Source organism: Musca autumnalis, unplaced genomic scaffold (genome assembly GCF_047663935.1).
Source record: "Musca autumnalis isolate F117 unplaced genomic scaffold, ASM4766393v1 scaffold_2, whole genome shotgun sequence".
Taxonomy (NCBI): Eukaryota; Metazoa; Arthropoda; class Insecta; order Diptera; family Muscidae; genus Musca; species Musca autumnalis.
In genome coordinates, this window is record NW_027411755.1 from 108,517,169 (window position 1) to 108,661,347 (window position 144,179).

At 35.5% G+C, this 144,179-nt stretch overlaps 3 protein-coding genes and 2 long non-coding RNA genes across 13 annotated transcripts; 2 read left to right on the forward strand and 3 right to left on the reverse strand.

Moving 5' to 3' along the window:
• Positions 1 to 10,202: 10,202 nt before the first annotated feature.
• LOC141393010 (uncharacterized) lies at positions 10,203 to 12,065 on the reverse strand. 7 transcript variants are annotated; one of them, XR_012409968.1, is made up of 4 exons: positions 11,905 to 12,065; positions 11,526 to 11,646; positions 10,661 to 11,449; positions 10,203 to 10,423 (listed from the first exon to the last, which is right to left on the reverse strand). It is a non-coding gene; the product is annotated as an uncharacterized lncRNA (long non-coding RNA). The 7 variants fall into 7 exon arrangements; XR_012409963.1 differs by having other exon boundaries at positions 10,661 to 11,646; XR_012409967.1 differs by having other exon boundaries at positions 11,526 to 12,065.
• A 13,918-nt stretch (positions 12,066 to 25,983) lies between these two features.
• Positions 25,984 to 30,611, forward strand: LOC141393011 (transcription factor Adf-1-like). Its single transcript, XM_073965965.1, has 3 exons — positions 25,984 to 26,412; positions 26,466 to 26,619; positions 30,320 to 30,611. Exons 1-3 carry the CDS (start codon positions 26,271 to 26,273, stop codon positions 30,480 to 30,482), a joined length of 459 nt encoding a protein of 152 aa, XP_073822066.1. The 5' UTR covers positions 25,984 to 26,270; the 3' UTR covers positions 30,483 to 30,611.
• Positions 30,612 to 31,090: 479 nt separating this feature from the next.
• LOC141393012 (uncharacterized) lies at positions 31,091 to 33,838 on the reverse strand. Of its 3 annotated transcripts, XR_012409970.1 has the most exons (5): positions 33,348 to 33,838; positions 32,533 to 32,678; positions 32,167 to 32,458; positions 31,854 to 32,111; positions 31,091 to 31,779 (listed from the first exon to the last, which is right to left on the reverse strand). It is a non-coding gene; the product is annotated as an uncharacterized lncRNA (long non-coding RNA). The 3 variants fall into 3 exon arrangements; XR_012409971.1 differs by lacking the exon at positions 32,533 to 32,678; XR_012409969.1 differs by lacking the exon at positions 33,348 to 33,838 and having other exon boundaries at positions 32,533 to 33,328.
• Positions 33,839 to 47,204: 13,366 nt separating this feature from the next.
• Positions 47,205 to 89,137, reverse strand: Cox10 (Cytochrome c oxidase assembly factor 10). Its single transcript, XM_073968772.1, has 4 exons — positions 88,946 to 89,137; positions 88,679 to 88,889; positions 56,866 to 57,552; positions 47,205 to 47,561 (listed from the first exon to the last, which is right to left on the reverse strand). The coding sequence occupies exons 1-4, from the start codon at positions 89,015 to 89,017 to the stop codon at positions 47,320 to 47,322; spliced, it is 1,212 nt and encodes a 403-aa protein (XP_073824873.1). The 5' UTR covers positions 89,018 to 89,137; the 3' UTR covers positions 47,205 to 47,319.
• A 24,464-nt stretch (positions 89,138 to 113,601) lies between these two features.
• RpL9 (ribosomal protein L9) lies at positions 113,602 to 114,783 on the forward strand. The gene is made up of 3 exons (XM_073965967.1): positions 113,602 to 113,724; positions 114,083 to 114,333; positions 114,396 to 114,783. Exons 1-3 carry the CDS (start codon positions 113,621 to 113,623, stop codon positions 114,725 to 114,727), a joined length of 687 nt encoding a protein of 228 aa, XP_073822068.1. The 5' UTR covers positions 113,602 to 113,620; the 3' UTR covers positions 114,728 to 114,783.
• Positions 114,784 to 144,179: the final 29,396 nt, after the last annotated feature.

Consider the following 144,179-nt stretch of genomic DNA (forward strand, 5'->3'; position numbering starts at 1 on the left):
CGAGTCCCTGGTGTTCCCCAGTAGTACTGGTCAAGAAGAAACATGGAAGTACCAGATTTTGTGTGGATTACAGAAAACTAAATGATGTCACCAAGAAAGATAGCTACCCGCTCCCAAGAATCGATGACACACTAGACACCTTAGCCGGGACGTCATGGTTCTCTACCCTCGATCTGCAGAGTGGTTACTGGCAGGTAGAGATAGCCGAAAAAGATAAGGAAAAGACAGCGTTTGGCGTTAACGGCGGTCTCTGGCAATTTAATGTCATGCCATTCGTGCTCTGCAACACCCCGCCCACCTTTGAAAGGCTGATGGAGCGGGTGCTGAAAGGGTTGCAGTGGAAGTCGTGCCTTATATACTTGGATGACATCATAGTCATGGGACAGACCTTCGACGAAGACCTCACGAATTTAAGGAATGTACTCCAGCAGCTATCGTCTTCGGGTCTAAAACTTAACCCGAAGAAGTGTAACCTCTTTCAGCGAGAGGTGAAGTTCCTGGGGCACCATGTGACGACGGAGGGCATATCGACGGATAGCGAGAAGATTAAAGCCGTCAGAGACTGGCCGCAGCCTCGAAACCTCCATGAGCTGCGAAGCTTTCTGGGTCTCTGCACCTATTACCGTCGGTTTGTCCCCAATTTTGCCAACATTGCCGCAAGCTTACACCGACTGACTCAAAAAGGGCAGAAATTTCTATGGAGCAACGACCAGGAAGAGGCATTACAAAAACTCAAAGACATGCTCTGCAAAGCTCCTCTTTTGGCGTACCCTGTACCCGGTGGTAAGTTTGTGTTGGACACTGACGCCAGTGCATACGGGATCGGTGGTGTCCTTTCCCAGGAAATAGACGGCCAAGAAAAAGTCATCGGGTACTACAGCCGAACATTGTCAAAGCCTGAGAGGAATTACTGTGTGACGAGGAGAGAGCTGCTGGCAGTTGTGGAGAGCATCAAACACTATCACAAATACCTGTATGGACAGCACTTCCTGCTAAGAACCGATCATTCCGCTCTGCGATGGCTGCTCCAGTTTAAGAACCCGGAAGGTCAATTGGCCCGTTGGATCGAGAGGCTTCAGAGTTATGACCTAAATATCTATCACAGAAAAGGCGGAAAACACGGTAATGCTGATGCCCTGTCTCGTCGGCCATGCAAAATTGAATGTAGACATTGCTCGAAGGCTGAAATCAAAGCAAGTATCGTCGATGTCCGGCTACTGCAGGTTGAGTCCGGCGAGGATTGGTCGGCGGAGCAAAGGAAAGATCGCACCCTAGGCAAAATAATTTCTGCTATGGAAATGGGCGAACGCCCTAGTCGCAAAGAAATAGCGCCCGAAAGCCCCCTTTTGAAATCTTATTGGGCCCAGTGGAACAGTCTACTTTTAATAGATGGATGCCTACATCGTAAGTGGGAGAGCGACGATGAAAAAACTCACCGTAATTTGATTGTCGTACCAGACTCCAAAATAAAAGATGTCTTGTCAGAGTTTCACGATGGTCCAAGTCGAGGACACCTTGGTGTAACAAATACTGCTGAAAAGATAAAGCAGAGGTTCTACTGGGTCGGCTGTCAGAAATCCATTGCAGACTGGATTGCCAATTGTGAGAGATGTATAAGGGCTAAAGGTCCAACCCGGAAGAGTCGAGGCCACATGCAACAGTATAATTCAGGAGCACCATTTGAAAGAATCGCAATGGATGTGGCTGGACCGTTTCCCATAAGCGACTCTGGGAACCGGTATGTCTTAGTGGTCATGGATTACTTCAGCAAATGGCCAGAGGTTTATGCCATTCCCAACCAGGAAGCCAAGACAATAGTGGATGTGTTCAGCAAGAATTGGATTTGCCGCTATGGTGTCCCATCCGAGGTTCATTCCGATCAAGGAAGAAATTTTGAGTCAGCGATCTTCAAAGAAATGTGTGACACCTACGGAATCAAGAAAACGAGGACAACGCCCCTGCATCCACAATCAGATGGCATGGTGGAAAGATTTAATCGCACCCTGGAAGAGCATCTACGAAAGATGGTAGATAGCGGCCAAAGAGACTGGGATGAGCATATTCCAAAATTCCTACTAGCCTATAGGTCGGCCATTCATGACTCCACATCTCGAACCCCAGCCAGGATTTTGTTCGGGAATGAATTAAAGCTGCCTGGTGACTTGATCTTCGGTGCCACACCAAACCCCGAAACTGATAACGATGAAAACAGTCCAAACTCTTTCAGTGAAGTCCACGATGCAGTACGCCATCGGATAAAAATGGTCAGCAACCGCATGAAGGCGAGGTACGATCGAGCGGCAAATACTGATGGGTTCCAAGAAGGGCAACTGGTACTATTGTTTAACCCACAACGGAAAAAAGGACTATGCCCCAAATTACAAACGCACTGGGAAGGCCCCTACAAGGTAGTCACGAAAATAAATGACGTCGTGTATCGCATACAGAAGAGCGACAGCCCTAGATCAAAGATGAAGGTGGTACATCTAGAACGGTTGGCCCGCTATGGAACGAGAACTGTGCCAGGTCATGAGGAACAGGCTTAAGCGGGAGGCAGTGTTACCAATGCCCATACCACAGAGAGGGAACTGTGCCTATTCGGGGCGAATAGGCTTAAGCGGGAGGCAATGTTACGAATGGAACTGATAGGTTTAAGTTAATTTAGTTTAATTTCCGTTAATTTAAAAATTTGAATTGTAACTTAAAGTTTTATTACGCAGTTACTTTATTTAAGCAACAACAATTATCATGTAGAATTATCTTCATTATTCTAGATGTTCTTTACCTTTCATTAATGTGCTTTTGTTTTGTTTTGCCACAATCATGTAATTATTGTTTAGTTTGTTACTTCTTTATTGCACTTGTTTGTTGTTGTAGTTACGTCATTACTGTGCTTGTCGTCCAATTGTATTCCCCCATGTATGTATGTGAGTATGGTTGTTCGCTTAGTGCGAATGTGCGTCTGTGTGTTCGCTGCACAGATTCGAGATGTTGCCATATGTGTTCTGGAGGACTCTAGAACAAGGAGACTTTGGGATATAAATACCGGGGAAATGGCAAAGACGGAGTAGTTGTGTTTTAAGCGTTGAACTGAACAGATCGGTAAAAGAGTAGCTGCGTGCTAACTAGAGACTTGCTGTGTGCTTTGTAATTAAAGTCGGTTCTGAATAAGTGTAATAAAGTAAATAAAGCATTGTAGAAACGTAATCTAAAACGAACCCTGTTTTATTTGGTACAAATCGTATCGGGGAATAAAACAACGTCTACACGGACATTAGTTAAATCTAATTCCGTAACAATATGTAGATTAATATCCACGATAGCAATAAAAATACCCAGCAAAAAAGTTTGGAAGTAGTGCAATTCAGAGTTATGATTTCAATACATCTTTCGATGCCATCCACACGGAGTTATGAAAATGCACTCCGCTCGATACATTTTGGAAGCACTCGCTTAAAGATCCCTAGCCAAGCAAGCCAATTTTTTGATCCCTAAAGTCGCAGTATTTTTTTCTAAACATAAGAAAGAGTGTCTAAAATTATAAGAATTTGTTTTAAAAAAATAAAGAAATACAAACTAAAGTTACGAACATTGTTGTAATTCACGAAACGCAAATTATTTTTCAAGTGGAGTTGGAGTTTTTTTGGAAATCTGAACTGGAGTAGGAGGAAAAATGAAAAACCATTTGGATGATGAAGCAATATCAATTTCGGTGTCATATAAAGCAGAGCAGAGGAAGTAAACACAGTTACGATCATATTTAATGGAGAGTTTTTATGATTTGTGCTAATGTAATAAAGTTAACAAAATGTTTTACAGTGGATATGAAATTGATTAGTTGCGGGCGGAGGGTAGGGAATACTATAGTTTCAGTTGTCACCAAACAACTTCATCAGTTCCCTTTTCCGCCAACTCTGTATCGATAAACAGGTCAATAAGCCCATCCAGCAAATTAAACAAAATGAGAAATTTGCTATATGGCCCTAAAACTGATTACCCTACAATTTGAGTCAAACTAAAGAATTTTATATCCACCACTGTTTTTATGTCGTCTTTGCTTTGCATTTGAATACTCAAATACTTGAATACAACAAAATATGGACTAAAGCTGAAATAAACACAAAGATGTAAAATTCTGCAGTCCAACAATAAAAACGCCAACAATAATAAAGTTAATATTCTTTTTTACGCCTATAAGCAATGTATTTTATTTATTTTGGGATATTTGCAATGGCTTGCATTCTATAGCATCTTTAGACTGCATTTAAATTCAATCGAAAACACTACATCAAAGGCTGTGATCTGGATCGAAAATGGAGTGCATCCTAGCTGTGTGCCGTGGAAGCAAAATGGAGTGCATCCTAGCTGCGCGCTCTCTTGTAAAATTCATAGGTGTATTCATAGGAAAAGATGTACTCCAGCGGCAATTGTTCTAGTGATTTAACTGCATCCGCGGATGCAAACTTTTTGCTGGGATAGGCCATGACTAATAACACATCTATAATCCACTAACTGACAACTTGCAATTAATGAAATTGGCAGTTAAATAGACAAGACCAAAACAATATATACTAAATATAATATCGTGGATATTAAACACAAAAAATACAAAAAATTAAAAGTTTACAATTAAAAGTGCATGAGCGTAAATTACTACTCAAAATTCAACGAAAAAGATAAAAAACATTAAGGTAAATCATATAAAAATTACAAATGTAGAAAAAATAAGTAAAATATAGTTAATAAACACATGTATGGTAAAAGTAAGTAAAATATAATTTAATTGAATTATGCCTACTCAAATATATGCCTATGGCAGAATCACAGCTATGCAATTAAATAGAGAATTATATAAAAAAGTATATTAGGTATAAAGTAAATTAGGTAGAATTAGCTAAAAAATATGCAAAGAGCTTTCGACGATAAGTATTATGTGACAGACGAAAGCGTCTAAAATCAAGTGGCAACGAAATAAATCTTCTAGCTACCCTAACAGAAAATGCACGCTCCAAAGATGGTGTCAGCTTAGGAATTCTTAGTAGAGGGTTCCTAATCGACCTAGAGAATGTAAAATGCTGCAATAAAAATGAGGGGAATTGATATCTAAAAACCTTATAAAAATGTAAAATACTTCGCCCATCTACATAATCTTGAAATGGACAACCAACAAAATCGCAAACATAAGCAGTCAGATGCTCACGAACATTGAGCGAATATACATAACGGATGTCACGATTAAATACCAATTGAATACTCTTAAAAACACCACCCCCAAGTAGACTTCAATATAATATCAAAGGCATTATCAAAGAATGCGCTAGCTTTTTCCTAATCTCTCGGGAAAAAGAAAATTCAACATTATATAATTTCCTCAAAAGGAAATTGACTTTAGAAACAACAGAGTTAACCTGCATAACAAAACTTGGATCTTTGTGTATCCAAACACCCAAACACTTAATATGGTCATCAAACTCAATATCAATATTATTAATTCAAACATGAACGGACATATTAGACGTTGCTCCAAATTTAATAGCTTTTGTTTTAGTTTCACTGATAGATAACTTATTCTATTCCATCCAATGATTTAATATAGAAGTTCCATGATCAATAACTGCTTGTAAAACATCCAAAAGGCCAGAACTATATTTAAACAAGCTGTGTTCCTTTACTTACCTGAGGTTACCATTTGTTATCATTTTTAACCTGCGAAGTGTTCCTTAACCCCGAAAAGTGGCAAAACTGGAAGCAATTTTTAAGAGAGTGAGAGTGGAGAGGGCGAAAATGGCTTTCTCTTCTACCACAGGCTACCAGCAAAATTTCTGCAGGTAAAAAATGGCAGAACTGATTTTTCGACTTTTGTTTAACGATTATTTCACAATGTAAAAGAAAATGGACGAAAAACAGAAGAAAAAGTCGAACGCTGACAAAACTAAATTAAAAACAGTGTAATAAAAGACGAAAATTTTTTTTATGTTTGTTTTTGACATTGCTGTCAGATCTACCATTTTTCCGTTCCCTTATTTTTCTGGTAAAAATGTTCATGAGAGAGCAATTTTTACACTTATCTCTTTTACCACCCTTACCATTAAAAAAGTAAAGGAACAAAGCTACAATATCTGAATGTCATCAGCAAAAACATATGGTCTGCAATTAACCGAAGCAAGACTATCAAAAAGATCATTCGTGTACAATATAAACAATAATGGACCCAAGACTGAACCTTGAGGGACACCACTTAATACAGGCAACAAACTGGAACTATAACCATTAACCGAGACATACTGAAATCTTGAACACAAATAAGAAGACATCAGACCACAAGCACTAGAAGAAAATCCATATAATGAATTAAGTTTTTAACGAGCAATGTATGATCCAGACGATCAAAAGCTTTTACAACATCAAGTGACAGCAAAACACAACAATCACCATAACTAATTGCTTTCCTAACCGTATCAGTTAAGCCTAGTAACAAGGATGTAGAACTACGATTACGTCGAAATCCCATTTGACAATCATGTAGTAGGCCAGATATGGGAGCATGCTCCATAATCTGCAACTTAATGAGTAGCTCAACCATTTTTGATAATATGGGCATCATTGAAATAGGCCTATATCCACCTGCAGCTCCATTGTTTCATTGGTATTATCTTTCCAATTTTCCACAAAGACGGAAAAGACGAAGTCAGAAATATGCTATTAACTAAATGCAAAACATGAACAGCAATGTACGGAAAAACAAGACGAAGAAATTTAAGAGTGAAACCATCGGAACCCACAGCCTTAGCTTTAATGGCAGAAAACGCCTCAATCAACTCATTACAAGTTATTGAGCGAAATCCACCTTCAAAATCATTTTCCTCAAAAGCAAAACTATTATCTGAAGCTGGAGCTTGTGCAGAGGAAAACATGTTATTTAGCATGTCCTCTGGTGGCATGGTCGAAACAAGTCTCTCCAGTTGGTCAAGGAGTTCCCTACTCTGTCTCTCAAGACTGTCTCCAATAACTTTGAGATTTCCGTGTAGGTCGTCCCCGCCCAAAACTACGGTCCTGTCAGCCGTGGACTGATTTACACCAGGGGCTAGATTCTTCTTCTATGAAAATTTGAAATGAAAAATATTTCCTTTATAATTTTTTTCATTTGACAGTTTTCTCCTTTACAACAGTTTTCATTTCACATTTTCATAGAAACAGAATTGAGCAAAACTATCTATCGATATTGAATTTTTAAATAATAATCGATATTATCGATAGTGCCATCGATTTTTCCCCAGCTCTACGGTAGAGGCATGGTACAATAATTCTTAGGTAGGCCACAGCTAACAGCTGATTACAATTTTTTTTGTTATGGCTTAATCTGTCAAAACCGTGAAGAGCCCTAGGCGATCGGCGGCAAAAAATAAGCTAGCAAAAAATATAATTTAAAATTCCAATTTTTCTGCAATTTTTTGGGTACTTGTGTAACCCACCAACTATAATTTGACATGGAAGATGACACTGTGAACATGACGTCCACATCCAACAATTTTCCTGCGAGCCACCAAAATGGTAACCAAAACAAAAGAAAGCGAATGGACGGGTTGAAAAATACAACAAACATTAATTTGTCAAGATTGGACTATGACCCCAATAATCAAAATAGATTTGCCTTGCTTGATGGTCTCGACGTTCAAAATGTGCAAAATGCAGCAAGTACGAGGCAAAAGAATAACAATGCTACAAATATACCAGCAGCAGCTGAAAAGAAAACTTGGTGCCCGCCAATAATATTGTACGATGTCAACATAGAGCACCTAATTGAACAACTTTATGCAAAGACACCGAAAATCAATTTTAGAATTAAAAATGTAAACAAGCGGAAAAGCAAGCTATATTTTTCAGACGCATCAGTTCACACTGAGATGATTAAAGTTCTACGTGATAAATCAGTTTCAGCTCATACCTTTACCCCAAAGGAATTAAAGCAAATATCATTTGTTTTGAGGGGGCTTTACCATGTCACTGATCCAAACAAGGTGAAAGCAGCCTTAGACAATATTGTACCGAACGCAGTAGAAAAGGTGACAAAATATACGACTGCATTTTCAACTAGAAACAAATACGACACTGGTCTGTTTTTGGTCACTCTGCTTCCGGGTAAGTCACTGAAGGATATCTCATACATAGATGAAGTCATGAGCCAAACAGTGTGGTGGGAAAAGCCGCACAAGAAACATAGAGAGATCCAATGCCATAGATGTCAGCGTTGGGGTCATGTGTCCAAAAACTGTGGTTCAGAATTTAAATGCGTCAAATGTGACCAGAAGCACGCTCCTGGTGAATGCCTCCGAACCAAAACAGAATCTTCTCAGCCACATTGCGTAAATTGTAATACAGCAGGCCACCCAGCAAACTGGAAAGGTTGCCCAGCATTTAAAAAGTATTTAGCAAACAGGAGAGAACTCATTCGAAAAGCACGAGAAAGCAAAGAAACTGCTGAGGCTACTGTAAAACGTACCTTAACCTCTTCACTCAGAACACCAAATAAAACATTTGCAAGCTGCTTCCAGCAACATACAAACCAACAAGCAAAGCCATCTGTTGTAGATGAGTTTTTAAAACTTGCGAACTACTTTCTTGAGCCCGAGGAACTGTCACTAGAGCAAGAAATAGACATTTTTCTTGCAGAATTCCAAAACATGCCAAAACAGGACGCAAAGGAAGAATTTTTGCGTCTGCTTAAAAAGGTAAGAGTAACTTATGGGTAATAATACAACCATAAATTTTCTTACTTTTAACGTCCAATCTTTGGTTGACACCAGTCGTCAAATTGACCTCCAAAACATCTTAATCCAAAATCATATTGATATCGGATTGATACAAGAGTGCCATCTTGGCAGAAAAAAAGATTATTATTGATGGTTATGACTTTATATATGATAGTTCTCCAGTTGGAGTAGCAATTGTAATTAAAAAATCTTTTCAATTCAAACGCATTACAATAAAAGATATTGGATTTAATTCCACGTTTATTCAAGTTGAGTCAAAGTTTAACAACACAACTCGAACCTTCCTGATTGGTTCGATATACATACCAAGTAACATCTCAACACAGATGCTTGCAGCAAGTTTAAATAAATTCCTGCAGGAAGCGGATGCTTATGACGGCTTTATTGTGGGCGGAGATCTGAATTCAAGAAACATGCAATGGGGTGATGCCCTCGATAATAATAATGGGAAGACACTTCTCAAGTGGCTCCAGGATAACTCAATGGATGTTGTACGTCTATGTGATTCTAATCCATCATTTCCAAGGTCGGCGTCTTTTTTAGATCACTTCCTGTTGAGCGAAAATATTATAGACAACGTGTCTCCTAATTTCACGATATCTGGTCTACCTACCTTTTCTGACCACTTTCCTCTTAAACTTGAACTTCAGATTCACACCCTTAACTTGGTTATGAGAACGCCAAATCTCTTTACTTCGTATAAAAATACGAATTGGGACAACTTTCGCCGTGATATGGAAGTAGCAACTTTTGCAATCATGCCTCCGATTGACAGAAGTCTTACAAACAATGAAGTTGACACAAGTATCGAGAATTTCAATGCGGCTTTTTCCTCCATTCATGAAGCCCATTCAGTAAGGATAGAGCTAAGAAACAAAAGGTTTCCCCTTTCCGAGCACGCCAAAAAGCTATACAAAATAAAATCTCAATGGCAAAAGGAATTAAAGAAAATTTACCACCGAACAGGAAACCGACTCAGCAGTGAATATAACATCCTCTCTAAACAAATACAGCTCCTGAAAACAATCATTAAAGAAACGATAAACATTGAGCAAGCAAAACACTTCAATAATAGACTGGCAAACATTAAACCAGGTCCTTCCGCTTTTAAGCAAGTCTTCCAAGTAGTAGGAAAAAGTAAATCATCCTTTTGCCATAAAATCCAACACAATGATACAATTGTTGACAATAAGTCGGAGATGTCTGAGATTTTCAAAACCTACTATTCCTCCGTTTTTCGTCTATCTTCACCACAGCACCCAGTGCCAGACCTAGACACGAAAGTATCATCATGCATCGAGTCTGTAACTCCACACATTTACAACTTTGATGAAAACTTTAATTCTCTAAACAATCCTGATACATACCATTTCATTGGAGCTGAAAAAATAAGAAGCATAATTACCAACATCAATAATAAAAAATCAAGTGGCTTTGACAAGTTTTCAAACTTTATTATAAGAAAATTGCCGGATACCACTTTAAAGTATCTTACGATTCTATTCAATAATTGTATCAACAATTGCTATTTCCCAAAAGCATGGAAGTCCGCTAAAATTATTCCTGTAAAAAAGAAACCGAACAGCTTGGCGCCAGAAGACTTTCGTCCAATATCACTCCTTTCAAACATTGGAAAATTATTCGAACATATCCTAAAAGAGAAAATTGAGAATGAATTTATCATCGATCCAATTTCTCCATTCCAGTTTGGATTCAAAAAAGGTCATTCCACGCAACACGCTTTACTAAAATTCCACAACGATCTCATTTGTAACTTGAGGAACAAAATATGCACGGTTGCTATTTCTCTAGACATTGAAAAAGCGTTCGATTCCGCTAACCATAAAATAATCTTATATAAGCTTATTGATCTCGGTGTGGATCCTTACCTAGTGAAGATGTTTTACAGCTACTTTTCAGACAGAAAATTTAGAGTCCAAATAAGTGATTCCATTTCATCATCGGGTCCCGTAGACAGCGGAGTTCCTCAGGGGAGTGTTTTAGCCCCTCTACTATTCAACCTTTTCCTACACGACTTTCCACATTTGTCTGAAAATTCAAAGGCTATACTATATGCAGACGATTGTATAATATACTCACATAACATCTCTCCAGAGCAGGCATTATACCAGGCTGCATACCACCTTGGCCAAATTAGTGTCTTCTATAAAACATGGGGCATCAGAATTAATGCCTCCAAATCTCAAGCAATCTGCATCAGAAATGCATCTGGAAAATGCCCCAGATTTGTTGTTCCAGAGAGCAAAATGTTAAAACTAGCCCTCGACGGCGAAGATATTCCTTTCAAGACGGATATAAAATACTTAGGTGTCAACTTTAATGCGTTACTGAAATTCAATTTACACGCCAGATCACTGCTTCAAAAGGGGAAAAAGCTACTCGGAATGTTTTCTTTTCTTCTGAACAGTAAATACTTACCAATTAACACCAAACTTCTACTTTATAAAGTAGCCATTAGACCCATGTTGGTATATGGGTTTCCAATATGGTTTACCATCAGCCCGACTGTTGCAAATGAGATTGAAATTCTTGAGCGGAAAGTGCTGCGGAAATGCATAAACAAACACTTTAAAACCAGAACAAAGAGGTTTTCAAATACTTACATCTATGAAAACTCAAAGGTCCAGCCATTTTGTAAATATGCCTTAAATTTGCAACTAAAATTTGTAGAAAGATTGGAAAACCATGAAAATACACTCATGAATGAAATTTATGAAGCAGAAAAATACTTACCCTGGTCCGGATTAGACTATTTATCCCCTGTGGGAATTATAAATGAAACTCCTGACGATGATCCGGTTCCACTGAATATGCCGCCATTTTACACTCATGCTACGCAAAATAGCCGCAGAGGCTAAGCAAAAATAAAAAAAGTTAAACAAAAAAATTAAATTATATATTAGAGTTATAATACTTTTATATACTCCCAACTCAATACCCCTATGTATATTGTATTATACATACAAGGTGCTGAGAAGGGTGTTATTATAAAGCAATCAACAATTCTATATAGCTTACCCCCATAATTTTTCATTGAATAAGTTCTAAGAACAATGTACCTGAACGATCGTTTTGTATTTTATAGAAAGAATCTGTGATATCTTACACTTACCTGTTAACATTTTAAAATGTATTTATACAATTTTATATGCTCCTGTTAAGCCAATATTTTTTAACAGTTTTGTTTTGTTATTCTTATTCTTGTTATTTGACAGATACTCTCTCTGTCCGTAATTGTATTAAAGACCGTGAGCAAGTCTTGTTCTCTCATCATTGCGTATCATTATACACTAGTCATGTCATATTAGCATGTAGCTTCACTCCATTCACTGTGTATTAGAACAAAACGAATATAGTTCTAAGTTTGCTCTGTGCTATCATTTTATTAAGTACAATACATACATATGTAATCGAAAAGAAGAAGACTCAATAAAAATAATACTTAATACTTAATACTGTCAAAACCGTGTTGACATGCAGAGTTGATATTTATTATTGATCAAAAAATTCAACTCTGTTTTGTTTTCATTCCAACATTTTGTTCTTCTTCTTCTTTGTATACTCATCCGTTATCATTCATCAAAACAATTTTGACGTTTTAAGCCGTAGCGACATGGTTGTATTTTTTTGGCGATTCTCATACCTGGCCTACCTATGAATTATTGTACCATGGGTAGAGGCTAGCGACTACTTTTTATTCATCGTTAACTTATAGCCCGTTTAGACTAGTCATTTTAAATCGACTCGATTTCTAAATCCATCTTTCAAATCCTAGTTGTTTAGACTAGTCTAAAATGATATACGATGCCAGTCAGCTGATCTTTGTTTATGTATACATACGCGAATTTGCAAAAAGAATTGCTTGAATATTAAAAATGGAATGGAATAGTTGTGTCTTTTTACTTTTTCAGTAATAATTATTCAGTAACTTCTTTTCAGAGTGTAAGAGAGATTTTACTCTTTGATACGAAAATAGAGAAACAAGTAAAAAGACAGCATTTAGTAAACTTTAGCAAGATAACAGTTGATAATTAAAACAAAAACATTGGCGCCAATGCATGAAAGAAAAACTAACTCCAAAGCAATGAAAAAGTTCTTCAATTTTAAACAAAATAAATAAAAAAATTATTGACATATTAATAAAATAATCAATAAATATAGCAGATATAGCTGAATCGTAATATTTATAGTATTTCTCCACAAAAATAAGGTAAACATTGAGGAGCTGACCATTAGCAGATGATTAAAAAACAGCTGATCGAACTTGCTAAATGTTGCTGGGAAAAATTCTTTCAGCAACTTTTAGCAATTTCTCAGCAAACAACTGTCAAAATTGTTCTCTGACTTCGCTCTCTTTTACTGAACTTTTGTGTAAAAAGACAGCATTTAGTAATATTTCGTAATAATTATTACAAATTATCACGTAAAAAGACACACCTAATACTGCAAAAAAAAAAAATCTGACAAATTGCTATTAAATATGTTGTTTACAATTTATATTAAATTAAAGCTATATCCATTTTATTTTTATTTGATATTTTTTCTATTTTTGCGCTTCCGTTTGTTTTTGTGTGTTTGTGTTTACAGTTTTGAGCAATTTTGACACTTTTCTCTTTTACCATCCTTACCATTAAAAAAGTAAAGGAACAAAGCTATAGTTGCCAATATTGGTACATACTGCAATAGTTGCATTTTTAGGAGCAAAAAGCAGTGTTGTATATCAAAATATTTCGATTTAACATTTGATTTAAAACAAATCCAAGTTTGGGTTGATTTAATGTTGTATGGTAAATCATGGTGGATTTGGGTGGATTAAGCACTTAAATCGAGATAATGCCCTTAATCATCGTATAAGGGTATAGTCTAAACGGGCTATTACCGTTAATTATCGAAATTATAAGCATTTTATGCCTTGTTCAGACTGACGGTAATTCGTTCTCTATTCGTTGTTCGACCCCAAATTACGATATAATTACTTCATTTCCCATACAAAATTTTGAGAACGAACAACGATTTGTGTACTTTGTTCAATTTAAATTACTCTCAGAACGACGATAAAATATGTCCCATCTCTAACAAATGAGAGAATTTATCGAAATAAATTAATTATGACAGGAAAAATATAAAATTTTAAATTTATTAAAAACCCAACATTTTTTAGTAAAACTGCAAAACCTGAATGAAAAGTAAACGGTTTAAGGGCTAATAAACATTCAAATCATAGCAAATTTTCTATTTTCGTTTATTGCAGTTGCATTTCTTGTCCATCGTTTCAAATTCGCGTACAAATTTAAAAACAAAAATCAAATGCCTGCCAGAAAGTCTGTATACCAAAAAGTTATCTTGGCAGGTCTCTCTCTCGATAATTTTGAAAAAAGAAAAATTAAAAAATTTGCTGAAAACACCAAAATTGTGAGAAAAAAATAGAAAAGATGAATGAAAATAATGTAATTAAATATTAAATAGATATCTGAAAGAAGGACAAATAGTTTTTCAGTTCATATCAATTAATTTTACTCGTCTTTTGGACGAATCTTTCTTTAAAATCAGAAAATAAAAAGTATGAAAATATGAATCATGTTGCTATGAATTGTGTATCATGTCGTATGAACGGGTTAATGTACGTAAGTAAGTGTACGTAATTATGAGAACGAACTACGTGATTCAAATTCTAGTATGAACATGGCATTAATTTTACCGACAATTATCGATAACAGCAAAAATGCGTTACAGAATCCCACTACAGTAGTGGGATTCTGTAACTCATTTTTGCTGTTATCGATAATTGTCGGTAAAATTAAAATGCTTATAATTTCGATAATTAACAAAATTTTTCGGTAAGTTAACGATGAATAAAAAGTAGTCGCTAGCCTCTACCGACACAAACAGTGATGCCAACTTTCCTTTATGTTTTTAGTCATAATTTTGCGATTTAATTTTACCGATTTTTGTCGGTAACAGCAAAAATGAGTTACAGAATCCCACTACAGATCTATTATTTTTCCGTTCCTTTACTTTTCTGGTAAAAATGTTCATGAGAGAGCAATTTTGAGAAATTTTGACACTCTCTTTTACCACTTTTGCCATTAAAAAGGTAAAGGAACAAAGCTTGTATGAGTTCACCACTTTTACCATTTTTTGCCACTTTTACCATTTTTTGCCACTTTTACCATTTTTAAAAGTAAAGGAACAGACCATTGGGTCTACTCATGAAATTTGAAACTTCGAATTTTTGTACCATAAAATACTTATTTTCATCGTAAACGTGTAATAGTACGGTTTATAATATAATGGTCAGACCGCCAAGAGGAGGTTTGCCACTAGCCCAGGCATTCCTGATTAAGTCCACTGAACTCAAGTAGTTCAATAAATGGATTTAAAACTTTTCCATGTCCAAACTGTGAGCATTGCCACACCCCTGTCTCTCTGAGTCTAAAAGACGTCCTCGTCGCCTGGAAATGAGCCAGGGTATCCAAAGTTTGGAGATCAAGGATCGCATTCAAGGCGGCCTGAGGTGTGCCAGAAATGAGCAGAAATGCGGCTCTTTGCACACTTGATAGTTTGGACAGAAGTGCACTATTTCCGAGAGCATGCCACCAGACAAGCCCACCATAGGTTAGTATGGACAGAACCATTGTTTCATACAACCAGTGTATGACCTTTGGTCTGAGACCCCAACTTTTGCACTTGGAGTTCTTGCCCTCTCCTCAATGTTCCTTTTCCAGCTTAGACGATGGTCTAGGATTACACCGAGGTATTTGGCTTCCGAAGAAAGTCCTAAGGCAACTCCGTCCAGGTTTGGTAGCTGGAATTCGGGAAGTTTGCGCTTCTTGGTGTAAAGTACGAGTTCAGTCTTAGCTGGATTCACTCCATGTCCATTGGCGCGAGCCCAGCGAGACAGCTGCACTAAAGCACGTTTCATCAGGTCTGATAGGGTAGGCAAGAACTTGCCGACAACATCGGCAGCATAAGCTACCACCTTCGTTCTTAGCTGGTTGAAGTTCACAAGAATTTCATTTATTACCCGGATCCAAAGAAGGGGTTATATGGCGTACCCCTGCAAACGGTTTTCCTCACGGAACTCTCTCCTAGTTGATGATTCTGCTTTACAGCATCTCATCCACCCACTTAACAAGTAAAGAGGAAATTCCTGCGTTATTGAGCGAATTATGGATGGACTCAAGGCTCACATTGTTGAAAGCTCCCTCTATATAGAGGAAGGCTGCAAGTGTGAAGCCCGAACCCTCCATATTTCTCTCAATATATCCTAACACCTCGTGTAAGCCAGTATCTACTGACTTGTCTTTAATATAGGCATGTTGCGATTTGCTTATTATTGTGGGATCTAATTGAGACCTAATTTCGTAGTCAAGTAATCTTTCAAGAGTTTTAAGGAGAAATGAAGAAAGACTAATAGGCCTGTAGTCTTTGGGTAGTGTGTGACTTGGCTTCCCAGCCTTGGGTATATAAGTCACCGTTACCTCCTTCCATGAATTAGGTATGTACGACAGATGCAAACAAGCCCTATATATCTCCTTTAGGGTTACCAATACCGATTCTGCCACGTTTTGCAGCATAGCCGGCATAATGCCAAACGGTCCAGGAGATTTAAAAGGCTGAAAGCTGTCTGTCACCCATTTAAGTCTTGGGATGCTGGTCAATCTATCAATCAGTTGCTCGTCCTGTGCAGTACAACCCTGAGTTAGTCCACGTGCGGTTTTCCCGCTTGATGCTATCCAAGGGTTTGGGGTCCTTGGGTAGAATCTTACGAAACCTGGCAGCTTTATCAACTCCTATAGACTCAGCGAAGCAGGCCCAAGATCTCTGTTTAGTCTTCTTAATTTCGCTCTCAATCAATGACTTCCCCTCTAACTCTGTTTTGGAAAGTCGGTGTGGTACCCCTGTTACAAATTCTTAAATTATTTAATAAAATAAATTTGAAAATAGACTCACGCCTAATGTTGGTATCGCTACTTCCCCAATGGAAGTGATGAGCATTTGCATCACATCCAGGTATAAAGTGGTCCATGCTCCACATTTCGTCCATCATTTCCTTCACGATCATCAGATGGGTCGGGATCTTGATAAGGCATGTACACAGAGGCCATTATAATAGGTTTCCTACGCCCTCTGTCCACCCTTATGGTTGTGATATCTCCCCTGCTAAAATTGGAGAGAAGCATTAATTTTAGGTTCTTTTTTTGCAACTACACATGTTCTCACCTTATCTCCAACGCTCACTGCCGCCAGATCGCTCCCGTCCCAAAGGAAATCAAGGCCATCAATTGTGGACTTAAGGAAATCGACAGACTCCTTATTTTCACAACTGATAACCTTGATCCCCTTGTAGAGGGCCGACTGAATGAGCTTCACTTTGCTGCGATCCACCTCGTCTGAGATGAGGACGTCTCTAAGAAGACCCTCGATTTGCAACCAGTGACCCGTACTGATCCGCCCATTGGGGTCAGCCTTGTCAATGATGGCCACTCTCAGGTCAATCGGAACTGTCCGTCGCACAGCATTGTCACTTTGCTGGATGAGCAGGATTTAACAGGGGACTTACTTGCTGGGGAGACTAACGTTTCTCTTTTTCGCTGGTTCACAAGGGTTTTCTGAAGTTACAACAACTGTTGAGGTTATGTTCTTCCCTACGTTGTCCCTCATACTATCCTTGATCCCCACCGTCTCGCAAGGTTTCTTTGCAATGACAGCTGCTGCGGAGTTTTGATTTATTCTCAGCTGGAGGTTGCTCCCCAGAAGAACTCATCCTCTTCACCACTATAGATGCAGTTGATTTGGTCGCTGAGGGACCACCAGCCTTTGAAGATGCCGACACTGCCACAGACCTATAATCTCGTTTGACGTGCTTCCCCTGCCTAGGGATACGCAGTGAAATTCAATAATCGGTTTTTCGATTATACGGTTTTCGTGAAAAACTTAAAACTCGATTTTCGGTTAGTCGATTATTTGAGAGTGCACTAAAAGTCGAGTTTCGATTATTCGTTAACCGCGGAAAACCGGTCATAATCGAATATAATCGACCTTTTTCGTTGATGCAATCTGTGATGTACATATGTACAAAAAAGTACCGTCCATTACGCGGATTTAGCACACCCAATAGTCAACTACGACTAATAGTCGTCCACGATTAATAGTCGACTACGAATAATAATAGCTGTGTCTTTTTACGTGATAATTAGTAGTAATTATTACTACGACTAATGGTAAACTACGACTTTCGAAAGTCGATTAAGAATAACCGATTATACGGTTTTCCCACAGTCAATAGTCGACTACGATTTTTAGAGATTTTACGGCTAATAACCGATTAATCGATGAACCGAAATCGGTTTTATGTATCCCTACCCCTGCCCATGAGCTGACCCACCTCCATCGCCTTGATTAGGGGTTTTGAAAGAGGGGCAAACAGAAGGGTTTGGGGTGGCATATTTGTCTTTCGTTTTATTGCCTGGTTTTTTACCTTTTTGACTTCTTCACAGCCTGTTCGGACTATGATTTAGCCTGGTCAACTGCGGGTTTTGAAGGTGGGCCTTCTGTCGTCACTTGTGAGATTCGACAGGATTCCCTCCCTCACACGACGTGGGAGTTTCATTAATTGGAAAATCTTTATCACTAAATGAGGATATTTTCTTTCGAACCTCCTCACAAACTTTAGGTTCTTCCGAATTAATTTAAATTCTCTATCGGTATATTTTTGGGGTCTTTGTTGGCAAATCGTTTGCAATACTATATCGCAATACGAAATTTTTCCTGTCCATTGCTTCTTTACTCGCGGCGCTTTTAGAGGTCGAAGGTTTTTGTGACTCATCCATGTTGTTCATGGTTGCTTCACACTCTCCGACAACCTTATCCAACGCGGTCTGTCTGGGAAACAATGGTTTGTCGGATTCGTCCAACATTGATAATTCCCCCCCCCCCCCCCCCCCCCGCCTTTGAGCAGTTTGAAACTGCCTTGTCGGACAAAGGTGGCGGATCAGCTCGACCGGGGGAGGGAAGAATAGTAATATCCATTATCCCATCCTCATTGGTCAAAGTTAAGTCGTTCACATTGTCGACCTGTTCGCTCTCTTTCCTGTTGCGTGGGAAAAAATGTTCTTCAATTTTTGAGAGGAGTTCCCTACTATGTCTGCTCAGACTGTCGTTTATAATGTCCAATCCCGGGCTGTCGTCCCCGCGCATAGTTGGAGTACGTTGCGAGGTGGTAGGGGAAATTGAAGAATCGTTGTCCGTGTCCATGTTCCTGATTGTCAACGAGAGGGAGGTAGTAGCACTTGTGGAAACGATGACTGAGGGTGCCAAGGCATCCACACCAACATCAGTCGAAGTTTTTGGTTTTTTAAGTTCTGATATCCATGCATCATTGTAATTTTGTTTTTTCAAAATAGTCTAGCTTAATCCCATTGTTGTTGTTTTAATATTTTAAACATGGCAGAACTACCAGGTAGTGGTATCACACCAGCTGATCGAATATGAAAAGTCAAATCCCTTTATAAAAAAATTATTTTTGTTGTAATTTCCCCAACAACATAAAGAAAGTTTTGACATAACATATTCAAAATTTTACAATGCCACTACCTGGTAGTTCTGCCATGATTTTAAAACAACTATTTTATTAGTGGAAAAGATTTGGCATTGTTCGCCAAGGGGTAAGGCACGACGTGTGTTGTTTTTGCTGTAAAGCAGACCAACCAAATTTTGGTGTGTGCATTCGTCTAAATTCGACGACACATACAAGTGGAAGAGGTTTGAATTGTTTCGCAGACGCTTTCGTCGGAGTTGTATGAGGTTGCCAAGGAAAAACTTCTCATTGAACTTTTTTCTTCGCTTACCTTTATACTTCGAGCTGACGATTGATGTTTGGGTATAAAAAGTTTCTTGTTGAAGAAGTTATTGAAAAATAACTTCGGTGGAAAATATCCACAAACAAGAAACAAAGGAACTGATGAGATCCAGTGGCGTGGATCGAAACTATAGTATTCCCTGCCTTACCCCTTGGCGAACAATGCCAAATCTTTTCCACTAATAAAATAGTTGTTTTAAAATATTAAAACAACAACAATGGGATTAATCCAGACTATTTTGAAAAAAACAAAATTGCAAACGCTATCCCAATAAAAAAAAAACGCCACAATGCTTCAAATTGAAGACACTGGCACGACGTGTGTTGTATTTTGCTGTAAAGCAGACCAACCAAATTTTGGTGTGTGCATTCGTCTAAATTCGACGACACATACAAGTGGAAGAGGTTTGAATTGTTTCGCAGACGCTTTCGTCGGAGTTGTATGAGGTTGCCAAGGAAAAACTTCTCATTGAACTTTTTTCTTCGCTTACCTTTATACTTCGAGCTGACGATTGATGTTTGGGTATAAAAAGTTTCTTGTTGAAGAAGTTATTGAAAAATAACTTCGGTGGAAAATATCCACAAACAAGAAACAAAGGAACTGATGAGATCCAGTGGCGTGGATCGAAACTATAGTATTCCCTGCCTTACCCCTTGGCGAACAATGCCAAATCTTTTCCACTAATAAAATAGTTGTTTTAAAATATTAAAACAACAACAATGGGATTAAACCAGACTATTTTGAAAAAACAAAATTGCAAACGCTATCCCAATAAAAAAACGCCACAATGCTTCATGCATCATTGTTTTATCACAGCAACGACTTGACAACTAAGTATGTTACTCGTTGATTCGCCCAGGTATCAACTAGGCTCCGTTCAAATACAGTTTATAGGTGCCCCACTGCAAACCTTGAAACACCGATAGGCACGGGTAGGAGATCGCTACCTGGATAACCTTTGGTCCGTCACACTTTTTCGCTCTCAAAAAGTCATGTAGAACGGAGATAAAATCTTCCATTCAGGGTGACATTTCGAGTGCCGAAAAATTGCGACCTAAGCCCCCATCGCGTCAAGATTGTTACCCCTGGCGAGGGATATGCTTATGTACTTAATATGTACTTAATAAGCCACAATAGTATATGATGATCCGCAGAGTCGTTTTAAATGTTAATAAATAGTTAATTGTTGTCTTGTACGGATAATCTATTTTTTTAACTTATGCTTGTTATATAGTACTAAACTGAAATAAACTTAACGTGTTTTTTACAATGCACTATAGGTAATTGAGGCAAAAATTAATAGCGGTGCACTTATGGACTTTTTATACATTTTCAATGCTTTATATGTAAAAGTAAGATAAAACAAAGAATTACACAGTAAAGATCGGATATAGCGAACATCGGTTATAAGAAACTACGTTCATGTGGTTGTTGTACCGCAACGCTCAACGCACCGTATGTGCCGAGCGCTTTAGGATTTACAGGCCCGCTTTTAAGCACAACTGGATAGCGACGGATTTAAGCACTGTTTCAAATATTTTAACATATAATATTTAAAAGTAAGCCTTAATAAGAATTTTGCAGATGAAGACGTTTATAACGAACGCCGGATATATTTATTCGTTCCAATCCAATGAATAGTTGGACAATTTTGTAAAAGTCTATAATATAAAACTATTATTTTGTAAAAAAATAATTCTTAGGTTGTATCCTATATAACGATTTTTTCTGTGGTAACAAACATTTTGCAGAAAATTATTTCCTAAAACAGAAAGTACACACCGTCACCATTCCACTGAATATATCTATGTATTTGATTATTACCAAACTCTTACAAATTGCGTTTAAATTCTGCTCAGAGTTTTAATCTTTTTTAATATATTTTATTTTGTGTTCGAAATTTTGATTTTAACTTCGAATATTTTTGAGTGTAGGGTTTTCCTCTCAGGGGCAGTGCCCTGGAGTTTCTCATCATGCTTTAATCTTTGGTATGATTGAAATTCCAATTGTTGTTGAAGAGAAGGCAATTAAGTTCCTGGATTTTAATAGAGCTGATTGGCTGGGAATTGGAAATTTTTTGTGTAATTTCGATTTTAGCCCTCTGTATAACACAAGTGATGTTGATCATCAGCTTGCCCTTTTTGATCTGTTGTTTCAAAATTTGTTCTCTTTTGTGCCTGTTGTGTCTCGTCGAGTTAATCCCAAAAATGATGCATGGTTGGATTTGGATGTAGTGAAGTCGTCTCGTTCTATGAGAGACTTGGCTTATTTTGAATGGCGCAGACGACCTACTGATGATAATAGGCGAATATATTGTATGTATCGTAATCGATGCAAAGCTGTAAGGCGTAATGAGTGGAGAAAGTTTTATGAAACAATGTTTGGTCGTATGAATGATACTCAATTGTGGAAATCACTTAAGTCCTTTGGTTGTCTCGATGATGGTGATGAGGTTCCTTTTATTGATGTTAATGTGGTTAATGATTATTTTTGTGGTGTGAGCAACTGATGAGACCAATGTTGAGGATTTCTTTAGGTTTTACTGTGTGTATATTGGAGATGTTGTGAGTGCTTTGCGTAAGGTTAAGTCTGGTGCTGTTGGTGTTGATGGCTTGCCTATTAATTTTTTTAGGTGTGTCTTTCCTTATATATGTGGTCACTTTTTGCATTTTATTAACACCGTTTTTATGACGTCGACGTTTCCGCAAGCCTGGAAGGTACCTCGTGTTGTGCCTGTGGCAAAGACAGGGTGTTCGTATAATCACACGAATCTTCGCCCAATAAGCATATTGCCGTCGATGTCGAAGATTGTTGAACATATTGTTAATAATGCTATTGTAGAGTTTATTGATGACCGTAAGTGTTTGAATAGTTCCCAGTATGGGTTTCGACATCACCATAGTAGTACTTTGCATCTGTTATGCCTCACCGTTATGCCTTGGTTTACTTGTTGGTCTTGATTTGTCAAAGGCCTTTGATTTCGTTGATCATGGCCTTCTGCTCCACAAGTTGAAGCATAAGTTTGGTTTTTCTCTTTCTGCCTGTAGGTTGATTTCTTCGTATCTAGTGGGAAGGTCCCAGTTTGTGGAGCATAGGGGTGTTCGGTCTGATGTTAGTGATGTTCGGTGTGGTGTCCCGCAGGGTTGGGTCCCTGTTGTTTATAATGTTTATTGATGACATTGTGGATTCAATTTCGGGTTCTGGCTGTAGTATTTTTTGGTATGCGGATGACATCGAATCTGGAGAATTTAGCAAACTCTGTGCTACAATCCCTATCACTGTGGATCTCCTCTAATGGTTTGGCTATCAAGTGGGATAAAACTGAAGCTGTTGTTTTTAATGCGCCTGTTAATTCTGTAATTCCTAATATCTGTGTGAGTTCTTCTGTTGTTAATGTTGTTGGTGAAATTCGGTGCTTGGGTGTAATCATCGATTCCAAGCATAGTTTTGTAACGCATATTGATGTTCTGTTGTCTCGTGTTCGCTTTCAGATTAGGAGGCTTTAAGGCCTTAGTACATAAGCAGCCTTGCCTGATTGCCTTGCTTTCCTGCTTCATTTCTGACATAATAACAATAAAAGAAAAAAGAAGGCCGAGCAAATTTCGAACTGGGTTGCCCTTTTCTTTTTTATTCTTTTATCAGAAGCAAGCTAGGTAATCAGGCAAGGCAGCTTATGTACTCAACCCTTTATAGTCTCCAAGCATATTTACCCCTTAATGTTAGGCGGAAAGTTGCTATGTCGTTGTTGATGTCTCATGTAAACTACTGTTTGGAGGTTGTTTCTGGAGCTAATTCCTAATTCTATTGTACGTTATGTATTTGGTTAGCGGCGTGGTGACCATGTGTCGCAGTTTGTTGTTAAATTTCTGGGCTTGTCCTTTGACAAGTATGTTGAATATCGCCTTCTTTTATGCCAATATAGGATAATGAAGGACTTCAACTCTCCCCTCTTTAATAAGTTTGTGTTTAGTCGATACATTAGGAATCTTCAATTGTCATTTCCTATATTTTCGACGTGGATAGGAGAGCATTCTTTTGTTGTTAGGGTTGCAAGATTCTGGAATCAGTTACCTTTTGACCTACGTAATTTTGCTTTCTCCACCTTTGTTTTTAAGAGAAGGTGTTTTGAGCATCTCACTAATAGATTAATGTAGATTAATGTTTGTTTACTAGTCACTAGTTACAGGATATACATACATATATATTTATGATTTTTATGGCTGGGGAGCCATAATTATATCGTTTGTTTTTTGACTTTTTTATGGGTTTGATTCCTGTAGACCTTCTATGTTCACTCTATTCTTATTTCAATTCTTAACTTTTAAGTTCTTGAATGTTTGGATATTGTAGTAAGTTAATATAAGTTATTGGCCATGTTGGCTCTTTTATATTACAATTGATGAATAAATGATATGAAAAATTAAATGAAATGAAAACAAATTGCACATCCATAGAATTTAACATGTTCTTTCTTCGAATCAAATTGGAAAACTTGCGTTATTAGATGTGCTAAAATCGACTTTTTGCCTAAAAACCTGTCCAAATTACCTATAGTGCAATGGGTCCGTTGAGAGCCGTTTTAAGCGTAAAAAAAAAACATGAAAGTCTTCCATGGATGGATTTATGTAGGATCGCATAGACGGTGTTGTACATATGTTCACAAGGGTTATGACTTTTTTTACAACCCTGCAACTTAATTATAAGGTAGTTCGATAAAAAAAGCTTACACACAAAAAGGTTTTAAAGTTTTCATATATAAGCTTTTTATCACTTAGGCGCATATATAACTCAAAACAAGCTTTAAAGACACACTACATAAACAAAATGACATAAGCTTTTGTTTCTCACCAATTTTACCGCCATACATTACTTATATTTCATTTTATATCATATATAACTTTATTCCATATGTCATATCAAATGTTTTGTGCGGGACCTCTTTTAAATATTCAAATGGAATAAATGTAATTTTAGTTATTAATAGGCAAAAGGTCTTTCTTTCGTGCAACAGGAAATAATTTTTTGAACATTTTTTTCTTTCCATTTCATAGTATTTTTTTTTTTTCAAAAAAAAAATCAAAGTGGTTTGAGCGTGATCTTTTTAAATAACTTAATGGAATGAACGTTATTTTTGATATTAATAGGCAAATGTTCATTCATTCTCACTACATGAAATTATTTTTTAGAAAAAAAAACTTCAAAAAGTCATAACCCTAATGTACATACCTCGCAACGGGTTCCTTCGTACCGGATTGACCCGAAACTAAAAGTATTTCGGCCAGCAGTCGAACCCCGGAAGGAGGGATGACAGGACCTCAGTCACGTTTGGCGACGCACAGAGGGGAAACATAGGCCTAAAGTTGCTCAAAACTCAAAATATAAAAATGGGGTTTTAATTAAATAATTGTTGATAAACAGCAACCTGACTCTTTTCTACATTTGCTATAACCATCCGCAACTTTTTAAAATTAACCAATCCAATGCAGCAGTGGATTGAACTCAGCCATACTGAAAATAAAAAGTACATGTTCGAATACTAAGAAATTAGGTGAACTTTAAAGGGATATTATTTTCGTGAAAATGTATATTTTTCAAAACTGATTGTTTTGTACAGTCTCCAAACAAGATAGGCTGTTAAATTTTTCAGATCGCTTTTGCATCTTTATTCTTTAACAATGGTGATACATATCCTCTTTCATGCATAATTTTTATGATAATTTTTAACATAACTAAAATATGAATATTGAAAAAGTCTATTTCCCCGTCGTTTCCCGACCATAGTTTCTTCTGATGTTTTATGCGTTTAAGTGTTAAATATCAGATTCAATCATAAAAAATTGCGCATATTTGCGCCATTCCGAAAAAATCTATTTTTCTCAACTTAGGCTCAAAATATAAAAATTTTAAGGCAATATATTTTATCAGAATGTAAAAGATTTTGGTTTCAGCGTTCGCCAGGACTTCTTATTTTGTTTGTTCTTTGTCGTATTCACCATAAAAACTAAATTTGTATATATGTATGTTTGCAACATTCAGAAAAAAGCTTGGTTGCTTACTGTCATAATAGAATAGGAAATTAAGAGTAATATTCCACTTACAATAATTCAAAAAATGTGAAAATTAAAAAGGCAGCGCTTATTTTCCCGCCTGGCTTAAAAGCGAAAAAGTGAAATTGTACTTTTTTAAATGCGACAGACCACAACAAAGCGAGGCTTCAGGCCACAAAGTTGAAAATTTTTGAACTTTGGAATTCTTTCTTCGGCTTGATTTTTGACGTTTCGTTTCGACATTTTGTTTTGTCATTTTATATGACATAAAACATAAACAAAACAACTTTTGGCGGTGATTGCCTGTTAATAGTTTGGATCATGGCAGAACTACCAGGTAGTGGTATCACACCAGTTGATCGAATATGAAAAGTCAAATCCCTTTATAAAAAAAAATATTTTTGTTGTAATTTCCCCAACAACATAAAGAAAGTTTTGACATAACATATTCAAAATTTTACGATGCCACTACCTGGGTAATTGTGCCATGGTTTGGATTATATTCTTCCAATTCATAAAATTCCAATTTATTTAATAAACTAATTAACAATTTAATTAATAAATAAAAAATGAATGAGCGGTTTGAAGAAAAGTTAATAAATAGCATTCAACAATTCGAATGCAAATATATTAAAGCAAGCCCGAATTACAGAAACAGAATTGTGAAGGAAAAGGCGTGGAACCATATTGCAGAGTCTTCGGGAAAAACTGGTAAGTACCACAAAACAGATATGAAGTGTAAATAAACATGCAATCTTTTACAGTAAAACAATTCCAAGGGCGATGGAAGAGTCTTAGAGAAAGATACGTGAAAGAAAATCTAAAGATGGCTTCAGGTAGTGCTGCACCTGAGTACACTCATCAATGGACATTTTTCAATACTATGAGTTTTTTACGGGACTACGTTGAGGCGAAACCGTAAGTATTATATTCTCCGTACATTTCCGTTTGCATAGGCTAAATATACAAAATATATTCCACATGGCCACGCTTTCCTTGCACGAAGTAGATTCTGCTCTGAGGGTTGAGTTAATTTGTTACTCCAGGTTCATTTAGTATCGTGGTGATACAAATGTGAGTTTGCAGAATAACAAACACTAAATTGTTAAGGTGATACTCCCCTGGTTGAAGTTTTCTTTGAGTCAATCCGGCACACAGAAGCGGCCCCTTTGTATTGGGAAGTGAGGTTCTTCCATCTGAGGAATATGACAATATTTGCCGTTAAATCCAGACACACTGTTCGCCACCTGGAGAGCTGAAATGAGGGTCCCACTGAACATATTGATCGATGGCGAAAAGATTCGTACCACTAAATACCCCAAAGTATTGGTTGTAATCTTCAATAGCATGCTTAAGTCGTCCGCGCAAGCTATTGACATTTGCGACAAGAACAAAAAAGCTGACCGGAAACATTTGGGGTGCTAACAAAAGAAACCAGTCGTACCAGTGTGGTTTTTAAGTCCCGGCCCACACTAGAGTAAATTTCATTAAAAAATTTCATGAAATTAGGTGTTCTTAGGCCGAATTCCCCATTACAGCAATTTCATGATTTTACTCTACTATGTAACTCAATCTAGAGACTCATAATTTCATGTTAAAATTTCAGTGAAATTATTCTAGTGTGGCCCGGGACTAATGGGGAGCCAATGATGTTTGGTTTTTTCCAGTACTGCAAGAATCTACAAATTTTTACTTTTTTTCCGATAACATAAAGGAAAAATGTTATCGTAGTAAAAAATAGTAGCTTCTTGCAGGTTCTGGAACATAGGGATTGTAACTGAGGTAACATAATAGGTGTGTTCGTTTACTCAACAATTTGTACAAGTCCAGTAACTTCTTGTAATCGACTAAGGTCTCTTGCATTGTACTGTAGAGTAAACGAACAACATCCAGTAACAATTTGCACAAATTTTGAGTAAACGAACACACATAATGTGTTGCTGTGTGGATAGTTCCTGTTGGGGTGTTTACAGTCGATTAACTATAACAACCACTCTTGGATGGAAGATCCACTCCTTTACCGCTGTACATTAACACTAGGTTTCCACCATAAACTGCAGTTGTAACATAAGTCCTAAATCAACATACTCCAGAAATTTCGGATTGTGAGCGAATTTAAATCCAACTAATTTGTGATTAAAGACGACTGAAATGGGTAATTCCTTCAGTTCCATTTACACAGCCAGCCCTATTCTGAACATTGAATGAATTATGATAGCATACTTTCGGGGGCTGTAATTTTGTTTTGTAATACAAAATGCCTATTTGCATTGAATTCGCGGTTTTTGAATTAGATTAGCAAAAGCACAACTCACTTTATTCAACAACCGTGCATTGATTTATGGATTTTTTAAGTGAATGGAGTCAACGATGTGTGGTGTTGTTCTAATAAGCACATTTTCTTCAGAATGTGCGAATTGATGTAAGCATTTTTTAATTAGTAGGCAAACATAATTTTTGTGTATAAAGTAATAGGAACTTTTTAAGTTTGTAACGAATTTAAAAATTGTATGTTGATTCGGAATAATTTTAGTTAGAGGTTTAACGAGTATATCGCTAGTTTTACTTATTCCTAATGATCGCTAGAACTCGTATTTTGCATATTTTTAAAAAATTCAAAAAGATAAATTCGGATATTTTGCTCGATTATTACATATTTTTGCGTGTTATTACATATCGTCACCATAAATATCCTAAGACGTATCTCAAAAAAAATAAATAATAATAATAATAATAAAATACGTTTGTGATTGAATCTAAAACTAAAACACATGCCCTTGCAAAATTTCAAGCTTCTACGTTCAAAAATAACGATCCTATTCAAGAAAAGGCATTTCGGAAAATGGAATAGCATTGCAATAATTTGGCATATATGTATGTACGCCCGTGATCGTTGTCGTGTCGTTGAGGAGACTAACACGTTTTCAATAGAACGTTAGTTGTCTGATTTAAAAAACCCGAAGGTTATATTACGAAAATGAATAAAAGTTGTAAAGATTGTACATATTTTATGGTTACTTTCCAATATATTTTCATAATTATTGCCAAAAATTCGTTTGAAATTGATTTGTTTTTACTTACTGTTCTGCGTTAATAGAATCAACCATGACTCTTTTTCTCGTATTTCAATACATATGGTCTGTTCCAGAACTGCAAAAATCTACTAATTTTTACTACTTTTTTTGTTTTGTTCGATAACATAAAGGACAATTTTTTATCGGTGTAAAACATGTTAGATTCCGGCAGGTTTTTGTATCATATAAGAATATGCAAAATCCGAAGTCTACTAATGACTGGTCTGTTCCTTACCTTTTAAAAATGGTAACAGTGGCAGAAAATGGTAAACGTGGTAAACTGCTTTCATGTAAATTGTATGCTATTAAAAGTAAGGGAACACTTTACAGGTTAAAAATGTTAAAAAATGGTAACCTCTGGCACGTAAAGGAACAGAGCAGACATATTTTACGGTACATTTTGTATGCTTTTATTAAGCAAACACATGGCGATTATAAATATTTGCAATAATTTTGTCGTGTAGATGTCTTAAAATATGAAATTTCATAAAAATATTAAATTTTTTGAAATTTTTTTCAAACTCCCACACTGTTTGCTGGGGTGATTTTTCCCACAAAATTCTCCCACAATTCAAGATAGAGAACACAGTTTATACAGTTGGACACTTACCCCCTGTTTTTGTAACTTATTTTTATTCGTTCGTCTATATTCGTAATAATTTAGGCATCCATAGCTCAGCCCGCAGATGACATGCAGACCTAATTTTTCGTAGACGCGTTCCATATATGGATAAAAATTCTTCATTTAAAAATCAGTGCTCCACATTTCCGCTAAAGCGAGTAAATCGATCTACAAATTTTGACAATTCGTGTGAAAGCAATAAAAATTTTTACAAAAACAGGGGGTTAGCCCACCTAATTGTTATGTTTGTTGTCAAAAACATTATTGTGATTTAAAATACAAAGAAACTCAAATCACAATAATATAAAATCTATTATGTTTGTTGTCAAAAGTTGTTAACAGAACTCTGAATGGCCGACCTTCTATAGGCCTTGATAGAGAATGTATACTTTTTTCCCATGGGAACAAATTCCCAATTCGAACTTCATTCAGAATGAGGGGAGATGGGAAATGGGAAAAAAAACTCCCAACTCCCAGCGTTCAGAATAGGGCTGAGCAAAATACTTACTTCATTACCTACAGCATCAGATAGCCTCAGTTGTTTGATAACATAATTATTCAGTGTGGTATGGGTAATATCTGTGAGTTGATATCGAATGGGGTCACCAAAGACAACAAACCCGATTGACATTAGGCCTGTTCGATAACTTCGCAAGTAAAAAGTATCTGTAAGTTCTTGCAAGCAATTATTAAAAGTTTGTAAAAATTTTTAAATACTTTTGGGTTTTCGAACAGACCTATTGCGTGAGATACTAGGTTTGAGTTTTGCTAAAACAACAGACTGATACTTTCTTACTTGTTGTTACACGATTAGGATTAAACGAAGTATTTAATTTTAGAATTTTTAAATTTCATGAGCAGATTTAACAACATTGGAATTTCGTTAACTAAATGTTCCTCTTATTTTTTTTTTTTATTTTAGAACATCGAGCAATTATAATCATTATGAAGGGGAAGACTACGAATATTTAGATGATTACCTCGACACTACAATTGAAGACCTGTCGCAAACTACAGATGAAGACCTTTCGCAAACTACAGTTGAAGGCATCCTGTCGCCCGAAAAGACGTATAGTCTGGCATAAAACTTAAATGCATTTTAATTAGTACATATAAACTTCTTATACCTATTTTTGCTGTGTTTTATAAACTATGTATGTTGAATTGTTCATGTTATGTTATGTTGTAATAATAAATACAATTTGTAAAACGAATTCAATGTATATATACTATACAGTGTCCCACAAATGTCTTATTTTATAATTGTTTCTGTTAAAGGACAATAAGAGGGTTGTATAAGCACATTTTAGTGTCCGTTTTGATAATTCTGTTGGGGAGTACGAAGACTCTTGTGGTGTCGAAATATCGTATGAATGGTGTTACATACTTGTTCTGTTCCAGAACCTGCAATAAGCTACTATTTTTTACTACGATAACATTTTTCTTTATGTTATCGTAAAAATTAGTAGATTCTTGCAGTTCTAGAACAGACCAACTGTGTGATAAAAATGTAGATGGTATACTTAAATTTTATGATAATAGCACAAATTAATAACTCTTACTGATTTTATGAATGTACAATGTCGAATGTCGGTAACTCGAAAAAACTTACAGAATTCCATGAGCTGGGCAGAACGGGTCGTTTTAGGACCTATAAAATTCAAACCCGATCAATCAACACAAAACTCAACTAGGGCTTTTGTAGTCTTAATATGTATTTTCAGAAATTGTTGTTTGCATTGTTAGTGTTGCACAATGTAATTGAGGATTTAAGATTCCGAGAAAGTCGTTCTTGAGATTATGCTTGTCAACTCATCTCTTATTTCAAATGCTCTTCGGATGGCGTTATTCGAATTAATTCTTTTTACTTTTAGGAAATTTGTCTGATTATTACCAACTTCCTCTCTCCACAATCCCTTATTACCGTCCGTATCACAGGCGAAGTTAGCAGGACAGTACTTTTTATCCGTAAGCTTTAGAAAATTGTGGAGCACGACAGTGGCTTTTACCACAGCTTCTGCAGCAGGACTGTCTCCTCCTGCTTGCAGTTAGTATACCAAACGTGTTCTCGATTGTCCTTCTCGCTCTGGACAACCTCATATTAAAATGTTCTTTGTCTTCTGGAAGAAGCAACCCGGGATAAGGTCTCATGAGGTTGTCACTCAGAGGAAACGCTGCATCACCCACAAAGAAATATGGAATTTCCACCATCTTCAATTGGTTCGGTCTGGGGCAAATCTAAGTCATTGCAAAGGAGACGTTTCCCAAACCGTGAGTTGTGCAGAACACCTCCATCACTTTGGGAACCATAGGCTCCTATGTCAACCACAGTAAACTTTTAATCAGCATCACATACTGCCATTAGAACAATAGAGAATTTTCCTAAGGAAAAAGATTTACTTATTAATGTTTTATGGAAAAAAATAGAGAACTACCTTTATAATTGTAATACATACATTGAGCCCGAGATTGGTGGAAATTTTATGTTCACGTGCTTTCCATCAATCGCTCCAACGCAATGAGGGAAGTTCCATACTCTTTTGAAGTCGTCGGCAATTTTTGCCCAATTGGAAGCTGATGGCACAGCCAAGTAGAGCGGTGCAAGCTTTTCCCACAAGTTTTCGCACGTCTCCCTTATAATCATTCTTACGGTCGAGGCTCTCATCCTGAAGGTAAGCGATAGGTACCGAACACTGTCCCCATGAGCAAGGTATCTGAAAATAAACATTTATTAATATTTGTGTGTATTTTTAAGTTGTAATATCTTACACCAAAATCAGAAATAATCTACATTTTGCAGATATAGGAGCTCTGTTAGAATTTTTCGTCAAATCATCTTCCATTATGTTGAATAGTATATCAAAAACTTGGGGTGTCATCCTGACCATGACTTCAAATTGCTCCCAGTCGGAACAATATAGATGTTCAAATGAGAGTGCAAACACTCCATCTGTATCCCTTGTTTCATACAGTGGTCTCACCCAAAATCTTCTATTGGTTATGGAGTGTAGGGTTCCCAATACATCCACTAACTCCTTGAGCATTTTTATGTAAAAAGTTACTTGAGAAGAATTCATTTTTGCATTAAATTTGCCAAACAAAACAATAGAAATGTAGCATATGTTTTTTGTTTACCTAAAACATATGATCGTCGGCTTTATAATGTGCTTTTATGTGTGATGCCAAAAAATAAGCCGCTTCTTTCAAAAATAAGCTAAGCAGAAAAAATAAACGAAGAGCTTATTCTGTTCTCACCTTAAGCGATTGTCATGAAAGCACAACTAAATGGGCAAATACACATTGTTGTCGTAAAAAAAAACAACAAAAAAGAAAATGCATTTGAAACAAGAAAAGTTTGATGTCGGAGAAGCCGTTCCACAGCCGATATGTCTGAAGAGCCCCTACCAAAGGCGAAACATTAATTTCACATAGTGGTGGTTGTATGGGTTCGAATCTTCGCGTACCTCGGTAATTTATGACATGTACAAAGGATTCCGTATATGTAATTTTAAAGAATTTCAGTCGTACTATATATGTATGTACAACATATTAACAGTTCGCGAATTCTTAAAGGGTGAAACTCGGATTCAATACATTTTTGGTTTTTACCATATATGGAAGCTACATGTACGTCTGAACCGATTTGATCTAAATCCTATCTACATAATCCTAGTGAAAATTTAAGATACATTTTATCAAATATAATAGTGATCTGATGTATGTATATTGTGACTTTTGTGCAACTTTAACAATATCTTAAATAAAAAATTTTATGTTGGGACTACAAATAAATCTGAACTGATTTGGACGAAATTAAGCATGCTTTACATCGGCTAAGTTTGGATGTTTTCCGCTTCTTTCAAATGTATATAGCGTTTTTGTGTATGATTTATCTAAACTCGGATGCCAATATATATGAGAGCTGTATCTTAATCTGGACCAATTCTCACCATTTTCTGTAGTGTTAATCTTTATGCCGGAAATAATAAAATTTACGTCAATCGGACTATAAATGAACTTGTAAGTCGATGGTCAGACTAGCAAGGTTTCTTGAAACCAATTTCGTTAAAGTTTCTTTTCAAGTTTCGTTAGTGTCCACACACGTTAACGTGAAATTTCAGATTTTTGCATGTCCTCTTTATTTCACCATTCGTGTTTGTTGTGTTTCTCATACCAATAAAAATAAAACAAACATAAATAAACTAAAAAACAACACAAAATAGTTAACATTAAAAATGAAATTAATATTAATAGTTAAAATTTCACTATGTCATTAATTAAATGTTTTTATTAAATCTTAGTATGCTTATTTTGTTGTTAACGTTTGATTGAGAAAATAAAAATGAAGGAAAATGGAAGAAAATATCTTGCAACGAATGACAAGAAGAGGCAACATAACAAACACAGAAAACCATGTACATGGGTTTCACTACTTCATACCCCTCGCCTACAAACTTAACGTCGCCATGTTGAAATCGTGCTAGTCTGACCATCGACTTAGGAGTTTTAATCAATTTTTAACATACATTTCCCCTCTGCGCGACGTTACGTTGACTGACCCGAACAGGTGTGCAAGTTAGGTTAAAGGACGCGTAGCTGTCATACTGGACAGCCACTTCACTCGGAGACCTTATGGTCCATTGTGTTCATACTGTAGGGGGGTTTGAAAGAGAAGAAATGTATATTACATGGAAAAGAAGAAAGATGTCAAGGAAAGAATTAAGCGAGATAATGAAGTAAAAAGAGTATTAATGGTAGAGAAGTCATTGAAAAGGATGTTTTAGATATAGGGGCGAGAGAGGAGAGTTTGCCATGCTAAGGCGCATTGGTTGGTTCTCGTTGAAGCCATTTTAGACCTTTGGCCAAAAGAAGCAGTTTCGTCGGCTCGACTTGACAGAACGTTGTCAGAGATGTTGTGGTGTGTTCACCCACCGTTCGAAGTCTCCTGGTCATGAGCACTGGACAACGACATAATAAGTGCTCAATCGTCTCCGTCTCTTTCTCATTTTCGCATAATCTGCAGTAGTCGGTAGTGTCTTTATCCCATCTGCAGGTTAGGGATCTTATCCTGCAGTGTCCTGTGATTGTTCCAACCATTAATTTTAGATCGGATTTCTTCATGGAGAGAAGGGATATAGTTCTTTGCTGAGATAGGTTGGGCCAGATTGCCTTTGATACCTTGCAACCGGGTTCATTGTTCCAAATCTGACCAGCCTTGTCCCGGTAAACTTGTTTTAGCTGCCGCATGAAATGACACAAGGGTGGCTTGATGGAGTTGTCGATTACAATGTCGGTTGACTCCGATCCGCTACGTACCAGCTCATCCGCTATCTCATTGCCTTCGATATTGCAGTGACCCGGGACCCAGCATAAGGTAACGATTGATTTTAGGTCTTCCAGAGCTTTCCTGCAGTCCAAGACCGCAGCAGACTTGATTGAGTGGGACTTGAGTGATTTAAGGGCCGCCTGACTATCCACGTAGATAGTCACCGGTCCGGTTATGTCCCCTTTTTTATTGCTTATCAACTCTGCTGCTTTCTTAACTGCAAAGATTTGGGCCTGGAATACACTACAATGTTCGTTCAGGGCATCGCTGTAGACGCCTGCACCTGTTCCCATTTCCATCTTGGAGCCGTCGGTATAAACCTCTATACCGAGTAGAGGTGGGGAATTGTGGGTCCAGGCCTCCCTGTGGGGTATTCGTACATCAATCTCATCGAAGTGTAACTGTGGTGATATGTAATCACTGATTACCTCCGATCCCAGTTGGAATCCGGATCGTCGTAAGATAGAGGCATAACCGTAATCAGTGTTGTGCCATGAGTTTGTCTCTTTGAGACGGAGAGCACTCTTGGCTGCCAGCTCTTGTACTACAAGATTCAACGGGTGAAGATCTAGTAGGGCGTTGAGTGCTGCCTGTGGAGTGCTTTTCATAGCACCGGTAATTAACAGTGATGCCGCTCTTTGGACTGTGTTTAACTTGTGAAGAAGCGTCGTCTTGTTCAAAGCATTCCACCATACCAGAGAACCATAGGTGAAGATTGGGCGAACTATGGTCGTAAAAATCCAATGGATGACCTGTGGTTTCAGTCCCCAGCTCTTACCTATGGAGTTCTTGCAAGAATAGAGTGCTATTAGACCTCTCTTGGCACGTTCTTCGACATTCCTTTTCCATGTTAATTGATGGTCCAGGATGATGCCGAGGTACTTGGCTTCAAGAGACAGCTCCAGAACAACCCCATCAAGCATTGGTAGTGTGAATGGTTTTACTTTCCTCTTTTTGGTAAACAGGACCAGCTCAGTGTTAGACGGATTCACCCCAAGTCCATTGTTGTGCGCCCATCTTGATAATTTGACTAGAGCTCCTTGCATGAGTTCCGATAATGTTTGTGGGAACTTACCGCTGATCATTATGACCACGTCGTCGGCATAAGCAATAGTTTTTATTCGTAGTTTTTCATATTCCTTGAGTATTTCATTAATCACCAGAAGCCACAGCAGTAGCGATAGAACGCCACCTTGTGGTGTGCCCCTGGTGACAGACTTCAGAATGGAAGTCTCACCGATATTTGAATTGATTATCCTGCTGCTTAGCATTCCGTCAATCCAATTGATCAGTGTAAAGGAAATACCAAGGTTAGAGATTGTGTTATGGATAGATTCAAGCTTTACATTATTGAAGGCACCTTCTATATCGAGAAAGGCTGCTAACGTATAGTTTGATCCATCCATATTCCTCTCGATGAAGCCCACGACCTCATTCAGTGCAGTTTCCACCGATTTACCTTTGGTGTAGGCATGTTGGGCAGAACTTATAGCACTATTTCCAAGCCTGGCCCTTATTCCAAGGTCCAGCAGTCTTTCCAAAGTTTTCAAAAGAAAGGAAGACAGGCTGATCGGTCTATAGTCTTTGGGAAGTGTATGGTTTGACTTCCCCGCCTTGGGGATGTATGTCACAGTGACTTCCTTCCATAGAGCCGGAGTGAGCGATAAACACAGACAGGCTCTGAAAATATTGTCCAGATGTGGGAGTAATACCTCCGATGCATTTTGCAGCATGGCAGGGAAAACACCGTCTGAACCAGGTGATTTAAAGGGTTTGAAAGTGTTAATTGCCCAGGCTATCTTTGGACGACTTATGATCTCCTCGATGATGCTCACATCCCCAGTGGCTTGGTTGCAAGTGATTGGAGCACTAGTGCTCTCCACTACATCCATGCAGTTGGGAAAGTGGGTTTTGGCCAGGAGATCAAGGGTTTCTAGACCGGAGTTAGTCCATGTGCCATCATCCCGTTTAATACTCCCTATGGATTTGGGGTCCTTCGAGAGTACTCTACGGAATCTTGCAACGTCCTTAACTCCTTCTATAGACTCGCTAAAGCAGACCCATGATCTGCGTTTAGCTTTCTTTATTTCGCTGTTGTACTTATTGAAAGATAACTTATAGTTCTCCCAATCTGTGGACAACTTCGTTTTGTTGGCTTTATTATAGAGCCTTCTGCTAGTCCTTCAGAGGTTAGCTAGTTCTTTTGACCACCAGACCGGTTGACTTCTTCTGCCTGGATGGGTTAGTGGGCAGGCGGTCTCATAGCTATCCACGAGAACCTTTGTTACGTGATTCACTGCACTATCAAGCTCCTTGGCTGTTTTGGGGTATTGTGATACTCCCAGCTCGGAGCTTACTAGCTCATTGAATTTGTTCCAGTCTGTTTTCCGTGGATTTCTATGTGGTGGTTGTCGAATTCCGTCAATAGAGACTTGAAAGAGTATCTTCCGGTGATCCGAAAAGGAGCACTCTTCAGATACCCTCCAGTCACTAATGAGGGATTCGTCTTTATTAATTAAGGTTATGTCAATAACCTCCTCTCTGGTTCTATTTTGAAAGGTAAACTCCTTTCCCCTATTACATATTCTGAGATTAAACTTTAAAATACAATCGAATACAGACTCACCTCTGGCATTCGTATCGCTGCTGCCCCAGTGGAAGTGGTGAGCATTGGCATCACATCCTAAGATGACGAAGCAAGTGTGTGCAAGTTACTTCAATCGACTGTTTGTCGAGCACCCCGAGAGTGACAGGGCGAAAAGAAGAGTGTTACGTCGCATTAGATCTCTTCCTGCCGAGGATGAACCACCACAGTTTACAATATATGATGTTGCGAATGCCATCAGGAACGCTAAATCATCCAAAGCGTTGGGCCCTGACGGAATTTCCATGGTAATGTTGAAACAGCTGGATGAGCCGGGAGTGGAGTATCTCACTAAAGTTCTCAACCTGTCGCTAGCCACCCTTATTGTTCCCGAAGTCTGGAAAATGGGCAGGGTGGTCCCGCTACTGAAGCCAGGCAAGGATGCCAGCAAAGGTGAATCGTACAGGCCGATTTCGCTTTTGTCACCTGTAGCGAAGACCCTTGAGGCTTTAGTCCTCCCCAGCATTAGAAATAGCTATCAAGTTGCCGATCATCAGCATGGATTCCGTAAGCAGCACAGCACGACAACAGCGCTGTACGCCATCTCCAGACATATTTCAATTTCAAGAGAGAGAACTCAGCCAAGATCGGCCGTGTGATAGAACAGTGATGGTGGCGCTTGACTTATCAAAAGCCTCTAATACTGTCAAGCACTCCACGCTATTCGAGGACATCGAGCAGACAACCCTCCGGCCAAGTCTGAAACGTTGGATTATCAACTATATGTGTGGTCGCCAGTCGTATGTGGAATTCAGGAACAAGAAATCCAAGCCCCGTAGAGTGAAACAGGGAGTTCCCCAAGGAGGGGTGATATCTCCGGAACTGTTTAACCTCCACCTTTCCTGTATTCCGCCTCCTCCAGACGGCATTGAGATCGTAACGTATGCCGATGATTGTACGATCCTGGCGTCAGGTACCTACCCTGATAACTTCTGTGAGAGACTGAACTCCTATTTAACCGATCTTACCACCTTTTTCCACGCGAGGAATATGCAGATATCCGCCACTAAATCGACGACCTCTCCGTTCACCACAGGGACAATAGAGTTGAATATCAGGATCGATGGTAGCAGAATTCCGACCACAAACTGCCCCAAAAATTCTAGGGGTCACATTCGACACCACTTCCACGTCGTCCTCGCATGCCACAGCTATCTGCGATAAACTGGAATGTAGGAACAAGGTCCTCAAGTCCCTAACCGGCAGCACTTAGGGCGCAGATAAAGAAACCTCGTATAAAGCGGTAGGTCGGTCTGTGGTAATCTATGCGGCGCCAGTTTGGTCCCCTAATTTATGTGACACGCAGTGGGATAAGATAATTTGAGAACAGCAACAGGGTACCTCCTCAAATCTACAGTGGACCATTTACATGAGGAGGCAAAGATTCTTCCAGTACGGCAACATAATGAGATGCTATCGTTGCAGTAATTGCTCGGGTGTTACCGTGAGAGCCATCCCAATCACCATCTGCTGGCCACCGATGCACCCAGGTATATCAAGAAGGATATTCATGCTCTAGAGACGACGGTCCAACAATATAGGAGAGAACCTCTAGATCAACAGGCATATCAGGCAGGTTTGAACAGCATTCACACGGACACAGTTATTGTGTGAATGCAGTCATCGGAGCACATCGCCCATCTATCGCAACTGAAGAGCGTCAGCTGCCACGACAAACCAGAGTAGTTTTGGCTCAATTACGCTCGGGATATTGCAGTCGCCTAAATTCCTATTGGGCGGAAGTCGATCGCACCGTGCAAGACATCTGCCCAGTATGCGGCATGGGCCCGCACGATACTAAGCACTTATTCAACTGCCCCGCCAAGCCTACTCATCTGACTCCAGTGGATCTGTGGTTACATCCCATCGAAGTAGCCAACTTCCTGGACCTGGAGATAGACCCAGAGCCAGATTGAACAGGAGAACGAACATAATAATAGAACACTGTTACAACCAGTGTTTCGGAGTCGAGGTATTTTTGGCTCGACTCCAGACGAGTTTTTTTCACGACTCCGACTCCGAGAATGAATTCCTATTCCACTAAAAATGAATAAAACGTACAAAAATTTTGAATTTTTTTCTTTATTTTGGCCTATATAGGCTAAAGTGTTAGTTTTTCCTTACAAATTCATTTGAAAGGGCATTCGAAGAATAGCAATGTTAGAAAGTTTTTGTCGGTTTTCCTTTTTTGCACGAGTATATTTTGGACGGAATTCTTCCGCGTGAGAAAATCTTTAAGTTTTAAAAATTTTTGAAAATGAAGGGGCGATACAAATCATAAGGACTACATGCAATAAAAATTATAAGCAGTTCATGACCAATTTTCAAACTGGATTTTAGTGTGCTTAGCCTTAAAAGAAGACCCCCAGTTGTAAAGTTTATTAAAACCATTTTTCATGATTTTTTTCCGATAAACCTACATAACTTTTTGGCAGATTTTTTTCTTCATCAAAAGAGAAAAATATAACGAAGTTTTGAGGCCGTCTACGAAACCCTGTTTTTATTAAAGCATTTTGCGGTGCCAACTCTAGCTCGAAAGCTAATAAACCAATTGTCATATATTTTTGTGGCCGATTTCGAAAAAACACAGTTTATAGCGGCTAAGGCAGTATTGTTCCGATCGACTTACAAAATTTGACCACATATTCTATATTATTTACGCTTTCTACATTTTTCTTAAATTTATAAGTTAGGATCACCCCTAACTAAAATTCACCGCTAACATTTTGAACTTTGGTGTGGAGTGGATAATTTTATTTAATTATTTGAGATATATTGTGTACACCACTCAGCACGTAGACAGATGGATGTTTTCTGGATCTGAAAAATTAGCACACGATGAGATTTCGTGCATGACAATATCCTACAAAAATGTCAGACTTCTAAGTTATGGCGGGATGGATCTGTCGTTGACCAACAACGAATTTATGATGCCCTTATTCAGAAGCGTAACTATCCGAATTTCATATGTAGTTAATAGATTCTGCGAAATAACTCAGAAATTTCAGCTATGGGATCCTTTGGGGTTCTCAATTGGGACTTTCATTCCGAAAAGGGATTTTTCCAACCCCAGACCTTGACATCCATTTTGTGTCACAGGGTATTCAGTAAGATTTCCCATAGAGACCACAATGTCTTTAATAGATGACAAGGATGACTTCTCATAAAAAAACAAGATGAAAATACCAATAGACCTTTGTGAGAAGACCAGTAAGACTTCTGCAGGAAAAGGTTAAAGGTCCAATCTTAATTCGATTGTCATATAACTTTGTTTGCAAAAGCGTAAACAATCAATTGGATCAACAAAATAGGGATGAATAGACTACACTTCAGAGGATAGCAAATATCCTGTGAATTGACCTTTAATATACAATTTGCATGTATGTTTTCTTATACTTTTATTTTAAAATATATGATTTTTAAAAAAATGTTCTTGTTCCAAATTTAATGTTATATTTCTTTAACGTGGAAAAAATTTTGCCCGGAGTCGGAGTCGAGTTATTTTTTTCGACTCAGCCTCCGACTCCAGCAAAATTGCTCGACTCCGACTCGTAGTCTCCGACACCCTGTTTACAACAACAACAACCCACCATCATATGCTGCTACAAAAACTAAGAAAAATTATTGAATTTTGAAAGACTTTGGAATGTGTAACCTGTGTTGGACATACTCCAGTAGTGGAATTCTGTAACTTCTTGCCGACAACTTGATTTTTGTCGAAAACTTACCGACAAATTTCGTTATCGAAAACATAAGCGAAAAAAATTGTTTTCGCTCTTCAGAAAATTAATTGTTGAAAATCCCAGAAAGCGGTCTTCTACACTTATTAATATACATACCTTGGTTATATTGGCTGCCAGCTCTTGTACTACAAGATTCAACGGGTGAAGATCTAGTAGGGCGTTGAGTGCTGCCTGTGGAGTGCTTTTCATAGCACCGGTAATTAACAGTGATGCCGCTCTTTGGACTGTGTTTAACTTGTGAAGAAGCGTCGTCTTGTTCAAAGCATTCCACCATACCAGAGAACCATAGGTGAAGATTGGGCGAACTATGGTCGTAAAAATCCAATGGATGACCTGTGGTTTCAGTCCCCAGCTCTTACCTATGGAGTTCTTGCAAGAATAGAGTGCTATTAGACCTCTCTTGGCACGTTCTTCGACATTCCTTTTCCATGTTAATTGATGGTCCAGGATGATGCCGAGGTACTTGGCTTCAAGAGACAGCTCCAGAACAACCCCATCAAGCATTGGTAGTGTGAATGGTTTTACTTTCCTCTTTTTGGTAAACAGGACCAGCTCAGTGTTAGACGGATTCACCCCAAGTCCATTGTTGTGCGCCCATCTTGATAATTTGACTAGAGCTCCTTGCATGAGTTCCGATAATGTTTGTGGGAACTTACCGCTGATCATTATGACCACGTCGTCGGCATAAGCAATAGTTTTTATTCGTAGTTTTTCATATTCCTTGAGTATTTCATTAATCACCAGAAGCCACAGCAGTAGCGATAGAACGCCACCTTGTGGTGTGCCCCTGGTGACAGACTTCAGAATGGAAGTCTCACCGATATTTGAATTGATTATCCTGCTGCTTAGCATTCCGTCAATCCAATTGATCAGTGTAAAGGAAATACCAAGGTTAGAGATTGTGTTATGGATAGATTCAAGCTTTACATTATTGAAGGCACCTTCTATATCGAGAAAGGCTGCTAACGTATAGTTTGATCCATCCATATTCCTCTCGATGAAGCCCACGACCTCATTCAGTGCAGTTTCCACCGATTTACCTTTGGTGTAGGCATGTTGGGCAGAACTTATAGCACTATTTCCAAGCCTGGCCCTTATTCCAAGGTCCAGCAGTCTTTCCAAAGTTTTCAAAAGAAAGGAAGACAGGCTGATCGGTCTATAGTCTTTGGGAAGTGTATGGTTTGACTTCCCCGCCTTGGGGATGTATGTCACAGTGACTTCCTTCCATAGAGCCGGAGTGAGCGATAAACACAGACAGGCTCTGAAAATATTGTCCAGATGTGGGAGTAATACCTCCGATGCATTTTGCAGCATGGCAGGGAAAACACCGTCTGAACCAGGTGATTTAAAGGGTTTGAAAGTGTTAATTGCCCAGGCTATCTTTGGACGACTTATGATCTCCTCGATGATGCTCACATCCCCAGTGGCTTGGTTGCAAGTGATTGGAGCACTAGTGCTCTCCACTACATCCATGCAGTTGGGAAAGTGGGTTTTGGCCAGGAGATCAAGGGTTTCTAGACCGGAGTTAGTCCATGTGCCATCATCCCGTTTAATACTCCCTATGGATTTGGGGTCCTTCGAGAGTACTCTACGGAATCTTGCAACGTCCTTAACTCCTTCTATAGACTCGCTAAAGCAGACCCATGATCTGCGTTTAGCTTTCTTTATTTCGCTGTTGTACTTATTGAAAGATAACTTATAGTTCTCCCAATCTGTGGACAACTTCGTTTTGTTGGCTTTATTATAGAGCCTTCTGCTAGTCCTTCAGAGGTTAGCTAGTTCTTTTGACCACCAGACCGGTTGACTTCTTCTGCCTGGATGGGTTAGTGGGCAGGCGGTCTCATAGCTATCCACGAGAACCTTTGTTACGTGATTCACTGCACTATCAAGCTCCTTGGCTGTTTTGGGGTATTGTGATACTCCCAGCTCGGAGCTTACTAGCTCATTGAATTTGTTCCAGTCTGTTTTCCGTGGATTTCTATGTGGTGGTTGTCGAATTCCGTCAATAGAGACTTGAAAGAGTATCTTCCGGTGATCCGAAAAGGAGCACTCTTCAGATACCCTCCAGTCACTAATGAGGGATTCGTCTTTATTAATTAAGGTTATGTCAATAACCTCCTCTCTGGTTCTATTTTGAAAGGTAAACTCCTTTCCCCTATTACATATTCTGAGATTAAACTTTAAAATACAATCGAATACAGACTCACCTCTGGCATTCGTATCGCTGCTGCCCCAGTGGAAGTGGTGAGCATTGGCATCACATCCTAAGATGACGAAGCAAGTGTGTGCAAGTTACTTCAATCGACTGTTTGTCGAGCACCCCGAGAGTGACAGGGCGAAAAGAAGAGTGTTACGTCGCATTAGATCTCTTCCTGCCGAGGATGAACCACCACAGTTTACAATATATGATGTTGCGAATGCCATCAGGAACGCTAAATCATCCAAAGCGTTGGGCCCTGACGGAATTTCCATGGTAATGTTGAAACAGCTGGATGAGCCGGGAGTGGAGTATCTCACTAAAGTTCTCAACCTGTCGCTAGCCACCCTTATTGTTCCCGAAGTCTGGAAAATGGGCAGGGTGGTCCCGCTACTGAAGCCAGGCAAGGATGCCAGCAAAGGTGAATCTTACAGGCCGATTTCGCTTTTGTCACCTGTAGCGAAGACCCTTGAGGCTTTAGTCCTCCCCAGCATTAGAAATAGCTATCAAGTTGCCGATCATCAGCATGGATTCCGTAAGCAGCACAGCACGACAACAGCGCTGTACGCCATCTCCAGACATATTTCAATTTCAAGAGAGAGAACTCAGCCAAGATCGGCCGTGTGATAGAACAGTGATGGTGGCGCTTGACTTATCAAAAGCCTCTAATACTGTCAAGCACTCCACGCTATTCGAGGACATCGAGCAGACAACCCTCCGGCCAAGTCTGAAACGTTGGATTATCAACTATATGTGTGGTCGCCAGTCGTATGTGGAATTCAGGAACAAGAAATCCAAGCCCCGTAGAGTGAAACAGGGAGTTCCCCAAGGAGGGGTGATATCTCCGGAACTGTTTAACCTCCACCTTTCCTGTATTCCGCCTCCTCCAGACGGCATTGAGATCGTAACGTATGCCGATGATTGTACGATCCTGGCGTCAGGTACCTACCCTGATAACTTCTGTGAGAGACTGAACTCCTATTTAACCGATCTTACCACCTTTTTCCACGCGAGGAATATGCAGATATCCGCCACTAAATCGACGACCTCTCCGTTCACCACAGGGACAATAGAGTTGAATATCAGGATCGATGGTAGCAGAATTCCGACCACAAACTGCCCCAAAAATTCTAGGGGTCACATTCGACACCACTTCCACGTCGTCCTCGCATGCCACAGCTATCTGCGATAAACTGGAATGTAGGAACAAGGTCCTCAAGTCCCTAACCGGCAGCACTTAGGGCGCAGATAAAGAAACCTCGTATAAAGCGGTAGGTCGGTCTGTGGTAATCTATGCGGCGCCAGTTTGGTCCCCTAATTTATGTGACACGCAGTGGGATAAGATAATTTGAGAACAGCAACAGGGTACCTCCTCAAATCTACAGTGGACCATTTACATGAGGAGGCAAAGATTCTTCCAGTACGGCAACATAATGAGATGCTATCGTTGCAGTAATTGCTCGGGTGTTACCGTGAGAGCCATCCCAATCACCATCTGCTGGCCACCGATGCACCCAGGTATATCAAGAAGGATATTCATGCTCTAGAGACGACGGTCCAACAATATAGGAGAGAACCTCTAGATCAACAGGCATATCAGGCAGGTTTGAACAGCATTCACACGGACACAGTTATTGTGTGAATGCAGTCATCGGAGCACATCGCCCATCTATCGCAACTGAAGAGCGTCAGCTGCCACGACAAACCAGAGTAGTTTTGGCTCAATTACGCTCGGGATATTGCAGTCGCCTAAATTCCTATTGGGCGGAAGTCGATCGCACCGTGCAAGACATCTGCCCAGTATGCGGCATGGGCCCGCACGATACTAAGCACTTATTCAACTGCCCCGCCAAGCCTACTCATCTGACTCCAGTGGATCTGTGGTTACATCCCATCGAAGTAGCCAACTTCCTGGACCTGGAGATAGACCCAGAGCCAGATTGAACAGGAGAACGAACATAATAATAGAACACTGTTACAACCAGTGTTTCGGAGTCGAGGTATTTTTGGCTCGACTCCAGACGAGTTTTTTTCACGACTCCGACTCCGAGAATGAATTCCTATTCCACTAAAAATGAATAAAACGTACAAAAATTTTGAATTTTTTTCTTTATTTTGGCCTATATAGGCTAAAGTGTTAGTTTTTCCTTACAAATTCATTTGAAAGGGCATTCGAAGAATAGCAATGTTAGAAAGTTTTTGTCGGTTTTCCTTTTTTGCACGAGTATATTTTGGACGGAATTCTTCCGCGTGAGAAAATCTTTAAGTTTTAAAAATTTTTGAAAATGAAGGGGCGATACAAATCATAAGGACTACATGCAATAAAAATTATAAGCAGTTCATGACCAATTTTCAAACTGGATTTTAGTGTGCTTAGCCTTAAAAGAAGACCCCCAGTTGTAAAGTTTATTAAAACCATTTTTCATGATTTTTTTCCGATAAACCTACATAACTTTTTGGCAGATTTTTTTCTTCATCAAAAGAGAAAAATATAACGAAGTTTTGAGGCCGTCTACGAAACCCTGTTTTTATTAAAGCATTTTGCGGTGCCAACTCTAGCTCGAAAGCTAATAAACCAATTGTCATATATTTTTGTGGCCGATTTCGAAAAAACACAGTTTATAGCGGCTAAGGCAGTATTGTTCCGATCGACTTACAAAATTTGACCACATATTCTATATTATTTACGCTTTCTACATTTTTCTTAAATTTATAAGTTAGGATCACCCCTAACTAAAATTCACCGCTAACATTTTGAACTTTGGTGTGGAGTGGATAATTTTATTTAATTATTTGAGATATATTGTGTACACCACTCAGCACGTAGACAGATGGATGTTTTCTGGATCTGAAAAATTAGCACACGATGAGATTTCGTGCATGACAATATCCTACAAAAATGTCAGACTTCTAAGTTATGGCGGGATGGATCTGTCGTTGACCAACAACGAATTTATGATGCCCTTATTCAGAAGCGTAACTATCCGAATTTCATATGTAGTTAATAGATTCTGCGAAATAACTCAGAAATTTCAGCTATGGGATCCTTTGGGGTTCTCAATTGGGACTTTCATTCCGAAAAGGGATTTTTCCAACCCCAGACCTTGACATCCATTTTGTGTCACAGGGTATTCAGTAAGATTTCCCATAGAGACCACAATGTCTTTAATAGAAGACAAGGATGACTTCTCATAAAAAAACAAGATGAAAATACCAATAGACCTTTGTGAGAAGACCAGTAAGACTTCTGCAGGAAAAGGTTAAAGGTCCAATCTTAATTCGATTGTCATATAACTTTGTTTGCAAAAGCGTAAACAATCAATTGGATCAACAAAATAGGGATGAATAGACTACACTTCAGAGGATAGCAAATATCCTGTGAATTGACCTTTAATATACAATTTGCATGTATGTTTTCTTATACTTTTATTTTAAAATATATGATTTTTAAAAAAATGTTCTTGTTCCAAATTTAATGTTATATTTCTTTAACGTGGAAAAAATTTTGCCCGGAGTCGGAGTCGAGTTATTTTTTTCGACTCAGCCTCCGACTCCAGCAAAATTGCTCGACTCCGACTCGTAGTCTCCGACACCCTGTTTACAACAACAACAACCCACCATCATATGCTGCTACAAAAACTAAGAAAAATTATTGAATTTTGAAAGACTTTGGAATGTGTAACCTGTGTTGGACATACTCCAGTAGTGGAATTCTGTAACTTCTTACCGACAACTTGATTTTTGTCGAAAACTTACCGACAAATTTCGTTATCGAAAACATAAGCGAAAAAAATTGTTTTCGCTCTTCAGAAAATTAATTGTTGAAAATCCCAGAAAGCGGTCTTCTACACTTATTAATATACATACCTTGGTTATTAGCAATTAAAAATACACACCTAAACTATTTTTTAGTATTTATTTAAATTTTCACTAAAATGAACAACAACAAAAATACATACATATGTGTAATACTTGTCATTGTAGAACATTTGTCATACATATGTGCATATATTTACACAGCTTTAGATGATGCTTCCAGTGGCGAAGCGTTTATATGGGGCAAATTTAATTTTATAAAGCTCCCGACATTTGCATCTACTAAGTCATGTATTTTCGGCTCCTCCTTATTTTCTGTGAAAAACCATCGCTTTTTATTTATTAAAAACAGGATCATTAGTAAAGGCAGGTGCAGCAACGAAAATCGGAACAGTTTCCTAGATGTCCCACTGTTGGAGTCCTTATAAAATTTGTAAGCTGTAAATAAAAAAAAAAATATTTATACTCATATAAAAATATATTTTTTAAAAAGTAGACAAAATGACAGCATGTATAAAATGGTTTGGATTCAAATAATTCTGGAAATTATAGCTGGTGTAGAAGATTGGGGCACATCACATTACTAAATTGATTTATTTTTAGGCGTTATAAAACTGTGCGACAGTTTTAATGACAAAAATGCTGGTGATAAGAAAACAAGCTGGCTAAGATAGAAAATGAAAATACCGTTGATTGTGGCGTTATACAAAATATGTGGTTTTCAAAGGTTCTAAATCTAAATTTTCTGGAGAGCGAAAACAAATTTTGTAGAAATATTTGCGGCATTTGGATGATTTTGTTCCGTTTTTTTCTCTTTTTACATATTCATAGAGTGCTCTGTTCCAGAACCTGCAAGAAGGTACTATTTTTTACTACGATAACATTTTTTCCATTATGTTATCGGAAAAAATAGTAAAAATTAGTAGATTCTTGCAGTACTGGAACAGACCAAGAGGATGCAGAAAAAATTTTATGAATATAGCTCTGTTCCTTTACGTTCAAGAATCTTCAAGTTTTACCACTTTTTACTCGAAAAGCGTTCCTTTACTTCTGACACAATACAATTCATATGAGAGCAGTTCACAACTTTTACTACTTTTGCCGGTTTTACCATTTTCAAAAGTAAAGGAACAGGCCATATGTACAAATTTTTCGATTTTTTATAAATATATGGGCTGTTCCCGTACTTTATAAAGTGGTAAAAGTCGTAAAACTTGTAAAAGTCGTAAACGATTTTCATATAAATTTTGTGCACGGGAACGCAAAATGTGTTAAAGTGGTAAAAATTGTAAAAACTTTTTAGTTCTGGAACAGAGCTATAGCTTAATTATTTTTTTAAAAAAGCATCTTCGCGTGTGCTTATTAATTTTAGGTTTGCTTTCCATAAAAAGAGTAAAGGAAATGTAAACACACAAACATGTATTGTTTTTCGGTGAAAATTATTTTCGAATTTATTACCCAATCTTCATAGAAATAAAACTCACATGATAAAAAATTGTTAATTGAAAAATGTCTAATAATGATCAACGGCGAAAATAAACTAAAAAAGTCAAAAGATTTTTCATTTCAGCTGTAAGCACCCTCGCCTAGCACTCAGAAAGTTTACCAGAACATCAAAATTTTCGGCGGTGGCAAATTCCCTAAGTGTAAGGTTGGCTTACATTTCCTGAGCATTTCAAGTGGTGTCGTAGGACACGCCTATTGAGAGAAATTTTCCTTGTCCCTTCGGGAATATCGTGGGAACATATGTATGTTTGCGATTTACTGCGGTTTATATTAGGTATGTCTGGTTACTTTCCCAGAAAGAATTTTTAACATATTCATAGAGTGCTCTGTTCCAGAACCTGCAAGAAGCTACTATTTTTTACTACGATAACATTTTTTCCATTATGTTATCGGAAAAAATAGTAAAAATTAGTAGATTCTTGCAGTACTGGAACAGACCAAGAGGATGCAGAAAAAATTTTATGAATATAGCTCTGTTCCTTTACGTTCAAGAATCTTCAAGTTTTACCACTTTTTACTCGAAAAGCGTTCCTTTACTTCTGACACAATACAATTCATATGAGAGCAGTTCACAACTTTTACTACTTTTGCCGGTTTTACCATTTTCAAAAGTAAAGGAACAGGCCATATGTACAAATTTTTCGATTTTTTATAAATATATGGCCTGTTCCCGTACTTTATAAAGTGGTAAAAGTCGTAAAACTTGTAAAAGTCGTAAACGATTTTCATATAAATTTTGTGTACGGGAACGCAAAATGTGTTAAAGTGGTAAAAATTGTAAAAACTTTTTAGTTCTGGAACAGAGCTATAGCTTAATTATTTTTTTAAAAAAACATCTTCGCGTGTGCTTATTAATTTTAGGTTTGCTTTCCATAAAAAGAGTAAAGGAAATGTAAACACACAAACATGTATTGTTTTTCGGTGAAAATTATTTTCGAATTTATTACCCAATCTTCATAGAAATAAAACTCACATGATAAAAAATTGTTAATTGAAAAATGTCTAATAATGATCAACGGCGAAAATAAACTAAAAAAGTCAAAAGATTTTTCATTTCAGCTGTAAGCACCCTCGCCTAGCACTCAGAAAGTTTACCAGAACATCAAAATTTTCGGCGGTGGCAAATTCCCTAAGTGTAAGGTTGGCTTACATTTCCTGAGCATTTCAAGTGGTGTCGTAGGACACGCCTATTGAGAGAAATTTTCCTTGTCCCTTCGGGAATATCGTGGGAACATATGTATGTTTGCGATTTACTGCGGTTTATATTAGGTATGTCTGGTTACTTTCCCAGAAAGAATTTTTAACATATTCATAGAGTGCTCTGTTCCAGAACCTGCAAGAAGCTACTATTTTTTACTACGATAACATTTTTTCCATTATGTTATCGGAAAAAATAGTAAAAATTAGTAGATTCTTGCAGTACTGGAACAGACCAAGAGGATGCAGAAAAAATTTTATGAATATAGCTCTGTTCCTTTACGTTCAAGAATCTTCAAGTTTTACCACTTTTTACTCGAAAAGCGTTCCTTTACTTCTGACACAATACAATTCATATGAGAGCAGTTCACAACTTTTACTACTTTTGCCGGTTTTACCATTTTCAAAAGTAAAGGAACAGGCCATATGTACAAATTTTTCGATTTTTTATAAATATATGGGCTGTTCCCGTACTTTATAAAGTGGTAAAAGTCGTAAAACTTGTAAAAGTCGTAAACGATTTTCATATAAATTTTGTGCACGGGAACGCAAAATGTGTTAAAGTGGTAAAAATTGTAAAAACTTTTTAGTTCTGGAACAGAGCTATAGCTTAATTATTTTTTTAAAAAAGCATCTTCGCGTGTGCTTATTAATTTTAGGTTTGCTTTCCATAAAAAGAGTAAAGGAAATGTAAACACACAAACATGTATTGTTTTTCGGTGAAAATTATTTTCGAATTTATTACCCAATCTTCATAGAAATAAAACTCACATGATAAAAAATTGTTAATTGAAAAATGTCTAATAATGATCAACGACGAAAATAAACTAAAAAAGTCAAAAGATTTTTCATTTCAGCTGTAAGCACCCTCGCCTAGCACTCAGAAAGTTTACCAGAACATCAAAAGTTTCGGCGGTGGCAAATTCCCTAAGTGTAAGGTTGGCTTACATTTCCTGAGCATTTCAAGTGGTGTCGTAGGACACGCCTATTGAGAGAAGTTTTCCTTGTCCCTTCGGGAATATCGTGGGAACATATGTATGTTTGCGATTTACTGCGGTTTATATTAGGTATGTCTGGTTACTTTCCCAGAAAGAATTTTTAACATATTCATAGAGTGCTCTGTTCCAGAACCTGCAAGAAGCTACTATTTTTTACTACGATAACATTTTTTCCATTATGTTATCGGAAAAAATAGTAAAAATTAGTAGATTCTTGCAGTACTGGAACAGACCAAGAGGATGCAGAAAAAATTTTATGAATATAGCTCTGTTCCTTTACGTTCAAGAATCTTCAAGTTTTACCACTTTTTACTCGAAAAGCGTTCCTTTACTTCTGACACAATACAATTCATATGAGAGCAGTTCACAACTTTTACTACTTCCCAGCAAAAAAAAATGGAAGTGGTGCAAGTTGGAGTGAGGATTTCATTACATGCATGGATGCGCTTCCAGTGGACTAATGAAAAAGGCAATCCTTTTCCTCACATTTGGATTACATCCAACAAGCACTTTTATGTATAAACGATAAAAAATTCAATTTTCATTCAACAAATGAAATTAAAGTAATACGGAGTTTATATTATAGTTTTTTGCAGGGTTAACCTTCTTTATGAGGATTTGTTTGAAGTATATACAATGGAAATGACATTTGAAACCCAGACCCACTGGGTTAACCTTGTTATATATAAACGGCCTATAAGAATAAAATTAAAATGTCTTATTAATGGCCTGTTCCCGTACTTTACAAAGTGGTAAAAGTCGTAAACGATTTTCATACAAATTTTGTGTACGGGAACGCAAAACTCGTAAAAGTGGTAAAAATTGTAAAAATGGAGTGCTTCCTAGCTGCGTGCTGCGGAAGCAAAATGGAGTGCTTCCTAACTGCGTGCTGCGGAAGCAAAATGGAGTGCTTCCTTTCTGCGCGCTCCCTTGTAAAATTCACTGAGGAATTCATAGAAAAAGAAGCACTTCGTGACACTTGCACCAGTGATTTAACTGCTTCCGTGGATGCAAACTTTTTGCTGGGTTTTGCCGGTTTTACCATTTTCAAAAGTAAAGGAACAGGCCATATGTACAAATTTTTCGATTTTTTATAAATATATGGCCTGTTCCCGTACTTTATAAAGTGGTAAAAGTCGTAAAACTTGTAAAAGTCGTAAACGATTTTCATATAAATTTTGTGTACGGGAACGCAAAATGTGTTAAAGTGGTAAAAATTGTAAAAACTTTTTAGTTCTGGAACAGAGCTATAGCTTAATTATTTTTTTAAAAAAACATCTTCGCGTGTGCTTATTAATTTTAGGTTTGCTTTCCATAAAAAGAGTAAAGGAAATGTAAACACACAAACATGTATTGTTTTTCGGTGAAAATTATTTTCGAATTTATTACCCAATCTTCATAGAAATAAAACTCACATGATAAAAAATTGTTAATTGAAAAATGTCTAATAATGATCAACGGCGAAAATAAACTAAAAAAGTCAAAAGATTTTTCATTTCAGCTGTAAGCACCCTCGCCTAGCACTCAGAAAGTTTACCAGAACATCAAAATTTTCGGCGGTGGCAAATTCCCTAAGTGTAAGGTTGGCTTACATTTCCTGAGCATTTCAAGTGGTGTCGTAGGACACGCCTATTGAGAGAAATTTTCCTTGTCCCTTCGGGAATATCGTGGGAACATATGTATGTTTGCGATTTACTGTGGTTTATATTAGGTATGTCTGGTTACTTTCCCAGAAAGAATTTTCCAGCAAGAACTTTCTCAGAGAGTAAGGAAATAGACACCGCAAAACATGCAAACAATCAGCTGATTTGCCAAAACAGAACAATAATGCCGTCATTAAAGGAACCAAAGCAAGCAAAAATGTTGTATTTTATAAAAACTAGGCGAACCGGTCCGCTTTGCAGACCCTTGAAAAGGTTTTATGTTACCTTTCAATTATTTTTTTTTTTTGCATCGCTAATTAGACGGAATCTGCAGAAATGTTGGCGTTGATATATGTACAATTTTAACATACCGCAAAAGAACTGATGACTTGAGGCATGCATTTATTTCATCTGCTGAAGTGTTTGTCTAAAACAGTGGCAACTTAAGGACCGACTGTGTCGTCCTTCCATCTTCTTATAATGTCTATCTTATATACCTCTAGTGGGATTCTTTAACTCATTTTTTGAGTTACCGACAAAAATCGGAAATTTAAAACGCAAAATTATGAATGAAACGTTCAAATAAAAGTTGGCAACACTGTTGCTATCGGTACAACTTTACGACTACTTTTTATTGGTCGTTAACTTACCAAATAATATCGTTAATTACCGAAATTAAAAGCATTTTAATTTTAACGATTTTTTTAGGTAACTTCAAAAACGTGTTAGAGAATTGCTATTGCTATAGCTATCGATATGTTGCCTTCTAATCCAAACACTTGCTTTCCAATAAGACCAAAGCTTCGTTATGTATAACATCTGGTATTTCCATTGATTTGTAACGTTAGTAAGTTTTACATATAGCGCATTTAAAAAATAGGGCACAGGGGATAACCCTCTTCTCCGAAATATATAGCCTATTTCCAACATTGGTCATCTCGGTACAACATCAGAAAATGTTATGGAAATCGCTTCAGAAGTTTTGGAAATATATCGTATTTAAAAATGGCATGGCCCAAAACTTCCCAATAAGTACCTAGGAATCAAATTCATTTTCATTGCAAATTCATTTTCAAAGCGATACGTAAGCAAGATATACAAAAATAGCGTTTTTAAAATATAGTGCCTTGTGGAGGTACCCCTATGAAATTCAACAAAATATATTGCCAATTTTCACCAGAGGTCATCCCTGTACATTCTCTGAAATGTTCAAGAAAATCGGTAAAGTAATTTTAGATTAATAGCATATTTAAAAAAAGTGGGTGTGTTGGAGTCCTTAAGCCCCTAATGAGTACCTAGGGTCAGAGATACAACCACCATTGCCTCGCAAATTAATTTTCTCACCGATACGTTCGTCAGTTTAAAAAATATGGCAAGGGGACGTATCTCGCCCCCTCCGAAATTCAACAAAATATATAACTTATTTTCACCATGGGTCCTCCCTATACTTTCTCTGAAGTTTTATGTTGAATACTATGATGGTGCTAAAAATTGTGACTGGTAGTTTGCATTAAAATTTCCTAATTTCGTCAATTAGATTTAATGTTCCTTTTAGATCTAGTAGATAATATCAAATTCTTTACACAGATTTTCAAAGGGCGATCCAGTTAGTAAAATGTGTGCTGATTTTAATTCGTTACACTGTAATGTAGATTTTGGCATGACTTTAGAAGTTATAAAAAATAGCATAATTTTATTTTTAAATGAGTAGTATATGTATCCTTTAACGTTTAACTAACTGACTGATGAAGTTGATTCTGTAGCTGGTTTTCGATTTACTTCTCATACACATCATGATGTGGATCATGGTGTGTACGCGATCCCTACGAAAAGGGAGGTCAGTCCCTCGGTCGGCAGGGGTGGGTCGTTTATCTAAACCTTCATTGCTTGGCATTACAATTTATTACATCATTTTTATACATTTACAGTCTCAGAAATGTTACTTCAAATGGAATTTTCAAATATTTACTAACACGAATTCAACAATTGCTCTGCAAAAATATACAAATTTTTATTGCGATAACATTTTTTTCTTTATGATATCTAAAAAATTGTAGATTCTTGCAGTACTGGAACAGAGCATAATGCACCTGTTCAACATAAGGCTTGTAACTTAAAATGTTGTATTTTTAGTAGAGTCAAAACACTGTTGATACACAGGTAGTGACTCTGAAGATATGAAGAGTGACATAACGACATATTTCGACGAAAGAGTAGACAAAATAAATGTCAATCCCACGGCAGCGGGTTTTTCGTACCGGATTGACCCGGAACATGGTAAAATTACCTAGGTTTGAAATGTCAAAAAAGTTTGGGAATTCACCATGAAAAATCAAAATACTCAAACGTCAAAAACAATCACAACAAAAACCATATGATTAGGTTGTTCTGCGTTTTGATAATAATAATTGTTCCACAAACATCCCATACGGGACAAGGGAGACTTCTCTCATATAAATGAATGCACACCGATTCATATTAGCTCAATGATATGGGACCTACTGTTTATCGTCGAGTCCGAACGGCGTGTCTTAAGACACCACTTTGTAGAGAAGTTTTACATGGCTGAAGAACTCAGGAAATGTCGCCAACATTACTGAGGGGTACTTTGCGACCGTTGAAAATTGTGATGTTGACTGGCCGGGGAATCGAACACACGACCCTCAGCTTGCAAGGCGGGTGTGCATACCTTTGCACCACGGTGGCACACTGCGTTTTGATTGGTTAAATAAATTTGCCGCGATGTTCACATGCCAAGGCGAATTGTTTTGTTTTTTGCCTTGTTTACAAATTTTGAATTTTATATTACAAAAAAAGTTTCTTTGTTGTAGCAATTCGCCGATGCATCTACCTAGGTAATTGTGCCATGACCCTGAACCATAGTGTTTCGGCCAGCGGCTGCCAACCCAGCATTAATGCTATGCGTCTACATAGGGTTAAATGCTGCTAAAACAACAACAAAATAGTGTGATACTTTTGCAGTTGATCACTATTTATTTTTTAACATGGATGTGTGGTAATAAATATCTCTAAAAATGACATTCGCCTTAATAAGGCGAAAATAAATTTATTTCAGCATGAGCAGGCAGATCCACCATCAACATGCAAAACTTTAGTAGGCAATAATTGATCAAAAATCTTCTGTAGTGAAATTCTGTAACTAATTTTTCGAGTTACAGGCTAATGTCGGTAAAATTAAAATGTATAACAATCTGGTTTAGATTGTTCAGAAAAACAAAAGACGAGGATTGATGTATACTGCCGGACGGACAAATTGTCTCATTGTGATCTTATCTGATAGTTACATAACGTGTTAGAATGGAGATCACCCCTTGTGATCTTATCTGATGGTTATGTAACGCGTTAGATTGTAGATCACAAACTGAGCGATTTTATTGAATTTTGTTCTAGCTTAAGTACAAATCGTGAGAAGAAATAGTAGGGAGTAAATATATTAGTAATAGTTTACAGTTGCATAAAATGGTATATCGAAAGTAGTAATTAATGAGTTATTTTACAAGATTAGTAGAATAAATTATTTACATAGTTGCATTCTGTCAGTTAACTTTAAAATACAATGAATCAATCACAATGGGAAATTGGAATATTTACAAACTCACAATGACAAAAGTACAAAACTATGAAAATTGTTACTATTGAAATGTAGAGGGCATGAAAGTGTAATTATTGAAATATGGATTGCTTCAAATGCTCATAATTTCGGTAATTAACGAAACTTTTCGGTAAGTTAACAACCAAAAGAAAGTCGTCGTTAAGTGCTACCGATAGCAATAGTGATGTCAACATTTATTGATACTTTTAATTCATAATTTTGCGTTTTAAATTTACCTATTTTCGTCGTTAACTCAAAAAATGATTTAGATAATCGCACTACTAATATAGAAGAGCAAATACAAATGACGTAGCAATAAAACTTACCATAGTATTTGTGAACATGGGATTACCAAGTTGGACTATAGGAAAAGTTTGGATTTTGAATTACATACATAATTTCGCATATGCATTTATATAATGAATTGCGTATATATGCTAGTTACCAAGCTTAGCCTTCGTCTGCCACAAAAACAACATACTAATATGCCTGATGATCCTAATATGCCTGATGATCCTAATATGCCTGACCACCCGTAAAACGTATCACTATGGTTGGATGTGTGTAACTTCGGTAGATTCATAATTTTTCAATGTATCTCTTAGGTCATAATAGTTCAACTCGAAAGAGATTAATTAATTCAAAAGTTTGTGTTGCTACCCTTTTGTTAAACAGGTGCGATATGTGTATATGAAGTTGTTGAAAATACTTTTGATCGGTTAACCGGAAAAATCATTTAAGCAAGGTGCACCTGTACATCATAGTTTTAATTTAAAGGTACTTACCCAAATACGAGAAATAAGCATTAAGAGGTAGAGTCTCCAAGGCAAACCAGTAATTAGTTACATCCATTATTGGTGCTAAGGTTGACAGTAATGTAATGACGAATGTATATCTTAAGGCTGTCCTCCTACATAAACCAGGGTTTGTGACAGCCATCATTTGGTATCCAGCCCGAGAATAATCAGGTCGTAGGTTCCAGGAAAGGGCATTAAAATGTGGAAACTGCCAAGCATAAAGTAAACCACCCAATATCCATGCACCAGCATCAATACTGCCACAGCAACCAGCCCAGCCTATTAAAGGTGGTATAGCACCTACTGCGGATCCAACCCAGGTGTTTAATATAGATATTCTTTTCATTGGTGTGTATATGGATGTATACAGAATAAAGTTGCTTAGACCCAATGCTGCTGTAAGTCCATTAACTCCATAATAAAGTATACTTAAGCCGGCAGCTCCCGAAACTAAAGCAAATCCCATGGCATGTAGCGGTGATACTTTTCCAGTTACGATTACCCTATTTTTAGTTCGGGACATTTGTGAATCGAATGGTACTTCATGAAATTGATTCACGGAGTTTGCAGCAGCGGATACTAGGCCTGTTCCCACAGTACACATCAAAAAGGAAGCTGGGTCAAAGGGAGCTGGAGCCACTGCATATCCAGCCATTGTAGTAATGACAACCAATGCTGTTGGGATGACAGGTTGAAAATTAATTTAAAATGTATACTTAAATTATTATAGATTTCGTTGGTTCTAACAAGAATGTTTTATATATGAAAAGATATTTATTGACAAGAAAAACAGAGAGAAGACTGAATGCATATTACATGAAACATTAGTATATATAACATTAAAATTCATAGGCTGCTATGATTATTATTAACATGGCCAACTAAATAATAACTACTATGATTGCATTTCTACAACATAAATTAACCAATTAGCACCTAACAGAGTTATAAAAATCTTAGCTTATACAGATAATTAATTTCGGGTGACAGTAATTAAAAATCAGTTTAGCTTGGACGTTAAATTCGAGTGGACGCTTCACTTCTTACGTGAATATCCCTGAAGATGATTGTCGAAGACAACCGTCATATTGAATAAATAAAAAGGGAAACAAAATCAAAAATAAAAAGCTGATTTTGATTGACCTTCAGCCGAAACAACAAAACCAAATATTAAGATAATTAAAACTAATAAAAAGAGTCGATACGTTATTGCGGTTGTCTCAACCAGAGTTGTTCACATGACAAAATGACAATTAATTTCAAAACTATAATGGTATGCAGCAGGGTCTATATAGGAATCTATCGCGAAAACGTTGAAACCGACATTTTTCGATATTCGTTTTTTAACGGAAATAAATAAAGAACACCATCTTCTGCTATATGGTAAATTTCAAATTTCCTTTACAATTACATACATAGAAAAAAAATTAAAAACTTTTTTGGCGAGCACATCCGCCATTTTTGGTACAAGGGTTACGAAAAAAATCGTGGTTTCAAATCTGTTCGCGTTCACAAAATTGGATGCTGCACTCAAATCAGAGGCTGGCTTTGAGTGTGATTGTGTATGATCGAACACTCATAACAAAAAACTAAAACTAAATTGTTTATTCGAGTCGCTCACCCAAACAAGAAAAATGTTGTGACCTAACTTGAATTGAATGAAGTTGGATGTTCACGTTCGAGTGGTTCGTTTGATTGCTTTGTTTACGAACTCATATTTGATTGCTACTAACGGGACGATCAGCCACAGCGAATGTTATTATTTTGATTTTTCCTTGTGAAGTGAGTGATTTGATCGCACTCAAACTCAGAACATTTATTCTGATTGAAATCACAACAGACGAAAATATTATGTGTATGTGTTAAAAAATGAGTTACAGTGGATAATTGTATGAATTGTGGATATTTTCGATTTAAAAGATTTAAAATGTGTATGTAGGAAACAAAAAATTAATAAATTAGTAGAAAAAAAATCGTTTATTCCATTTGGATTTGAGACAACAGTGGTTCTTATTAAAGTACAACAAACAAACATTGATTTCAATAAAGTATATGATTTAAAAAGTTATGATTTAATGAATTAATTAATTCAAAATTAATTTCGTATGTTTCATATAAGTATTATACTATATACATACATACTACAGTAAATATATTATAAATATTTTAAAAAGGTTAGTAAATTCATTTGATAGGTTCTAATTTCTTATTAATTTTGCATTTCATGCAATGAGATTTCATAAACAAAAAAGAACTGCTATTTACAGAAATGTTAAAAAACCACTGAGTTGAGCGAACACGTGAACAATCATTGAGCCAGAGCAAACTCGATTGAAAACGAAATGCATATTTATGAACGTTTACCAACGAGTCGTGTGTCCGATCATCCCTTGTTACTGAACAAAACACACAACCACAAACGCTCATTTTGTGTGTGCGGATAAAACTCATCAAACCACATAGGTTTCAATCAGGAAATTTTTGCCCAAAACCCTATTTTTGAAGTTTCGAAATTTTAACTTTTGTTTTGCACAGAATAATAAAAAAGACCTCAAGTCATCTGAAAATAATTAGTTTTTGTAAATAACGTTAGTATTCGTTGATTGGCGCAGTACCAAAGTTGACACTTTTTTTATGTAAAAATAAAACAGACTTTGTGCTCTAAAATATACAATTTTTGTTGTATTGCGTCGCTGCATAAATATACAGAAGTGAGACCAAAGTTATTATGAATCGGGAAGCTGTTAATGAGTACTTTCATAATATTTACAAAAAGTTCGATGAAATTTGTAAAATTAGCGTAATAAAATCAATTTATATATATATATATATATCTATATATATAAATGAGCTTGGTGATAAGTGATTGACTGACTGACTGACTCATCATCAACGCCCAGCCAAAACGGCTAAAGCTAGGAGCTTGAAATTTTACCAGTGGGTAACTGTTGATGCAAATGTGCGAGATAAGGCCGGGTTTTAGAAAATTCGTCCTGGAACCACAAAAAAAAACAACAACAAAAATCCTTATTTTTCATTATTATTACGTACTTATGCACTTAGTTTGCCCTCTGCAAGACATGTGTCAAATTAACAATGCTATAACTTCATGATACCGTAAACGATCACACATAATTTCAAATTTTGTAGTTTACTTCTAGGCGCACTTATTTTACCGTAAACCACTAAATAATAGAAAGACAAGACATTTGTTATCTTCCATTGCAACAGATGTCGTGAATAACTAAATGTTTGCAAATCAATGAAAGTGCAATAAAATTGTGCATACTACCACTATTTATTTGCAATTAAGAATTTTATCGTATATGGAGATGTACAGTCATAACTATTCAATTTCAAAATCTGTAATTTGAAGAAATCGATAACTAATTAATGAAATCAATAATAGGCCCCAGGAATATAGGAATTTGGTATGGAAATCAAGGTTGGGAAGTGGTGCTTCTAAAAGGAAATGGTTTGGAAAATTACCAATCATGTGTACGAAAAGTATTAAATGGTACTAAATTTAGTACAATTTAGATTTGGGTGAACGTAGCTGAAGAGCTGGAAACCTGAAATTTGGAATTAAGGTTACTGTTGTAGTGTAGGATTGAGATATGAGGGTAGTTTTGGAAATTCGTGCTTATGTGTATGAAAAGTACTAAATGGTACTAAATTTGATACAATGGGGATTTGGGTGAACGGATAATAGCTGGAATCTCGATATTTGGAATTGAGATTACAGGTGGGGTGTAGGATTGAGGTAGTTTTGAAAATTCGTACTTATGGGTACGAAAAGTACTAAATGGTACTAAATTTAGTACAATTTGGATTTGAATGAACGGATAGAGCTGGAAACCTGAAATTTGGAATTAATATTACTGTTGAAGTGTAGGATTGAGATATGAGGGTAGTTTTGGAAATTAGTACTTATGTGTACGAAAAGTACTAAATAGTACTAAATTTGGTACAATAGGGATTTGGGTGAACGGATAGAGCTGGAATCCTGATATTTGGAATTGAGATTACTGTTGGAGTGTAGGATTGAAGAACTTTTGGAAATTCGTACTTATGTGTATGAAAAGTACTAAATGGTACTAAATTTGATACAATGGGGATTTGGGTGAACGGATAAAAGCTGGAATCTCGAAATTTGGAATTGAGATTACTGGTGGGGTGTAGGATTGAGGTAGTTTTGAAAATTCGTACTTATGGGTACGAAAAGTACTAAATGGTACTAAATTTAGTGCAATTTGGATTTGGGTGAACGTATGTATGTAGCTGGAAACCTGAAATTTGGAATTAAGATTACTGTGAAGTGTAGGACTGAGATATGAGGGTGGTTTTGCAAATTCGTACTTATGTGTTCGAAAAGTACTTAATTTGGTACAATAGGGATTCGAGTGAACGGACAGAGCTGGAATCCTGAAATTTGAAATTGAGATTATTGTTGGAGCATAGGATTGGGGAAATTTTGGAAATTCGTATTTATGTGTACGAATAGTACTAAATGGTACTAAATTTAGTACAATTTAGATTTGGGTGAAAGGAAAGAGCTGGAAACCTGAAATTTGGAATTAATATTACTGTTGAAGTGTAGGATTGAGATATGAGGGTGGTTTTGGAAATTAGTACTTATGTGTACGGAAAGTACTAAATGGAACTAAATTTTGTATAATGGGTATTTGGGTGAACGGATAGCTCTGGAATCTCGAAATTTGGAACTGAGATTACGGGTGGAGTTTAGTATTGTGGAAGTTTTGGAAATTCGTACATAGGGTACGAAAAATACTAAATAGCACTAAATTTGGTACAGTTTCGATTTGTGTGAGCGGATAGAGTTTGATTCCTCAAATTTGGACTAAGGATCACTGATGAAGAGTAAGAAATATGCACCAAAGGGTTTTTGGAAACTTGAGTGTACGAAAAGTACTAAATGGTACTAAATTTAGTACAATTTGGATTTGGGTGAACGGATAGAGCTGGATTCCTGAAATTTGGAATTGATATTACTGTTGGAGTGTAGGACTGGGGAAGTTTTGGAAATTCTTACTTATGTTAATGAGAAGTACTAAATTTGGGACAATGGGGATTTGGGTGAACGGATATAGTTGGAATCTCGAAATTTGGAATTGAGATTACTGGTGGGGTGTAGAATTGAGGTAGTTTTGAAAATTCGTACTTATTGGTACGAAAAGTACTAAATGGTACTAAATTTAGTGCAATTTGGATTTGGGTGAACGTATGTATGTAGCTGGAAACCTGAAATTTGGAATTAAGATTACTGTGAAGTGTAGGACTGAGATATGAGGGTGGTTTTGGAAAGTCGTACTTATGTGTTCGAAAAGTACTAAATTTGGTACAATAGGGATTCGAGTGGACGGACAGAGCTGGAATCCTGAAATTTGAAATTGAGATTATTGTTGGAGCATAGGATTGGGGAAATTTTGGAAATTCGTATTTATGTGTACGAATAGTACTAAATGGTACTCAATTTATTACAATTTGGATTTGGGTGAACGGATAGAACTGGAATCCTGAATTTTAAGTATTTTAATTTTATTTATTTTAATTTAAAGTATGAATTTTAGTAAACGGAAAGAGTTAGAATTTGAAACCCGTTCGCGGTAGGCTATAGAGTAGAATTTGGATTTGGGTGACGGATAGTGTTTGAGTCCTGAAATTTGAAATTAGGATAACTATTGGAGTGTAGGACTGAGGTAGTAAGGGTACGAAAATTACTAAGTGGTACTACCTGTGATACAATTTGGAATCCTGGAATTCGGTCAGACTGCTGTTGGAGTATAAAGGCCCCCACTCATTTATCAGTCTGTGCCGTCAGTCCGATGAACCCTTTCTGTATGTGTGACTGACAAGTGTGTAGCACGAACCATCAGTCAAGTCTAGAAAACTTGAATTTCTCCTCCAAAAATGAATGAATTCTACGTTTTTGTGTTCCAACACCAACATTATTTTCTGTTTTTCAAAATTATTTATTGACAATTTGAAAACAAACACAATTCACCCAGACTGATGGGGGTTCATTTTGAAATCAAAACTATTTTGATTTTCATCAGTCTTGGAAAACTCACACATACATTCTCAAAATTTCAAAAATTTACACATACTACCATAAATGCTGGCAGTCAGACTGACTAATGAGTGGGGGCCTTAAGATTGAGATGGAAGTAGTTTTTGAAATTCGTACTTATGGGTACGAAATGTACCAAATGGTACAACTTGGATTTGAGTGCACGGATAGCGCTGGAATCCTGTTATTTGGAATTATGGTTACTGTTTAAGTGAAGGATTAAGGTTGTTTTGGAAAATCGAATTGTACAGAATTTGGTACAATTTGTTTTTGTGTAAAGGGGTTTTTGGAAATTCGTCGTAGAAAGGTACGAAAAGTGCTAAAGTGTACTAAATATGGAATCCATTGTATTAGGCAAACGCGAAGAGCTAGAATTCTGAAATTTTGAACGAGTGGTCATTGGTGGAGAGTTAGGAAGATGTACCAAAGGGTATTTAGAAACTCGACCTATAAGTGTACGAAAAGTACTAAAAGTTTCTAAATTTGGTACCAATTGCATATTTTTAATGGATAAAGCTAGAATCTTCAAATTTGGTATGGGAATCAAGGTTGGGAAATGGCGTTGAAATAAGGATATGGTTTTGGAAGTTCGTTTTTGATTACGAGCAGTAATAAATTTGGATTTGGGTGAACGGATAGAGATGGAATCCTAAAGTTTTGAATTAAGATTACTGTAGGGGTGTAGGATTGAGATAGTTTTGGAAATTCGTACCTTTGGGTACGAAAAGTACTAAATGGTACTAAATTTGGTACAATTTGGATTTGGATGAACGGAACTAAGATTACTGCCGGACAGTAGAATTGAGGTAGTTTGGAAATTCGTACTTATGGGTACGAAAACCACTAAATTTGGTACAATTTGAATTTTAGTAAACGGATAGTGTTGGAATTAAGATTACTGTAGGAGTGTAGTATTGAGGAAATTTTGAAAAGTCGTACGTATGGGTACGAGAAGTACTAAATATGGTACAATATAGATTTGGGTGAACGTGTAGACCTGGAATCCTGAAAATTTTGTTTGGGAATGAAATGGTACTAAATTTGATACAATTTGGATTCGGGTGAATTAATAGAGCTGGAATCCTGAAATTTGGAATTACGATTACAGTCGAAGAGTAGGATTCAGGTTGTTTTGAAAAAGCAAACTTATGGTACTAAATTTAATACAATTTGTATGTAGGTGAACGGATAGCGGTGGAATCCTGCAATTTGAAAGTATGATTATTGTAGCCCTGTTGCGTTGAGGAAGTTTTGAAAATTGGTACGAATATTCTAAATTGTTCTAAATTTTGTACAATTTTAATTTGGTTTAACGGATAGAGTTTGAATCCTGAAATTTGGAAGTAAGATTACTACTAAAGTGAAGGATTGAGGTAGTTTTGGAAAATCTTACTTATGGATACGAAGAGTTTGACTTGATACTAAGTTTGGTACAATTTGGAATTGGACGAACGGATACAGCTGGAATCTTGAGATTTGGAAATACTGTAATTATTATGGAATTTACTGTAATTATTTTGTATTAATGTCTGTGTATGGATGAGATATATCGTCGAAATACGTACCATAAGTATACGAAAATTATTTAATGGTACTCAATTTGTTTTTGGGTGTAGGGACAGTGCTGGAATTTTTATTTTTTGGAGTTAGGGTGTGTATTGGTGTGCAACGTTGATCTCGCTGTTAATGTGTAAGGGTGAGATACGGCTGATCTTTTTGAAAATCGAACTTAAAGGGTACGTACAGTACTAAGATAAAAATAAATATTGATTAAAATTGGTATTAGTGCGACCAAATTTTCAGTGTTTGTCATTTCCATAATATATATTGTTTATTTCTTTTTATATGCTTTCCGCATACGAAGTAGCGGGCATTTTGCTAGTATATATATATATTAAAAATTATTTTTTACAAATGTTTTTAAAATATATTTAAACTTTTAAAAAAATGTCCAAGTTTGTCCACCTCCAAATTGATTTTGGAAGATAGCTGGGGGTCTGAACTAGTAAATTGAGAAATAAATTCTTGCTCAAATTTGCCACAGTTAAAATAAAGTGGATTTTTCTATTTCAAGGTGGGAGAATTTTTTGTAAATACCTGTTGTGACTGTACGTAGTATCCAATTGAAATAGAACGATAATACCAACATCTATCAACCGATTTTTCTTAAAATTCATATTTAAGGGTTTCAGAGTGTAGAAAACAAGTATGTGTAAGTTTTTTGAAAATAGGTCCATTTTTTGTCATAGCCCCCAAATAAAAGTACCGTCCGATTTTAGATATTTTTTGAATTTTAGCGACACTTTATGACCGATTCGGCTGAAATTTGGTATTTCGACCTCTTGGAAGACATGAATCCTTCGTACCAAAAATTGTTAACATAGGTCAATGTTTTGGTTTAGACCCCACACAACGGGACCACCCTGTTCAACAAATTTTGGCAGTTTTTGGTCACCTTGGTCGATAAAACGTAAGAATTGCTGTTTGTACACATTTATTAAAAATAATAATTAATTTCTAGCTGATGGCCATAGTAGCCAATGCTATCTCTTATTAACATTGTATTTACTACATGTTAATATAATAAATAAAATAAAATAAATAAATAAATAATTAATTTCAATACAAAATGGACGTTGAAATAGTTTTGGCCAGAAAATTTGGATTTGGAACCATTGTGCAAACCTGATTGTTTTGTTTCAGCCTATTTAAAAACAATCATTCTATGCAGCTCAAACGAAACATGAGTGTGATGAAATTTTTTGTGATCGAAGTCATTCTCTGACTCAAATGTTATATGCGGTTTTACTCTCTTGTAAAGAAAAAATATTTAAAAATTCCTATTGTGTTGTAATAAGAACATGTATATATGAATCGTTAGCAGCATTTGATATCTATCCGTAGATGCTAAAATAGTTGCCAAATTTATTTTTATTTTCGCGGAAAATCAAAAAGTATTGAAGATATCTTGGAATAAATTTTATTTATTCTAAATCAGAGTCCAAAAAATCTAAAAAAATAATTTAAAAATACATACAGAATCTAGACAAGGCGTAGAAAAATGTGAGACCAAAATTATAAAGATCGCGTTTATAACTTGCATATTACAGCAACAACAAAGAACGGAAACTTATTGTTGGAAATTATTTCAAAAATATATTTTTGGTTAAATACGAAAAATTTGAAAAATAAATGTTGGGAGTTATTCTATTATTTCGCTAAATTTCGATCCAAATCCTGAAGTATTTTGCTTAAACTTCTACGAGAAAAGTAATTAGTCATCGTGAAAGTATATTTGCTTTCTGTGATAAGCAATAGAAATAAGTAGTAGAGCGTAATAATGAAATTACAACCAAAGAAAAAACACAAAAATTAAAAAGCGTGTAATTCGCGAATCCGATTAAATCAGTTGAGGTGCATGTGCTTTTCGGACACAGGGAGTCCATGTCTATCAATATGCATGGATTTTCCCATGTTTTATTCAACGGCCAAAGTGTGCCATCAGTTGCATCTTACTATTAAAAAAACCTTCAAGTGGGCAAAAATTACGCGATGTGCATATGATTATAAGGTGCATCCGATTTCAATGGCCGCCTATTAAAAATACGTCAATATAAATGATTTTAGACAGATTCGTCAAGAACTGCGGATGTGCCACCACATCCTATTTTGGGATAAATAGGGATATTACTCCCGAATCTTTGTAATTTGTGGCACCTCCTTTTGGCATATATTATAATCGCGTAAAAGGATTACATTTATGTAAAAACTAGCAGACACCGGGCCGCGTTGCTGGCCCGTCGTAATGAGTTTTAATGACAACTTTTTATGGACAATTCAAAAATACGTATTTTCTACCTCACTTCTTTGGCCCATTGTCAAAGGACGAGGATTTTAAATTTTCAACAGATTTCGTCTGTAGCCTCTTTTTTCTCTTACGAACTGTGTCATATTTTTTCACCTATTAATGCTGTTTAGTATTCACTTTAGTTTTTTATTTTTCCATCGAAAAAAAATTCAATTTTTTAAGCTACATGATTTTTGGTACATGTATTGAGAAAAAAAATTCCCATTCTCAAATCTATTCGAGATACTAATTTCGGATATTGGGCGCAATAGTTATGATGGTTTCTATTCTGATAATAAGAAAAAAATCTTAAAAAACGCTACTCATTATATTGAGAAGTACTGTTAATTAATGTCTTCCAACGTACTACATTATTACCGAGGTCCCATAATTTTAGTAAAAAATTTTTAATTTTTCGCGGAAAATAAGAAAGAATTACAAAAAATTAGTCATTTACAACTTGTTTTAATAAAATACAAGCCGTTTATGCATCCTACAAATATTTGAAAAAATATTTGTGAGTTAGTTGAAGAAAATTTAGGAAAAATAGGTTGGAGTTACTGATAAATTTTAGATAAAATTCATGTGAAAACGCATATTTATTATAGTAATCACTTCCCGAATACACGCTAGCATCTTAAAGAAGATATGAAAGGCTTTCAAATAAATGTTGGATTCCTTTAAATGAGGAATCATTTTGAAGGAAAACTGTATCGGGTAATATACTTTTTGAAATGCGTGTAAATCGCGAAATCCTCAAAATCACTTGATGCACCAGCGATTTCCCGAAAAAATGTTTTTTTTTTGTTTGTATACATTTACCAAGTTTTACTTTGGCGGATGCGGTGTATCATCGTCTACAGTTCAGTGTGCAAAAACTGTATAACGCTTATAATTTGCATAAAGTGCATACACTTTTTATGCGCATCCGATTTCACTACCAACCATGGAAAAATACATGGATCTAAACCTATTTCAATAAAATCCATCAAGAACCGTCGAAGTAGCATCACACAGTATTTTTGGGATAAATCGGATACGGCTCCCATGCCACAAAATTTTTTAAACCGCTGTTTTCGCAAAAATGCGAGTGATGTGTCAGTTTTTCATTGAAAACGATCCACAGAAAACGCGAATTAGTCCACCATATTTTTAAAAACATTTTTGAACATTTTTGAGTTTTTGCAGTAGTCATTTCCGCCGTTCTATTGGGTGGATTTTCACGATCTATGATTTATATGATCCGGACCGCCGAACAACTTAAATATCGCGGGGTGTCAGCAAAAGGATATTATAAATACTGTACTCGAAAAATCAGAAAAAATATCACACTGAATTTTGGCCTTTGGTAGTGGCTTACTGTGATGCTGTGTGGGCTACATAGTCATTATACATATCAAATTATGCGTAATCGCGAGTACTTTAATCATTTTTTGAAATACCCGAGTGCGCGTCCAAGTTAAATAAAAAATACAAAAAGCACATAAAATCCGGCATCCATAAAAGGTGGATGCAGTGGAAATTTTGAAAAGTGATACATTAGTGTAATCTTCATTTTGTATTCTTCCACTTTTACTTTGGACAGATGTCCGTCATTTGAATGGTTTAACCAGCAATCGAATAGCAACGTAAAAAACCTCGCTAGCTTCAACGTGTTAAGCCTATGTTTATTCATTTACGCGGTCTTAACTTCCAGGGAAATAATTTTTTTTTTGCTAAATTTGTGAAATTTGTTCAAAAACACTAAATTTGATCCAGTAATTTAATACAAGTTAATTGTGTATATAATAAATTATACAAAATTTTAGATTTATTGTTTATTCCTTCCGATATGAAATACAAATTATATGAATGCTTGCATCCCTTTTCTCCAACAACAATTCATCATTCAGCAATATCTCTAGTTCTTGATTCGTATATTTATATGAAGGACTAGCAAAGTGCCCGCTACTTCGTATGCGTTAAATATACAAAACAAATAAACAATATATAATATAGAATGGTGGAAACATTTTGTGTACTAATACGTACCACTTTTGTTCGATTTTCGTCACGCCTACACATCAAGAGCAATCCACATTTTTTGAAATAGTTTAATTGAGGTTCTCAGCGCAAATACGGCCTAACCCAACAACCGCCATCCTCATTTCCAGCACTATCTGTTCCCCTAGAACCAATTATAGTACTATTTAGTAGTTTACATGTAAATAGATAAATACGAACCTCCTCCTATTATTTCAAAATTCCCTTTACACAATAACAAATTGTACCAAATCCTTATTTACAACTTTTCGTATATTTATGACACATATTTCTTAAATCGGACGTTATAAGCAAATGGTAACAGTAATCTTAATTCCAAATCTCATGAATCCAGATCTATCCGTTCATCCAATACAAAATTGTACCATACATGGAACCATTTCGTACTCCTAAGTGTACCTAATTCCACATATTAGGATTCGAGCGCTATAATTTCACCCAAATGCTAATTGTACAAAATGTAGTACTTTTTGTAAGCATAAGTACGCATTTCCAAAACTAAGTACTCATTTCCAAAACTAAGTACGCATTTCCAAAACTAACCCCAACAGTAATATTAACTCCAAAATTCAAGATTCTAGCTCTAATCGTTCGCTCAAATCCAAGTTGTACCAAATATAGTACCGTTTAGTACTTTTCGTACATATAAGTACGAATTACCAAAACTTTCTCAATCCTACACCCCAACAGTAATCTTAATTCCAAACTTCAGGATTCCAGCTCTAGCCGTTCGCTCAAATCCAAATTGAACCAAATTTAGTACTTTTCGTACTCATAAGTACGAATTTCCAAAACTACTTCCATATCTCAATCCTACACTCCAACAGTAATATTAATTCCAAATTTCTTGATTCTAGCTCTACCCGTTCGCTCAAATCCAAGTTGTACCAAATTTAGTACCGTTTAATAGTTTTCGTACATATAAGTACGAATTTCCAAAACTTCTTCAATCCTACACCCCAACAGTAATCTTAATTCCAAACTTCAAGATTCCAGCTCTAGACTTTCGCTCAAATCCAAATTGTACCAAATTTAGTACTTTTCGTACTCATAAGTACGAATTTCAAAAACTACTTCCATATCTCAATCCTACACTCCAACAGTAATCTTAATTCCAAATTTCTTGATTCCAACTCTATCCGTTCGCTCAAATCTAAATTGTACCAAATTTAGTACTATTTAGTACTTTTCCTACCCATAACTAAAAATTTCCAAAATTTTATCAATCCTACAATTCAACAGGTATTTTAATTCCAAACTTGAGGATGGCAGCTACATCAGATCACCGAAATCCAAATGTACCAAATTTAGTACCATTTAGTACTTTTCGTACCCATAAGTACAAATTTTCAAAACTACCACAGTGCTATGTTCAAACAATAAGCTTAATTCCGAATTTCAGGATTCCAGATATATCCGATAACTCAAATCCAAATTTGGTACCATTTAGTACTATTCGTATCCATAGTACGAATTTCTAAAACTACCTCTATCAACACTCCAACATCAATTTTAATTCCGAATTTCACGATTCCAAATGTATCCTATCACTGAAATCCAAATTGTACCAAATTTAGTACTATTTAGTACTTTTCCTACCCATAACTACAAATTTCCAAAACTTTATCAATCCTACACTCCAATAGTACTCCTTATTCCAAATCTCGGTATTTCAGCTATATACGTTCACCCAAATCCAAATTGTACCAAATTTGGTACTATTTAGTACTATTCGTACCCAAGAGTACGAATATCCACAACTACCTCAATCCTACACGCCAACAGTAATCTTAATTCCAAATTTCAGAATTACAGCTGCATCAGATTACCGTAATCCAAATTGTACCAAATTTAGTACCATTTAGTACTTTTTGTTCCCATAGGTCCGAATTTCCAAACCTACTTCTATCCAGCACTCCAAAAGTAATCTTAATTTCGAATTTCAGAATTCCAAATGTATCTGATCACCCAAATCCAAATTGTACCAAATTTGGTACCATTTAGTACTTTTCGTTGCCATAAGTACGAATTTCCAAAAGTATCCCAATCCCACACTCCAATAGTAATCTTAATTCCAAATTTCACTATTCCAGCTCTATCCGATCACTTAAATTCATATTGTACCAAATTTAGTACCATTTAGTACTTTTCGTACCCAAAAGTACGAATTTCCAAAATACCTCTATCCTACACCCCGACTGTAATCCTAATTCCAAATTTCAGGATTCCAGCTCCATCCGTTCCCCCAAATCCAAATTGTACCTTATTTGGTACTATTTAGTACCTTTCGTACCCATATGTACGAATTTCGAAAACTACCTCCATATCTCAAACCTACGCTCCAACAGTAATAGTAATTCCAAATTTCAGAATTCCAACTTAATCGGTTCGCCCAAATTAAAATTGTACCAAATTTAGTACCATTTAGTACTATTCGTACACATGAGTACACATTTTCAAAACCACCTTCTTATATCAACTCATCTTCTAAACCTTGATTTTCATTCCAAATTTCAAGATTTTAGATCTATCCGTTCACGTAATACCAAATAGTACTAAATTTAGTAACTTTTAGTACTTTTCGTACACTTATAGCTCGAATTTCCAAAAACCATTTGGTACACCTTTCTAACTCTCCATCAGTGAACCTCATTCCAAATTTCAGAATTCTAGCTCTACGCGTTTGCCTAATACAAAGGGTACCATATTTAGTACCTTTTAGTACTTTTAGTACAGTTCTAGTTCGAATTTCCAAAAATCCAGCCTTATCCGACACCTTCGGACCAAGAGTGACCCTCACCCAAAATTTCAAGATTCTAGCTTTAGCCGTTTAGTCTGGGCGTTGATTATCAGTCAGTCATTCAGTGAGTCATCATTACTGAACTCTTTTATAAGTATAGATGACGATCGAAGCTTAAAAACTCGTAGAAAATAGTCACCTTCAATCTTTGATTTGATATAATAATTTATATCATCAGCCGTTGTTTCCGATGGAAACCTAGACAATAAGACCGCTTTCATGACTGGAGTCATTGATAATGGTCTTTGGTCAGACTGCAAGGGTTTGCCATTTGTTGCAGAACCAGCTCCTGAAGCAGCAACAGTTGTAGGAACCTGTGGCTCCTGAATACTCTGAGAAGGCTGTAAAGCAATACCAGCATATGACTGATCACACACAGCCTCAATTTTGTCAGGTGTTGAAACCGATTGTGATCTAGTATTCACAGCAGGTAAGAGCGCTTTTCGAATAGGCACAGATTTATTAGGTGCCTTTTTCGCTGCTCTCTTACGTTTCTGCCCAGATGCGAACGGCGACGATACAAAATCATCCAAATCACGATATTTATCAAATAAATTAGAAAAGCTTTCAAAACGCGATTATACCGAAATAAATTCATCTTTTATTGATTTTAATTCATTTTGCAAATCTTTTACAAAATTATGGAAATCTGCAGAAAGTTTTCTACAATTTACACTACACCAACGAACACCAACATTTTGATTAATTGTATCTACCACTTTTGCACTAATACGAGCACACTTAACGTGTCATTGGTCAAGGCAAAACCAGCAGCTAACACACAATTCATTATCATCCTTAATATTACATATTTCGTAGGGACAAGCCGTCTTAGAATATTATTTTTAAATTCTTACTACGGTAACTGGGAATTCGACTTTCCTTATGTTAAATAAAAAGAAGCAACGTTGGTAACTCTGTATAGAAAAACAAAACAAAACCGACTAACGAAATGTTATAACAACAAATGAATAGAAAATAAAGCACAAAAAGAAGATTACAATTATTATGAAACACAGAAAAATTGTTTTAGCACAATCAGGTTTACATTCAATGCACCAATATGCACAGCAAATAGTGAACACAGTTATAAAAATAATTAAATAATTTCTGATCACACAAAAACACAATTTACTAAGTAAAATCTAAATTTATTAAAAAAAAGCACGGAGCACAAAAAATTTTGATAACTATCACAACAGGGTTGCCAACGGAGTTGGAACTGCCAAAATTTCCTTCAAAATTATAATGATTTTTCTAAATAGGCGGCCTTTGGCCGCGACATTAAGACTTTCTCCTATGGAGCGAATCTAGGGCACGGAAACAAAATTTATTTTAAATTGAAAAATTTTCTCTAAATAACCAGCCTTTATCAAGGGAATTTTCGGAACTACAGATGACCATATCTCGAGAACTATACATTTCCCAGAACAAAACAATATATATACGTTTCCGGCAACGGTAGCTCAGCTTTATATAAGCCACTTATTATATTGGCCATATGTGTATATTAAAAGAAAATCTTGGTTTTTCTCTTTTGTTTACTTCTGCAGTGGGGTTCACTATTTCATTTTTTGGTTACCGACAAAAATCGTTAAAATGAATAACGAATAAATAATAAACGATAATTGTCGGTGAGTTAACAACCAAAGTAAAGTTGTCGCTGATTCATACCGAACTTTCAATGATACGTTTTATTCATAATTCAATTTGACCGATTTTTGTCGGTAACCAAAAAATGAGTTACAGAATTCCACTGCTGATAACTTTTCGAATAAGTGAATGCTACAAAATAGAATAATGTGTATTAAATAGAAACTGTAAATAAATACAGTATAATTATATTTTCAGTGTCATAAAAGGAACCAAATATCAAATTAAGTATTTGTCACAATAGGAAAAGCGGAAGGTAATGTGGAAGGGGATACAAATATTTAATATCGTATTTGTTGAGAGCTATTTGCGTCTAAATTAATTAATTATTTAAAGTCGAAAGGAGGTTTTCTTTAAGAAATTACAGTATTAAAAAAAAAACTCGGGTAGACATAATAGAGAAGTTTCCTAATTTCGAATTTCAGGATTCCAAATGTATCTGATCACCCAAATCCAAATTGTACCAAATTTGGTACCATTTAGTACTTTTCGTTGCCATAAGTACGAATTTCCAAAAGTATCCCAATCCCACACTCCAATAGTAATCTTAATTCCAAATTTCACTATTCCAGCTCTATCCGATCACTTAAATTCATATTGTACCAAATTTGGTACCATTTAGTACTTTTCGTACCCAAAAGTACGAATTTCCAAAATACCTCTATCCTACACCCCGACTGTAATCCTAATTCCAAATTTCAGGATTCCAGCTCCATCCGTTCCCCCAAATCCAAATTGTACCTTATTTGGTACTATTTAGTACCTTTCGTACCCATATGTACGAATTTCGAAAACTACCTCCATATCTCAAACCTACGCTCCAACAGTAATAGTAATTCCAAATTTCAGAATTCCAACTTTATCGGTTCGCCCAAATTCAAATTGTACCAAATTTAGTACCATTTAGTACTATTCGTACACATGAGTACACATTTTCAAAACCACCTTCTTATATCAACTCATCTTCTAAACCTTGATTTTCATTCCAAATTTCAAGATTTTAGATCTATCCGTTCACGTAATACCAAATAGTACTAAATTTAGTAACTTTTAGTACTTTTCGTACACTTATAGCTCGAATTTCCAAAAACCATTTGGTACACCTTTCTAACTCTCCATCAGTGAACCTCATTCCAAATTTCAGAATTCTAGCTCTACGCGTTTGCCTAATACAAAGGGTACCATATTTAGTACCTTTTAGTACTTTTAGTACAGTTCTAGTTCGAATTTCCAAAAATCCAGCCTTATCCGACACCTTCGGACCAAGAGTGACCCTCACCCAAAATTTCAAGATTCTAGCTTTAGCCGTTTAGTCTGGGCGTTGATTATCAGTCAGTCAGTCAGTGAGTCATCATTACTGAACTCTTTTATAAGTATAGATGACGATCGAAGCTTAAAAACTCGTAGAAAATAGTCACCTTCAATCTTTGATTTGATATAATAATTTATATCATCAGCCGTTGTTTCCGATGGAAACCTAGACAATAAGACCGCTTTCATGACTGGAGTCATTGATAATGGTCTTTGGTCAGACTGCAAGGGTTTGCCATTTGTTGCAGAACCAGCTCCTGAAGCAGCAACAGTTGTAGGAACCTGTGGCTCCTGAATACTCTGAGAAGGCTGTAAAGCAATACCAGCATATGACTGATCACACACAGCCTCAATTTTGTCAGGTGTTGAAACCGATTGTGATCTAGTATTCACAGCAGGTAAGAGCGCTTTTCGAATAGGCACAGATTTATTAGGTGCCTTTTTCGCTGCTCTCTTACGTTTCTGCCCAGATGCGAACGGCGACGATACAAAATCATCCAAATCACGATATTTATCAAATAAATTAGAAAAGCTTTCAAAACGCGATTATACCGAAATAAATTCATCTTTTATTGATTTTAATTCATTTTGCAAATCTTTTACAAAATTATGGAAATCTGCAGAAAGTTTTCTACAATTTACACTACACCAACGAACACCACCCTGTAGGGACTGTGGCCAATTTAAAGCTCACTTAAGGTTGGCTTTTTTTTAAACATAAGTGGCATTTTATCGATCATTTTGCCTTATGCCAACTGACTAATTTTACAAGGCGATGAGCGCCTGAGTGGTCAGTACTGTCCAACACCAGATAACTTTTCGACTGATAATAAACTAACTTTTTTTTGCCTATTTTTAGTCAGTTTAAAACATAATGTGAAAAAAAATTTTTTTTCTGTGTTTTTTATTTTTGACTTTTCTTATTCTCTCTCTCCCTCTCTTTGTCTCTCTCTTTTTGATAGAGAGAAGAAGGGGCAAATTTGTATATTTCCTTTGTGTTCCTTTTTAATTCCAGAATAATACGAGTAATATGTACGAATATGTTCAGTCCATCAACACTGTATTCTATAAATGGATGCTGCATTTATACGAAGAATATTAAGAAAAAGCAAGTGCGAATTATTTATACATTTGTGCCTAATTTCTTCGACAAACACAAATACTTTGCAGACGGTACATGTTTCTGTTTTCAGAGTGGTTAATCTCTAGATAACTTTTCGACTAACTTTTTATTGGTCGAAAAGTTATCTAGACATGGACAATTGCCGAAAATTTTTTCTGTTCAAAGTGGTTCATCTCTAGATAACTTTTCAGCCAGTTTTTAGTCAGTTTAAAAATTATCGATCTATTATCAATCATTTGATCAACTGGTTAATAAAAGTCCGACAGGGCAACATTTTGATTAATTGTATCTACCACTTTTGCACTAATACGAGCACACTTAACGTGTCATTGGTCAAGGCAAAACCAGCAGCTAACACACAATTCATTATCATCCTTAATATTACATATTTCGTAGGGACAAGCCGTCTTAGAATATTATTTTTAAATTCGTACTACGGTAACTGGGAATTCGACTTTCCTTATGTTAAATAAAAAGAAGCAACGTTGGTAACTCTGTATAGAAAAACAAAACAAAACCGACTAACGAAATGTTATAACAACAAATGAATAGAAAATAAAGCACAAAAAGAAGATTACAATTATTATGAAACACAGAAAAATTGTTTTAGCACAATTAGGTTTACATTCAATGCACCAATATGCACAGCAAATAGTGAACACAGTTATAAAAATAATTAAATAATTTCTGATCACACAAAAACACAATTTACTAAGTAAAATCTAAATTTATTAAAAAAAAAGCACGGAGCACAAAAAATTTTGATAACTATCACAACAGGGTTGCCAACGGAGTTGGAACTGCCAAAATTTCCTTCAAAATTATAATGATTTTTCTAAATAGGCGGCCTTTGGCCGCGACATTAAGACTTTCTCCTATGGAGCGAATCTAGGGCACGGAAACAAAATTTATTTTAAATTGAAAATTTTTCTCTAAATAACCAGCCTTTATCAAGGGAATTTTCGGAACTACAGATGACCATATCTCGAGAACTATACATTTCCCAGAACAAAACAATATATATACGTTTCCGGCAACGGTAGCTCAGCTTTATATAAGCCACTTATTATATTGGCCATATGTGTATATTAAAAGAAAATCTTGGTTTTTCTCTTTTGTTTACTTCTGCAGTGGGGTTCACTATTTCATTTTTTGGTTACCGACAAAAATCGTTAAAATGAATAACGAATAAATAATAAACGATAATTGTCGGTGAGTTAAAAACCAAAGTAAAGTTGTCGCTGATTCATACCGAACTTTCAATGATACGTTTTATTCATAATTCAATTTGACCGATTTTTGTCGGTAACCAAAAAATGAGTTACAGAATTCCACTGCTGATAACTTTTCAAATAAGTGAATGCTACAAAATAGAATAATGTGTATTAAATAGAAACTGTAAATAAATACAGTATAATTATTAGACATCGGATTTTGCATATTTGCATATTTTTTAATATTAAAGATACGAAGATTCTGATTGGACCAAAATTCGTTTCAAAGAAATATAAATTCAATGGCAGGGTCATATTTCGTATTTATTTTGCATATTTGCATATTTTGCATATGCACAAAATATGCAAAAAATATGCAAAATATGCAAAAAATATGCAAAATATGCAAAAAATATGCAAAATATGCAAAAAATATGCAGAATATGCAAAAAATATGCAAAATATGCACACAGATTTTGGCCGAAAATGGTCATAAAAGTCGTAAAATTTTCATTTAAAGTTGAAAAAACCATCAAAAAATACATAACAGTGCTCTAAACTAAGACTGTTGGCCGTATAACGTCGATTTTTTCAGCAGATTATTATGTTATTGAGACCTCTTACGACAGCGTGGTGTAGGGTATAAAAATATGGCATCGTAATACCATTTTTTATTATTACACTATGTAAAAATATAAAATTTGATAAAATATTTTATGTAAAATTCAACAATTTCTTTTTTGTAGCATCTTTATTTAATTTGTAGCATTGGGCTGGTTTTAACTCAAAGCACCAAATCGATCTCGGATTTTTTAGCCGGGGAGCCGCCTAAACCTTTAAGTATTGTTAGATTTTAAGATTGCCAAAGTTTGAGCACAATTCGAATATGTTAAAACGTGGTAGTGGGGCCTCGAAGTTATGAAAATCTATTTTTTTTTGCTATTTGGCGACTTCGACTGCCCATATATGTGGAACGGTTAAAGCTACTTGCCCGTATTATGCATTTAATTAAAAGCTATTCTGTTCTTAACATTTATTGCTGAACAAAAAAGTACGTAAGTGTTACTGAATTCGAGATAATAAACCCAATGTCCCGAAAAAGGCCTTAGGGCAAAAATGGAGTCTATTAAAAAAAACAACTGTTTTCTTCCTATATTATCAAATTTTTGCGAATGAAAACGAATTTGAAAATGTTGCCTATTAAGGCGAAGATCTATTTTAATATTAATTTTAATTCATTTCTCGTTGGAGTCGAGCTTAATGACCGATGATGTTTGCAAGTGAAAAAGGAAAGCCGAAGATTCGATGGACATTTGTACATTCATTGTATGGCTTCAATGACAAACGCTTACATTTTGTTCATACATATTTTAATTTACTTATGCCCGTAATTTCAACGTTTGGGTAAACGGGTAGGTAGCTACCTATTAGTTATCTTTACCTACGCGTTTGGTAATTTCTACATGCCATTTACCGAGGCGTGTAAATTTTGAAATCATGTGGTAATATTGGTGATTTTCATTCATGATTTCGCAAAATCATTGCCACATAGAAGTGGCCTTAGGGCAAAAATGGAGTCTATTAAAAAAAACAACTGTTTTCTTCCTATATTATCAAATTTTTGCGAATGAAAACGAATTTGAAAATGTTGCCTATTAAGGCGAAGATCTATTTTAATATTAATTTTAATTCATTTCTCGTTGGAGTCGAGCTTAATGACCGATGATGTTTGCAAGTGAAAAAGGAAAGCCGAAGATTCGATGGACATTTGTACATTCATTGTATGGCTTCAATGACAAACGCTTACATTTTGTTCATACATATTTTAATTTACTTATGCCCGTAATTTCAACGTTTGGGTAAACGGGTAGGTAGCTACCTATTAGTTATCTTTACCTACGCGTTTGGTAATTTCTACATGCCATTTACCGAGGCGTGTAAATTTTGAAATCATGTGGTAATATTGGTGATTTTCATTCATGATTTCGCAAAATCATTGCCACATAGAAGTGTTAAACATTGGCAACGATTAAGCAGGTAAAATCCTTGGTGTAAGTAACACGGCCGTTTTTGATCCGGTAACGTTACCTATGCGTTGAGATTATAAAATGTTGCTTACATGGGAGATATCTGCGAACTCATAGATAGCTACGTGTTGAAATAACGGGCATTAAGGGACTGACATAATGTGGTTTTGGAGCCATCTGGGTACAGATGAAAACTTGGTGATGAACTCAACTCCTTGATATGTCGCTCACAATTTTCAAGTTATTTACCATCCTTTACCCCTTCTGATAATTGATGTTCTGTGGTAAGTTGCATTATCTTTTTCAAGAAATTCGGTGTTAAAGTTTAATCTCTTGAACAACAATTAAGTCTCACTTGTAATTATGCCTGGTAAAGCTTTTTCTAGGAATTTCGGCAGTTGATTTTTGTAAGTTTGCTTTGTTAAGATTTTTGTCGTCTTTTGGATCTTTACGGTGTTTTGTTTTATTTCTTTTATCAGATATTTGTTCGTGAATGCTTTTCGTATTAAGTAAATCTTCAATGCGGTTTAGGTCCTGTTTTGGACCTAAAAATATTTCTGAATATCGTTTTCACTATTTTTTGTATTAAACTCAATCTATTGTCTCTATTTCTTTTTAACCTATTGATAATGTTTACCCAATATATCCTATATAATATCTATATAAACATTATCTTGTTCATTATACGTTTTGTAAAACCAATAACCCAAGCTCTCACTTATAACACTCAGTTGTTGTCGTGTGGGATATAAAATAAATAAATAAAATAGAAAAAACATTCTGGGGGCGTCCAGTCTCGAACGATTTAAACGCAAGGTGCTTCTACGGCCTCTTGTTCTTGGGAAGTGGGCTAGGCAGTAGTTTTAAAACACTAACGCTTACTTCGAACTTGGATTTGTCAATCGCAGACTATTCTTATAGAAATCGCTTGAATATGTTTGGTTGATGTCCGGATGTGCTTCCAAACTTGCAGTCAAAAATCCCTCTCAACAATTTTCTAACAAGTTTGTACGGTGGTACAGAAGCTCTCGACCTAATATCTGCTCGAGCTGGTGAGACCCCATTTTTCTAGGCATTTGTACACTACTAGTTCTTGTTTCTCCCATGAGCTACAGTCAGTTTCAGGAACACCTAGGAGTTGTTCTTTACCCCTATGTGATACCAGAACAGCAACGCGTTTTTTCTTCCCTGTTTTGAGAATATCTGGTAAAAGTTTTCCATGCCAGTACAACAAATAGCCTCGTTCCTTGAAGCTGTTGCGTTTATTTTTCACGGTTTATTCTCCGCTGTTCACGGATAATTCTTCTAGAGATCTTATATTTGTAGGGATCCTCTCCGATAGCTTCTACTGTAGCCTAATGATATTAGTAACGTTCCTAAACACCTTACAGGGGTCCAGCACCAATGACAATTGCATAGTTACGATTTTCTTGAAGCCACGCTTGATTGTTTTCGGGACAGATGGTTCTTCAGATTCTACGATACGTTTAGCATCAAAACAAGACCTAGTCCTCATTGAAAATGTATTGAAATATGAAAACATTGACACACAAATTTCAGAAAAAGGAAAATAACATCATAATTAATAATCTGTTGTATCTTAGTCCTGAACTTGCTGACTTGGCATTGTTTGATCCAACGGTGCAAAACGCCGTAAAGAGCCAAAAGGCGACAAAAATCTTAACAAAGCAAAGATTAAAATTTCTTCAGAAATATTCGATCCAAACTTCCAAAAGAGCAACTGCCGAAAATCGTAGTAAAGGGTCTGGCATAATTCTTGTTGTTCAAGATATTAAACATTAACTCCGAATTTCCAGGAGGCGCAAAGGATGATAAACAACTTGAAAGTTGCAAACTACATGTTTTTTTTAATAGTTTCCATTTTCGCACAAAGGCGTACCTAGTCACGTTTTTCGGGACATTGGCTTTATTATCTCGTATTCTGTAATACATATTTAGTATTAGATTTATTATATATACTTATATTTGTTGTCAGCAAGAAATGTTAAGAACAGAATGGCCTTTAATTTAATGCTTAATATGGACAAAAAGCTTTAACCATTCCAGAGAAATGGGTCGCTGAAATCGCTAAATAGCCAAAAAATCGAGATTTTCATAAGGTCGAGGCCCCAGTGGCACATGTTAACATATTCTAATTGTGCTCAAACTTTGACAGTCGTAAAATCTGACCAAACTAAAAACTTTATACGGTTGCCGCCTTAAAACATCCGACATCGATTTGTTCCCTTTGAACAATAACCAGCCCAACGCTACAAATTATAACAAAGACAAGTAAGAACAGACTATAGTCGGACGGGGCCGACCATGTGATACCCTATACCACTATCCCTGTGCACTAGCTTTCCGGGCTAGCTGTTATAAGATGTGCATTAGAAATTTTACCAATTTTCACACAAAAGTTTTGATCAATTTAACCCGCTAAATATTATCCGATCATACCGTTGACTTGCACGCTACTTCTTCATCTCAAACCAAAACTACGTTTAAAATTTCGCGCCGATCGGACTATTATTGCGACCTACAGAGCGGCTACAAAATCGAGCAAAAATTTTGTTTTTGGTCCATTTCATCCCTTTAACATTTCACGATCATCGCCAAAAACTAATCAGTTCTATTCTGGTCCAAACCCGACCTCCATACTAAATTTCGTGACAATCGGTCCATAATTGCGGCCTCTAGCTTGATTACAATTTTTAATGGACGGACAGACGGACGGACGGACACACATCGCTAAATCGCTTTATCTCGTCGAGATATGAAGTTTGGTATACCACATGAGGGGTCTACGACGAATATTTCGCGGCGTTACATGAATTTTTGGGAAAACAAACTTATTATACCCTTTTCCACATTGTGGTATAGGGTATAAAAATATTGAATTTTACATAGAACGTTTGATATTTTATCAAATTTTATATTTTTGCATAGTTTAATAATAAAAAAATTTTATTACAATACCATACTTTTATACCCTACACCACACTGTCGTGAGAGGTCTTGATAACACAATAATCTGCAAAAAAAAATCGACGTTAAACGGCCAACTATGTTAATTTAGAACACTTTGAAGATTTTTGACGATTTTTCTAACATTAATTGACAATTTAACGACTTTTATGACGATTTTCGGCCAAAAACTGTTTGCATATTTTGCATATTTTTTGCATATTCTGCATATTTTTTGCATATTTTGCATATTTTTTGCATATTTTGCATATTTTTTGCATATTTTTTGCATATTTTGCATATTTTTTGCATATTTTGCATATTTTTTGGCATATTTTTTGCATATTTTTTGCATATATTTTGCATATTTTTTGCATATTTTTTGCATGTTTTTGATATGACCCCAAATATCGAAAAATTGACCCTTAAAACGCCTAGATCCAAAATTTGAGTTCAATCGGATGAGAAATAAAAAACATGCAAAAATCCGATGTCTAATAATTATATTTTCAGTGTCATAAAAGGAACCAAATATCAAATTAAGTATTTGTCACAATAGGAAAAGCGGAAGGTAATGTGGAAGGGGATACAAATATTTAATATCGTATTTGTTGAGAGCTATTTGCGTCTAAATTAATTAATTATTTAAAGTCGAAAGGAGGTTTTCTTTAAGAAATTACAGTATTAAAAAAAAAACTCGGGTAGACATAATAGAGAAGTTTCCTCTATCAATATTGGATTTTTATCCATTATTTAAAGGAAAGCCTTCAAGCCTTATTTATCACAAATGTTAATTTATATATATATATATATATATATATATATATATATATAAAATAGAAATTTGTTTGTACGTTTGTTTGTGCCTTATAGACTCAAAAACCGCTGAACAGATCTTCCTGAATATTGGATTTTTATCCATTATTTAAAGGAAAGCCTTCAAAATTAATAGTGATCATTATTTATCACAAATATTAATTTATCTATATATATATAAAATAGAAATTTGTTAGTACGTTTGTTTGTTTGTGCCTTATAGACTTAAAACCGCTGAACAGATCTTCCTGAAATTTTTAGGTTATATTGCTACATCGCCTGGAAGGAAAATAAGCTATATAATTTTTTTTAAATTCCGCGTTGATCTGGAGATATAGCATCAAAACCGGAGGTATCTCCAAAAAAATTAATGCAAATGTCTTTAGAACTGTTATTTGGTATATGTGACGCAATTTGATGTAGAAATAAATTTACCAAATGATTTTCAATTCGGTTTAGATTTGGATATAGCTCCCATTTACATATATTTTCGGCCGACTTCCTCATTTCAGGCACAAAACACGCTATGTATGTCCAATTGCAATGAAATTTGTAATGTGTGACGGAATTTGTTCTAGAAATAAATTTGCCATGTATATTATCCCCGATTCCTGTATTTGATGCAGCAAACACGCTATATAGGTCCAATTTCGCTGAATTTTGATATGTGTGGCGTAATTTAGTCTAGACATAAATGTAACAAATTATATCAAAATCGGTTCAGATTTGAATATAGCTCCCATATATATTTTCGTCCGATTTCCTATATTTGATGCACAAATCACGGTATATATAAGTCCAATTTCGCTGAATTTTGAAATGTGTGACGAAATCGGTTAAGATTTGCATAAAGCTCCCATATATATTTTCGGGCGATTTCCTGTATTTGATTCACCAAACACGCTATATATGTCCAATTACGCTGAATTTTGGGATGTGTGATGGAATTTGGTGTAGACTTAAATGTGCCAACTTATATCGAAATCGGTTAAAATTTGAATATAGCTCCCATATATATTTTCGGCCGATTTCCTGTATTTGATGCAGCAAACACGCTATATATGTCCAATTTCGCTGAATTTTGATATGTGTGACGGAATTTAGTCTAGACATAAATGTGCCAAATTATATTAAAATCGGTTCAGATTTGAATATAGCTCCCATATATATTTTCGGCAGTTTTCCTGTATTTGATGCACCAATCACGCTATATATGTCCAATTTCGCTGAATTTTGAAATGCGTGACGAAATTTAGTCTAGACTTTAATGTGCCAAATTATATCGAAATCGGTTCAGATTTGAATATAGCTCCCATATATATTTTCGACCGATTTAAGGTATTTGATGCACCAAACACGCTATATATGACTAATTTCGCTGAAATTTGGAATGTGCTAATTTATTTATTTAATTTTATTTCAATTCTCTTATGCCCAGTCTTTCGACCTTAAGGCTCTACACTACAATATAATGCCATGATAATTTAAAATGTATTAAGGAATTTGTTCCAGAAATAAATGTGCCAAATTATATCGAAATCGGTTCAGATTTGAATATAGCTCCCATATATATTTTCGACCGATTTAAGGTATTTGATGCACCAAACACGCTATATATGACTAATTTCGCTGAAATTTGGAATGTGCTAATTTATTTATTTAATTTTATTTCAATTCTCTTATGCCCAGTCTTTCGACCTTAAGGCTCTACACTACAATATAATGCCATGATAATTTAAAATGTGTTAAGGAATTTGTTCCAGAAATAAATGTGCCAAATTATATCGAAATCGGTTAAGATTTGAATATAGCTCTCATATATATTTTCGGGCGATTTCCCGTACTTTATGCACCAAACACGCTATGTATGAATGTTAAATTTTAATGAAATTTGGAATGTGAGACGGGATTTGGTCTAAAAGGAAATGTGCCAAATTATATGGATATCGGTTCATATCGGAATATGGCTATCATATATATTTTCCGTCGATTTCATGTTTTTGATACGTATGTCCAATTTCAATGAAATTTTGAAGAAAATCAGAAGTCAGTAGAAGTCATCATTATATACAGAAGTACATATAGGTCGGAAGGAGTAGACCAAGTCTACAGCTATTAAATATCATATATTTTAGAGACTTCTTAAGAATAATTTTTATTATAAAAAAGTTAATATAATTATAGCATTCCACTATATTTTATCTTAGTCGGGGTAGCGAAGCGCACCGGGTTTAGCTAGTAATATATATGCGAAAGACTTAAAGGAGTATCCCCAACATAAAAGTTTTCATTTCATATTTTTTATAGAAACAGAATTGAGCTCCAGATTTGAATGCACCAATAAAGCATTCGAACTGTCATAGGCCCTTGTTCCCGGTGATTACACATGCAAGTAACTTGCGGACAGTTGCGTATACATATTATAGTCGAAACTTCAATTTTTTCGAACTGACACTTGCATGTGTAAACGTTCGGAAAAAATTGAAGTTATAGTAAGTTTACATTTACGAAATCCACTCGATTTCAACTGTCAAGTCCTTTGCTTAAACGTCAAATGAAATCCAGTCGATTTCAGACAAGTTTTATTTTGACGTATACGCAAAGGAATTGACAGTTGAAATCGAGTGGATTTCGTAATGTAAACCAAGCATTACATTCAAAGCACTTACCCCCCGTTTACCCAGCGTTTACACATGCCAGCGACAGTTCGAAAAATTCAATACATACACAATTTTTATACCCTCCACCATAGGATGGGGGTATATTAAGATTGTCACTACGTTTGTAACTACTCGAAATAATCATTGTAGACCCCACAAAGTATATATATTCTTGATCAGAGTGCAATTCTACATCTATTCTACATATAGCCATGTCCGTCCGTCTGTGGAAATCACTCTAGCGTCCGAACGGATTGACGTAGGTTGATGAAATTTTGGGAAAATATGTTATATTTACGTAGGACTTTTGGTATTGAAAGCGGGCTATGTAGGTCCACGCTTTCGTATAGCCCCCATGCAAAATGACGCGTGACGCGTCGCCGTTTTAAGGAATTTTTAAGATATTTGGCCCATTTTACCACCGAATTGGTTGTAATTTGGAACTTTGTGTCTCCAGAGGCCAAAAAATATTCCCACCAAAGTTGGGTTATATAGGTCTACGTTTTGGTATAGCCCCCATATAAGGCCCCATATAAAGTACGCGTCATTTTAATATATTTTGAATGTATTTGACCCATTTGACCAAAGAATCGGTTGTAACTTTGTATTTTGTGTTTCCAGAGGCTAAGAAACATTTCTACCATAAAATGTTTATATAGGTGTTGATATAGCCCCCATAATACAATATCTCCCGATTTTCGATATTTTGAACGTTTTAGCCTCATTATCACATCGAGATGGCTGAAATTTGGTATTCAGTCTTCTTTAGGCGTATAAAACTTTCCCCCAGAAATTTGTAGGTATAGGTCCATGCCATCATATAGCCCCCATAGAACGATACCTTCCGAATTTCGGTATTTTGAAGGTTGTGGCCACATTAATCCACCGAAATGGCTGAAATTTGTGGTGGAGGGTATAAAAAGTTCGGCCCGACCGAACTTAACGCTTTTCTTACTTGTTTACTATCACAATTACATTTTTTGAATTGTCGACTCCACTGGCACTAGATTTTTCATGCCAGCAAAATTTTGAACTGGCTGCCAGTGATATGTCGAAAATGAAAAAAGATTTGCGAGACTATTTTTTAATCCATGTACATTTTTGTTTCTTTTAAGAATGCAAAGATTTAATGCATATTTTCAAAAGGTTATGAAACACAAATAATACATCTCGGTAGCTGCAATATATTAGTGGTAAATAAAGTCATAATTTTGATGTTTTTCATGAAAATATAGGTTGACAAATAATTTCCCCTCTGGGAGTATATAATACTGAAAAGATGGCAATACCAGATGTTTATGATTGAAAACAATCTTTTTAAAATGAAATAAAATAAAAATAAAAAAATATGTTGTGGATTGTGTTCTAAATCTAACCCAGCGTTTACACATGCCAGTGACAGTTCGAAAAATTCAGTACATACACAATATTTTACTACCACAATTACATTTTTTGAATTGTCGACTCCACTGGCACTAGATTTTTCATGCCAGCAAAATTTTGAGCTGGCTGCCAGTGATACGTCGAAAATGAAAAAAGAGTTGCCGAGACTATTTTTTAATCCATGTACATTTTTGTTTCTTTTAAGAATGCAAAGATTTAATGCATATTTCAGAAAAATTATATAATACATCTCCGTATCTGCAATATATTAGTGGTAAATAAAAACATAATTTTGGTGTTTTTCATGAAAATATAGGTTGACAAATAATTCCCCCTCTGGGATTATACAACATTGAAAAGACGACAATACCAGATTCATTATGTTTATGATTGAAAACAATCTTTTTAAAACGAAATAAAATAAAAATAATAAAATATGTTGTGAAAAGACGGCAATACCAGATTCATTATGTTTATGATTGAAAACAATCTTTTTAAAACGAAATAAAATAAAAATAATAAAATATGTTGTGAATTGTGTTTTAAACCAATTTACTGGCATGTGTAACTCACACATCACTGCGGCACCAACTATCAAGCTCACTGCCGACAAAATTTCCTTGTCAGTAATCAATGTAAGTGCTTTGAAAGTAGCTTCAAAATTTTTCTGAATTTACACATGCAAGAGTCAGTTCGAAAAAATTGAAGTTTCGACTATAATATGTATACGCAACTGTCTGCAAATTACTTGCATGTGTAATCATTGGGTTACATTGATTACTGACAAGGAAATTTTATCGGCAGTGAATTGTTAGTTGGTGTGGCAGTCAATATGAGTGAGTGTATTTGTATTTTTCGAACTGTCACTTGCATGTGTAAACGGGGGTTTATTACACTTTCAGGATGTAGTAAATTGATCCCACGTTTATTCATATTCTTCGGTATCCCCATTAAATACTTTAGTATGCCATTATCATCATTTATTTCTGTTTTGAAGGAATTGAGAGAAATCAAAATTATACGTTCGTATTTCGTGACGAAAAATTGTGACCACTAGTCACAATTTAGGTGGATATTTTAGAGTTGTGTTCCTGAAGTTATATTTCTGTTAGTGCAAAAGTGAGACCAAGTCCAAAGAGGTGAGAAGTTGCGTTTAACGCCGGTTCTCAAATATGTTCGATGAACACCCTGACAGCGACTTCTATCATATCGGGGAACAAATTTCCTTTACCGACAGTTTGCAAATTTTTTTTCAAAAATCGTAAGTTTCATTTAATAGTCGGCCGAAGGCCGGCGATTTGAGACTTTCACCTATGGACAGGAGCCAATCTCGGGAATGGGATCAACATTTTCTTTTAAATTAAAATTTTTCTCTAAGTAGCCGGCCTTCAAACAATGGAATTTTCGGAACTTCAGATGCCCATATCTCGGGAAGTATACATTTCCCCAACAAAAATTATACAGCGTTGGAATCAGCATAAAAAGCACTATATGTGGTAAATATTTCATATTTGTCCGAATACTGTCGGTAAAGGAAAGATATGCCCATATCGGTAGTGGAATTCCGTAACTCATTTTTTAATTGGTGACAAAAATCGGTACCAAAAAAGTTGGAAATTTTACCACCCGCAGAGGTCTTGGAATGTTGATTACGACTCGTATTCCCATATGTTGGGGTAATAAACATTCCAACACGTACATGTGGTTAAAACTTCAGAGCGATCTGAGTCAAGTCACAAAACTCATCCTGCTTCCTGCTTTCCGTACTTTTTTGTACCATTATGTTATGCACGTTTAATTGCAGATTGCCAAACACACCGCTGACTATCATACTTGTTAAATATCATACTTGAGTAAATATCATACTTGTTAATCTGAATTTCGACAGCTTCTTATATTGGTCTATTAGTTGACCCTTATCCAAACAAGGGCTTGGTTCCCATAACGGCTTCTTCTCCACAACTTTACTGACTCCTATACGCAGATCCTCGTTTACTCTATTTTCAGAATCTTCATTTTTTGTGCTCAAATTGGCGTTCTCGGTCTTCGCAAGCTTCGTGATACCACCTGCAAAATTCTACAAACGCAGTAGGCAGTAAGTAACGTTTATATAACTTCATAAATGGAACTTACTCTGAGTGGCTGTGAATAAACATTGCTGAGGGATATGAATTCCTGTGAGGGTCGTAACAACAGTCTAAGCATGTTTATTATTAGTGGATGTTTTTATTGTAAATATTACTTCATTCCCTGACTTTAAAATAAAAACAAAACAGACCCCATGCACCCCATGCATGTGTCAACTTGAAGAAAATACATATGTTCATATTGTCAATTAGTAGCAGTGTTGCCGTTCGAAAATTTTTTTTCAGCCCAAAATTTTCCTAATAACGGTCCAAACATTAAAAATTAATGGTCTTTTCCAGAACTGCAAGAATCTACTAATTTTTACTATTTTTTCCGATAACATAAAGAAAAAAATGTTATCGTAGTAAAAAATAGTAGCTTCTTGCAGGTTCTGGAACAGAGCATAAAAGAAAAATACATATCGTCACCATAAATGCCCGAAGACGTAACCCACAAAATCAAAACTTTACAGGAGAAGCAAAAAACTTTATAAAATGAAAAACTGTTTTATGGAATATAATTCTTATGAGGGCGAGTATTCGAGATATTTGCTCTGTTCCAGAACCTGCAAGAAGCTACTATTTTTCACTACGATAACAATTTTTCCTTTATGTTATCGAATAAAATAGTGGTTTCTTGAAGTTCTGCAACAGACCAATTATCAATCCTATCCAATGGGAGTAATAAATGAAACCAAAACAGCGGAAACGCTTGGTTGTGGGATCCGTCATTACAACAAAATCTGCAATATTATCCCAATTTCCGAAATGACATTTCTTGAATAGGATCGTTGTTTTTGAACGTAGAAGCTTGAAATTTTGCCAGAGCATGTATTTTAACTTTATTTATCAGATCCTATCAAAAAACGAATTTCGATTTGCGTGAAGGTTTCGTCTTCGGACATTTTTGTTGACGATATACATTTCTCATAGATACCTTTTATTACTTTTAGAAAAATCGAAAAAAATATTGTCTATTTTTACGTAAAGGTAGTATGTCCCAAAAAATTGTCAGAGATATAGGTCAACTCCTTCGATACCTTCCACATAAAATTTTGCGCAGTATAATGTCCCATCTCTTACAAATGAGAGCATTTATCGAAATAAATTAATTATGAAATGTCTAAATTCAAAAAAAAAAATTTGTTGAAAACACAAAAATTTTTAGAAAAAGATGAGTGAAAATTAATGAACTAAACATTTTATACATGGTTTAATAATAAAGGTTAGCTAAAGCTTCCTGTCAATTTAATTTTTTTTTCTTTCGACTATTCCTAAAACGTAAAAACAATATACACAATCTTTGTATGTGTGTGTGATGTTTGCCAACAATTTTAAAACCAATCGAATTCAATGATTTTCAAAATTGTTTTTAGAACATTTGTATAGAAGAAATCCTTCAGCTTATTATGGAAACAAAAAATTTTATCATATCCACAACTCGATTATGTGGAGAAAATTGCTCATTGGTATTTTGTAAACAAACCCACTTGTTGCCTTTTTGTTTACTGATTTTGAAGTTTTATGAATTCAGGAAAAACAAGGGTTCTATAGATTTTTTTCATTTAAATCTACCTCTTTACTTATACCATGATTTTATATAGATGCTGAAGGAAGATGGTTGTTTTTCCTTCTTAATTCCACACACATTTCTGGTCCATTAGTTCAATATCGCGTAAGAAATCAGAAACAAAAAGGAAACAAATAACTGAAAGTCTGTATATACAAACATTGCTTTGACATGTCCCTCTCTCTTCAATTTTGAAAATAGAAACATATAAAAATATATTGAAAATACAAAATTATTCCGAATTTATGGAAAAAATCAATGAAATGTTTGTAGTTAAATATAGAAGATACATTTGAAGGAAAGTCTATTGCTTTTCCTATTAATTTAATGTATATTTTAAGTGTTTCCGGTTCAAATTTTCGTGAAAACAAGGAAACAAAAATGAAGGAAATTTTGTTTATGTTTCTGTTAATTACGAATGGTGTCGTGGAAACGGGTTAATTCGTGTACGTCGTTCGACAGGCGAACAACGTATTTGAAACGCACGTGTGAACATGACATAAGAACATTTCTCGGATCATTTTGAATTATTTTCCTGTCGTTTGTAAACGCACCCCTATAGGGTACATTATTTTTCGGGGCAAGTCCATTCATTCTGTAATAATGGACCTTACTAAAATGAATGATGATCACGATAACTTACAAGGATTAGCGTTTTACAACGTTATCATGTTCTTCGTGGGCAAGTCCTGGCATAATGGTCTAAAAACTAGTACGGGAACCATCTGAAATCTCCGGGCACGATAACAATCGAAGGGAGTGACCGACATTTGCAGATTATAATATTTCTCTCAAACATACATTGTTTGAAGGTGAACTATAACGGACATCTTCAATTTCATGGCCATTTCTTGGATCTTCTTTGCATTTCGGGACGTAAACAAAGAATTCGCTACAGCATATTTTGTTGCTGTAATAAAACACGTTCTCAATATATTTGTTCGTTTATTCATTTTCATTAATAATTTTGAAAATATTGAGTTTTGGTTTTGAGAGTTATAGCTCATTTAGACTAGCCATAAATCCTCGACTGGATTTAATAAATCTAGTACAAATCTGATTGGATTTAGATATACATTTTGAAGGATTTAAATGGCAATCAGCTGATTCTTGTTCATAGCGCAATTACCAAGGTAGATGCCTCAGCCCATCTGATCGAATTTGAAACGTCAAAAGAATTTTTTGTAAATTGAATTCGTCTCAAAAAACATACGTCAAATTACAAATTTATTGTTTAATACTGAAAATGTTAGCACATTATGCTACTAATGCTAACTAAAGAGCAAATAAAAATTATTTTATCACAGTTTGCCCATCTAAAATAAATAAACGAATTATTTTATCGTTTAGACATCATAAATATTAGTCTTGGTTGATTAAAATCAACTTTGTACATCAAAACAAATTAAATTTTTCCGCCTTGTTTACAAATGTTTACATTTTAAATTATTTTTAGTGTAGCAATTCACCGATGCATCTACCTTGTTTCTTGTGCCAGCTTGCAACTTTTAGTATTTTCTAGCAACATGTTGCAAAAAACAGAGTTGTGTACGAGGATTTATGCCAGATTTAAAACAAATCCACTCAATAGGAGGATTTATTTTTGTATGGGAAATCTGGTAGATTTTGGCTGGATTTAGCAAATAAAACCTGATAATGGGCTAAATCCGGCTAATGGTGTCATATCTAAATGGCATATTAACTAACTGACAAATTTGTATGTGTATGACACTTGGTCTGTTCCTTTACTTTTGAAAGTGGTAAAACCGGCAAAAGTAGCAAAAGTTGTAATCTGGTTCCATATGAATTGTATGGTGTCTGAAGTAAAGGAACGCTTTTCGAGTAAAAAGTTGTAAAATTTGAAGATTCTTGCACGTAAAGGAACAGAGCTACTAAAAATACATACATGGTCTGTTCCTTTACTTCGGAAAATGGTAAAACCGGCAAAAGTAGTAAAAGTTGAAAACTGCTCCCATATGAATTGTATTGTGTCTGAAGTAAAGGAACGCTTTTCGAGTAAAAAGTTGTAAAACTTGAAGATTCCTGAACGTAAAGGAACAGGGCTACATAGACAATGTTTGTCAAACACGTTTTGACAATGAAATGTTGTCAAAAGCGTAATTTAGAAAAAAATTTAAAGATATGATTGCATGAGGTTACCTTTTTTAAGTGTACCATGAGTATCATGTAAAATATATTTCAAAACCCGGGTAACTTAAAGTTAAAAGTGACCATTAAACTACTAGGAGGACTTTCTTGGCATTAATGTCATGTTCACACGAGCGTTTCAATTACGTTGTTCGCCTGTCGAACAACGTACACGAATTAACCCGTTTCCACGACACCATTGGTAATTAACAGAAACATAAACAAAATTTGCTTCATTTTTGTTTCCTTATTTTCACGAAAATTTGAACCGAAAACACATAAAATATACACTAAATGAATAGAAAAGCAATAGACTTTCCTTCAAATGTATCTTCTATATTTAAACATACACATTTCATTCATTTTTTTCCATAAATTCTGAATAATTTTGTATTTTCAATATATTTTTATATGTTTCTATTTTCAAAATTAAAGAGAGAGAGAGGGACATGTCAAAACAATGTGTGTGTATAGAGACTTTCAGTTATTTGTTTCCTTTTTGTTTCTGATTTTTTACGCGATTTTAAACTAATGGACAAGAAATTTGTGTGGAATTAGGAAGGAAACACAGCCATCTTCCTTCTGCATCTATATAAAATGTTTAGTTCATTAATTTTCATTCATCTTTTTCCTTTTTTCTAACAAATTTTGTGCTTTACAAATTTTTCAATTTTGAATTTAGACATGTCATAATTAATTTTTTCGATAAATTTACTCATTTGTTAAGGGGAGTACACATTATAATTCAAAACTGACAGTCAACGTACTTTAGGACAATTTTTCGGCAAATAACTTTTATTTAGATAAAAGCGTTTGAAATACAATATTTACGGTATTATTTAGAGAAATTTTTCAGTTAGGCTTTGATATTCACGAAATAGACCTCGATGACTATCAGTTTTGCTTGTCAATGTGTACTATACTTTAGGGATGGGACATACTTATTCGTCGTTCAGAGAGTATTTCTAATCGAACAACATAGAAAAATCGTCGTTCGTTCATAGAATTTTGTGTGGGGAAATAAGTAATTTATTCATAGTTATGGGTCGAACAACGAATAGAAAACGAACGACGTACCGTGGAAACGGGCTATAAGTTTTAATGTGAAAATTAAATTTTTTAAGCCACCAAATTGCTTTATTTTACGTTTTCAAATCCATTCAATAGTAAAAGAAAGCATGTAATAATAGCCCAAATACTATGTTTACATTTACGAAATCCACTCGATTTCATCTGTCAATTCCTTTGTGCATACGTCAAATGAAAACTCATCTGAAATCGATTGGATTTCATTTGACGTTTGAGCAATGGAATTGACAGTTGAAATCGATTGGATTTCGTAAATGAAAACATAGTAGACTAATATTTGATATTTTTTAAAATTTTGTTTATTATTGTTTAAAATTATTAGCATGAAAACGGCCCTAAATGGATTTGGGCTGCCCATCGGCCCAAAATTATGAATTATTTTTTATTCGGCCATATTTGGGCCAAAATGCCCAAAACGGCAACACTGATTAGTAGGAGAGAAAAATTTGGTATCACTTCATAGTGAATATCAAGTATGGCCTTGTACACACGCTGCGACTTTTGATGCATGCATCACCATTTTTTTAAGCGGTGTTGAAAAAAATAGTAGTGATGGAGGGAATGAAAATGTATGAAATGTAAAATTTCATGACTAATCATTTAATTTATTAATACCTTTTGGAATGTTAAAATTATTTAATGTACATCATGGATTTAAAAGAATGTAATAAAAATAAATGGACTAAACTTACTCCTTTATTTGATAAGTATGTTGTTAGTTTTTTATTGCCTTCATAGTTGAAACTGAATTGCTTGTGTTCCAAATGTGTTTTTAAAACATCAAAATGCGAATTGCAGAAAAAAGAATTTAATTTTTTGAATCGATTGGATTAATATTGACGCCGTTCGTTGCTCAATTTGTTGCCCAACATTTTGTAAAAATATTTCAATAATTATAGCTCTGTTCCAGAACTAAAAAGTTTTTACAATTTTTACCACTTTTACACATTTTGCGTTCCCGTACACAAAATTTATATGAAAATCGTTTAAGACTTTTACGACTTTTACCACTTTATAAAGTACGGGAACAGGCCATATAATTGTGTGCACACCCATATTGTCGGAGTTTTATTACCTGTATCTCGTAGAATGGAATAACCCGAATGTTGGAAAATACATTTTTACCTAACAATGTTTTTTCCAAAAATTTTGTTATTTACATTTGTCGAGAAATATTAACAAATATTTTTACCTGTTTCAATAATTTTGGTTTAACAATTTATACCTACATGCATTCAACAATGTAAAATCGTACATGTTTGTTACAAAAATTACACTTCTTACAATATTGCGAAAAAATGCAACCCTACAAGTACGAAAATGGTGATGCATGCATCAAAAGTCGCAGCGTGTGTACAAGGCCTATGTTGAATGTTACACGATGATTAAACATGAAAGTAGGTGGTGTTTGACATTTCTATTAAATTAATATTTTTTGCAGTAGATATTAGCTCTGTTCCTTTACGTGCAAGAATCTTCAAGTTTTACAACTTTTTACGCGAAAAGCGTTCCTTTACTTCTGACACCATACAATTCATACGGAAGCAGTTTACAACTTTTACTACTTTTGCCGGTTTTACCATTTTCAAAAGTAAAGGAACAGACCAATTGTTTTATAAATTATTTGATTGGTTTTTTCGAAAACGAAGCTAATCGCTGTTTTCGGCGGCGGCGGCTCAACACTTGTGAGCCCAAGGCGGCGACGGCGCGGTCAATTATGTCGGCGGCGTATTATTTTTCGTCTGTGTTTAGACACACAAATTTCTCGGGAAAGTAAATTGAGTTTTTTGGGAGAGAGCGGAGAGGAAAAAGCTCCTCAATACACAAATTTATATTTATTGAGTCTTTTTTTAACAATTAACAAATTATAAAATTATAATAAAACGTAAGCTTAAAACTATTTTGTATTGTTTTAATTACATTATTTTTTATATTCAATAGCGACCTTGTATGATTAATTAGTGAGTAATTATAATCAGGCAAATTTTAATAATTTAATTCGAGCTTGCTCCCGACCCTTTCATATTTGGAGAGAAAATCTCCTCTTATTTTCACTTAATTCTACACTTAACCTAAATACTGAGTGCCGATATGTAATTGATATTTTCCCAAGTAAAACCACTTTGTTCCCTTACAATATCTTGAATTAAGGAGTTGGAGTGGCCATGAAGTCTATTTACATATTTTTTAATTCTTTCCATTGGATATACAGATAATGGGGTTACTCCCGCAGTTTCATATATGTAACTATTAGAAAATCGTTTGTTAAATGTTTGAAAATGTTTCCCTACACACAAACGGAGGACCTTTCTCTCTAATATTTCCATTTCCTTCATAACAGTTGGTGAAACTATAAACCAGATTGGAAAGGCATAAAGTAGAACAGGCCTAATACATGTTTTATATACTAATAGCTTCGTTCTCACTGGTAAGGACTTGCAATTTAAAAGTCCACCGAAAAAAAACCTTTTATACGATATGCCTTTCCTATAAGGTTTCGGGCACTCTCGTTGAATTTCACTAATTTGTTGAAACGTACACCCAAGTATTTCAGATTATCTCGAAATGGTATTTCAGTCCCATATAAAGACAACTTCAGACCCTTGCTCTCAGGTACGACCCACCTTTTGCGCTTCCCCGAAGCATTTCTCAAACATATCGCCTCACTTTTACGGGTGTTTAATTTAATTTAATTCCCCACTCAGTATAAAATTGATCCGCAACCCTTAGATGCTGAGAAACATGAGCCAACGCTTCCGCTGGAGACTCAGCATGTGCATATAATAGGCAGTCATCTGCATACATAATACCCACCGAGTTATTCTGTTCATAAGGAAAGTCGTACATGTAAATGTTGAATAAGTGAGGGGACAATATGGAACCTTGCGGTACCCCACATGAAACTATACTCAAGTTAGATTTTAAAGTACCAAGCTGAATGAAGAAATGTCTGTCCGAAAAGAAACTTTTCAAAACTTTTACAATATGAGGTGAAAATCCTAATTGAATCAGTTTATAAACCACACCATCATGATATGTACGATCGAATGCCTTTTCAACATCTAGAGCAACAGCCACTGTACATGGTTTTTTCCGTAAATTAGACACAATATCATTACCAAACTTTGATAATGCATCTTCTGTCGAATGACCTTTCCGAAATCCAAATTGATATGCTGGAATATATACTCTTTCTACTCTTTCCTAACCCCTATTGCCTAAAAAACTTTTCCAATAAATTTGTGTGTCTAAACACGGACTTCTTCAATAAGAACACAAAAACCATGGCACAATCATACAGGTACCCGCTTCAGCCCAGCTGATGTACTGTGAGCTGTCAAAAAAGTTGTTGTAATTGAAAACACAAAATTAAAAAACAAAAATTTAAAAGAAAAACTGTGAATTTTTGACTGATTTTTGTTATAATGTGTTTATTAATAACTGCCTAACAAAACTTTGTTGAAAAAAATGTGTGAATCGCTTTATTTTTGGAAAACATTTTTGACATTTCACAGTACTGAACTCGTTTTTGTTGTAGTTGTTTGCTGATGCATCTACCTGGTAATTGTGCCATGACAAAAACCAATAAAATAATTTATAAAAAAATATCTACTGCAAATAAATATTAGCTCTGTTCCAGAACTAAAAAGTTTTTACAATTTTTACCACTTTCACATATTTTGCGTTCCCGTACACAAAATTTATATGAAAATCGTTTACGACTTTTACCACTTTATAAAGTACGGGAACAGGCCAATTAATTTAATACAAAATATGGATTTTGAAATTTTCCTATGGGTATACGATTACATTGTCTTAAACGCCTAACAGCTTCGCGTAAATATTTTGGCTCTATCGCCCATTTCTTCCATTACGTCTAAAGCTAACGCTTGGTTTACATTTACGAAATCCACTCGATTTCAACTGTCAAATCCATAGGTTAAACGTCAAATGAAATCCAGATGAGATTTCATTTGACGTTTGAGCTATGGAATTGACAGTTGAAATCGAGTGCATTTCGTAAAGAAATAGTTATAGTTATCTTCTATCCATCTGTATCGTCCCTATTGTCGGAATTTTCAGACTTTTTTCTACTTTATTCTATTCTACAAAGAGATATTCAGTAGATCAACACCGTCGCCTGGGTATATAGTTCATTCTAATTAGATTTTCGGGTCGGGAATTCCCGGCCCGGTATTTCCCGGGAATTCCCGAAATGTTTTGAAAGGGATTTCCCGGGAAACTGTTTTGAAATTCCCGGGAATACGGGTATTTTTATTTTTAAGTATAAGTCATATATTATTTGCTTATAGTTATTTATTGTTGGAAATATAGTAGAATAGCGATAATTCGTGGCCCGATTATTCGTAATTGCTGGTCCATTGTAAAAATCGCCATAATTCGTACAAAATACATGTGTACATTTTGGTCCTCTTAATAATTGGTGTTTTTGGTCAAGGTTGTTCTAGTCTAAATTTTTATTGGTGGCATTTATTCTCCGTTTCCAAGCAAAATCCTTAAAACCTAAAATAACCCTAAAAATGTGGTCCTTGACCGCGGTTTATTTAAAAATCTGTCCAGTGATTTTTTCTTGTTTTTGGATTCCTCTCATCTAGAACATTGCTGTTTCAGAATCAGCAAAAACTACCCAGGTGTAAGCGGGTTTCATTTAAAGTTAATTAAGGTGCACACTTCATGACATTCCCAGCAAAAAATTTTGGAAGTTGTGCAATTGGAGTTATGATTTCACAACATCTTTCGATGTAGTCCAACAGAGTTATGAAAAATGCACTCCGTTCGATACATTTTATAAGCAGTTGCTGTAGAGAAAAAAACAGTTGGTTGATCCCTACACATTTCTTCAAAGATAAGCAAGAGTGTGTACATATCGAAGAATTAGTTATAAAATAAAGAAATAACAACTTAAGTTGGGAACATTTTTGCAGTAATTCACGAGAAGGAAATTTTTAATGGTGTGGAGTTGGAGACCATGTCGAAAGCTGAACTAGTGATGATAAGGCAACATAAAGAAACATTAGGATGATGAAAGAAAATCAGATGCGTTTGGATTAATTGGAGAACGGAGAAAGTAAACTCAAATGTGATTGAATTTAATGGAAACTTTTTTAATTTTTGTTCTTGTTTTACACAAATAATAAATGCATTTTATTTATTTTGGGATATTTCGCAATGGCTTGCATTTTAATTGCATCTTTAGACTGATAAGAAATGCAATCTGAAGAGTGCCTTTAAATTCAATCCAAAACACTACATCAAAACCTGTGATTTGGATCGAAAATGGAGTGCATCCTAGCTGGGTTGTTTTTTAAGGAGACGATACAGTCAGTTCATTGTCCCAATTTGAACTTCTATATCTCAAAAATGGTAAAACCTACGAAAATAACATTCAGATCAATCATGTAGATAATTTTCACTGCTACAGCATTTGCTCTAATACCATTTCGATAGGACTTGCGGCTTTCGAGCAAAATCGTCAAAACATAATAAAGCACTACAAATTTGAATTTTGAGCGTGATTTATTTAAAAATCCCTCCGGCGATTTTTTCGTTTTTTGATGTTTCTCATCTATGAACATTGTAGTTTCAGAATCCGCAAAAACTTCCCAGGTGTAAGCACCTTTCAATTAAAATTAGTTAAGGCGCACCGTGGGGGTAGGTATTTCATGTTTGCTTACTCTCTGTCACGTCTATGCCCCACGAATTCGATCTACCATAGTCCCGGGAACGAGAAATTTTCATTCCCGATTGGAGAATAGGTTCCACGAAATTTAAACACTCTCTTGTGTTTTTATTTTGATTTTTCTTTGTGTTAGCCCAGACACCCGATTTGGGAAACCCAATTATCCAAGACACCCGACCTGGGAAACCCAAATTTGAAACAAAGTCGAAGGTCACACTATAGTGGTTTCATTGAAACTTTTAGGGATTCCTAAATCGAGTTCCCCACTACAGCAACTTCATGATTTTACTCTAGTATGGACATCGACCTAGGAACCCTGGATTTCATGAAATTGTTTCAATGAAACCATCTAGTGTGACCAAGGGCAAAACAAACAAACCAGCCCCTGGATTCTTGTTCTATGAAATTTTGAAATGAAAAATATTTTCTTTATAAAATTTTCATTTGACATTAATTTCCTTTATAAAAGTTTTCATTTCAAATTTTCATAGAACAAGAATTGAGCCCCAGCTGTTGTGTTTTTATTTTAATTCTTCTTTGTGTTAGCCAAGACACCCGATTTGGGAAACCCAAATTTGACACAAAACACTAATTTGGTTTTTATTTTGATTCTTCTTTAGTGTCAAAAAAAAAAACTAATATTGCTTTCTTGTTTTGTTTGCTTGCATATTTGTAAATGAATGCATTGAAATAAATAAATAGAGCACATCATATGAAACAAACGTGAAAAGTTAAAAACTGCTGGTTTGGCGTTGGTTGGGAATAGAAAGCAATAGTAATAAGAAAAAACCAAACCAAAAAACCATTCAACGCTTTTATTAGCGAAAACTAATGTATTAGTATTTGAATACTACTTAAGACACAGTGCATTGTGCGTTTCAAATACGCCACAGCTAATTTACTTAAGGGGTGTTTACACTATCTATCAACGTCATGTGAGCTGTCACTTCTTTTATCCATTCGACATCCTTTATGTTTATCAAAGTCCATACCACTTTTAGTTTTTGCGTTCACACTAGCATACAATTTCATATGACCACAAAATATAAATCACGCAAATAACACAATTTATATTGTTAAAAACTTTAATCGCACTCATGGTAGAACCATGATGAAATTATAAGGTGGCGTAAAACGGCCAGCTGATTGGTTTCAATCTGTCAAATATTTTGTTATTGTGAATAAATTGTATGAAAACGTAAACAAACATTTTGACATATTGAAGAATTTTTGGCCAAAATATAGTTGTTGTTGTGCTACTTACGTGACCTGTTAAATAGATCTTGTGGTAGAACAAATACAAGGTAAAGTTAATACTACAACAAATACAACTCGAACAACAACCACAAAGGAATTTGTTTTTTTTGTAAACGTTAGTGTCAACGTAAATGTAAACAAAACAAGGAAATGTCTACAAATTATTGGAATTTAAAAACTAATAATTTTTCACATTTGATTGAATATTTTGGAAAACATGAATGAAAACTCGTTAGATTTTCAATTTGAATGTTTCCATATCATTCCACTAAATGTATAATTTCTCGCAGAAAGTAGAATACTTGCAAACATGTTTCGGGTCGCTGGTAATTCATTGAAAAAAGAGAAGCTGTTTCAATCATTTGCTTTTGAAAATAAAAACGCACATGTTTATTAGGGCTTTATTCTTTTCAAGTTTAACAAAATACCACACATATTAACAAATATTGTACCGCCTCTATAAGCGGTGTTTTAGTGTGCGGCATGTCGTTTTGACCTGGAGGAGGTTACATGTCAATGATATGAAGCCGTCTTTATGGGAAATAGTTTTTTTTTCTGATGAATAAATTTGTTCTTGAAAAATATATATCCCTAATATACATCGAACATAGAAATAAATACATAAAATGTCGAATGGAATTTGACACTAACACTACAACCCAGTTCAGTCAGCTGGGTATTGCTGCTACCTTTTCTTGTTCTACCATGAATCACACTCCTATTTTCGTTTTCTTTACCTATTTCGTTCATTTTTTGGAAGAATTGTTTTCTTCTAACAATTAATTTCTCAACTGCATACGAAAATACATGGCCGAATAGAGCGCTCCCTAAATGAAAAATTTACATATGAGTTGCCACATCATTTTGATAGATGAACATTTTCATAGTGGTTACACTATGTGTACAACATTCACAGGTAGCAAATTTGACATCTCATATGACATCCATAGATAGTGTAAACAACCCTTTACAATCTAACACATTAACTTATGATAGTACTTTTGCATATAAACGGATTTAGTAATCCCAATGCATTTTTATTGTCAATTCAATTGTATGTATATACATAAAATAAATCTTCGGTTAACCAGCATATATACTAAATAGCATACATATATAAGAAATTTTCATTTATTAAGAATAAACCACAGGTAATGTAACACCATATTATGCTAATTAATGTGGAAATTTTTGTTCCTTCCACAAAAGATCATTGCATATATCATTTGCACATTCTATTGCTGCATCCGATCTTGATTTAGCATAAAGAATGTTGTCAAATGATGGTGTAGTATCATAACGATTTATTAGATGGAAAAAGAAAAGTTCTAGGTTATAATGTGCTGTACGGTTTCTTAATGGAAAATTTCCATACCTTTCCATTAGGTAGAGCTTTGTATGTATAGTTGAAATAAAAGCCTTTATTTTTTATAGCAACTATTTGATAAAAATAGGGAAAACCTTCTGAAGACTGTTTTTATGTTCAAAAGTGACATGTTCGTCATTTACTATGACTTCAAGCAGAGATGAAATATTTGTTACAAGCTCTTTTGTAGCATTTAATTCATTGATTGGTTCGTATAGTGACAGCAAATCTATAGCATCATTATTGAAGACTGATGCGAATTTATCATAATCGAAAATATCAATATCATATCTCTTTTTAAAATAAGATTTTTGTTTCTTTGAAAGATTCAAATATGTACAATCAGCATAAGCACCACTATACGAAACTTTTGAACTTGTAAAGTTTCTAACTAATGGTTTGTTCCAGTACTGCAAGAATCTACTATTTTTTACTATTTTTTCCGATAACATAAAGGAAAAAATGTTATCGTAGTAAAAATAGTAGCTTCTTGCAGGTTCTGGAACAGAGCATAAAATGCAAATACTATGTATAAGATCGTAAACAAAAATTTTTTTCATTTCCTGGGAGACAATCACAGTGAATTGTTCCTCTATGTAGACGTGACAAGAACTTTGTTCCTTTTGTTCGTCACAAACGGTTGCCATAATTTTAACATTTATGGCACTTGCTGCGGTATATGAAAAAGATAATATATGAATGTAATCTTCCATTTTATATTTTTCTTTAAACACAGCGCCTACAACAATACTCCAATTACTGAAAAGACCTTTCAAAAGAAATACGTATGCGCCTCTTGGAGCAAGAGCACGTGGTTGTATGTGTACTGCGTCAAAAGATAATACGCATAATCTTTCTTTTTTAGACTTTTGATCAAAAATGTTCCGCAATGTCTGTTCAGTATATTCACAAAATGGTGGATATTTTGAATTACCCTTCATAATCCTTTTGATAATAGTTGTTTGGTGCCAGCTCATAACTACTATTATCATCGTCACTAATTTCCATCTCATAAGCATAATTATATTCAAATGATATAATTTCATCGTTATGATTATTATTATTATTAACATTGGTTGGTACCATTTCAGATTGGATTGGAAATTCTTCTTGGCTATGAGTTGGCACCGTTTCAATATGTTCATCCTTGGGAATTGGAAGATTTTCTGGATCACTGGTTGGCACTATTTCAATATTGTAATCCGTATTAGTAGTTGCCACCATTTCCATATTTTCTTCCTCTGAGGCATCCGTTAGGATTGGAAGATTTTCTTGATTACTGGTTGGCACCGTTTCAGTACTGTAATCCGTAGGGATATGAACTCCCGGATTAGTGGTTGCCACCATTTCCATATTTTCTTCTTCTGATGCATCCGTGCCACCGTGGTGCAATGGTATGCACGCCCGCCTTGCACGCAGAAGGTCGGGGGTTCGACTCCCCGGCCATGCAACAACAAACATTTTTCAGCCTTGAAAAACTTCTCCATAAGTGGTGTCTTAAGACACGCCGTTCGGACTCGGGGATAAACAGTAGGTCCCATATCATTGAGCTAAATATGAATCGGGGTGCTCTCATTGATATGAGAGAAGTCTCCCTTGTCCCGTATGGGATGTTGTGGAACAATGTTTTTTTTTTTTGTTTTGCATCCGTTGCCACCATTTCCATATTTTCTTCCTCTGAGGCATCCGTTAGGATTGGAAGATTTTCTTGATTACTGGTTGGCACCGTTTCAGTACTGTAATCCGTAGGGATATGAACTCCCGGATTAGTGGTTGCCACCATTTCCATATTTTCTTCCCCTGATGCATCCGTGCCACCGTGGTGCAATGGTATGCACGCCCGCCTTGCACGCAGAAGGTCGGGGGTTCGACTCCCCGGCCATGCAACAACAAACATTTTTCAGCCTTGAAAAACTTCTCCATAAGTGGTGTCTTAAGACACGCCGTTCGGACTCGGCGATAAACAGTAGGTCCCATATCATTGAGCTAAATATGAATCGGGGTGCACTCATTGATATGAGAGAAGTCTCCCTTGTCCCGTATGGGATGTTGTGGAACAATGGTTTTTTTTTTTTTTTTTTTTTTTTTTGTTATGCATCCGTTAGGATTGGAAGGTTTTCTGGATTACTGGTTGGCACCGTTTCAGTACTGTAATCCGTAGGGATATGAACCCCCGGATTAGTGGTTGTCACCATTTCCATACTTTCTTCCCCTGAGGCATCCGTTAGGATTGGAAGAAGTCCAGGATATATAGAACCTTTTTTGGAAAACGCTGTCCAATGAAAATGGTCAGAACATATATACTTGAATTTAATATTACCATATTTTGCTACTAACATGTCAATCTATTCGCACCTTATGCCATAAAATCGCATATTAGGCATTGTTACCATCTTGTTATCACAAGTTGGCATAGAACAAATTTTTTTCTTGACATCTGCAAAGAAAACGTGAGAAATATATCCAACATTTCGCGAAAAAGGTGGAAAACTCCTAGAAAGCATAATAGTACGTTTACATATAACCGGATTTAACAAACCCACTGGGTTTCAAATGCCAATTCCTTTGCGTATACGTCAAAAAATTCCACATTACCAGATTAACCCCATGGTTTAATAAGATAGGTTAGCCAAAGGCTTGTGAATTTAAATTTTTTCAGTCGAGTATTCCTAAAACTTCAAAAAAATATAAACGAACTGTGTATATGTTTGAATAATATGCCAAACAATTTTATTCAGTCCCAATTTACATTAGGCGAGTTTACTTGCGGCAATTGTCAGTTTGTGGGTGAGAGAGGGTGTTGAGAGGCAAAGGGTTACCATATACCTCACCTCTCTCTCCATCAAACTGACAATTGCCGCAAGTAAACTCGCTTAATGTAAATTGGGACTCATTTAAATCTACATCTCTACTTATACCATGCATGGTAGAACAAGTATAAGGTAAAGTAAATACTACAACAAATACAACTCGAACAACAACCACTAAGGAATTTGTTTTTGTTTGTAACGTTACTGCCAGTTGTATTTTAAACAAAACAAGGAAATGTCTATAAATAATTGGAATTTAAAAAACTAATAATTTTTCACATTTGGTTGACTATTTTGGAAAACATGAATGAAAATTCGTTACATTTTAAATTTTTATGTTTCCACATAATTCCACTAAATGCATAAATTCTCGCAGAAAGTAGAATTCTTGCAGAAAAGTTTGGGGTCGCTGGAAATTCATAGAAAAAGGAGAAGCTGTTTCAATGTTTTGTTTTAGAAATTAAAGAAGCACGTGTTTATTAGGGCTTTATTTTTTTAAATTTTAACAAAATACTTCACATATTAACAAACGTTGTATCGCCTCTACAATCGGGGATTTACTGCGCGGCTTATCGTTCGAACTTGGAGGAGGTTACATATCATTGATATGAAAAAGTCTTTGTGGGAAATGGTTTTTTCCGAATGATATATTTTTTTCTCAAAAAATATTGGCCTGTTCCCGTACTTTACTTTATAAAGTGGTAAAAGTCGTAATCGATTTTCATATAAATTTTGTGTACGGGAACGCAAAATGTGTAAAAGTAGTAAAAATTGTAAAGACTTTTTAGTTCTGGAACAGAGCTTATATGTCCTTAATGTACATCGAAATTGAAATAAATGTATAAAATGTCATATGAAATTTGACACTAACGTTACAACCCAGTTCAGTCAGCTGTGTATTGCTGCTACCTTTTCTTATTCTACCATGTATACCATGATTAAGCCTGTAAAAGGCTATAATAAAACATGGCCTAACACTGTTTATCTGATAAACAAGAGAAATGCCAATAAAGTCCGTGCAAAAATTATAACCAAAGCTGCTAAATCTTTCGCAAAAAGTGTGATGCCAAAATATATCAATTACGAGAGGGGTAAAATCAATTTTGAATAATGAAAATACATACATAATTTACAGAGAAACCTTAAAAAAATATTAGCTATGTTCCTTTACTTACCTGAGGTTACCATTTTTAACATTTGTTACCATTTTTAACCTGCAAAGCGTTCCTTAACCCCGAAAAGTGGCAAAACTGGAAGCAATTTTTAAGAGAGTGGGGAGAGGGAGAACGAAAATGGCTTTCTCTTCTACCACAGGCTACCAGCAAAATTTCTGCAGGTAAAAAATGGCAGAACTGATTTTTCGACTTTTGTTTGACGATTATTTCACAATGAAAAAGAAATAGACGAAAAACAGAAGAAAAAGTCGAAAACCGACAAAACTAAATTAAAATCTGGGAAATAAAAGACGATAATTGATTTTTTATGTTTCTTTTTGACATTGCTGTCAGATCTACCATTTTTCTGTTCCTTTACTTTTCTGGTAAAAATGTTCATGAGAGAGCAATTTTTAGCAATTTTGACACTTTTCTCTTTTACCACTCTTACCATTAAAAAAGTAAAGGAACAAAGCTATTAATTAATTGGTCAAAAACGGCGCGCGCCTAGATAGTGTAAACTACCTCTTAGCACTGTTTTTTGTACGTAATGCTAAGTTTACATTTACGAAATCCACTCGATTTCAACTGTCAATTCCATAGCTCAAACGTCAAATGAAGTCTCATCTGGATTTCATTTGACGTTTAACCTATGGATTTGACAGTTGAAATCGAGTGGATTTCGTAAATGTAAACCAAATATATGATACGTACAAAAAACAGTACAAAAAACAGTGCTAAGAGGTAGTTTACACTATCTATCAATGTCATATTACACGAAATAAAAACATTCCATATTAGCGAATATATAACGATGGAAAATTTCATGTCATATGACATTTACATATAAAACGCATTTTACACTTGCACATAAAATGGTTTTACATCATTTATTTGACAGATATTGTATGAAATTGACAACTTAAATGATGCATGTTTCATAAAACATGTTAAATGAAAATGTGTTTAAAATTCAGGTGGAAAACTCGACAGAGTACTTTCCCAGCAAAAAGTTTGGATCCGCGGATGCAGTTGAATCACTACAAGTGTACGGTACATTTGCCGTTGGAGTACATCTTTTCCTATGAATTTTACCAGAGAGCGCGCAGCTAGGATGCACTCCATTTTGCTTCCACAGCACACAGCTAGGATCGATCCAAATCACAGCTTTTGATGTAGTGTTTTGGATTGAATTTAAAGGCACTCTTCGGATTGCATTTTTAATCAGTATAAAGATGCAAGCCATTGCGAAATATCCCAAAATAAATAAAATGCATTTATTATTTGTTTAGAACAAGAACACAAAGAACTTTATTATATAAACACGAATTAAAAAAAGTTTCCATTAAATTCAATCACATTTGAGTTTACTTTCTCCGTTCTCCAACTAATCCAAGCGCATCTGATTTTCTTTCATCATCCTAATGTTTTTTATGTTGCCTTCTCATCACTAGTTCAGCTTTCGACATGGACTCCAACTCCACACCATTAAAAATTTCCGTCTCGTGAATTACTGCAAAAATGTTCGCAACTTATGTTGTTATTTCTTTATTTTATAACTAATGCTATGTTTACATTTACGAAATCCACTCGATTTCATCTGTCAAATCCATAGGTTAAACGTCAAATGAAATCCAATGGATTTCAGATGAGATTTCATTTGACGTTTGAGCTATGTAATTGACAGATGAAATCGAGTGGATTTCGTAAATGTAAACTTAGCATAATTCTTCGAAATGTATACACTCTTGCTTATCTTTTGAAGAAATGTGTAGGGATCAACCAACTGTTTTTTTCTGTAGGGATCTCTACAGCAACTGCTTATAAAATGTATCGAACGGAGTGCAGTTTTCATAACTCTGTTGGACTACATCGAAAGATGTTGTGAAATCATAACTCCAATTGCACAACTTCCAAAATTTTTTGCTGGGTTGTTATTTGTTTTCTTTCTTGGAGAGGAATTTAGGGCCTGTTTCACTATGTCGAAAGAAAATGAATGCGATCGAAAAACACCTAAACTTTGCTTCCCGTGGTAATATGGACTTTGTTTTGCTTCGAAAGAACTACAAAATTTGAAAATCGTATGCCAGGTTTACACTTGCGTTCCATGAAATCCTGAAATACAACTTGGTGTTTACACTTATTTTTTTTTTTTTTGTAGATTTCAAACATATTACAATAATCAAGGTAGATGCATATGCGCAGCTGGTCGAACATGAATTTTCAAAACACGTTGTTGTAAATTCAATTAAACATCAAAAATATACGACAATATAGAACTTTACAACTTTATTTCGAAAAGTATCGTAAAATTACCTATATATCGTATTAATTGTGTATAGTACGAACAAATGAAAAAAATAAAACATGATTTTATCGTTGAGACATCATAATAATACATTTTGACGGATAACATTTGTGTTCAAAACCTGCAAAATATTACTAATTGCAGTAGTTTTTCCGTGTAGTGCTAAAAATGCGTACCCGTACTCCAATATCTAGCAAGACTTGCACTTCCCCAGCAAAAAAGTTTGGAAGTAGTGCAATGCAGAGTTATGATTTCAATACATCTTTCGATGCAGTCCACACGGAGTTATGAAAAATGCACTCCGCTCGATACATTTTAGAAGCACTCGCTTATAGATCCCTAGCCAAGCAAGCGAATTTTTTGATGCATATGCGCAGCTGGTCGAACATGAATTTTCAAAACACGTTGTTGTAAATTCAATTAAACATCAAAAATATACGACAATATAGAACTTTACAACTTTATTTCGAAAAGTATCGTAAAATTACCTATATATCGTATTAATTGTGTATAGTACGAACAAATGAAAAAAATAAAACATGATTTTATCGTTGAGACATCATAATAATAAATTTTGACGGATAACATTTGTGTTCAAAACCTGCAAAATATTACTAATTGCAGTAGTTTTTCCGTGTAGTGCTAAAAATGCGTACCCGTACTCCAATATCTAGCAAGACTTGCACTTCCCCAGCAAGAAAGTTTGGAAGTAGTGCAATGCAGAGTTATGATTTTAATACATCTTTCGATGCAGTCCACACGGAGTTATGAAAAATGCACTCCGCTCGATACATTTTAGAAGCACTCGCTTATAGATCCCTAGCCAAGCAAGCGAATTTTTTGATCCCTACAGTCGCAGTTTTTTTTCTGAACACAAGAAAGAGTGTCTAAAATTATAAGTATTTGTTAAAAAAAAAATATTAAGAAATACAAACTAAAGATACGAACATTGCTGTAATTCACGAGTTATTTTTGAAGTGGAGTTGGAGTTTTTTTTTGAAAATCTGAACTGGAGTTGTACCCCGGTTATAGCACGGTTACACTACAGCTTTTTGCTGGGTTAACCCACTTCATGAGGATTTATTGCTTAATCTGGTCAAATCTGACCAGATTTGCCATACAAAAATTAAATCCTCTCACGACTGGGTTTATTTTAAATCCGGCACAAATCCACCAAAAATACAGTGTTGTATTCGGTATTTGTGCACAAAAATCCAACTCTACTCAAAAAGTACCAAAAGTTGCAACTGTTTTTGCAACAGAGTTAGTCGTGTTTAATGCCAAGTTTACACTTGCGCTCCAAAATCCACTGGATTTCACGAAATCCTGAAATACACCCCGATGTTTACATTTATTTTTTGTTGATTTCAAACATATCACAATGATCAAGGTAGATGCATATGCGCAGCTGATCGCACACGAAATTTCAAAACAAGTTGTTGTAAATTGAATTAATCATCAAAAATATACGACAATATAGAACTTTACAACTTTATTTGGAAACTTATCGTAAAATTATTTATATATCGTATTAATTGTGTATAGTACTAACAAATGAAAAAATAAAAAAGTGATTTTATTGTTGAGACATCGTTATAATAAATTTTGGTAGGTAAAAGTTGTGCTCAGAACCTGCACAATATTAGTACTTGCAGTAGTTTTCCCGTTTAGTGCTAAAAATGCGTTCCCGTACTCCGAAATCTAGCAAGACTTGCACTTATCTTTAAACAAAAATAGCGCCGAATAACACCCTCTTCTCCTGTTTTCGCCATACAATTTTGGCCTAGTAGAAACTAGCAGCAAGCATGTTCATTGGCATCTAATATGATAGCTGATACGTTGATTTTTACGTTTATGATGGAGTTTTTGAAATTTCCGTCATTTTTTCGTTCCCGTATTTTTTAAGAAATTTGTATTGGGAAGCAATTTTTGACAATTCGCTTTTTTCTAACATTACCATTAAAAAAGTACGGGAACACAATGAAAAATAGCATTGTAACAAAGTAATTTAATATTTTTTTCACATTGTTTACAAATTTTGACACTAAAATTTTTTGTTGCAGCAATTGACCATCTACCTTGTTTATTGTGATACGTGAAAAGTGTTGCAACTTTTGGTACTTTTTTAGGCAAAAGCAGGGTTGTATATCATGTGTACTGTGATTTCGATGTTGATTTCGCTGAAATCACGAAATGAGATGATTTCATTTTTGTATGCGAAATCATGAAAAATTTTGCTTGATTCCGCGCGAAATCACGAAACGCCTTCGAAATCACGAAACGACGCCAAATGTAAACTAAGCATAACACGTTTACGATTGGTTGCATGAGATTTTATGGAGTTAATAAATCTAAAGTTGTTTGAAAATCATAAAATTATTTATTTTAGACACTTAGACACTTTTTTAACAAAAAGTACGCTTGATACCATGATACAAAAATATGTTCCTGTGTGTAAAATATACCAATAGCTGTGTCTGGTTACCCTAAAATTTGTAACAATTTGTACCAATTGTTGCTGGAAGTCGTCTGTTAACACAAAAAACCGGCAAAAGAGAGCGATTCGAGAGAGACATTTTGACAGTTCTTTCACTGAGAGCTTGCAAATTCTTGCTGGACAAATTTCTTCTAGCAAGCACTTGCAAGCTCTTCTTCTTCCTGAAAACAATCAATCAGCCGTTTTTAGTTTTTTGTTGATTTATGTTTGTGAACATTAAAAACAATTTTATTGTGGAAATAACATAGTCTAATTGTATTGTTTTATGGAGAACAATTTGTAAAGTGGAAAAATCCTTTTTTGTTTCATTTTCTTTTTTATTTTTAATAAAATACAACGTGTTTGATTCCTTTGTTGGCGGACAAATTGTTCTGTTTTGGCAAGTCAGCTGATTGCTTGCTAGTTTTTGCTGGGAAGGTGTCTGTTTACTTTTTACAATTTTCTAGCAAAAGAGAATAAAACCCCCTTACTCTATGAGAAAGTTCTTGCTGGACAATTCTTGCTGGGAAAGTAACCAGACAGACTTAATATGAGCAAAGAGGGGACTTTATTAGTTATTTTGTATGTATACGTAAACAAACATCAGCTGACAGTTTATACTCTCGAAAATCTAAGTGTAACCAGCAAAGATTAACCCACTGGATCTATTAAACCCAGTGGGTTAACCTTCAATAGTGTAACCGGGGTATTACACTATTGAAGGTTAACCCACTGGGTTTAATAGATCCAGTGGGTTAATCTTTTCTGGTTACACTTAGCTTTTCGAGGATATAAACTATCAGCTGATGTTTGTTTACGTATACATACAAAATAACTAATAAAGTCGTGTTTTACACATTTACAATTTCTCGTATGAGATATCGTCCCCTCTTTGCTCATATTGGTATATTTTACCCACAGGGATACATTTTTGTATCATGGTATAAAGCGTACTTTTTGTTAAAAAAGTGTCTAATGTAAAAAAATTAATAATTTTATGATTTCCAAATAACTTCAGATTTATTAACTCCATAAAATCTCATGCGACCAATCGTAAACGTGTAAAACACGACAAACTCTGTTGCAAAAACAGTTGCAACTTTTGGTACTTTTTGAGTAGAGTTGGATTTTTTTGCACAAATACCGAATACAACACTGTATTTTTGGTGGATTTGTGCCGGATTTAAAATAAACCCAGCCATGAGAGGATTTCATTTTTGTATGGCAAATCTGGTCAAATTTGAGCAGATTAAGCAAATAAATCCTCCTGAAGTGGGTTAATGCGGCAAAAAGCTGTAGTGTAACCGTGCTATTGGAGGAAAAATGAAAAACCATTTAGAAGATGAAGCAATATCAATTGCGGTGTCACAAAAAGCAGAGCAGAGGAAGATAATTATACCGAGGATATGCAATTCTTGGTTTGAGAAATCTGTTGTGATACGAGTTGCTCGGATTTGGAATTATTTACCGTTGGAACTAAGAATATTTTCGCAGTCGAACAATGCGTTTCGATTGAAACTACTGAATCATTTTTTGTCTCCAAGCCCTCATATCTCATAGCATGATTCCGATGATCCTTGTTGTGAACGTATGTTTCGAGTACTCTACTTATTTGAGTGCGTTTTTTAATAAATCGCTTGTTGCTTTTCACATCCTGTTTTATAATTTTTCACTTTTTTAGTTATGGCTGGGGAGCCAATCTTTTTCCTTTGCTTTAGAAATTAATAAATTTGCTTTTGTTAATTAATTGATGAATATAAATATATATAGATGTTAATTTAGTCTACTTTGAGCATAAAATGTTTTTGTAATACTATTTATTGGCCTTGAAGGCTTTAGTATTATTAAATGGATTAATAATAAAAAAAATAAATAAAAAAAAACTCAGTTATGATCAAATTTAATGGAGAGTTTTTATAACTTGTATTAGTGTAATAAAGTTAATATTCTTGTTTACACGAATAAGCAATGTATTTGATTTATTTTGGGATATTTGCAATGGCTTGCATTTTATAGCATCTTTAGACTGCATTTAAATTCAATCCAAAACACTACATCAAAAGCTGTGATTTGGACCGAAAATGGAGTGCACCCTAGCTGTGTGCCGTGGAAGCAAAATGGAGTGCATCCTAGCTGCGCGCTCTCTTGTAAAATTCATAGGTGAATTCATAGGAAAAGATATACTCCAGCGGCAATTGTTCTAGTGATTTAACTGCATCCGCGGATGCAAACTTTTTGCTGGGTCTCTTTAAACAAAAATAGCGCCGAATAACACCCTCCTCTCCTAGTTTCTGTTATACAATTTTTGCATAGTAGAAACTAGCAGCATTTTTATTGGCGTCTAAATACGATAGCTAATACGTTGATTTTGATATTTCTGCTGGAGTTTTTGCAATTTCCGTCATTTTCCGTTCCCGTATTTTTTAAGAAATTTGTATGGGGAAGCATTTTTTGATAATTCGCTCTTTTTTCTAACATTACCATTAAAAAGTACGGAACACAATGAAAAATAGCATTGTAACAATGTAATTTAATATTTTTACACATTGTTTACAAATTTTGATAATGGAGTTTTTTTGATATCATTTTTGTATGCGAATTCATGATAAATTTTGCTTGATTCTGCGCGAAATCACGAAACGCCTTCGCAAAATCGAAACGACGCCGAATGTAAACCAAGTAATACACGAGCTAAGTAGTTTTTCTTTCGTTTTCATTTTCATAGTGAAACAGGCTGTTAAATTAAACGACTATTACGATCAAATATTTCACAGTAGTCATCTTTTTATTATATCATGCCCATATGTGGCAGCATTTGTGTATGTACAGCAATGTGGCAACTACAAACAAACAAACGTCAAAAAATACCTTTTTTCTGTCCGCCTTTTTCCGGTCGGTCCTAAAACTGTAAGTTCGTGTTTTTTTGTGAATAAAAATTTCGTTGCTATTAATCGAAAATCATGGTCTAAAAATTGTGACAAATATGTGAAAACTTTGTAATATATTTTTCAAACTATATAAAATGTGCAATATTTCCAATATTGGAGAACTGTTTTCTGCAGATTTTGATGTTTTAATTCAAATGCGATTCATTTTGTTGACAATATTTTGATCAACTAACTTTTGTTTCCTTACGAGATAAAAATACATACATAACAAACTCGGATGTATTATTCTATATGCAGTTATAAACATATAATACGATAATACAAGTTTCCTTATGGAATCTGAATCAGCTGTTCAAAATATTTTCTTTATTTTGTAGTGTTTTCAACATGAGGACTATTAACTCCAATCAGTGCGTTAAGATCCCCAAAAACATCAAGGCCTCCGTCAAGGCTCGAGTTGTCACAATCTCGGGCCCCAGAGGAAGCCTTAAACGCAGCTTTAAACACTTGGCCTTGGACATGTACATGGTAAACAAACGTACTCTGAAAGTTGAAAAGTGGTTTGGAGCTAAAAAAGAATTGGCCGCTGTCCGCACAGTTTGCAGCCATATTGAAAACATGATTAAAGGTATGTGTAAACAAAATTCTACTCGTTGGCGCTGTAAATTATTATCATTTTTCTAAATACAGGTGTGACTGTTGGCTTCCAATATAAGATGCGTGCTGTGTACGCTCATTTCCCCATCAACTGTGTTACATCTGAAGGCAATACTGTTATTGAAATCCGTAATTTCTTGGGTGAGAAATACATCCGTCGTGTCCAAATGGCCCCTGGCGTAACAGTTGTTAACTCTACTGCCCAAAAGGACGAACTTATTGTGGAGGGTAACGACATTGAAGCTGTATCAGGTTCTGCAGCACTTATTCAACAATCAACCACCGTCAAGAACAAGGATATTCGTAAGTTCTTGGATGGTTTGTACGTTTCTGAGAAGACTACCGTTGTCAAGGAGGAAGCTTAAGAACCTTTGCTTTTTTATTTCAAAACAATAAAATAAGCTATTAAAAACAACAACAAGAGATACCTATATTTAATTACCTATTTACAATCGGGACCAAAGCCGGTGTTTAGCAAATTTTAGTGGAGTCGCAGCCAGAGTCGTAAAAAACTCTGGGTAACTTTTTGTGGAACAATATGGTTCTTGGGGTCTTGAGTATAACGATTGTCTTGCATGAGACCATACAACCCGAAATATAGGCTTTCAAAGTTCCGCGAATACCAATGATATTTCTTATATTTTTGCAGCCGATCAATGCAATATTGATTCATTGTAAAGCTCTTAGAGATCTTGATTGCAACTAGATTTACCCCCTGTTTTTATACCCTCCACCAAAGGATGGGGGTATATTAAGTTTGTCACTACGTTTGTAACTACTCGAAATAATCATTGTAGACCCCACAGACTATATACAGTCAACCAAAAAAGTCTTCATACACCCTATAAATCGCGGGCTTTAAGGGTAAGGAAACATTTTTATGAAAATCCAAGTACATAGTTCTATCTCATATCCCTAATAAACAATATTACATACAACAAAAATATATTCCATAATACGAATAACGGTAAATTCTATAAAAATTAAAAAATTAATAGGGAGAAAGTGTACATACACCCAATGAAATATTAAGATTACCGTAAAATTTATAGAATAAGCAATACAAATTTTACATTTTACTGCTTTATCGAATGTCTGTGGTTGTCTATGATATATTTGAGACAAAATAGGAACATATTTGTGGATTAATTGCCGTTATTTATTGTCAGACTTCGCGTATAGCTCGTTAAGGCGGACCCTTGCAGATTTCTTTGAGTTTTTCAGTCTGGAACCCCAGGAAATACAGTGGAACTAATTATTTTGAGATCCTAGAGCGCTTTGCAGTTGTTCTTATGGATAATATATGCTCCTGAGCTTCGCTAAATATTTAAATTCCTGAGTTTTTCATAAATTTTATAGTTTTCGCAACATTCCAGGGGGCAAATTACATGCAGAAGGCTTCGAATTACCTTGTAATAAGGTCTGGTACAATCCTCGAGCATCCCTTGAACCAGCAATGTAAAAGTATCCGACATTTATAGCGCTTCAAGTGACCCTAACGATCATAATACGAGGGCATACTAGTTAACAGTGTAAATTTCATGCATTCTTTGGTGGTGCTTTTATTTAGATGCTTTTGAAACTTTAGGAGCGGGTTTGTAGAATAATGTTGTACATTTCTGATTGGGGTAAGGTCCAAAAATGTATTACAAGGTAATTCCAAGGTTCTTTCTTGTAAGTTGACCCTTGGAATACTGTGAAAACTATAAAATTTATGAAAAACTCAGGAATTCGCATATTTAGCGAAGCTCAGGAGCATATATTATCCATAAGAACAACATCAAAGCGCTCTAGGATCTCAAAATAATTAGTCCCACTGTATTTCCTGGGGTTTCATAAACTACCAGACTGAAAAACTCAAAGAAATCTGCAAGGGTCCGCCTTAACGAGCTATACGCGAAGTCTGACCATAAATAACGTCAATTAAAGCACAATATGTTCATATTTTGTCTTAAATATATCATAGACAACCAGAGACATTTTATAAAGCAATAAAATGTAAAATTTGTATTGCTTATTCCATAAATTTTACGGTATTCTTAATATTTCATTGGGTGTATGTACACTTTTTCCCTATTAATTTTTTAATTTTTATTGAATTTGCCGTTATTCGTAGGAGCTCCTTTCCTTTACCGACCCACCACAGAAAATTATGAAAAAATTACGACAGATAGTGCTTCTTACCCCGATTCCATCCATGTATTGCTTTTGTTGCGGAAATGTATACTTCCCGAGATATGGGCCTCCAAAGTTCCACAATGGCCCTAGTGTAAAATGTTGGCAAGTTAGATATTTTTCTCTAAATAGCCGGCCTTCGGCCGGGATTTAAGACTTCTCCTATGGACAGGTGCAAATCTCGGGAATGACAACAAAATTTTCTTTTAAATTAGATATTTTTCTCTAAATAGCCGGCCTTCGGCCGGGATTTAGGACTTTCTGCTATGGACAGGTGCAAATCTCGGGAACGGGAACAAATTTTTCTTTTAAATTTAATATTTTTGGAGGCCTATATCTCGGGAAGTATACATACATACCCTTCAACAAAATAATATATCGTTGAAATCAGTATAAACATAACTTTGTGGTAATTTTTTAATAATTTTCTGCTGTGGTTTGCCAAAATTTTAGACTAGGGCCTTTGTGGAACTTTGGAGGCCTATATCTCGGGAAGTATACATTTCCGCAACAAAAGCAATACATCGTTGGATTCGGTGTAAAAAGTACTATCTGTGGTAATTTTTTCATAATTTTCTGAGGTGGGTCGGTAAAGGAAAGATAAGCCATATATTCTTGATCAGCGTGCAATTCTACATCGATATAGCCATGTCCGTCCGTCTGTGGAAATCACTCTAGCGTCCGAACGGATTGACGTAAGTGGATGAAATTTTGGGAAAATCTATTATTTGTACGTAGGACTTTTGGTATTGAAAGCGGGCTTTGTAGGTCCACGCTTTCGTATAGCCCCCATACAAAATGACGCGTCGTCGTTTTAAGGAATGTTTAAGATATTTGTCCCGTTTTACCACCGAATTGGTTGTAACTTTGTATTTTGTGTCTCCAGAGGCCAAAAAACATTCCTACCAAAGTTGGTTTATATAGGTCCACGTTTTGATATAGCCCCCATATAAAGTACGCGTCATTTTAATATATTTTGAATGTATTAGTCCCATTTGACAACAGCATCGGTTGTAACTTTGTATTTTGTGTTTCCAGAGGCTAAGAAATATTTCTACCATAAAATGTTTATATAGGTCCACGTTTTGATATAGCCCCCATAGGATGTTATCTCCCGATTTTCGGTATTTTGAAGGGTTTGGCCTCATCACACCGAGATGGCTGAAATTTGGTATTTAGTCTTCGTTGGGGGTATAAAACTTTCCTCCAGAGATTTGTAGGTATAGGTCCACGCCATCATATAGCCCCCATATAACGGTACCTTCCGATTTTCGGTATTTTGAAGGTTGTGGCCACATTAATCCACCGAAATGGTTGAAATTTGTGGTGGAGGGTATAAACAGTTCGGCCCGACCGAACTTTTTCCTACTTGTTGTAACTAATTTTTATTTATTTATTTATTTATATAATTTACCTTATATAAATATAAGATAAATTGGGAGAATAGCATTAGCAACTTAGGCCATCAGCTATCCAAATTTAATTACAGAGTATTTTTGGTATAATGATTATAGTACATATTAAATGTGTATTTTACAATATGATATAAATTCAAAAACTGCATTAACATTTTCAACTGTAGGAGTTATAAGAATATCCATTCCTTTGTTGTGTAGTATTAGGTTGTGTTCTTGATGCAGAGACGGGCATTCAGAAAGGATGTGACGGACGGTGCAAATATTATTACATTTTTTACATTTATCATCAAGACTCTTGTTCAGTAGGTGTAAGTGTGTTGAAACTGTATGACCCATTCGCAATCTTGAAAAAGTTTTAATTTTCCTTTTCTCCAATTTGGAAGAATAAATCGGCAATGAATTATCGGGATTAATAATGTTGTAATGTTGGTGCGTGAAACTCTTGTACTTTTCATAAATATAAGAATTTATTTCTGATTTTATAACTTTTTTTAAATCAACTTTTTCTATTAATGTATCTGCCACTAAAGGGGCAGAGCATGCATATTTTGCTGCAGTATCAGCATATACATTTCCGGTTAGACCAACATGGCCAGGGATCCAAAAAAGTGTAATTTTGAGTTTGTTATCAATTAACAAATCACGTATATTATTAATAGATGCCCATTTGTTGTTTGCGATGTTGGATACAGCTTTTATAACAGATAAACTGTCCGTAAATATAATGGTTTTTGTTGCTGAATTCTTAGCGATGTTTATGGCGTGTAAGATTCCAGCTGCTTCTGCGGTGAATATAGATGCTGTGTTTCCTAAAATGTGTGCTCCTAGAATCTGCCCAGTATTGTCGACAACAGCATATGCAGTAAATGAGTCATTTTTTGATGCGTCTGTAAATAACCATTTCGAATCCATATTTTTTGATAAAAAGTTGCGGTAATGTTGTTCGAATATTTCGCTTGATGTGTTTGCTTTTATATAGGCAGTGAGATGTAAATCGCAACTGGACTCAGGAAACATCCAAGTGGGGTATTTTTCCTTATAAGACGTTAGTTTTTCTTTAAATGACAAGATATTATTGTGAACACAGTTATACATAACTGATTTATATTTGGGCTTTCTCTTAGCTGAGATAATTTTGGTGACTATTTCATCTAAAATAGATTCGTTTTCAGACATAATCTTAGGAATAAGCATATGTTTGGATTCCAAATATCGGTCTTCTATGGAAGGTAATCCAGATTCCGTATAAAGGATATTAATGGGTGTTGTTCTGAAGGCGTAGATGCTAGCTCGAATGCAATCATGATAGATAGATTTGATTTGCTGTAGGGTAGTTTTTGGGCTGTTTCCAAATAGAAAAAGTCCATAATCAATTTTGCTGAGTACCAACGTTTTGACTAAGTACGTTAATGTGGTTATGTGTGTAAAACTTCGACCAGCCAAATATTTAATAATATTTGCCCTGCGGACAAGATTCTTTTTCAAACTGAGTATGTGTTGATTCCAACGATAGTTTTTTTCAAAGATAATTCCCAAGACTTTCAAATTATTTACGCTAGGAAAGACAGTGTTGTTGACTGAAAGTTCTGGAGAGGTACAGTTGTGCTTCCTGCAAATGTGCATTATAGATGATTTTGATGGTGACATTTTAGCCCCAGATTTGTTTGTCCAGGTGGTGATTTCTTGTATAACTTCAGCGAATATATTAGTTGTCGCATCATTGTTCTTGTTTATGCTAATGATATACAAGTCGTCAGCATATAGGCAATGGTAAATGTTGTGTTTATTGATAATACCGCTTATTTCATTAAATGCTATTTGGAAAAGGATGACAGAGAGTGGTGAACCCTGGGGTATACCATTGTGTAACGGAAATTGTTGGGAAAGGTTGTTGTTTATCTTAACACGAAAATTCCTATTTGTTAAGAATGATTTAATATAGTTTAAGATCTTCGATCCAACTCCCCATGATGATAAAGCTTCAAGTATAATGTGAATGCCTACGCGATCAAACGCTTTTTCAAAGTCGATGGCTAATATTGTAGCGTGGCTTCTAGATGATAGTGCCTTTGTTACGAAGTAGTCAATGTGCAATAGAGCATCTGTACAGCCTTGTTTTTCTTTAAATGCTACCTGATTTAAAGCAATAAGCTTGCGGGTACTAAGGAACCATGATAGTCTTTTTGAAATAATACGTTCCATTAATTTTGATACACATGACAATAGAGAAATGGGACGGTAACCGGAAATATCAGTTTTACTTTTATGAGGCTTAGGAACTGCTGAAATTATCGCTGACTTCCATGAGTGAGGTAGAATTCCCATGTTGAAAACTTCATTATATAAAGATAATAGCTTTGACAAGCCTTCATTTGAAAGGTTTTTAATCATGGAATAAGTAATTCGGTCATGGCCCGGAGTGCTTCCTTTTACTTTTTTCAAGGCTAGTGTTAATTCAGCTATGGAGATATTTTGCTCTATAATAGTTGCATGTTTATTATTTGGCGACTGAATAAATCTGGTAGGCAAAGTATTTTTTGCATTACAGAAATCCGAATGGAAGTTGCTGTTTAAAGATTCATTAGACCATCGACTTGCAAAATAGTTTGCAATATCGAGTGGGTCAGTTAAAAGAGTGCCGTTTACATCAATTGCCGTTATGGTGTGTGTGGTGTTTTTGGAAGATATCCTGTTTATCCTGGTCCATACTATAGAAAGAGGGGTATCTCTACTTATCGTTTTTGTGAAGTTTTCAAAGCATATTGCTTTTGCTCTTTTATTTTCAAATCTGAATTTGGCTTTGCATCTTTTATATACGATTAAGTTATCAATAGTTCGGCTCCTTTTGAAAGTACGAAAGCTTTTGACCTTTGCTTCACGAAGTAAAGCCAGATTTTGATTCACCAAGGAACCATTGGCCTATTTTTAAAATGTTTTAATGGTATATTCAAACTAGCAGCAGTCCTTATAGTTTTTGTAATTATGGCATTAACTTTATTTACATTTCCATCAAGCATTTTGTTCTCTAAAATGTCATCAACAGTTTTTTGGTATCCACTCCAATTAGCTTTTTTGAAGTTATATTTGGACGAAGATTTAGAACGGGACATATTTATGGTGGTAGTTATGTTTGTGATAATGGGGAAGTGATCGCTGTTGTAGAGGTCGTTGAGTGTGTAGCTGTAGGCAATTGGAAGAAGAGATGAAGAACAGCAAGAAATATCAATGTTTGTAAATGTATTTAAAGTTGACAGGTGTGTTGGTTTTCCATCATTTAGGATGCATAGTCCATGTATGTTGAATGCGTTTTCTAATGTAACACCTCTGTGGTTGTTTTTGTCGGAACCCCATAATACATTCCAGCTGTTCACGTCTCCAACTAATAGAATGGGAGTATTTATGTTTTCAAACAGCTTCAGAATATCATTAACATCGAAATTTTCGTTTGGGTGAATGTAGAGTGATACTATTGTGATTTTGATATTTAAAGTGATTTCAATAACGATATTTAATATTTTGGATGAATTGAAAATGCGTTTATGAGGGATGTTGTTTTTGATAAATACTGCCAAGCCGCTTTTAGCGGTTGTATTGGTAATATGATTGGACGAGTATGAGATAAAAGAATTTGGTGCAATTGGGTGTGATTGGACAGGTATGTGTGTCTCTTGCAGCGATATAAATTGTGGGTTGTGATCTTTAATAAGTAGTTGGAGATCAATGTAGTTATTAATTAAGCCCTTTATATTCCATTGGGCAACTTTGAAATTAGACATAGATAATGAGAAAAAAAAGAATTAATATTATAAAATATTAATTCTCTGTCATATCTATGTCGCCATAGTCTATTTCAGGTCTTCTGGAAGTTATTTTCGCAGGTGTATCTGTAGGTGGTACAGATACAACTGGAGTATCTGATGATGGATTTTGCGTTCTGTTTTCAGATATATTTTTTTGTTTATTTGCATCGCTCTGAGAGAGCGATTCTATTTTTGAGTGGAAGCACTCAAGGAGGTTTTCTTTGTTGATTGTAGTTTTGGGTGTTGTAGTTTTTGAAATTGAGTTTGATGTGATTGGATTTTGGGTTGTTTTTGTTGTTTTGTTTAGTGTTGAAGTTGTGTGGTTTTGTGTTGATGTTGATGGGTTTGATGATGTATTTTGAGTAGCATTGTTGGATTTTGTTTTCTCTTTCTCAGTGGTTTGGGTTTTGCTATCTGTTGGTGTTTTGTTGCTGTCATTAACGGTATTACTTTTTCTTGTGTTTTCTATCCTAATTTGATGTGCGGCAATAGCTTCATCGAGAGTTTCTGTTGGTGTTTCGAATGTGTCTGCTTTTGGGGTATTTTGCATGGCCTCTCTAAATGAGCATTTGTTTTTTAATTTATTTCTCAAAACCTCTTTTCTTTGCTGAAACACTGGGCATTTTTTGTTGTTAGCTCTGTGTGCTTGACTGCAGTTAATACAAATGAGTTTTGTACAGGGTGTTGGATCATGAGGAGTGGTAGAACATACTTCACATATAGGATCATTTGTGCAGAATTTTTTGGTGTGTCCGAGTTGATAGCAGTTTTTGCACTGTAAAGGATCTGGGATGTATTCTTTCACCTTAACATCAATCATTCCAACTTCAATTGTATCTGGCAGATCATAGAGGTTAAAGCTCAAGATACAAGATGGTGTATTAGATATTTTTCCATCTCTAAAGGAAGTAATTTTTCTACATGCTACTACACCTTGCGTTTTTAAACCTTCCACAATTTCATTTTCTGTAAGATCTGTGAGAAGATCACTTCTGACAAATCCTTGGATTGTGTTTAATTTGGGATGAAAAGAACATTCGATGTCGCAAATACCACCTAAGTTTTTAGCCTTCACAAAACGATTTGCTTGGGCTTCACTTTTAGTTAGAATCAGGAAATTTCCATCTCTTGTCATAATGGTTTTTAGCGTAGGCTCACTTGATATTCCTTTTATGGCTTTAGATACTAAGAATATGTTATATGATTTTAACGGTTTTTCCGGATTTGTTGTTTTGAGAATGATGTATTTAGGACATGCTTTTTTCAATCTTGGTCGCACAAGCTCGGGGTATTCTAGGGAATTCCCCAGGCTATATGTAGTTTGGTTTTTTGGCCGTTTTCTTTTTGGGGACGACCCTCCAGGATCCAAGATCCCATAATAGTTTCCTCCAGAAGAGGAAGACATAGTTTTATTAACTTTCAATCACTTGTCAAATTAAATTTAACACCCTTTATCGGAGAAATATGGTGGCAAACAAAAAAGAACAAAGTTTTAAGTTATAATTGGCTGAGAAGCAGACAATGTTTTTGGTAAGTAAGCGCGTAACACAAAATCGACCGTTCACTATGAATGCTGAAGGTAGACTGTGAACTAATTTTTGTTCGTCTATATTCGTGATAATTTAGGCATCCTGTCGCATCCATAGCTCAGCCCCTAGAAGACATACCTACCTAATTTTTCGTATACCCGTTCCATATATAGTTAAGAATTCATCATTTAAAAATCACCGCTTAACATTTGCGCTAAAGCGTGTAAATCGATCTACAAAATTTGACAATTCGTGTGAAAATAATAAAAAAAATTTACAAGAAAAGGGGGTTAGACTGGATTTAGCCAAATTTGTTCAATATTTACTAAAAATTTTCGCGAGTAGTGCCAGTGCGTAAACAGAAGGGTATATCTTCCATTGAAAATATGTGGCCGATATGTATACTTCCTCCGCTCTCCAAAGTATGTGAACATCTTATGACAGTACAAATGTCGAGGTTTATTGATGGTCTGAGGTTGCTCAATCAATTTCAACATGCTTTCATTAGACCAGGCCTGCTCAGACACATACAAACACATTTTGTAATTGTGTTGGTTTTGAAATACACAAATTTCAATTTTCCTTTGTCTCTCTGTATACTGTGAGAAATATCGTAACAGTTTTTTTTTTATTTTATATTTCAAAATATAGAGTAGAATAATTATTTTATTTTGACCAAATGTGACTGTTGATGTTATAATTTGTTGCAAATCAAGTTCGTGACAAACCAAAGTGCGTTGACAAACCAAACACTCTAATTTGGCGTAAAATTTTTAGGCAAATAAAAATTCGTATTCAGTATCTTCATTCATTTTTTCAGTGTACGCATATAAATTCATAGACAAATTCGAAAACAGAACCTTCCTCATTGAATGTTCAATAGAGACTGATTTTTAATTTTGAAAATATTCAAAACAAAAACAAAAGCTCTCTTTTTAAATTGTGTGTGTGAGAAAATTGACACACACCGACAGCTCAGGTGCGCACCTTGAGCAGGCCTGCATTAGACGTATCTAAAGCGTTTCATAGAGTCGACTATGCAATACTGATTGATATTTTTCAATGATACTGCATGTAAACTCATTTTTTCTTGTTTATAGCCCGTTTCCACGGTACGTCGTTCGTTCTCTATTCGTTGTTCGACCCATAACTACGAATAAATTACTTATTTCCCCACACAAAATTCTATGAACGAACGACGATTTTTCTACGTTGTTCGATTAGAAATACTCTCTGAACGACGAATAAATATGTCCCATCCCTAACAAATGAGAGAATTTATCGAAAAAATTAATTATGACATGTCTAAATTCAAAATTGAAAAATTTGTTGAAAACACAAAAATTTTTAGAAAAAAGGAAAAAGATGAATGAAAAATAATGAACTAAACATTTTATACAGATGCAGAAAGAAGATGGTTGTGTTTCCTTCTTAATTCCACACACACTTCTAGTCCATTAGTTCAAAATCGCGTAAAAAATCAGAACCAAATAACTGAAATCTGTATACACAACTATTGTTTTGACATGTCTCTCTCTCTCTTTAATTTTGAAAATAGAAACATATCAAAATATATTGGAAATACAAAATTATTCAGAATTTATGGAAAAAATGCATGAAATCTGTGTAGTTAAATATAGAAGATACATTTGAAGGAAAGTCTATTGCTTTTCCTATTCATTTAATGTATATTTTATGTGTTTTCGGTTCAAATTTTCGTGAAAACAAGGAAACAAAAATGAAGGAAATTTTGTTTATGTTTCTGTTAATTACGAATGGTGTCGTGGAAACGGGTTAATTCGTGTACGTCGTTCAACAGGCGAACAACGTAATTGAAACGCTCGTGTGAACATGACATTAACTAACCGTTTTTCAGTTTGTCAATTTCAATGAAAACTGTTCTAATATTCTCGCTATAAGTAGCGGTGTTCCTCAGGGTTCGGTCCTTGGCCCTACTTTTCATTTTATATATTAATAACCTAAATATTTCCCTTTATACCGGTGTATGTTCTCCATTTCCAAATTAAATGAAACCTTTTCCAAATTAAATGAAACCTTTTCCAAATCAAATGAAACCTTTTCCAAATCAAATGAAACCTTTTCCAAATCAAATGAAACCTTTTCCAAATTGAATGAAACCTTTATTTTTATTGAAAAAAAACCAGAATATTTTGAAAAGGGAAAGAAATAACAAATTATATGGGTTTTCAACGATTTTTTAGTTATATTCTAATCTTAAGTAATGGCATAAAAGTGTAACTCGCTGCATGTTTTGCTTCCTTGAACATAAACATTTCATAATTTTTGGGCATCAATTAAGGTTATAGCGAAATAATCCTAAAGAGAGAATTTAGGTTTTAAAAATTCCAATAACACTGTGACACAAAATGGAGGTGAAAATCTGGGGCAGAGATAATTCCTTTTGGGGATGTTGTTGTTGTAGCAGCTTATAATGCTGGGCTTTTGGGGATGAAAGCGCTTGGCGAGTATATTAAGAATCACGAAGGACCGATCCGCCGTGAGTCGAAGTTCCGAGTTATGGCGTGATTAATGTGTCGATTCCATATTGCGAGGCGAGTCATGTCGCGTCGTCTATCGTCTCTGTGACAAAATTTAAAAAATGCACTACGTAAAGCGATGGAAAATATTCGTCGATAAAAAGTTATCGGTGATGTAGCGAAGCGTTTTTTGTTTTGATTTCAATAAATTAGAAAAAATATCAGAACAAGTTGTACACAAAATTTATAGTTTTCTAAAACGGCATCATTTCAAAAACTGAGAAGCCAATTGATATTCCCTTCGACGGGATGAAATCATGATATTGGTAGCGATCAGTAAAATGTTGCAACACTGTCAGTTCGTTTTGAAAAACATTAAGGCCCCCACTCATTAGTCAGTCTGACTGCCAGCATTTATGGTAGTATGTGTAAATTTTTGAAATTTTAAGAATGTATGTGTGAGTTTTCCAAGACTGATGAAAATCAAAATAGTTTTGATTTCAAAATGAACCCCCATCAGTCTGGGTGAATTGTGTTTATTTTCAAATTGTCAATAAATAATTTTGAAAAACAGAAAATAATGTTGGTGTTGGAACACAAAAAACGTAGAATTCATTCATTTTTGGAGGAGAAATTCAAGATTTTTAGACTTGACTGATGGTTCGTGCTACACACTTGTCAGTCACACATACAGAAAGGGTTCATCGGACTGACGGCACAGACTGATAAATGAGTGGGGGCCTTTACACTCTGTAATAGAGGGTAATAAATGAAGTTGAGCCAATGGAGGAATACTCCACTCAAGCAATCAAATGAGATTGATTCTTAACAATAAACAAAACAAACAAAAAACAGCAGAGGTACCTACGCGCAAAGGAAAATTTGTTAAAAACAAAATTCCAACAACAACCTCACAGGCAACTGTGGTGATGTTCTTTTCAACTCACAGAATTCGATGAATTCTTAGTTGATACGTGCTGACATGTTGCAGAATATTTTGATTTTGGTGTTTCTTTGGAAAAGCCGAAAAGTGTGTGTGATTCTCATTCGTATGGGAATACTAGAGACTTAAAGAGTTCGGTTTTTCGCTAAAAAGGCATCATTTCAAAAACTGAGAAGCCAATTGATAATTCCCTTCGCCGGGATGAAATCATGATATTGGTAGCGATCAGTAAAATTTTGCAACACTGTCAGTTCGTTTTGAAAAACATTACTCTCTGTAATAGAGGGTAATGGTTACTTTACACGATATGTATTTTACATATGGGTTGTCACTTTTTATATACAAAATGTATACGCAAAGTGACAACCTATATGTAAAATACATGTCGTGTAAAGTACCCTTAATACATGAAGTTGAGCCAATGGGGGAATACTCCACTCAAGCAATCAAATGAGATTGAATCTTCAACAATAAACAAAACAAACAAAAAACAGCGGAAGCACGCGCAAAGGAAATTTGTTAAAAACAAAATTCCAACAACAACCTCACAGGCAAATGTGGTGATGTTCTTTTCAACTCACAGAATTCGATGAATTCTTACTTGATATGTACGTGCTGACATGTTGTAGAATATTTTGATTTTGCTGTTTCTTCGGAAAAGCCGAAAAGTGAGTGTGATTCTCAATCGTATGGGAATACTAGACACATAAAGAATTCGGTTTTTCGCTAAAAATCCATCATTTCAAAAACTGAGAAGCCAATTGATAATTCCCTTCGCCGGGATGAAATCATGATATTGGTAGCGATCCGTAAAATTTTCCAACACTGTCAGTTCGTTTTGAAAAACATTACTCTCTGTAATAGAGGGTAATAAATGAAGTTGAGCCAAAAGGGGAATACTCCACTCAAGCAATCAAATTCACTTAAAATAAATGAAAATGTTACTTACGTTTCAATTTTTCGTTTTTATTCGTTAGTAAAAATGTACGGCGACAGCTAATTTGTTGTCGCCGGAAAATGAACATTACGGCGAAAAAAATTGACGGCGTCAGGCGAATACTGCCATACGGAATCGAAAAATTGCATTTGCAAAATTGCGGAATCGAACCATAAGTAAAAAATTGTTGAAACCCCAGGGTAGGTGCACCTAATGTCGGCATGTACCAGTAGTCGGCACCTTTTGAATTTGAACTCAAATAACTGAAAAAAAAAACAAAATAGGAAAATAGTCTTAAAAATGCTCTAACAATATTGTCAGCTAACTTTATATAAAATTTCATTGAGCTAGGACCACAACCGAAAATGCATGTTTCTTAAGAAAAAAATTGTGGACATGTTAACCTTATAAGCTCTGGAATTATATTAAAATGAAGAAATTTTCCACAACATTCTTATTATATAGGTAGAGAACAGTTAAAAGAAAACTTTAGAAAAAGAAATTTTTAAAAAATATTTATAATTGTGCAATTTTTGCTGATGCCGACTTAAGGGACAAAAAAAAATATAAAATTTACCTGTAGTGGGATTCTGTAACTCATTTTTGCTGTTACCGACAAAAATCGGTAAAATTAAATCGCAAAATTATGACTAAAAACATAAAGAAAAGTTGGCATCACTGTTTGTGTCGGTAGAGACTAGCGACTACTTTTTATTCATCGTTAACTTACCGAAAAATTTCGTTAATTATCGAAATTATAAGCATTTTAATTTTACCGACAATTATCGATAACACCAAAAATGAGTTACAGAATCCCACTAGTCGATGGTCAGACTAGCACGATTTCAACATGGCGACGTCAAGTTTATAGGCGAGGGGTATGAAGTAGTGAAACCCATGTACATGGTTTTCTGTGTTTGCTATGTTGCCTCTTCTTGTTTTTCGTTGCAAGATTTTTTCTTCCATTTTCTTTCATTTTTATTTTCTCAAGCAAACGTTAACAACAAAATAAACATAAAAAGATTTAATAAAAACATTTAATTAATGAAATAGTGAAAATTTAAATATTAATATTAATTTAATTATTAATGTTAATAATTTTGTGTTGTTTTTTGGTTTATTTATGTCTTTTTTGTTTTTATTGGTATGAGAAGCACAACAAACGCGAATGGTAGAATAAAGAGGACACGCAAAGATCTTAAATTTCACGTTAACGTGTGTGGACATTAACGAAATTTACAAAGAAACTTTAACGAAATTGGTTTCGAGAAACCTTGCTAGTCTGACCATCGACCTACTGAAGTCGGCATGGGGTTACAAACGTTGGTTTTTATCGATTACTTTTAGCTAAAACTCATAAAAAATACTAAACAAATACTTTAAAGGGTAATTATAAAAAATTGTTTCAATTTGAAAGGAACTTTAGCGATTTAAAGCAACTTTAGCCATGATTTGAAGTACGTGCGTTGTGGGGTGCCGACAACTGGGTAATAGATGCCGACTATTGGTACGAACTAATTTATTTAAACAGTATGTTTAAATTTCCTTATTTTTTTAAGTAAAATCAATAGAAATGTATATAATAAACTAGAAATGTATAAATAACTAATGCTTAAGCTATTGTTCTTTCAAATATTTAAGAAAAAATATAAAGTATGCATTTTTTCTTTATTTAAATATAACATGCCGACTACTGGATCATATCATGACGGCTATTGGGTAATGGTCGGCACCATGGTGAAAAAAACAGTATTTCACTAAAATTGTAATTTTTGCATGTTGAACAGAAATAATCAAAAAATTGTTTATATATTCTAAAACTACACAAAATAACGAATCATAACAACTTAAATTCAATTTGATTGGACATTTAGACTCGGAATTACATACGGCTAAAGATACGAGAATCCTTAAAGTGCTGACTACTGGTGCACTTACCCAATATAATTTTTTTATATCTTTCTCTTTTCAAAATATGTTGGCTTTTTTCTTTCAATCAAAATGAAGGTTTCATTCAATTTGGAAAAGTTTTCATTTGATTTGGAAAAGGCTTCATTTAATTTGCAAAAAGTTTCATTTAATTTGGAAAAGGTTTAATTTAATTTGGAAAAAGTTTCATTAAATTTGGAAAAAGTTTCATTCAATTTGGAAAAGGTTTCATTTAAATTGGAAATGCTATATACGCGCCCTTGGGGGAACCTGTAACCCCTATAGGGCGCGTCCCCAGGTGGCGGATAGGGGAATGCTTCCCAGATATGGGTGGTAGGACGGAAATCAAATACGTCCCGCGGACCAACAGGTTGCTGCGTCTGTCTTTAAGTAAAGCGGCAGCAAACAGCGTCTGAACTCCATGCGGAGCGGCTGAAAACTAGATGGAAAACTGTAAACCCTTCAGAAGGCAACGGGAAACCACTGATGTAATCTCCCTTGAAAATCATACAATATGAACAACACAAACCAAAACACACGGCCCTCAGTCTCCGGCCAAACGAGGGTGCTAAGAATCCCCGGAGGTAAAAACAAGCAAAAACTGAATATTGGAACTTGGAATGTCCGAAGTTTATACGAAGTTGGCAAATTAAACAACACAATTAATGAAATGAATCGGCTTAAGATTGATATACTAGGTGTCAGTGAAACCTGGTGGACAGAATGCGGTTATTTTGAATCCCAAAATGTTGTAGTATACCACTCAGGAAATATGGAAGGGATACACAGGAAGGGTGTAGGCATTATCGTCAAAAAAGACATTGCAGACTGCGTGATTGGTTCTGTCCCAATGTCTGAAAGGACTATGATGATTAAAATCTCTGCAAAGCCCCTGAATTTAAATATTATCCAGGTATATGCCCCTACATGTGATGGAAGTAACGACGAGGTTGAACATTTCTATGAAGAAATAAGTCAATTATTAAACATGACGAAATCACATGAAATAACTATAGTTCAAGGCGACTTTAATGCCAAAGTGGGGAATGATGAAGTAAATGGAGTAACTGGAAGGTACGGACTTGGAGAAAGGAATGAGAGAGGGGACAGATTAATTCAATTTTGTCAAGAGTTTAAGATGACCATTACAAATACAACATTCCGATTACATCCCAGGAGACTTTATACATGGAGATCACCAGTAGATAACATAAGGAATATCGTTCGAAATCAAATTGACTTCATAATGATCAACAGCAGATTTAGATCTTGTGTAACGAAATGCTCAACATATCCAGGAGCTGATGTACCATCCGACCACAACCTGTTGATGCTCAATATTCGGCTAAAAATTGCACGAATTAAAAAAAGGAAGAAAAAGTCTCACAAGATAAATACTGAGATACTCAACAACCCATTTACCAGAAATGAAGTGAAGATGCAAATTAATAACAAACTGGAAGCCATCGATTCAAACGATGTAGAAAATATATGGAACAAAGTCAAGGACACAATGTGCGAAATAACAAAAAATTATCTTAGAAACTGTACAAGAAGAACACAACAAGAATGGATGAACGATGAAATTATGGAGCTTCATGAGGAACGAAGGAAATACAAAAACGTTGACTACGAACGTTACTGGGAAATCAACAAGGAAATTCGCACTGCTACCCGAGCTGCAAAAAATGATCTACTCAATCAAAAATGTAGAGAAATTGAACATCTGCAAAACATTCATGATGACTATAATCTACATAAAAAACTAAAAGAGTCCGCAGGAGTGTATAGGAAGGCATCACCAGCATTACTAATGGATGACAACAATCAGCCAATTTTCGAGACATTACACATAAAGGATCGATGGAAAAACTATATTGAACAATTATTCACAGACGACCAACGATCAAGAAATGATCAGAACACAATTAATTATATAACGGGAAACCCAATAACTACAGCCGAAGTAGAATATGCGATTCAATCGATAAAAGATAAAAAATCAACAGGACCCGACGAAATTCCTTCCGAAATCTTAAAATTAATTGATGGAAACAACATCTCACTCATTACACGACTTTTTAATCATGTGTATGGTACTGGCCAATATCCAAACGATTGGTTGAAGTCTACTTTTATTGCAATACCAAAAAAATCTAATGCAAAAAAGTGTTGTGACTACAGGCTTATAAGCCTTATGTGTCACATATTAAAAATTTTCCTAAGAATAATTCACAAAAGAATTTACTCCAAATGTGAAAGAGTTATGGGAGAGTCCCAATTCGGCTTCAAGGAAGGTATGGGTACCAGAGAAGCCCTACTATCCATCCAATTACTTGTACAGAAATGCAGAGATGTCCACAAAGATGTTTATATATGCTTTATCGATTATGAAAAGGCATTTGATACCGTCCAACACGACAAATTGATTAATATACTGAGGGAAATAGGAATAGAAGAAAACGAAATTAGGTGCATACAGAATCTATATTGGAACCAAACTGCAAGAATCGAAATAAATGGTGAACTGACTGACGACATTCCCATATCAAAAGGAGTCCGGCAAGGGTGCATACTATCACCGCTCCTCTTTAATATATATTCCCAAAAAATATTTCATGAGTCAATCGAAGGAGAACGAATTGGAATAAGAGTTCAGGGTAAAATTATAAATAACATACGGTACGCTGATGATACCACAATTATTGCCGGCAGTATATCTGGGCTACAACAGCTTCTAGACAAGCTCACGTACGTAAGTGAAACATATGGTCTCAAAATAAATACAAAAAAGACAAAATACATGATTGTTAGTCGGAAAGATGCAAGTTATGAAACGTCACTGAATATTAAAGATGAACTTGTCGAACGTGTAAAAACTTTTAAATACCTTGGCGTTTCAATTAACGACCAATGGAATATTTCAAACGAAATAAAGCGCCGAGTGGAGATGGCCAGAAACGCCTTTTTTAAATACAAAAAAACACTTACAAATCACGAATTAAGTCTCGCAACCAAGATAAGATTCGTCAAATGCTATATTTGGTCTATACTATTATATGCCGTAGAAACTTGGACCATCAAAAGTGCAGATCAAAAAAGAATTGAAGCATTTGAAATGTGGGTCTATAGAAGAATACTTAAGATACCCTATACATCGCACATTTCAAACCAAGAAGTTCTCAGACGAATGCATGTCGACAGGCAACTCTTACACACGGTCAAATCGAGAAAAATCGCATACCTTGGACACCTGATGAGAAATGACAAATACAGATTTATACAATGCATTATTAAATGCAACATAGAAGGACAACGACCAAGAGGCAGAAGAGAGATATACTGGCTAAGTAACATCCAAGAGTGGACAGGATACAGAGATGAAACAAATCTGCTACATGCTGCTAAAAATCGAGAGCTGTTTATAATTTCATAAAATAAAATAACATAACATGTACATATGATATATAAATGTAATGTATACTATTGTATGATCGCTTTATATCCGAATAACGGATCCGCAAATAAAGAAGAAGATATACGCGGATGATATTCACCTTTTCTTTCGTGGCGCTAATGCAATGGATTTATTGCCGATTATAATTCAGCATTGGGTAATGTAAATCGATGGATGTAGTGTAACATTTTATTGTCAATACAAATAAGTCTTTACTGTTTGGCTCTGTACGCCAGAGTAGTCATTTATTTAGATTATATATGAATGGTAATATAGTTGAAGTGGTAGACAAGATACAGTGTTCGGCAGTACTTATTGATTATCGACTTGATTTTGACTCACATGTTGATGCACTATATCGTAAGGTAATATCTGTATTGCGTAGATTAAATTGCACCAGTGCTCAGATTTGCTACCAGCACAGCACTGAAAACACCAAAAATATGCTGTTGCTATGCTGGGCAAACATTGAAATAGCATAGCACATGATATATGCTACGGCTTTGAATCTTCACAGCACATAGCATAGTCATCAAAAACGAATGCTATTGCTGCGCTGTTTTCAAAAACAAAAAACGAAAACTGTTGCTGTGCTATGCTACCAACATAAACACATGGTCTATGCTGTGCTAGTAAAATCTGCGCAGCACATAGCATAGACATCAGAATCAAAAACGAATGCTATTGCTATGTTATGCTGCAGACATTTTGAGTGGTATTGGAAATAACTCTCAGAGTCGAGTTCGGAGTCGCTAAAAAAATAAAAATCAAAATTGACTCTCATGAGTGTGCTCAGCATCCAAGTAATTAGAGTCCAAAATCGAAAATTTGATGCGTAAATTATCTTAAAATCCCTATTAACCCCTTAAGAATAGACAAATCTACAAAAACATATCGTCACCATAAATGCCGGAAGCCGTAACCCACAAAACTAAGGGAACAACTCTAGTTTAGTAAAAACTCTCCGATTTTTTTGAAATTTTTTCCAGAGGTAGATATTGTTACGCTGATCACGGAAATGTATAATTTTCTTGGGGGACGGACCCGGTTACCCCGTTATTGGACCCGAAAGTCCGGGTACAAAACCCGGGTTGGACCCGGCTGTACTGAACCGATTGCTACAAAATGGGTATTATTGGAAAGCTTATGGAAATACCTATCCAGCAAGTTGTCATATTCAATTTGGTGGTCAGGTGATATAGCCCAAAAACTGATTTTTGGACCCGGATTTTTCCATAAAACCCTCAAAAAGTCGAAAATGGGTCCATTATGGGAGCCCGCTTAATGTATGTAAGATTATAGCTCGCACTTTAACCTTTCCAAAATGGTGATATATGTTGTGATACCTTCTCTGGATCCAGAGATATGGCCCTTAGAATCTTCAGAACTCGGTTCTGTAGGGCTCGTTTCTTTACATTATAGGTGTCTATGAGAAATTTTAAATTTCTAAATTGACCAAAATTTTCTTTTAACTTATAATTTTTCTTTAAATAGCCGGCCTTCGGCCGGGGATTTAAGACTTTCTCCTATGGACAGGCACAAATCTCGGGAACGGGAACAAAATTTTCTTTTAAATTATAAATTTTTCTTTCAGTAGACGGCCTTCGGCCGGGGATTTAAGACTTTCTCCTATGGACAGGTTCAAATCTAGGGAACGGGAACAAAATTTTCTTTTAAATTATAAATTTTTCTTTCAGTAGACGGCCTTCGGCCGGGGATTTAAGACTTTCTCCTATGGACAGGTTCAAATCTAGGGAACGGGAACACATTTTTCTTTTAAATTATAAATGTTTCTTTACGTAGCCGGCCTTCGGCCGGGGATTTAAGACTTTCTCCTATGGACAGGTGCAAATCTCGGGAACGGGAACAAAATGTATTTTTAAATTATATTTTTTTCTATAAATAGCCACTTGGAGAAACCGGGTTTTCGAGATTCTAAGAGCCATATCTCTGGATACAGAGAAGGTATCACAACATATAGCACCATTTTGGAAAGGTTAAAGTGGGAGCTATAATCTGACATGCATTAAGCGGGCACCCATAATGGGCCCCTTTTCGACTTTTTGAGGGTTTTATGGAAAAATCCGGGTCCAAAAATCAGTTTTTGGGTTATATCACCTGACCATCTGGAAATAACCCCATCATATGACCACTTGCTGGATAGGTATTTCCATAAGCTTTCCAACCCGGGTTTTGTACCCGGACTTTCGGGTCCAATAACCGGGTAACCGGGTCCGTTCCCCAAGAAAATTATACATTTCCGTGATCAGCGCAACAATATCTACCTCTGGTAAAAATTTCAAAAAAATCGGAGAGTTTTTACTAAACTAGAGTTAAGCCGTGGGTTACGTCTTTTTTCTTTTTTTTTCTTTTACTGCTAAACCTAAATAACGAAGATACGTACACAAACATTTCACCAACCTACCAAAACAACGCTCTCTGAGCGTCCGTATTACCCAAATACGTTGAGTCTCAAATCACATTTAAAATACAAAATCCGCGACCGAAACTTACTTAAATGTTTTCGTTCGTAAAACAAATAATTTTCCTTTGCAATGAATTATATTTCATGTTTTGTTGGGTTTTTGTTTTTAAAATACAAAACACACACACATACAAACAATAACGTTCTGTCAAAGTTAAACTTTTACAAATTACAAATAGTATACGCTCGACGTACCCCCCATACCATTGCTATCGCAAACGATCCGTTTTCGAATGTTTTTCGATAGTTTTGCGGATATTTTGTTCGAAAACGACACTCGATAACGAATTAAAAACGATTCATTCGTCGCTCAATTTGTGGCAGGAAAACCTTCGAATTCGAATGTCGTTAATAATCCCAGCAAAATGTTCGATGACAAATCATGAGTTGAATCATGGGTGCAAGTGACATGTCATAGGTGAAAATTTAGGTGAATCACCAATGACATTTACAAGGGAGTGACACACACTTTCACCAATTCATTGTCATAGCATCTTGCACCAGTTCATTGTCATAGCATCTTGCACCAGTTCATTGTCATGGCTTCATGCACCAGTTCATTGTCATGGCTTCTTTCACCAGTTCATTGTCATGGCTTCTTGCACCAGTTCATTGTCATGGCTTCTTGCATCGGTTCATTGTCATGGCTTCTTGCACCAATGCTTTGGATCCGGATTTTCGCCAATCAGAAATAAAATTTGCAATACAATTATGTAATTTGTTGAATTAATAGGAATACAATGCACAGAAGATTTGTATCGCCAGATGTTATTTTTCTTTATTTTGTAGGTAATTATCAAAATTATACATTATATTAATCTGCAATATCATATTTATCTCTTCCGATGGCTGCAAAATATTTTCTTCAACTTGGGGGGTTCCGTTTTTCCAATATTCGATAAATTATGTGTCAATCTCTGAACCAAGCTCATCATTTGGGAAATCTAGTATAAATTTGAATTCTATTATGTTATTTCAAAAGAAAAAAACTTATCCTGTAATAGTTACCATGTTATGTTCTCTTTTATACTTATTTTACCGATCTTCTACTTTGCTTCTCTAACTAACTTTGGAAGCCATGTTTTGTGGTATCACATTCAATTTGGCCTTTCCATTGGAGTTTTGTTCTTCCCTCGGCTCGCATAACGTCAAATGGCTCGTATTCATATGCCGGTGGCAACTTTATCCACCCTGTTTACATGGCCCAACAAACCCAATAATTGCAGGTCGATATGTTGGCTGGTGGAGCTCGTGGTTTATAGACCGGGTCTTTTTCATACATCTTTTAATATCCACAAAACGAAACAGGTTTCCAAACACAAAATTTATTTTTCTTTTGTTTTATATCAATTTACATTGTATTTTTAATTATAATATATATAAATGTTGCCACTATCGATCAATTTCACCTGACTTTTATTTTCATTTTAACAATTACTTTTGCAAGTACACAATTATTCGGGTACATGAGTATTTGATAATTTATTGTGCGGGTACTTATCAATTTATTTAAACTCATGACATTATTATGACAAAGATCGGATCTTTCACCACTTCAATTTCATTCATGAAAATTCGATGAAAAAGTTCGGATCTTTCACGACTTCAATTGCACTCATGAAAATTCGATGAAAAAGATCGGATCTTTCACGACTCCTTTCGCACTCATGCAAAAGAACCAGTGAAATCATGATTTCTCATGGAATCACTTCCATTTAATTTTGCTGGGATATTATTAGCGAATGAAAGATGATAGTATTTACGATAGTGCGAAATAGCATTTTTGACGGAGTTTCGATTCTATGACATGCTTAACATAACCTGACGTCTCTTGATTTTTCTGTTATGTACCTTTTCTTCTTTGTGATGTTTGCGATTAAATGCGTGTAACAGTTTATAAACATTGTTGTCTTGTATTTGTAACCAAGCTATATGATGTGTTTATCATCACTTCTTGTTAATATCCCAGCAAAATTTGAAGGAAGGGGTTCTTTGAGATGACGTGACTTCATGTCATCTTTTGCATTGGTTCAAAGGAAGTCGTGAAAAATCCGATCTTTTCATCAGCATTTGTACCCATTCCATCGATCCAATAGTGATGATGTTTGTGTTTTTATTAAAACACCTGTTTATTTTCATTTTGGTACGTTCCAGTACTGCAAAAATCGACTAATTTTTAAGCATAGTACACACGGTCCAGCAAAACTGACAGTCAACGTACTTTTACAGCAATTTTCTGGCAAATAAAAACTTTTTGTTAGCTAAAAATGATTGAAGTACAACATTTAAGGTATAATTTAGTGATTAGGAAAGTAATTATTCAGCTAGACTTTGATATTAACGAAATAGACCTCGATGACTGTCAGTTTTGTTGGACCGTGTGTACTATGCTTTACTATTTTTTCCGATAACATAAAGGAAAAATTGTTATCGTAGTAAAAATGAGTAGATTCTTGCAGGTTCTGGAACAGACCAAAGTTGTTAGAACTGTCGTCGTGATGTTGTCTTACATTTCCTGCATATCAGACAACTAAAACTTCTAAACAATTTGTAATGTATGAAGCTCGAAATGTCTGCAATAAAAATGAAGTCCCAATCATCGAGCTAAAAATAGAATCGGACAGCACACAGTGCTATTCTAAAAGTTCCCTTGTCTGTTCTAAATCTGACATAGAACGAAATCAATCAAATATCGCTTCTTGGAATTTGAAAAAAAAAGTCCGAAACGAAAAGGAACAAGAATCTGAAAATAAAGAAGAAACGACTTTTGGAAAGAAAAAATTAAAAATAAATTAATTAAGCATAAATGGTATTTTCCAGAAAAAGTCTCTCCTCCCCGTTCTTTACATTTTGTTCTTAGAGATCCCTAAAGCAAGCCGGGTTGTAGATCCCTACATATTTTCGTCACTAAACAAAAGAGTATAAATTTCCAAAATTTTGATATAAAATAAAAGTAATTTACGAAATAAAAATACTTAAAGGAGTGCATTTGGAGTCCATGTCGAAATCTGAACTGGTGATGGGAAGATAATAGAAAAAACCTTTTGTAAGATGAAAGAATATCAGTTGCGTGGAACGAATTTGCGTTGCACCGGTGGTGATTACATTGCAATTTTGGATGTAAACTTTTTGCTGATCAATTAGTTGTAGTTATTTCGTGAATTCGTTTGAATTAATAAAGAGTTTTGTTTGTCCATATTTCAATAGAGCATTTCCATTTTCCAAACAAGACGTGAAAATGTCATGCCAAGGGGTTGGTGAAAATGACATGTCAAAGCATTGGTTAAAATGACATGTCAAAGAATGGGTGAAAATGAAGTGTCGATGCATTGGTTAAAATGACATGCCAAAGCATTGGTGAAAATTACATGTCAATGCATTGGCTAAAATGACATGCTTAGGATCCAAAAAGAACGTCATCTTTTGGGGGTCACGCTCATATAAAATGCATGAGTGAAAATGACAAAAAGATGACATGCCAGATCACTTGCACCCATGATTCAACTCATGAATTTTCATCGAAGATTTTACTGGGATTATAAGTAGCATTTATATAGAAAATATTTAAAAAAAAAGCAAATGGGAATTTTTCACGAACTACATAAAATTATTTTTTAAAACGTAAAAAAATTCCGAAATAAAAAATGTTTCTCGAAACAATTTTTCTTGTGAAGAAAAACATTCGCAAAATGTTCGAAAATGACATCGTTTTTAAACTTTTGACGAACAAAAGAACAACGTGCTTGTGTACACCCGAAAAACATTTGCCAATCCTTCGACAGTGATATCGTTTTCGAAAGTTGTGCCGGACATTCGAATAATATCCGCACTTGGTATGGGTGGTATTTCGGTAGTTCTCATAAGAATACATGTGTTCTACTTTTTTCACCACACACGCCCTGGGTATACGTCCGAATGTAGGTACGGGCCTTATTTCTTTCAGTGAATGCAATTTTAAGCCCTACGGCGATGTAGGTATGGACCTTATTTCTTTCAGTGAATGCAATTTTAAGCCCTACGGCGATTATAATTAAATTGCAAATTAAACTACTCCAAGTTACATACAAAAATATTGTGATCTTAAAAATAAGTTATAATTATGATAAGTTACTGAGCGTCTGGCAAGAAAATAAATAATCAAATAGATTATCATGAGACGAATACTGTTATAGTACGTTTATATATAACAGGATTTAACAAACCCACTGGGTTTTAAATGTCAATTCCATTACATATACGTCAAACAAATCCTCATAAAGAAGGTTAACCCTGCAAAAGGCTATAATATAAACATGGCCTTACGAATGTAACTGATAGGTTTAAGTTAATATAGTTTAATTTCCGTTAATTTGAATTGTAACGTAAAGTTTTATTACGCAGTTACGTTACTTAAGCAACAACAACTACAATGTAGAATTCTCTTTATCATTCTAGTTCTTACTTTACATGTTACTAATGTGCCTTTGTTTCCATTTGTTTTGCCATAATCATTCAATTATCGCCTAGTTTGCCATTTCTGTCATGTCTGTCTTCTGTGTTTGTATCCCGTATATGTGTGTTGTTGTTGTTGTTCGCTTGGTTCGAGTGTGCGTCTGTGTGTTTGTTGTTAGTTGGCTTCTCGAGCTTGCCAGATGCATGCTCTAGATACTTCCAAACGATAAATGTGGACATATAAATATGAGATGACGGGCAAACAGTGATCAGTTATGACTTTTATCTCGAAGTGTAAACATCGACTAGTGAAGAAGTAAAGTAGAGCTGTGTACTTAGCTATAACAGTCAGTTCCGAATAAGTGTAATAAATTAAATAAAGCATTGTAGAAACGTAATCTAAAACGAACCCTGTTTTATTTGGTACAAATCCTATCGGGGAATAAAACAACGTCTACACGGAGATTAGTTAAACCTAATTCCGTAACAATTGGTGTCAGGAAGTGAGATTACTATCATCCTACAATGAAGTTTAAGGATCTACGAGAGGAAGACTTCAAGAAGGAGCTAAGTAAGTTGGACTTGTCTTCTACTGGCAAGAAGGCCGACCTACAAAAACTCTTGTAGGAAGAGTTCGAGCGCCGTGGAATGAACATCGACGCATATGAGTTCGACAGTAAGGAGGAAGTCGAGTTATCGGCAAAGGGCGAATCCAGCGTTGAGGAAGTTTCATCGGTAGCTGCCAGGGGTGACGATTTGAAATCAATGCTGGCTATGATGATGCTGGAAATGAAATCTGACAACTGTAAGATGTTAGAAGAGATGTCTAGAAAGAGTGAAGAAAATTCCAAAATGATGGAGAAATTAGATGCTAAAATGGACGAAAATTCTAGAAAGAATGAAGAAACTTCTAGACTACTTATGGCTTAAGTGTATGTCCACATGGGCATGTGGTGATCTAGTATCACCACTCTTTTCAACCTAACCTATGATGGAAATCAAGGCAGAAAATTGTAGAATGGTTGAAGAAAATTCCAGTAAAATGATGGAGAAATTAGATGCTAAAATGAAAGAAAATTCCAGTAAAATGTTGGAAGAGAAGTCCAGAAAGAGTGAAGAAAATTCCAGAAAATTAGACGAAAAGTTAGAAGAGAACTCTAGAAAAATCACCGAAAACTTAATGGCAGAGAATTCTAGGATGTTTGAAGAAAATTCAAGAAACTTAAAAGAGGAGTTGGAAGAGAATTTTAGAAAAATTAACGAGAAACTCGAGAACATCACGATAGTGATTGAAAAGAGAGTAGAAAACGTGGAGGAACAAATTAAAGAGTTGGATAAAAAGATTTTGTCTGTTGACGAGAAATGTCTGGCCCATGACGAGAAATTTGTGAAGCTGGAGAAGAAAATGTCGGAACTGGAAATCAAAGGTGGCCCAGTGAGAGCTATTCATAACACGTTAAAAATCAAGCCTCTTGTGTTCGATGGCTCAACCTCTTTCAATGTGTTCAAATTACAATTCGAGACAGTGGCTGCTAGAGATTCTTGGAACGACAACGACAAGGCTGTATCACTACTTATGGCATTGCAGGACGATGCTGCGGAGGTAATACAGACTATTCCTGCCGCTTCTAGAAACAGTTATGGAGATGTAATGGCTGCCCTCGAACGTAAGTACGGTGGCGAACATAAGCAAAACATCTACTTAATGGAATTAAGGGGAAGAGTACAGAAGCCAAATGAGACCTTACAGGACTTCGCAACGGAGGTAGAACGTTTGGTGCTAATGACGTATCCAGGAGATAACCATCCTTTATTGGACGGAAACGGTGTCGTACGCCCTTACATAATAGACGGCGAGAATAATCCCCAATCCCCAGACTCACAAGGTCCGTAAACTGGATACCGAGTTCGATGAACCCGAATCTCTTATTAACAAGATCGAGGGGGCAGTGAAGCGGGCATTCAAAGAAAGTTATAAGGCAGCACCAACTAAGGCCAGGGGTAGATGTCACAATTGCGACAAAATGGGTCATTTTGCGCGGCATGAACTGGCTCCCATCGACGACGGACCCACAATCTCCATAGCGATTGTACAGCAGAAAAACAACAACCTTACAACAACTGGTTACATCAATGGCGACCAGCGAATTCTGACCTTGGATACAGGCGCATCAAAGTCAATCATCAGATCAGATCTGGTAAAAGGAAAGATAACGCCACTAAATTGAGTCAGACTGCGCACCGCAACGGGGGAGCCTGCGGCAGTAGATGGAAAGATAACCGTGAGACTAACTATTGCCAATAAATCGGTCGATTACGAGTTTATAGTGGCTGATATCGTAGACGAAGTTATAATAGGCGCAGATTTTATGATTGCCTTTGGTCTTAATCTGGATATGAAAGAACGTGTGATGACATGGTCCAATATGGAAATTCCATTAAATATGGGCTACGATGAAAACACACCTATTAGACGTCTGACTACGGAACATCCAGAGATTATACCACCTTGTGCCGAAACATTGATATGGGTACCAATGGATGGAGATTGTGGAGTCGGGAAATTGTGGGTGGTGGAACCAGCGGAAAACAAAAATAGTAACATCTTAATAGCGAATGCCCCGGTGAAAAGCAACAATGATGGATTGATTCCAGTTAGAGTTTTGAACTTGTCAGACAACCAAGAACAAATTTGTCAATTTTCCGATGTTGGACAATGTACACCAGCTGAAGCTGTAATCAATTTGGAAAATAACACCGAAAAATCAGCAGCCATGGAAAAGAAGCACCTCGATTGTTACATCAAAGAGTGGACACACAACTTATTACCTTCCGAGAAGAACAAGGCCAAGCAGCTGTTATGAAAACATGCCTCTACCTTTGCGTCTACAAAAGGGCATCAAGGAAGAACATCGGTGGTGAAACATGAAATAAACACGGCAGACGCAAGACCAATAAAACAAGCCCCAAGAAGCTTTCCACTGGCAAAAAGGGACGAAGTCCAGAAGTTGATAAGCGAAATGGAGGAGAGTGGTGTGATCGAACCGTCGTCGAGACCCTGGTGTTCCCCAGTAGTTTTGGTCAAGAACAAAGATGGAAGTACCAGATTTTGTGTTGATTATAGAAAATTAAAGAATCGATGACACACTAGACACCTTAGCCGGGACGTCATGGTTCTCTACGAGATCGAGATCTGCAGAGTGGTTACTGGCAGGTAGAGATCGCCGATAAAGATAAGGAAAAGACAGCTTTTGTCGTTAACGGCGGTCTCTGGAAATTTAATGTCATGCCATTCGGGCTCTGCAACACCCCGACCACTTTTGAAAGGCTGATGGAGCGGGTGCTTAAAGGGTTGCAGTGGAAGTCGTGCCTTATATACTTGGACGACATCATACGAACACATCACGAATTTAATGAATGTACTCCAGCAGCTATCGTCTTCGGGTCTAAAACCGTGGTGAAGTTCCTGGGGCACCATGTGACGACGGATAGCGAGAAGATTAAAGCCGTCAGAGGGTGGCCGCAGCCTCGAAACCTCCATGAGCTGCGAAGCTTTCTGGGTCTCTGCACCTATTACCGTCCGTTTGTCCCCAATTTTGCCAGCATTGCCGCAAGCTTACACCGACTGACTCAAAAAGGGCAGAAATTTCTATGGAGCAACGACCAGGAAGAGGCATTCCAAAAACTCAAAGACATGCTCTGCAAAGCCCCTCTTTTGGCGTACCCTGTACCCGGTGGTATGTTTGTGTTGGACACTGACACCAGTGCATACGGGATCGGTGGTGTCCTTTCCCAGGAAATAGACGGCCAAGAAAAATTCATCGGGTACTACAGCCGAACATTGTCAAAGCCTGAGAGGAATTACTGTGTGACGAGGAGAGAGCTGCTGGCAGTTGTGGAAAGCGTCAAACACTATCACAAATACCTGTATGGACAGCACTTCCTGCTAAGGACCGATCATTCCGTTCTGCGATGGCTTCTCCAGTTTAAGAACCCGGAAGGTCAATTGGCCCGTTGGATCGAGAGGCTTCAGAGTTATGACCTAAGTGTCGAGCACAGAAAAGGTGGAAAACACGGTAATGCTGATGCCCTGTCTCGTCGGCCATGCAAAATTGAATGCAGACATTGCTCGAAGGCTGAAGGCAAAGTTTAGTCGATGTCCGGCTACTGCAGGTTGAGTCCGGCGAGGATTGGTCGGCGGACCAAAAAAAAAAA

Excerpts from the sequence above, each read along its gene's own strand:
- RpL9 (XM_073965967.1), top strand. The coding sequence starts at position 113,621 with ATGTGGCAGCATTTGTGTATGTACAGCAATGTGGCAACTACAAACAAA. Across the intron at positions 113,725-114,082 it reads TTCCGGTCGGTCCTAAAACT|TGTTTTCAACATGAGGACTA; the intron begins GTAAGTTCGTGT and ends TTTATTTTGTAG. Across the intron at positions 114,334-114,395 it reads TATTGAAAACATGATTAAAG|GTGTGACTGTTGGCTTCCAA; the intron begins GTATGTGTAAAC and ends TTCTAAATACAG.
- LOC141393011 (XM_073965965.1), top strand. The coding sequence starts at position 26,271 with ATGAATGAGCGGTTTGAAGAAAAGTTAATAAATAGCATTCAACAATTC. Across the intron at positions 26,413-26,465 it reads AGAGTCTTCGGGAAAAACTG|TAAAACAATTCCAAGGGCGA; the intron begins GTAAGTACCACA and ends AATCTTTTACAG. Across the intron at positions 26,620-30,319 it reads GACTACGTTGAGGCGAAACC|AACATCGAGCAATTATAATC; the intron begins GTAAGTATTATA and ends TTTTTATTTTAG.
- Cox10 (XM_073968772.1), bottom strand. The coding sequence starts at position 89,017 with ATGCTTAGACTGTTGTTACGACCCTCACAGGAATTCATATCCCTCAGC. Across the intron at positions 88,890-88,945 it reads TTTATTCACAGCCACTCAGA|AATTTTGCAGGTGGTATCAC; the intron begins GTAAGTTCCATT and ends CTGCGTTTGTAG. Across the intron at positions 57,553-88,678 it reads GTCGAAATTCAGATTAACAA|CATTGGTTGTCATTACTACA; the intron begins GTATGATATTTA and ends TCATCCCAACAG.